The sequence below is a fragment of the Bos indicus x Bos taurus genome, chromosome 7 (genome assembly GCF_003369695.1).
Source record: "Bos indicus x Bos taurus breed Angus x Brahman F1 hybrid chromosome 7, Bos_hybrid_MaternalHap_v2.0, whole genome shotgun sequence".
NCBI lineage: Eukaryota > Metazoa > Chordata > Mammalia > Artiodactyla > Bovidae > Bos > Bos indicus x Bos taurus.
In genome coordinates, this window is record NC_040082.1 from 100,841,777 (window position 1) to 100,985,955 (window position 144,179).

General features: G+C 39.7%; 1 protein-coding gene and 1 long non-coding RNA gene across 2 annotated transcripts; both read right to left on the bottom strand.

Annotated features, from left to right (window-relative positions):
* Positions 1 to 38,342: 38,342 nt before the first annotated feature.
* On the bottom strand, positions 38,343 to 40,898 carry LOC113896654. Its single transcript, XR_003512067.1, has 2 exons — positions 40,857 to 40,898; positions 38,343 to 39,153 (listed from the first exon to the last, which is right to left on the bottom strand). It is a non-coding gene; the product is annotated as an uncharacterized LOC113896654 (long non-coding RNA).
* Positions 40,899 to 41,022: 124 nt separating this feature from the next.
* Positions 41,023 to 103,738, bottom strand: LOC113896427 (adhesion G protein-coupled receptor E2-like; the record flags this gene model as incomplete). The annotated part of the gene is made up of 19 exons (XM_027548617.1): positions 103,635 to 103,738; positions 100,499 to 100,552; positions 99,848 to 99,967; positions 96,639 to 96,785; positions 95,173 to 95,226; positions 94,750 to 94,884; positions 92,317 to 92,363; positions 92,142 to 92,219; positions 91,584 to 91,761; positions 86,332 to 86,439; positions 85,927 to 86,147; positions 85,562 to 85,741; positions 76,627 to 76,824; positions 76,120 to 76,355; positions 57,074 to 57,140; positions 56,621 to 56,712; positions 55,459 to 55,627; positions 55,263 to 55,373; positions 41,023 to 41,064 (listed from the first exon to the last, which is right to left on the bottom strand). Coding segments are annotated over exons 1-19 (2,304 nt in total), but the record flags the coding sequence as incomplete, so codon positions are not given.
* Between the last annotated feature and the right edge of the window lie 40,441 nt (positions 103,739 to 144,179).

The following is a 144,179-nucleotide window of genomic DNA, read 5'->3' on the forward strand; positions in this document are numbered from 1 at the left end:
CAGCACTGGAAAGTCCCTCGGGTTTCCCCTGTGGCTCAGCTGGTACAGAAAAGTCACTCATTAAAAGAAATCTGGAGCCCCAATAGGGAAAGGGTCTTGGGCAGTGCATCCACTTCATGGTGAGTTTTATAATTGTAGTTTTGGAGGTTCTCATTTACAATCCCAGGTGGCAAACTGATACCATCATCAGTTTGTGCACAAAATGCAGCCCTGGTTTTACTTTAACCATTTTGAAATTCTGTTTTCTGTGAGTCATAAGATTTCATTAAACCCTGAGCTGTTGATCTGCTCTCCAGGGGCTCAAAAATTTCACATCTCACTCTCTTTCTTATCTAAAGTCCTGACTGACTAGAGGTGCTTGTGGGCAGGCATGAAATCTGAGCAGTGTCCAAGGAGGTCAGAAGCCACGTTAGAGACCTGCTCTCCTGCTTCTGAAGCCTGAATAAGACTCCCTCCATTTTAATTTTCCCAACACCTGTATCAACTCCTAGAAGCTCTATCTCCAAATACAGTGATGTCACACTGGGGACTTGAATTTGAACACATGAGTTTTGAGGGGACACAATTCAGTCTGCAGCACATATCTCAAGTGTGACAGGCACTATGTTAGGAATGGAGGAATAAAAATTGTGCACTTTTGGTTGAGTGAGGGTACATAGAATTTACAATAATCACACTATAATTATTGATTATACCATTTGACTCTCAGATGACAATCTATTTCCCTCACTTAAAAGTTTATAGACACCAGATCACTCTGATATGTAATCTTAACAATATACCTTGACTTTTATTAGCATAAAAAGGAAAGGAAAGAATCAGTTCTTTATCAAGGTAGACTGGGTTGTCATTGTTTAGTTACTAAACTGTGTTAGACTCTTTTCTGACCCCATGGACTGTAGCCTTCCAGGCACTTGTGTCCATGGGATTTCCCAGGCAAGAATACTGGAATGGGTTGCCATTTCCTTCTCCAGGGGATCTTCCCAACTCGCAGATCAAACCTGTGTCTCCTGTATTGGCAGGTGGATTCTTTACCACTAAGACACCTGTGAATCCCAGACTGGGTTAAGGAATGGCATTGAATACTATAGACTAATCACAGTCACTTATCTCTATCAAACATTTTGGATTCTTCCCTTTTGCTTCAAGGGAATTTTGTAATCAAGCATGTCAGACTGACAAGTTTCTACCTTGTCTTTTTTACCTGTGCTGAAGAAAATAGGAGAAGAAACGGAAAAAGGATCCAGCAGATCTTCTTCCCAATGTGTACATCTTTCCTCTTCCCTTTCAACTAGTTATCACCCTATATTATCACTTTTGATCTCTGGTCAGTCCTAAATAGCCCCTTCTTAAAGAGGTTTTTCCTCCTCTTTTGTTATCCCCAACTGAATTCCTTCCCTTTGTGATATGTTTTCACACTGATCACTTATTTTCCACTACAGTGTAGAAAAACAGCACAGTGATTTGGGTGGGTGGGTGGGGGTTGTTGGCGATATTCTACCAAATGAACACCTTTGCTTGACTTCAAACTTGGACTTTGTCATTGACTGAGATTTTCATGTTATTATTATTAAAAATATTATTATAATTCCTTGAATATCATATGATTAACTGTGAGCCTCATGGATGACTCAGTGGCATCAGTTCAGTTCAGTTGCTCAGTCGTGTCCAACTTTTTGTGACCTCATGGACTGCAGCATGCCAGGCCTCCCTGTCTATCACCAACCCCTGGAATGTACTAAAACTCATGTCCTTTGAGTCCGTGATGTCATCTAACCATCTCATCCTGTCATCCCCTTCTCCTCTCACCTTCAGTCTTTCTCGGTGGCATAATAGATTGCTAATGTTCACTTGCTCTCATCTTACTGAAATTACCAGACTTACATGTGATGACTTTCCTTCCAAGGAGTAAGCATCTTTTAATTTCATGGCTGCAGTCACCATCTTCAGTGATCCTGGAGCCCAAAAAATATAGTCTGACACTGTTTCCACTGTTTCCCCATCTATTTCCCATGAAGTGATGAGACCAGATGCCATGATCTTCATTTTCTGAATGTTGAGCTTTAAGCCAACTTTTTCACTCTCCTCTTTCACTTTCATCAAGAGGCTTTTGAGTTCCTCTTCACTTTCTGCCATAAGGGTGGTGTTATCTGCATATCTGAGGTTATTGATATTTCTCCCAGCAATCTTGATTCCAGCTTGTGCTTCTTCCAGTCCAGCATTTCTCATTATGTACTCTGCATAGAAGTTAAATAAGCAGAGTGACAATATACAGCCTTGACGTACTCCTTTTCCTATTTGGAACCAGTCTGTGGTTCCACCTCCAGTTCTAACTATTGCTTCCTACCTGCCTACAGATTTCTCGAAGGAAAGTTATGACCAACCTAGATAGCATATTGAAAAACAGATACATTACTTTACCAACAAAGGTCCGTCTAGTCAAGGCTATGGTTTTTCTTGTGGTCATGTACGGATGTGAGAGTTGGACTGTGAAGAAGGCTGAGCACCGAAGAATTGATGCTTTTGAACTGTGGTGTTGGAGAAGACTCTTGAGAGTCCCTTGGACTGCAAGGAAATCCAACCAGTCCATTCTGAAGGAGATCAGCCCTGCGATTTCTTTGGAAGGAATGATGCTAAAGCTGAAATTCCAGTACTTTGGCCACCTCATGCGAAGAGTTCACTCATTGGAAAAGACTCTGATGCTGGGAGGGATTAGGGGCAGGAGGAGAAGGGGACGACAGAGGATGAAATGGTTGGATGGCATCACTAACTCGATGGACCTGAGTCTGAGTGAACTCCAGGAGTTGGTGATGGACAGGGAGGCCTGGCGTGCTGTGATTCATGGGGTCACAAAGAGTCGGACACGACTGAGTGACTGAACTGACTTACATGTGATGACCCCATGAGACTTTCCATGGCAAACATACAATGACTGTTACACCATGGACCTGCTCAGTGGATGGTGTTCCCTTTTATTAGTGTGCACTGTCAGTTAAAAGGGCCCTCATGATAAATACACACAGTAATTCTCTCTTGGATCAGGTGAGATCAAGGACTTTCCTCATACGTTTGGGTGAGGCTCCAATAGTGTCAACTCAAGGTGTTTGATTGTGGCCTTCAATTCTTAGAAGAAGAAATTTCATGTCATAGCCACATAAATCAACTTTTAATGATATCCTGCATCTTGGAAGCTACTCTGAGAAGTCCAGTGAGATAGGAGACATGACTCGAGCTCCCATGTATACCCTAAAGGGGAAAATATGGCACAAGCATTTGCTTTCTTTTAATATTTTAACAAGTAAGAATCACATCCATCAGAGAAAAAATACCAAAGAATATTTCATTCAATGAGGCCCTATGGGAATTCATATTAATAAGTCACAAAAAAGTTACAAATGCTTTTCCTCAATATATTCAAGTCTGTCTCATCAAAGGGGATGAGAAAACACAATCATCTCACAGAGGCTTCATGAGTTGTTCCATCTCCTTACTCTTTTAGGGGCAGCTTCCAATTTTGTCCACCATTCAAGGAAGTAATTGGATGGGAGAAGGCAGATGTTTCCATGACATTATTTGGGTGAGCCACTGCATCTTCATAGGTGCTGGAGGATATGGAAGAGCATAATAGGCTATTTTCATTTGTGAATTTTAGGGGAATCAGTGGGGAAAACAATATAAGAAAAGTTTAATGATCAAGAGACTTTCTAAGACAGGTTCTTGATTTTTTGGGGTAAGAATTTTTGGAGGAAAGACAGTTTAGGGAAAACGATGAAATTAGGTACAATGCTGACACACAGTTGGCTGTACCCAGGAGATCAGATCAGGTCAGATGAGTTGCTCAGTCGTGTCCGACTCTTTGCGACCCCATGAATTGCAGCATGCCAGGTCTCCCTGTCCATCACCAGCTCCCGGAGTTCACTCAGACTCATGTCCATTGAGTCAGTGATGCCATCCAGCCATCTCATCCTCTGTCGTCCCCTTCTCCTCCTGCCCCCAATCCCTTCCAGCATCAGAGTCTTTTCCAATGAGTCAACTCTTTGCATGAGGTGGCCAAAGTACTGGAGTTTCAGCTTTAGCATCATTCCTTCCAAAGAAATCCCAGGGCTGATCTCCTTCAGAATGGACTAGTTGGATCTCCTTGCAGTCCAAGGGACTCTCAAGAATCTTCTCCAACACCACAGTTCAAAAGCATCAATTCTTTGGCGCTCAGCCTTCTTCACAGTCCAACTCTCACATCCTTACATACCACAAGAAAAACCATAGCCTTGACTAGATGAACTTTTGTTGGCAAAGTAATGTCTCTGCTTTTGAACATGCTATCTAGGTTGGTCATAACTTTCCTTCCAAGGAGTAAGTGTCTTTTAATTTCATGGCTGCAGTCACCATCTGTAGTGATTTTGGAACCCAGAAAAATAAAGTCTGACACTGTTTCCACTGTTTCCCCATCTATTTCCCATGAAGTGATGGGACCGGATGCCATGATCTTCGTTTTCTGAATGTTGAGCTTTAAGCCAACATTTTCACTCTCCTCTTTCACTTTCATCAAGAGGCTTTTGAGTTCCTCTTCACTTTCTGCCATAAGGGTGGTGTTATCTGCATATCTGAGGTTATTGATATTTCTCCCAGCAATCTTGATTCCAGTTTGTGTTTCTTCCAGTCCAGCGTTTCTCATGATGTACTCTGCATATAAGTTAAATAAACAGGGTGACAATATACTGCCTTGACGAACTCCTAAGGTGGGCCAATTATATTCTTCTGAACATGTATGTTGATTGCTCAGTCATGTCCTACTTTTTGCAACCCCATGGACTATAGCCTGGCCTGGCTCCTCTGTCCATGGGATTCTCCAGGAAAGAATATTGGAGTGGGTAGCCATTACCATTTCTAGGGGATCTTCCTTATCCAGGGATTGAACCCAGGTTTCCTGCATCACAGGCAGATTCTTTACCATCTGAGTCACTGGAAATCTCATAAGCAACATGGAACCAGGAAACCATACACAGGTTGCAGAATTTTTTTTCTGCTTGGATTCTCAGAAGAGACAGAACTGAAGCCTCTCCTTTTTGGGCTGTTCCTGTTCTTGTACCTGATCACCTTCTTTGGGAACCTTCTCACTATCCTGACCATTGTCATTGACTCCCACCTTCACACACCCATGTATTTCTTCCTCTCCAACCTATTGTTTGTAGATATCTGTTTCATCTCCATGTCCATCTCAAAGATGCTGTGGAACATCCAGATAAAGAGCAAAGCCAAACCTATGAAGGCTGCCTCTGCGAGTTACACTTTTTTGTGCTCTTTGTAGCTTTGGATTACTTTCTCCTGAATGCAATGGCCCATGACTTGTTTGTAGCCATCTGTCAGCCCTTGGATTACACAGTCATCATGATCCCCCAGCTCTGTGGTCTCCTGCTTCTGGTATGTTGGTTATTAAGCATTCTGGACTCTTTGTTAAATAGTTTACTTGTATTGCGGCTCTCCTTCTGTGCTGACATGGTAATCCCCCACTTTTTCAGAGAAAGCAATCAGGTGCTTCAACATACCTGTTCTGACAATTTTTAAAATCACCTAATGCTGTATTTTGCATCTTGGTGAGTTTTATTTCATTCACTAGTATCCTTTTCTCTTACTCTAAGATTCTTTTATCTCTTCTGAGAGTTTCATCAGTTAGAGGCAAGTATAAGGTATTTTTCACCTGTGGATCTCACATCTCTATTGTTTCCTTGTTCTATGGTGCAAGACTTGAGATGTAGATAAGTTCTGGAATAACCCTAAGTACCAAGGTCAGTAAAATAGTTTCAGTTATGTATACAGTGGTTACACCCTGCTGAACCCTTTTATCTATAGTCTGAGAAATAAGGACATAAAATGTCCTTTGATAAATTGTGCCACTTCTATCACTTTTGAAGGGTGACAGAGATGTTTGTCTTGGGGCTGGAGAGGTGCCCGTGAATAACACAAAATTTAAAAAATATATTAAGATTCAGAAATCCAGATACTTTGTGACTGTTTCTGTTTGTTCATAAAATTTACAAATTTTTGAAACATCATTTCATGTATTTTGTTTGATAATGACCTAGATATCTCTAAACTCTTTTCATCATTTTCCTGTTTTCTTTTCCTAAAATTCACCCCCAATTTTAGAAACCAAGGAATTTAGTTGTAATCATTTTAATTAAGTAAATTTTAGTTTTTGAGTAATCTATATTTAAAATATTCATTAATTAAAAATATATATTTGATGTTTCATTTTACTTGTCAGGTTAGTAATGAATGTTAAAATTTCTATAGATATATAAGAGATTGAACCTGATTTTCCACTTAGAATTGTACCATTGATTACAATGATAACATCTCATTGCATCAACTTTTTCTTTCAGTATACCTATTTTTATGCTAATTGTCTACTAATCTAGACAAGGAGTCTCTAATGTCTGTAAAGAAGAAGAGAGTATGTAAACATTTTTGGCTCTCAAGTCACATAGCCTCTATGACAACCACTCAATTCTGCCATGGTAACAGAAGTCAGCCAACAAAGCAGAAATAGACAACATGAAAACAAAGGAGCATGGTTTTATTCAAATAAATGATTGGCAGAGAAAAGTTGTGGGTCATGTTTGGAATGCAATCCTCTTGGTTACTACCAGCTACATGTTTGTGCTGTGTTCTGTATCAACTTTATTAAAAAGATATCTAGAATCACTTTACCTCTTGTTAAAAGAGAAATTGTATGTGATTTAACAGGTGGAAGTGAAGTGACAATAATTGCCCTCTGAAGGTCTTGACATTCGATGAGTTGACAGATAGATGCAAGTGTGCGATGAATTTTAGCTTGACTTCACTATATTCTGCTCTGTTCAGCACTTCTTCCCAACTAGTGTTCCTGATGATCGAAAGTGACCTCAAGTGTATCAACAGACATTTGGCTGCAGAGCCAGAGATATGACAGATCTGCAAAAACTTCATCACAAACTCAAACTTTGCAGTCTCTCTTCAGCAATTAGATGTTCTTTGAATAACGGGTTGGTGGTTATTTTGAAAACCACAACTGCTTTCAAATCTTCCATTCCAAGCTGTTCTCTCAAATGTGTAAGATCTAATTTCTATAATAAATTCATAATCCCTAAATCATAGTAGTCCTGGTTCTATGACTGAATGCTCACTTCTGCAATCACTGGTTTCAGAAGTGGTTTCAAAGGAATATAACTCTAGAGCTGGACATCTGAAATTGGTTCTGTGTTCTGATTAAATTTAAAGGCATTAATGACTCTAGTGTGCATGTGTGGGGGTGGTAGCTAAAAGAGACAGCAATATTTCACAGCATGCTGTGGCAAATCTACAATTAAATTAAACTTAAATTATTACTTTTAGATAACTATAGATATACACCTTTAGAAAGCAAGATTCTCAGTACCAAAGTATTTGATACCTTAGAGCTTTTTAGTAAAAGAAATATAATGTTTTCGTGGGTTACTTCTAAGAGTATAGGAGAACTTGGAGAAGGAAATATTGAACTCAGGACTTGAACTGCTTTAATTTCCAGTTCAAGTTCCAGGCAAGGAAACAGAAAGCAGAAATCCCTTAAAGGAGTGCTCTGTTACTGGAAGGATTTCAGAAATTAGTTCTACTATCAAGTACTTTGTGATGCCAAGGTATTGATTCTCACATGTACTGTGCTAATTCAGAAAATAGATAAGATGGAGAGTGATGTCAGCAACATGGTGGAGTGCAAAGCTGCCCTTGCTCTCCCTGTCAATCTACAATCAGTAAAACATAACCAGTGAAACACAAGTGTCTCTGTCCATCACATAAAGATGGTAGATAATTTACAAATTTGTACATCTAAAAGTGGTAGACCGAAATGCATCAATAAGGTGAAACTGAGGGAACGATGGAGGCAGTGTTTGCAGTTCAAGAATCTGCCTGTGATAGCTGAACCCTCAGCCCCAGAGAACCTTGCGGGGTTAGGGGAGGTGGAACACAAGACTCTGGCCTCCCAATCACAGAGACACCAGTGGCTACTGGCAACTGGGTAACTTTAGCAGTGGGGCCTGGAACACTGTTCCTCCAACTTCTGAGGTGCCTGTGACTGTGAATCTGCATCTGATCCTTGCAGTAGTAGAGCCTGTGAATCTTACAGCATGACACAAGAGAGGCATCTGCATGAACCCAGCTTCCCCAGGGCAGTGGTAACTGTAAGTCATGCCATCCTGAATGCAAGGGAGGAACCCACCATCCTGGTGCACCAGACAGCAATGTCAGTGACATTGGTAACAACAAGGCACCAACAACCTCAGAGACACAAGAAGTGAAAATGAAGGCACAGAGCCACACCTGACAGAAGCAGGGTAGGGTAAAAAGTGCCATTTCTTTATATAACCACAGACAGCTCAGGTTAGAGAAAGGAACAAATAAAATGCTATATCTCCACTTAGTTGAAAATAAAAGAAAGTCCTCTAATTTCTAATCTATTGAATTTTTAGCATCAAGCAGAAAGGTGGTTCATGCCTGAAATGTACAGAAGTACAACACATCAAGCACTATGAAGACCCAGAATAACATTATCACAGAAAGAAAATGACAATTCTTCAGAAGCCAAACTTAAAGTCACAGAATACAGTGATCTAACTGACAGAGAATTCAAACCCCTGTCAAGAAGAAACTCAACAAGCTACAAGAAAATTCAGAGGTACTTTAATGAGTTCAGGAATAAAATTAGTGAACAGGAAAAATACTTATAAAAATATCAAGTCTCTAAAAAAGAATCAGACAGAAATTCTAGACCTTAGGAATTCAATAAACAAGATGAAGAATGCACTAAAAAGCATTGTAAATTGAGCAAGATGATAAATATAAACAGGATTGGGGAATTGCAAATTTATATCAGAATAGGCTTCTAAAAATTTATTATAACATAAAGGTTAAAGGGGGAAATAAAACAGAAAAATATCTATGAGCACCACATTTAGCTAATGAACTCACAAGATAACACACAGAGAATTGAAGACAACAAAAACACAAAATGAAAAAGATGAAATTCACATAGGTAATTATTGATAAAATGTTATCAACAGAATAAACTATTTCCTGTGAGATATTATATACAAATTTTATAATAATCACAAAACATAAATCTAAAGTGGAGGAACAAAATATAAAATAGAGAAAACTGAGAAGAACATTTAAGAGAAGCAGCAAACCAAAAATGGCAGACAGAAACATGAGGAAAAAAGGACAATGCATGTATAGAACAACCAGAAAGCGAAAGATAAAGTGGCAATATTAAGTCTTTATTTACCAATAATCTTCCTAAATGTAAATGGATTGAATTCACCCCAAAAACAGAGTGGCTAGATGGATTAAAAACAAGACTTAACTATGTGCTCCTGCAGGAGACTCACCTCAGCTCTAAAGGACAACATAGGCTCAAACTGAAGACATAGAAGATGATACTTAAAGTCAGTGACAGCCAAGAAAATATGGATGTAGCCATACTTATATCAGACAAAATATACTTCAAGCCAAAAAATGAATAAGAGACACATGTGAACAGTACATAATGGTAAAAAGGACAATTCATCAGGAAGACATAGATATTAATCTTCATGAACCTAATATAGGAGCAATAAAATATATAAAACAAGTATTAAGAGACCCCAAAGGAGAATTGACAGCAACACAATAGTAGTAAGAAACTTTAACACCCTAGTTTCATTAATGGATAGATTATCCAGATAGAAAGTCAACAAGGAAACAGTGGGCTTAAATGAGGCATTAGGCAGGATGAATATGATAGATTTATACAGAACATTCCATTTAAATGCAGCACAATATACATTCTGTTCAAGTGCACATGAAACTTTTTCAAGGATTGAGCATATGCTTGGACACAAAGCAAATCTGAGTAAATTTAATAAGATTTAAAGCATATCAATCATCTTTCTGATTACAATGATAAAAAACTAGAAGTCAACTATGGGAAGAAAGCTGGAAAATTTCATATATGTGGAAAGTGAACAACATGCCCACTGAACAAAGAAATCAATGGGGAATCAAAAATTAGACAGCACTGAAACATGTATAATATCATATAAAAAATGAATCACCAGTCCAGATTTGATGCAGGATACAGGATGCTTGGGGCTGGTGCACTGGGATGACCCAGAGGGATGGTACGGGGAGGGAGGTGGGAGGGGAGTTCAGGATGGGGAACATGTGTATACCTGTGGTGGATTTATGTTGATGTATGGCAAAACCAATACAATATTGTAAAGTAATTATCCTCTAATTAAATAAATGTAAATAAAATTTAAATTAAAAATTTAAATAAAATATAAATAAAATAAAAAAATATTAAAAAAAAACCAAAAATTAGCTAAAAGCAAATGAAAATGAAAATACAATGCACTCAAATCTTTGGGGTGGAGCAGAAATGGTACTAAAAAGCACACTTATAGCAATAAAGGCCTAACAAAGAAACAAAAAAACTCAAAGAAATAATCTAAAGTGAAAGTGAAAGTGAAGTTGCTCAGTCGTGTCTGACTCTTTGTGACCCCCATGGACTTTTTTAGCCTACAAAGCTCCTCCATCCCTGGGATTTTCCAGGCAAGAGTACTGTAGTGAGTTGCCATTTCCTTCTCCAGAGGATCTTCCCAACCCAGGGATGGAACCTGGGTCTCCCACATTGTAGGCAGATGCTTTACCATCTGAGCCACCAGGGAAGTCTATGCTTACACCTAAATGAGCTAAAAAAAGAACACACAGACCAAAGTCTGTATAAAGAAGGGAGCAATAAAGAACAGAGCAGAAATAAATGAAATAGAGACTAAAAATACAATAGAAAAGATCAGTGAACTAGGAGCTGGCCTTGGAAATGAATACCTTTAACTATATAAAGGGAGAAGGCAATGGCACCCCACTCCAGTACTCTTGCCTGGAGAATCCCAGGGATGGGGGAGCCTGATGGACTGCCATCTATGGGGTCGCACAGAGTCAGACACGACTGAAGAGACTTACCAGCAGCAGCAGCAACTATATAAAGAGACAGAAGGCTCTGATAAATAAAATTAGAGATGTAAAAGGGGAAATAATAATAGATACCACAGAAATACAAAGGATCATCAGGGAATATTATGAACAGCTAAATACCAAGTTGGACAAATTTTTGGAAGACTATTTCTGGAAGAAATGGATGAATTTTTAGAATCATGCAAACTTCCAAGACTGATCATGAAGCAATAGAAAAGCTGAAGAGATTGGTTACTTGTACAGAGATTATGAGGAATTAATTTGTAGCTCAGCGGGTAAAGAATCTGACTGCAATGCAGGAGACCTGGGTTTGATTTCTTGGTTGGGAAGATCCCCTAGAGAAGGGATAGGCTACCCACTCCAGTATGCTTGCCTGGGAAATCCCATGGACAGAGGAGCCTGGTAGGCTACAGTCCATGACATCACAAGAATTGAACACGACTTAGCAACTAAAACCACCACCATAGAGATTAAAACCATTATCAAAATGCTATGCCCAAACAACAGTCCAGGACCACGTGGCATCACTGCTGAATTCTCCCAAACATTCAATTATTTAATACCTATTCAATCTTCTCCAATAAATTGAAGTGGAGGAAAAGCTTTCTAACTCACTTTATGAGGCCAACATTACCTTGATACAAAAAACAGAAAGAGCAACACACAAAAATTAAACAAAAGACCAATATCTCTCATGAACATACATCCAAAAATCCTGAACAAAATATTAGAATGCTAAGTACAGAATCCCATCAAGGGGATCATATGCCATGATCAAGTAGGATTTAATTTGGAGATGCAAGAATTTTTCTTATATCTGAAAATCGATCAATGTGGTGCACCACATTAATAAAATGAAGGATAAAAAATGATAATCTAAATAGATGCAAAAAAGCATTTGATAAGAATCAGTGCCCATTGATGATAAAAAAAAATTCTTAGTCAAGTGGGTATAGAAGGGTCATATTTCAACATAATAAAGGCCATATATGACAAATCCAGAGCTGACATCGTACTCAGTGGTGAAAAACTGAAAGATATCCCTCTAATATCAGGAATAAGACAAGAATGCCCTGTTTCAACATCTTATACAACAGAGCTTGAAACTCTTGCCAGAGCAATTAGGCAAGAAAATTTAAAAAGCCATCCAAACTGGAAAAGATGAACTAAAACTGTCACTGAGAATGATGTGATTCTGTACATATAGAAAACCCTGAAGACACCACCAACATTTTAATAGAAATAAAAAAAGGTAAAGTTGCAAGACACAAAATCAACATACAAAAATCTGTTGCATTTCTATACACTAATAATAAGCTAGCAGAAAGAGTAATTAAGAAAACAATTCCATTTCAACTGTTAAAAAAGAATAAAGTACTTAGAGATAAATTTAACCTAGGATGTGAAAGACCTGTATATTGAAACTGATATGGCATTGTTTAAAAAAAAAAAAAAAAAACTTGTCATACAAAAATGGAAATATATCATGTGCTCATGATTGGAAGAATTACCATTTTTAAAATGTCCATATTTTGTAAAGCAATCTACAGATTCAAAGCAATTTCCATCAAAATCCCAAGGATTTTTTTTCCCCACAGAAATAGCACAAAAAAATTCTAAACTTTATATGGAAGCACAAAAGACCTCTAATAGCTAAAACAATCCTGGGGAAACCCATCTGAGCTTTCTATTCTCTTACATTGATATGTGTATCAATTTTTTCTGAAAATATCATGCTGTCTTGATTACTAGAGCCTCGTGATATTCTTCAAAGTCAAAAGTGGCATATGTCCTGGGCTTCCCTGGTGATGCTAGAGGTAAAGAACCTGCCTGCCAATCCAGGAGACATAGGTTTGATCCCTGGGTTGGGAAGATCCCCTGGAGTAAGAAATGGCAACCCACTCTAGTATTCTTGCCTGGACAGTTCTAAGGGCAGAGGAGCCTGGCAGGCTACATTCCATGGGGTTAAAAAAGAGTCTGACATGACTGATTATGCATAGATGAATATGGTGGTGGTGGTGGTTTATTTGCTAAGTCATGTCTGACTCTTGTGACCCCATGGACTGTAGCCTGCCAGGCTCCTCTGTCCATGGGGATTCTCCAGGCAAGAATACTGAAGTGGGTTGCCATTTCCTTCTCCAGATAGATGAATACACACATAATTAATTAGTGACATATATGTATATATATGATATGTGTGTATTAATTTATGACAAAGGAGCAAATTAATTAACTTATGACAAAGGAGCAATTAAAAGACAATTTGTGTTGTTGTTGTTCAGTCGCTAAGTTGTGCTCAACTCTTTGAGACACCATGAACTGAAGTATGTTGGGCTTCCTTGTCCTTCACTTCATGTCTGCAGTGAATTTAGAACTCAAGAAAAGAAAAATTGTCAGTGTTTCCACTTCCCCTTCTATTTGCTGTGAACTGATGGTGCTAGATGCCAAGATTCTAGATTTTAATATTGAATTTTAAGCGAGCTTTTTCATGCTCCTCTTTTACCTTCATCAAGAGGCTCTTTAGTTCCTCTTCACCTTCTGCCATTAGAGTGGTGACTGCATATCTGAGGTTGTTGATATTTCTCCTGGCAATCTTGATTCAAGCTTGTGATTCATCCAGACCAGCATTTTGCATGATGTACTCTGCATATAAGTTTAATGAGAGGGATGACAATATACAGCCTTGATATATTCCTTTCCCAATTCTGAAACAGTTTTACATGTTTGGTCCTACTTGCTTCTTGACCCACATACAGGTTTCTCAGGAGACAGGCAAAGTGATCTGCTACTCCTAACTCTTTAAGAATTTTCCATTTGTTGTGATCCACACAAAGACTTTAGTGTAGCCAAAGAAGCAGAAGTTGATGTTTGTCTGGAACTCCCTTGCTTTCTCTATGATCCAACAAATGTTGGCAATTGACTTCTGGTTCCTCTGCCTCTGCAAAACCTAGCTTGTACATCTGGAAGTTCTCGGTTCACAAACAAGTGAACCCTAGACTGAAGGATTTTGAGAATAACCTTACTAGCATGAGAAATGAGCAAAATTGTACAGTAGTTTGAGCATTCTTTGGCATTGCCTTTCTTTGGGATTGGAATGAAAACTGACCTTTTCCAGTCCTGTGGCCACTGCTGAGTTTTCCAAGTTTGCTGGCATATTGAGTGCAGTAATTTCACAGCATCATCTTTCAGGATTTGAAATAGCTCAGCTGGAATTTCATCATCTCCACTAACTTTGTTCATAGTGATGCTTTCTAAGGCCCATTTGACTTTACATTCTAGGATATCTGGCTCTAGGTGAGTGATCACACCATCGTGATTATCTGGGTCATGAAGATCTTTTTTGTACAGTTCTTCTGTGTATTCTTGCCATCTCTTCTTAATATTTCTACTTCTGTTAGGTCCATACCATTTCTGTCCTTTATCGAGCCCATCTTTGCATGAAATGTTCCCTTGGTATCTCTAATTTTCTTGAAGAGATCTCTAGTCTTTCTCATTCTGTGGTTTTCCCCTATTTCTTTGCACTGATCACTGAGGAAGGCTTTCTTATCTCTCCTTGCTATTTGGAACTCTGCATTCAGGTGCTTATATCTTTCCTTTTCTCCTTTGCTTTTCACTTTTCTTCTTTTCACAGCTATTTGTAAGGCCTCCTCAGACAGCCGTTTTGTTTTGCATTTCTTTTCCATGGGAATGGTCTTGATCCCTGTCTCCTGTACAATGTCATGAACCTCATTCCATAGTTCATCAAGCACTCTGTCTGTCAAATGTAGTCCCTTAAATCTACTTCTCACTTCAACTGTATAATCATAAGGGATTTGATTTAGGTCATACCTGAATGGTCTAGTGGTTTTCCCTACTTTCTTCAATTTAAGTCTGAATTTGGCAATAACAGGTTTATGATCTGAGCCACAGTCAGCTCCTGGTCTTGTTTTTGCTGACTGTATAGAGCTTCTCCATCTTTGGCTGCAGAGAATATAATCAATCTGATTTCAGTGTTGACCATCTGGTGATGTCCATATGTAGGGTTAGGGTTAGCATCGCTTCCTAATGCCCACTTGACTATTAGGGAAATGCAAATCAAAAACTCAGTGAGCAATCTCCTTATACCCAATAGGATCACTATTATTAAAATAGCAAGAAGTAATGAGTGTTGGATTGGATGTGGAGAAAAGAGAACCCTCATACACTTTAATGTAGCCACTATGGGAAACAGAATGGAAATTTCTTTTTTTTTTTTTTTTAATTTAATTTAATTTTTTAAATTTAATTTTATTTTTAAACTTTATATAATTGTATTAGTTTTGCCAAATATCAAAATTATTCCGCCACAGGCATACATGTGTTCCCCATCCTGAACCCTCCTCCCTCCTCCCTCCCCACACCATCCCTCTGGTTTGTCCCAATGCACCAGCCCCAAGCATCCAGTATCGCGCATTGAACCTGGACTGGCAACTCGTTTCTTACATGATATTCTACATGTTTCAATGTCACTCTCCAAAATTTTCCCACCCTCTCCCTCTCCCACAGAGTCCATAAGACTGTTCTATACATCAGTGTCTCTTTTGCTGTCTCGTATACAGGGTTATCGTTACCATCTTTCTAAATTCCATATATATGCGTTAGTATACTGTATTTATGTTTTTCCTTCTGGCTTACTTCACTCTGTATAATAGGCTCCAGTTTCATCCACCTCATTAGAACTGATTCAAATGTATTCTTTTTAATGGCTGAGTAATACTCCATTGTGTATATGTACCACTGCTTTCTTATCCATTCATCTGCTGATGAACATCTAGGTTGCTTCCATGTCCTGGCTATTATAAACAGTGCTGCGATGAACATTGGGGTACACATGTCTCTTTCCCTTCTGGTTTCCTCAGTGTGTATGCCCAGCAGTGGGATTGCTGGATCATAAGGCAGTTCTATTTCCAGTTTTTAAAGGAATCTCCACACTGTTCTCCATCGTGGCTGTACTAGTTTGCATTCCCACCAACAGTGTAAGAGGGTTCCCTTTTCTCCACACCCTCTCCAGCATTTATTATTTGTAGACTTTTGGATTGCAGCCATTCTGACTGGTGTGAAATGGTACCTCATAGTGGTTTTGATTTGCATTTCTCTGATAATGAGTGATGTTGAGCATCTTTTCATGTGTTTGTTAGCCATCTGTATGTCTTCTTTGGAGAAATGTCTATTTAGATCTTTGGCCCATTTTTTGATTGGGTCATTTATTTTTCTGGAGTTGAGCTGTAGGAGTTGCTTGTATATTTTTGAGATTAGTTGTTTGTCAGTTGCTTCATTTGCAATTATTTTCTCCCATTCTGAAGGCTGTCTTTTCACCTTGCTAATAGTTTCCTTTGTTGTGCAGAAGCTTTTAAGGTTAATTAGGTCCCATTTGTTTATTTTTGCTTTTATTTCCAATATTCTGGGAGGTGGGTCATAGAGGATCCTGCTGTGATGTATGTCAGAGAGTGTTTTGCCTATGTTCTCCTCTAGGAGTTTTATAGTTTCTGGTCTTACGTTTAGATCTTTAATCCATTTTGAGTTTATTTTTGTGTATGGTGTTAGAAAGTGGTCTAGTTTCATTCTTTTACAAGTGGTTGACCAGATTTCCCAGCACCACTTGTTAAGGAGATTGTCTTTAATCTATTGTATATTCTTGCCTCCTTTGTCAAAGATAAGGTGTCCATATGTGCGTGGATTTATCTCTGGGCTTTCTATTTTATTCCGTTGATCTATATTTCTGTCTTTGTGCCAGTACCATACTGTCTTGATAACTGTGGCTTTGTAGTAGAGCCTGAAGTCAGGTAGGTTGATTCCTCCAGTTCCATTCTTCTTTCTCAAGATCACTTTGGCTATTCGAGGTTTTCTGTTTTTCCATACAAATTGTGAAATTATTTGTTCTAGCTCTGTGAAGAATACTGTTGGTAGCTTGATAGGGATTGTGTTGAATCTATAAGTTGCTTTGGGTAGTATACTCATTTTCACTATATTGATTCTTCCAATCCATGAACATGGTATATTTCTCCATCTATTAGTGTCCTCTTTGATTTCTTTCACCAGTGTTTTATAGTTTTCTATATATAGGTCTTTAGTTTCTTTAGGTAGATATATTCCTAAGTATTTTATTCTTTCCGTTGCAATGGTGAATGGAATTGTTTCCTTAATTTCTCTCTCTGTTTTCTCATTATTAGTGTATAGGAATGCAAGGGATTTCTGTGTGTTGATTTTATATCCTGCAACTTTACTATAGTCATTGATTATTTCTAGTAATTTTCTGGTGGAATCTTTAGGGTTTTCTATGTAGGGAATCATGTCATCTGCAAATAGTGAGAGTTTTACTTCTTCTTTTCCAATTTGGATTCCTTTTATTTCTTTTTCTGCTCTGATTGCTGTGGCCAAAACTTCCAAAACTATGTTGAATAGTAATGGTGAAAGTGGGCACCCTTGTCTTGTTCCTGACTTTAGAGGAAATGCTTTCAATTTTTCACCATTGAGGATAATGTTTGCTGTGGGTTTGTCATATATAGCTTTTATTATGTTGAGGTATGTTCCTTCTATTCCTGCTTTCTGGAGAGTTTTTATCATAAATGGGTGTTGAATTTTGTCAAAGGCTTTCTCTGCATCTATTGAGATAATCATATGGTTTTTATTTTTCAATTTGTTAATGTGGTGTATTACATTGATTGATTTGCGGACATTGAAGAATCCTTGCATCCCTGGGATAAAGCCCACTTGATCATGGTGTATGATCTTTTTAATGTGTTGTTGGATTCTGATTGCTAGAATTTTGTTAAGGATTTTTGCATCTATGTTCATCAGTGATATTGGCCTGTAGTTTTCTTTTTTTGTGGGATCTTTGTCAGGTTTTGGTATTAGGGTGATGGTGGCCTCATAGAATGAGTTTGGAAGTTTACCTTCCTCTGCAATTTTTTGAAAGAGTTTTAGCAGCATAGGTGTCAGCTCTTCTCTAAATTTTTGGTAGAATTCAGCTGTGAAGCCGTCTGGACCTGGGCTTTTGTTTGCTGGAAGATTTTTGATTACAGTTTCAATTTCCGTGCTTGTGATGTGTCTGTTAAGATTTTCTATTTCTTCCTGGTCGAGTTTTGGAAAGTTGTACTTTTCTAAGAATTTGTCAGTTTCTTCCACATTGTCCATTTTATTGGCATATAATTGCTGATAGTAGTCTCTTATGATCCTTTGTATTTCTGTGTTGTCTGTTGTGATCTCTCCGTTTTCGTTTCTAATTTTGTTGATTTGATTTTTTCCCTTTGTTTCTTGATGAGTCTGGCTAATGGTTTGTCCATTTTATTTATCCTTTCAAAGAACCAGCTTTTGGCTTTGTTGATTTTTGCTATGGTCTCTTTTGTTTCTTTTGCATTTATTTCTGCTCTAATTTTTAAGATTTCTTTCCTTCTACTAACCCTGGGGTTCTTCATTTCTTCCTTTTCTAGTTGCTTTAGGTGTAGAGTTAGGTTATTTATTTGACTTTTTTCTTGTTTCTTGAGGTGTGCCTGTATTGCTATGAACTTTCCCCTTAGGACTGCTTTTACTGTGTCCCACAGGTCTTGGGTTGTTGTGTTTTCATTTTCATTCGTTTCTATGCAAATTTTGATTTCTTTTTTGATTTCTTCTGTGATTTGTTGGTTATTCAGCAGGGTGTTGTTCAGCCTCCATATGTTGGAATTTTTAATAGTTTTTCTCCTGTAATTGAGATCTAATCTTACTGCATTGTGGTCAGAAAAAATGCTTGGGATGATTTCTATTTTTTTGAATTTACCAAGGCTAGCTTTATGGCCCAGGATGTGATCTATCCTGGAGAAGGTTCCATGTGCGCTTGAGAAAAAGATGAAATTCATTGTTTTGGGATGAAATGTCCTATAGATATCAATTAGGTCTAACTGGTCTATTGTATCATTTAAAGTTTGTGTTTCCTTGTTAATTTTCTGTTCAGTTGATCTATCCATAGGTGTAAGTGAGGTATTAAATTCTCCCACTATTATTGTGTTATTGTTAATTTCTCCTTTCATACTTGTTAGCATTTGTCTTATGTACTGTGGTGGTCCCGTGTTGAGTGCATATATATTTATAATTGTTATATCTTCTTCTTGGATTGATCCTTTGATCATTATGTAGTGACCTTCTTTGTCTCTTTTCACAGCCTTTGTTTTAAAGTGTATTTTATCTGATATGAGTATTCTACTCCTGCTTTCTTTTGGTGTCTATTTGCATGGAAAATCTTTTCCCAGCCCTTCACTTTCAGTCTGCATGTGTCCCCTGTTTTGAGGTGGGTCTCTTGTACACAACAGATGTAGGGGTCTTGTTTTTGTATCCATTCAGCCAGTCTTTGTCTTTTGGTTGGGGCATTCAACCCATTTACGTTTAAGGTAATTACTGGTAAGTATGATCCCGTTGCCATTTACTTTTTGTTTTGGGTTCGAGTTTATACACTGTTTTTGTGTTTCCTGTCTAGAGAATATCCTTTAGTATTTGTTGGAGAGCTGGTTTGGTGGTGCAGAATTCTCTCAGCTTTTGCTTGTCTGAAAAGCTTTTGATTTCTCCTTCATACTTGAATGAGATCCTTGCTGGGTACAATAATCTGGGCTGTAGGTTATTTTCTTTCATCATTTTAAGTATGTCTTGCCATTCCCTCCTGGCTTGAAGAGTTTCTATTGAAAGATCAGCTGTTATCCTTATGGGAATTCCCTTGTGTGTTATGTGTTGTTTTTCCCTTGCTGCTTTTAATATTTGTTCTTTGTGTTTGATCTTTGTTAATTTGATTAATATGTGTCTTGGGGTGTTTCTCCTTGGGTTTATCCTGTTTGGGACTCTCTGGGTTTCTTGGACTTGGGTGATTATTTCCTTCCCCATTTTAGGGAAGTTTTCCACTATTATCTCCTCAAGTATTTTTTTCATGGTCTTTCTTTTTGTCTTCTTCTTCTGGAACCCCTATGATTCGAATGTTGTAGCATTTAATATTGTCCTGGAGGTCTCTGAGATTGTCGTCATTTCTTTTAATTCGTTTTTCTTTTATCCTCTCTGATTCATTTATATCTACCATTCTATCTTCTAATTCACTAATCCTATCTTCTGCCTCTGTTATTCTACTATTTGTTGCCTCCAGAGTGTTTTTAATTTCATTTATTGCATTATTCATTATATATTGACTCTTTTTTATTTCTTCTAGGTCCTTGTTAAACCTTTCTTGCATCTTCTCAATCCTTGTCTCCAGGCTATTTATCTGTGATTCCATTTTAGTTTCAAGATTTTGGATCAATTTCAGTATCATTATTCGTAATTCTTTATCAGGTAGATTCCCTATCTCTTCCTCTTTTGTTTGGTTTGGTGGGCATTTATCCTGTTCCTTTATCTGCTGAGTATTCCTCTGTCTCTTCATCTTGTTTAAATTGCTGAGTTTGGGGTGTCCTTTATGTATTCTGGCAGTTTGTGGAGTTCTCTTTATTGTGGCGTTTCCTCACTGTGTGTGGGTTTGTACAGGTGGCTTGTCAAGGTTTCCTGGTTAGGGAAGCTTGTGTCGGTGTTCTGGTTGGTGGAGCTGTATTTCTTCTCTCTGGAGTGCAATGTAATGTCCAGTAGTGAGTTATGAGATGTCTATAGTTTTGGGGTGACTTTGGGCAGCCTGTATCTTGAAGCTCAGGGTTGTGTTCCTTTGTTGCTGGAGAATTTGCTTGGTATGTCTTGCCCTGGAACTTATTGACCCTTGTGTGGTGCTTGGTTTCAGTGTCGGTATGGAGGCATTTGATGAGCTCCTGTCAATTAATGTTCCTTGGAGTCAGGAGTTCCCTGGAGTCAGGGTTTGGACTTAAGTCTCCTGCTTCCGGTTATTGGTCTTATTTTTACAGTAGTTTCAAAACTTCTCCTTCTAAACAGCACCATTGATAAAACATCTACATTAAAGATGAAAAGTTTCTCTACGATGAGGGTCACTCAGAGAGGTTCACAGGGTTACATGGAGAAGAGAAGAGGGAGGAGGGAGTTAGAGGTGACCCAAATGAGATGAGGTGAATCAATAGTGGAGAGAGTGGGCTAGCCAGTAGTCACTTCCTTATGTGCCCTCCACAACTGGACCACTCAGAGATGTTCACGGAGTTATACAGAGAAGAGAAGGAGGAGGAAGGTGACAGAGGTGGCCAGAAGGATAAAAGGGGGGAATGAAAAGGAGGGAGACAGATCCAGCTAGTAATCAGTTCCCTAAGTGTTCTCCACCGTCTGGAACACACAGAAATTCACAGGGTTGGGTAGAGTAGAGGGGTTACGGAGGAGACACAGGCGACCTGGTGGAGAAAAAGGAGAGTCTAAAGGGAGAGAGAGCAGTCAAGCCAGTATTCTTGCTCCCTAGTGAAAAATGGGTCCTGAAGATTGGGTTCTTAAAGGTACAAAATTGGTAACAATTACATAAAAGCAAAAATTAAAAATCTAGAGTAGAGTTTGGAATTTCAAAAATACGATGTTAAAGAAAAGAAGAAGGAAAAGAAAGAGAGAAAAAACGAACAAACAAAAACAAACAAGGTCACAAAAATTGTAAAGAAAGTACAGGTACAAAATTGATAACTAATACCAAAAATCAAAAATTAAAAATCTAGAGTAGAGTTTGGAATTTCAAACATATAATGTTAAAAAAAAAAAAAAAAGAAGAAGAAGAAAAATTAAGAGAGAAAACAGACAAACAAAAACAAACAATGTCACAAAAATTATAAAGAAAATACAGGTACAAAATTGATATTATTCAGATATACAATGTTATATAGAAGAAGAAGAGAAAGAAACAGAGAAGAACAAAAAAAGAAGTCACAGAAATTATATAAAAAAAAAAAAAAACTATAGGTACAAAATTGATAACAAATACCAAAAAGCGAAAATTAAAAATCTAGAGTAGAGTTTGGAATTTCAAAAATACAATGTTAAAGAAAAGAAGAGAAAAAAAAAAAAAAAAAACAAGGTCAAAAAATTATAAAATATATATATATGAAGTTTGCTGAAGAAGAAAAAATAGGGTCTTTTTTTTTTTTGCAAAGTAAAAGGTTATAAAAGTGAAAATTAAAGGAACAATAGAGGACTTAATATTTTTTTTTAATTAAAAAAAAAGAAAGAATGATCGTAAAAATAATAAAAATATATCTAGGACTTTCTTGGTGTTGTTGTGGGTTCAGTTCATTTTTGGCTAGTTCCTTGGTCAGATTTATATTTCTCAAGATCTATAGGCCCCTTCCTATGTAGTCCGGAGTAACCACAGGGTTTTGGTCTATTGCCTGTAGCTTCCAAGTTTTTCCCTCTGTTATATCTTCTTCTGTTTGCTAGTCTCTTCAGTATCTGGTTTCCACCCTGACACAAAGGGGATGGTGGAGGACAGTTTTTTTTTGTTTTTTTTTTTTTAGGCTTACTTGTTCAGTCGCGCTGTGGGGAGGGAGGGAGGAATGCTGCAAACAAATAACACTGGCGTGGGCTTGCAGTGCCTCAGCCACCCTGGGTCTGCCCCCGCTCACGGTGCATGTAGCCACCCTGCCCACACTGCTCGGGCTCTAGGTTGTTCCGCTGGGAACAATCCGAGGCCGGCCCTGGGTTGCATGCATCTCCCAGGTCCAAGCCGCTCAGGTTCAGGCACTCGGGTAGTCCTCAGAGGTGCAGACTCAGTTGGGCCTGCGTTTTGTGCTCTTCCCAGGTCCGAGCAGCTCAGGTGATGAGGTGTTTGGCGAGCGCCAATGCTGCGACTTAATGCCTCCCCGCCACTCGGTTATCTGGATGTAAAACCGGCGCACCTTCTCAGGCAGATGTTGACCGTCCAGACCCCCAAGAAGTTTTAGTTAGCAAAGAAGCCTGCTTACAGTTTTATAGATAATGTCTCTCTGGGGCTGCGATTGCCCCCTTCTGGCTCTGGCTGCCTGTCACCGGAGGGGGAAGGTCTGCAGCCGGCTATCTCTGTTCAGTCGTTTGTTCCATGTGCGGGCCTGGCGGTCTTAGGTTAGGACTGGCTTTTCGCGTGGTAGATATCCCACAGTCTGGTTTGCTAGCCCAAATTATTTCGCTCAGATAGCGCTCAGGGTATTCAGGCCAGATTCTTACTCTAAGCGATGCAGCCCGCGCCGCGCCTCTCTGCCCAGCCCCCGCTTGCTAATGGCGGATGCAGGCGTCTGTGCTGCTTCTCTGCTGGGGGAGTTACCGTAGGGCTCTCAATCTGCGAGTTTTAATTGTTAATTTATTTTTTCTCCCTGTTATGTTGCCCTCTGTGCTTCCAAAGCTCGGCACAGATTCGGCAGTGAGAAGGTTTCCTGGTGTTTGGAAACTTCTCTCTTTTTAAGATTCCCTTCCCGGGATGGAGCTCCATCCCTCCCTCTTTTGTCTCTTTTTTTTTGTCTTTAATATTTTTTCCTACCTCCTTTCGAAGAGTTGGGTTGCTTTTCTGGGTGCCTGATGTCCTCTGCCGGCATTCAGACGTTGTTTTGTGGAATTTACTCGACGTTTAAATGCTCTTTTGATGAATTTGTGGGGGAGAAAGTGTTCTCCCCGTCCTACTCCTCCGCCATCTTGGCTTCTCCCCTCAGAATGGAAATTTCTTAAAAATTAAGAATAAAACTGTCATATGATCCACCTATCCAATTTGGGGGTATTTATCCAAAGAGTATGAAAATGCTTTACTAGAAAGATAGATATATGCTCCCCTATATTAATCATGACATTATTTACAATAGCCAATACATGGAAATACCTAAGTACCCATTAGTGATTGGAGAAGGCAGTGGCAACCCACTCCAGTACTCTTGACTGGCAAATCCTATGGATGGAGGAGCCTGGTGGGCTGCAGTCCATGGGGTCGCTAGGAGTCAGACATGACTGAGCGACTTCACTTTCACTTTTCATTTTTATGCACTGGAGAAGGAAATGGCAACCCACTCCAGTGTTCTTTCCTGGAGAATACCAGGGGCGGTGGAGCCTGGTGGGCTGCCATCTATGGGGTCGCACAGAGTCAGACACAACTGAAGTGACTTAGCAGCAGCATCAGCCACATCAGTGATTTGATAGGTAAAGAAGATGCAATATATATATATATATATATATATATATATATGTGTGTGTGTGTGTGTGTGTGTGTGTGTGTGTGTGTGTGTGTGTATAGACACACATGGAATACCACTAAGCCTTTAAAAGATGATATCTTAACATTTGTGACAACAGAGACTGGCCTTGAAGATATTATGTAAAGGGAAATAACTCATATATGGAATGTAAAAAACAAATGAGCAAAATAAGTGAACAATCCAAACCAAAGAAAAAAACATGTAGATACATGGAACAGAATAGTGATTGCCAGAGGGAAAGGAGTTGGGTACAGTGAGAAATAAGTAAATGAGATCAACAGTATGGTGATGAATAAAACATAGTTTTTGGTAGTGCTCATGCTCTAGGGTATACAGAAGTAGAAATGTAAAATCGAATACAAACCTTGTTGTGTGGTTTTGAGCATGCTGTGTAAACTCTAGAACATTTCAGTATTAAATCTTGTTTCTCAAATCTCCCTGTTTTTTGTTTTTGTTTTTGTTTTTTCTGAGGTGAGTTCTGTGATCTTATTTAGAACCACACGGACTGATCCAGCCACAATCTTGACCCCAGTGAAGAAAATGTTTTGGGGTCTTGCTATAAATAATATGAAACAGGTGAGTGCCTGAGGCACTCCTAGCTGATAGCATCACTACCAATAGGCTGGATACAACAGTAGGAGTCTATCTGATAGGCTAGGTGAATTCAGTTTTTTTATTTCTCCTTCTCCATGAACTCTCCTGCCTTCTAGAGCTCAGAACTCCCATCACCTTATCCCAGCCCTGAATTAAAGTTTCATCCAAGGCAGACTTAGGATGGTATCTTGATTAGTCTCCTCGGATCTTCAAAACTTTAACTTGTGGTGTGGACAGAACCTTGGTATCTCCTAGGCTGTGTTACTATCATGGCTTTCTCATCTCCAGCCACACTGAGCAGAGTAGGAGTGGATACAGCTCAAGCTGGCAAGATAAGTTATGTTTCCTCTAGGTAATGTAGAAATCGTGCCTGAGAATTCCTTTTTCTTTATTAAATAAAGATGATTTCATTCTCATTTGACCCAAGACTGAGAAAACATCACGTGAGCACATTAAAGAAGTTTTGGGCACTGGCAGGTGTAGCTGCCCTGGATGTTGATGCAGACACTGTGGCCTTTACAGACTCTGGGTCTGTGCAGACATTCGTCCACATTTGCAAGGGTAAGGAGAGTGTGATGGATACCTGTGGCTGTAGACAGCTTTCCGGGCTGGGGTTTGGCTAAGTTTCCTGGTATAAGCATCCAGAAGAGCCCGCTCTCTCTTCCCCAGTTTGTGGGGGCCTTTTCTCGTTCCCATGGAGGCTTCCTATGGTTAGCATGGTGGCCCAGATGTTCTGTTGTCCCAATGTGGCCAGAAGTGACCCAGGTCCACCCTGTCTGCCTGCTCTGGCTCCCTCAGCCTCTCTGGGAAGCTCCCAGCTGGGATGGGGACATCACAGATGCATGTGTCACAGGCTAAGGATTTGAACAAAGGCCTGGGTGGGCCTTCCTGGGAACTGAGTTCAGAGGAAATTCTGTGGTCCCTGAATAAGGCCCATATTGGCTCCCAGTGATGGACTTTGTCTGACTTCCCCAGGGCAAGTGCTGCCAACTTAGTTCACCTTGGATCCTGCTGACCCTGGCAGGGCAGCACTCCCCATCCATGCTAACTCAGATACTCCAGCTCCATGGAGATGGACCAAGACCCACCCCTGAGCCAGGCTGCTCAAGAATGAGGCTTGTGGGCAGTGGCACAGAAAATGAGCATGATGGTAAAAAGGCCATGGTCATCTGGGCAGTGGGCACCAGGCTGTGCTGGACACTGGAGCTGATGTCTGATCACACAGGCTTGGGGCTGTGAAAGTGCCTTTTTCTGATTCCCATGAAGGCTTCCCCCAGGCTGGCAGAAAGTGGTAAGAATCCACAGCTGATCAAGGCTTTTAATGGAGAAGGACTGGGTGGCTGGAGCAGGAAGCAGATGCCCTTGGGTGAAGGGTGGCAGTTGTTTCTGCCATCTGGCAGTTGGTCTCCCACCAGGGACGTAGACCTGTGCACCCTGCTGAGTGGGGCTCAGCCTCCACCTTCTGTCCCCATGTGTTCTGGGTCATCGTGGGATCTGAGTTGATCTCCTAAGTAGGGGGTCAGGCAATGGGCAGTGATGACCTCTCATCATCTGGTCCAGATGAAAGCCTCTTCATTTACCTGATTCTTCAAGTGGGTTGGGCATTGATGTTACCCCGACATACCCCTGACACAACATCCTCTCAGGCCCCAGTCATCAGAGCTGCCTCAGGTCCATGAACTGAAATTACTGGGGAGGGTCAGGATGGAGCCTTGGGTGGGGAAATAGATGAAGGCTGAGCAACTGAGATGTGGGGTCGGGATGACAGGTGTTGTCTTTCCCAGGTGGGCTTTTTATTGGGGGCAGGGCCAGTTGGAAATAGTGGGTCTTTCCTTGATACTTTCTGCTCCCACATTTCTGAACAGGTCACCCGGGTCCACCATGACACAGGGGGTCTGAGAAGTCCCCAGTGAGGGCAAACGTCCTCCCAGCAGTCACTATCGATGGTGAAGAGAACAGATATTTTTCTGGAAACCACAGTGCTGTGACCTCATTGAATATCTTGAATGTCACGCTCTCCTTTGTTTTACACAAATAAGATGCCAGGTGGTGGGGGGATGTTCTGAACATCCAGAAGACACCCTCTGCAGAGGTTCTGAGCCTTAGGGTTCAGACAGGGTTGGGAGACCAGGTAGGTGCACAGAATGGCCCTCTAATGCCTGGAGAAAGTGGGACAAGAAGCCCAAAGAGCAGCCCAGTTCTCCTGTCCATAGCAGACCCCACAGCAGGTCATGGGTAGACACATCCTCAGGTGCAGCAAAGGCTGGAATGCTGAAGTGGTGGTGCACAGACAGTCCAGCTGAGCCTGTCACAGGGCTAAGTCTTCAGGTAACAGGCTTTGCTCCAAAGCCACAGGTTCCTTTTTCAGTCAACCACCTTGAGGTCTGTTAGGGTCCTGTCCCACCCCAGTCTTGTTCATGCATGTCTCTGTACGGGTTGGCAGCAGTGGGTGGGAGATACTCACAGTCCAGAAACAGTGAGTGGAATTCATGACCACCATGTGCAATTATGCAGGTTATTCACTGCACAAGAGTGTCCAGCCAAGGAGTCAAATGGGAAGAGGAAAATCAGCTCAATCTCCATTCCCCAAACATGCAGCGTTCACCTGGAGATGAGGGGCCTTTATCTAATTCACATGAAGGTTTTGAATTCTGCCAAGGCTACATGTTTAAAGTGCAACATCCACCCACAGGGGACCCTGTGAACCAGCAGAGCCTTCACACAGATGCAGGTCCCCTCATTTCTCCCACCAGGGGGGCTATGCCATCCTCCATCTGCAGGGAAGGAGGGAAGGGGCTGAGACCAAGGTTGTGGACTCTTCTCTCTGCAGCACAGTGGGTCAAAGGACCCTCTTCAGAGTCCTCTGGACCCTGGACTTAGCCACTTCCTCACCTCCCACCTTCACTCTCCTCCCCTCCCTATCCTTGGTATTCAAGTCTAACCCTCTTCTTGGACACCTCTTGGAGTTCTGTCTGCCCCACTGCTGGCTACCTCTGCCCCATCCCCATGGAAAGGGGGCAAAGCATGCTGATATGTGGAGGCTAGGCTCCTCCTCTGTCCATGGTGAGGGGCTGGGCAAACACAACTGCTCTTGAACACCCACACTGGACACAGCCCCCAAGGATGACCATCCAGGAAAGGGTGTGTTAGGTCATCATAACCATAATTTAAAAGCCCAATAGCCATCACTGTTTTGTGCTTTGTGATCTCATATACCTTCCCAGCAATTCTCTGCAGTAAGCACCATGGTTACCTCATTTTTATGCATCCTTTTTTTTTATAGTTAGGTAAGCTGGGGCACAGAGATGTGAAATAATTTGTCCAAGATCACACAGTTAACAAAAGGAAAAGTTGCTTTTGTTTTTATCTGTAATGGATAGGGATTCTTATAAAAGAAAACACTAAACTACAATAATATTATCACATCTCAAAAGTTAAGGATTTCTGAATCAGTATCCTGGCCAGTGTCAAACTCACAGCTATCAGGTAGCAAAGCCAGGATTTGGGTCCCTGGCTCATTATGCCACCCTGCCTCTCTGTGCAGGTGAGATAGGAACAGTTACACTTGTCCCAACTGAGATCTGAGTACTGCACTTGTAACCAGGTCCTGCCCCTTGGATGCTGCAGGAATGACTCAGCATTTGGCTGACCCCAAACCTCATGAATGGAGAGGTGGAGGACACAGGGTCATTTTTACCTTGACATGTGTTCCCACTCTCATTCCTGAACATTGTTACCCCAGAAATAAGCTCACATCCTTGGATGAACATGTAGTAGAAGCCTCCTGCCATGTTCCAGCAGTCTGCTAATTTCCCACAGGACACTGTTAAGGGTCCACACTCATTGATGTCTGAACACAGCAAGAAAAATGGTCACTTCCCTAAAGTCTGTGATCTCTCAAGGCTGAGATCCCCACACTGTACCTGACTCCCCAGCTCTGGGCCTAATGTTTACTCCATGTCTTTTTGGAAAGAATTAGACTCTTGGGCAATACTGCTGAGTCTAGGCTGCTGCAGGAGCAAACCATTCCTGAAGCTTGTGCAGTCCAGCTCTGCTTTTCTTGGTCCTCTGGCTGGCACCCCAGAAGGGACACAGTGGGAAGTACTGATGTGGGGAGTGGGTGGAAGCTCTGCACCCCCCTCCTCATTCCTGAAAGGATAAACTGAGGCACAAACTCCAGACTCCTGGAGACACTCTCCTTCCCAGGAAACTAAGCTTACTCACTTCTTATCTCTCCACCTTCATATCTTTTCTTTTCTCTTTTTTCAGTCCTTGATGACAGTTCTGAGGAGGAAGCCTGGGGCCCCCAACCAACATCCATGTCTTCCACAAGCGCTGGAGTATACTCCACAATCTCTGCATGCCCCGCCACCACCCCAAATCTCTGTACCACCACAACTGTCCAAGGGGTCGGTGAAGATCTCCCCAGATGAAGAAATGAATGCTGGAGCACAGTGGCAGGTGGTGTCACTGATGCATGAGGAGTTTGGAGGGAACCACTGAACACAGGCTGTGGGGATGGAGACTTTTTGCAGAGGTCCAAGGAGTGAAGGAAACCAGCTATCAGCTAGTGGCCAAAGGGCAGAAGGAGGGAGGGAAGGATGAATGGGGGGAAGGGAGGGAGAGGGGAGGGAGGGAAGAAGGCAGAGACATGACACCATCAAAAGAGGAAGAGTTCAGAACACTCTGGGCAGGAAAAAACAACTCCTCTTATTCCCAGAGAACCAATGCTGAACTTCATTTGAAAAATATGCCTCCTTCTCTCCTTTGTTGGTGAGAGAACCCAGGCCCTGGCATGTAGTCTCTGTCTTCCCAATGCTCACCCCTAATGTTTGGAGTTGCAGGTACCACTGGCAACAACAGCAGCACCAAGAGTCCTGGGGTAGTAAGACAGAGATGAGAAAGATAGGAAAATTGAGCTTCAACTTCAACCCCTTTCCTCATGATCCCACAATCTCATGAAGCAGTGCCTTAAATAAAGTTCTTTCTCTCTTCTATAGATTCATCCTATTGATTTTATTTCTTTTAAGAACCTGGACTAACACAGATGGCAAAATGAGAATCTCTGTTAGGTCCACACACTTCCCTAGGAATAAGCTTCACCAACTTTCTTTTTTGAGAACTTAATATAATTGAGTTAATACCCTTCTTAAAATTCCTTCCTTCCTCTCCCTTATATAAATAGTGGGAGAGCTAGAAATAAAGCAAAAGTTGGATGTAAATCAAAGAAGAGAGGACATTCTCAAATTGGATAAATAGTCCCAGACAGCTTTAGTTGTCTATCTCCACTGTTATGGTTCTACTTGCTAGCCTTTGTGTGTCCTAAGTCACTTCAGTCATGTCCAACTCTTTGCGATCCTAGGGTCTGTAGCCAGCCAGGATCCTCTGTCCATGGGATTCTCCAGGCAAGAATACTGGAGTGAGTTGCCATGCCCTCCTTCAGGGGATCTTTCCAACTCAGGGATCAAACCCATTTCTCTTATGTCTTCTGCATTGGCAGGCAGGTTCTTTACCACTAGTGCCACCTGAGAAGCCCTTATGTCTACTTACCTGGCAGCATACTTAGATGTCCATTTCTCAAGCTGTGGAGACCAGCAAGCCCAGCCATAGAGGACCTTTTATCTTGGTATTTTCAGTATGACTTATGCTTTTCATGACCTGACAGGAAACTACAGGTCTGGATGATTTCTTTCCCCTCATTACATCTCTGAAATTTCAGAGTATTTATATTGCATTACTACTATTTGCACTGAAAGCCTCCTAAAGGGCAGTTTTTATATCTTTTTGATATAGGATGATCTATGACACGGAGAATCATTATATTGGTCTTTTCTCCTATAAGGACTTTTGCTCAGAGTGAATAGAAATATCTGTTTATTGCTTATTAACAATTTTTTTTAATTTTTAAGTTTATTTTGAAATAAAGATTCAGAGGAAGTTGCAAAACACTACCAAAGATCCTGTGTAATCTTTACTCATTTTCTCACAAAGGTTGTGTTTTTATGTAATGATAGTCCAATATCCAGGTTTCCTAGGTGGCTCAGTGGTAAAGAATCCATCCGCAATGGAGGAGAAATGGGTTTGATCCCTGGGTTGGCAATATACCCTGGAGAAGGAAATGGCAACCCACTCCAGTATTTTTGCCTGGAAAATCCCATGGGTATAGGAGTCTAGCAGGCTATAGTTCAACAGGTTGTGAAGACTTGGACACAGACTGAGTGATTCAACAACAAAAGGTCCAATATCTAAATCAAGAAATTGACATTGGTATAATGTGTATATAATTTCATGCCATTTTATCACATGTTTAGATTCCTGTAACTGTCACTGCAATCAAGACACATCAGTATTCCATCGCCACAAAGATCTCCCTCATGCCACTGCAGCATCCCTAACATTGGCAGGTCTAAAACTAAGGATTTTATTCTTCAACAAGACCCAACATAGTCTGAGATTCATATTTGTTGATGAAAGAAAATAGTCCTGATATGCATTTAAACATGAGAAAAGCATACCCCTCAAATTTTCCAGTAGTCTATGTGATGGAATTATGATAATTTTGTTTGCAGTTTTTAACTTTATTTTTTTTTCTATGTGGTCGTGTTTATTAGGTCTGCTAGAGCTGCCACAATAAAATATAGACTGAGTGGCTTAAACAGCAGAAATTTATTTTGTCACAGTTCTGGGGCTGGATGTCCAAGATCAAGTGCTGGTAGGGTTGGTTTCTGATGAAAGCTCTCTCTGGGCTTGTACCTGGCCCTGTTTTCACTGTGTCCTCATATGACCCTTCCCCTCTTTGTGGAAAGACAGTGATCATTGGTGTCCTCTAGTTCTAAAGCTTGAGCTCTTCGTGCTCCATCTCTTAGACATGACAACACCGGTGTCCTATTCCCTCACCCTTCCCTTGGCCTCCATTCCCCTGATGAAGTGCTTCTGTGCTGCTCCTTAGTGCCACTGACATCCCAAAATCTCCATAGTGTTGTCCATTGTGGCTGTACCAGTTTACATTCCCACCAACATGTAGGAGGGGTCCGTTTTCTCCACATCCTCTGCAGCACTTGTTGTTTGTAGAATTTTTGGTGATGGCCATCCTGACCAGTGTGAGGTGATACTTCTTTACAGTTTTGATTTGCATGTCTCTAATAATTAGTGATGTTGAGCATCATTCATGTCCTTTATGGTCATCTCTATGTGGCTCCATAGGCTTTCTAGGTGGCCCAATGGGTAAAAAATATATCTGCAATGCAGGAGATGCAGGATTGATACCTGGGTTGGGAAAATCCCCTGGAGGAGGGCATGGCAACCCACTCCAGTATTCTTTTTTTTTTTTTTTTTAATTAATTTATTTCTTATTGAAGGATAATTGCTTTACAGAGTTTTGCTGTTTTCTGTCAAACCTCAACATGAATTAGCCATAGTTCTCCAGTATTCTTGCCTGGAGAATTCCATGGATAGAGGAGTCTGGTAGGCTACACGTTCATGGGCTTACAAAGAGTCAGACATGACTCACAAACCCACAAATGTCTTCTTTGGAGAAATGTCTATATAGATCTTCTGCCCACTTCTGTTTTTATTTTATTTTAATATTAAGCCACATGAACTGTTTGAATATTTTTGAGATTAATGCTTTGTTAGTTGCTGCTTTGGAAAATATTTTCTCCCATTCTGAAGTTGTCATTTAGAAAGAAGTTTTATGTATCTGTTTATTTGGCTATGTCAGATCTTATTAATAGTTGTGGAATGTGGGATCTTCATTGCATCATGTGGGATATTTTGTTGCAGTGTGGGCTCAGTAGTTGCATGTGGGCTCAGTCGCCCCAAGCATGTGTAATCATAGTTCCCTGACCAGGGATCAGACTCACATCTCTAGCAATTCAAGGTGGATTCTTACCCACTGGACCAAAAAGGATTAAAAAGATATTGCTATGATGTCAAGGAGTGTTCTGCCTATGTTTTCTTCTAAGAGTCTTAGAGTATTTGGTCTTACATTTGGGTGTTTAAACCATTTTGAATTTATTTGTGTGGCATTATGGAGTATTTTATTATTATTATTATTATTATTTTTTTGCATGCAGCTGTCCAGTTTTCTCAGCATAACTTATTGAAGAGATTATCTCTTCTCCATTGTATATTTTTGCCTTCTTTGTCAGAGTACATAACCACAGGTGCGTGTGGGTTTATCTCTACTTTCTATCCTGTACCATTGATGTAGATTTCTATTTTTGTGCCAGTACCATATTGTTTTAATAACTGCAGAGTTTTAGTACAGTCTGATTTCAGGGACTCTGATTCATCTAGTTCTGTTTATCTTTCTCAAAATTGCTTTTGCTATTCCATATAAATTGAACTTTTTGTTTTAGTTTTGTGAAAAAGAACATATAAAACCAACCCAGTTAGCATCATATTCAACAGTGGAATGCTGAAAATATTTTCCTTAATTAAAAACTTTAGATAAATTTCTCTTAACCGTTTCTGTAATAGTTACATCATTTGTGTGTGTGTGTGTGTGTGCACTGCATATGTCAACCGGTGTTCCTGATGGCATCTCTGTGGATGATTTTTTCTTAGAGTTTAGGTTACTTTGTTGTATATCAGCTCTCTCTGGATCCAAGGAAATGTATGACTTTGTAGTTTCTAAGACTATTTCTCATTACTAGCTTGATATTACCATTTTCCATTATCTATTTTTTATAAAACACATAAAAATGATTTATTAGTTAAAATGTGTTACCTTATTTTGCATAAAAATGGTGGATTAATTATCACAATATCTCTTTTGTAAAGTGAAAGGTACATTATCAATTATTTTATTTTATTTTTTTGGCTTCAGACTTTTTTTTTTTTTAATTTTAATTGTAGGTCAACTACTTTATAATATTGCACTGGCTTTGCCATACCTCAACATGAATCTGCCATGGGTATGCACATGTTCCCCATCCTGAACCCCCCTCCCTCCTTCCTCCCCGTACCATCCCTCTGGGTTGTCTCAGTGCACAAGCCCTAGGCATCCAGTATCATGCATTGAACCTGGACTGGCGATTCGTTTCATATATTATATTATACATGTTTCAATGCCATTCTCCCAAATCATTCCACCCTCTCCCTCTCCCACAAAGTCCAAAAGACTGCTCTATACATCTGTGTCTCTTCTGCTGTCTCGCATACAGGTTTATCGTTGCCATCTTTCTAAATTCCATATATATGCATTAGTATACTGTATTGGTGTTTTTCTTTCTGGCTTACTTCACTCTGTATAATAGGCTCCAGTTTCATCCACCTCATTAGAACTGATTCAAACGTATTCTTTTTAATGGCTTAGCCAGATGTGTGAATACCCTCTATTTTTTTTGACATTTTAAAAATTTTGCTTTAATTTTAAGTTTTATACTTTAAATCATCAGCATAGAGCCAAATTCATATATTTATATCAATTTACAAGGTTAGTTTTGTATAAAAAGGACATCTTTTGTAAACCTAAAAATTCATGAGTATATATGCTTTTAAGGAATTGATAACTGATTATACATTTATTTACTTTTATGATAGATTTTATGTATAATTTGAAATATAGATTTTGGTGCAATGACACACTAAAATCTTATATAGACTACACCCTGGGACCACAATTATTAACACAGCACCACATTATAAAATCTTGCATAATGTGTATACACATGTTTATTTTGCTGCTGATACTTGATTTTCAGTGGAGACATTATAAAACTTTATTCTTTAAAATGTCTTCATCAAATGTTGAAGAATTTATAGAATATGCTCAACATAATTATAATACTAGTATTTCACCCCTCAAAATAAATGATTTCAAAGTAAAATTATCCCAGTTGTCTCCAAAATATTTTTGTAATATATATCCAAACCAGAAAAATTGACATCAAATTTGACTGTCATGTTATTTTGTCACTTTGATCTAGGATAGCCTTATGAAACTTTTATAAGGATACTGACATTAGAAGAGTCTGCATTTGCCTAATTGTTTCCTCATGATGTCATTTGACTTGTGTGCCTTTCTCCTGTATTTCATGTGTACTGAAAGTCTGGTCACAAAGAATGGGTACCTGTAAGCTTTTTCTAGAAGTGGCCAGAAGGTAAGTATTTTTGGCTTTGTAGTCTTGCATTCTCTTTCACAAGCACTCAACTTGATATTGTAGCTTGAAAGCGGCTATGGCATCAGTCCTTCAGATGGATATTCAGGACTGATTTCCTTTACAATTGACTGGTTTGATCTTCTTGCTGTCCAAGGGACTCTCAAGAGTCTTCTCAAACACCTAAATAAAGCCTGGATTGTATTTAGGTTAGACTGATTTGCCACAATCTTTTATTTCACAAGTGAGATGTTGTAAACTCATGTTTTATCAGGAAATATAAACTGTCAGACATACTTTTGATGTTGAGATTGATTATTAATTCATTTGGTGGTTGTCTAATCTAACAATGTAAAATAACACTTTGTTCCTTGTAATTAATCAATTATCTCATAGAAAATTCTGTGGGATAGTCTTGTCTTTCAACAAGATTTTCCCTTGTGCTTTTAGTGATGATTTACTAAATACTGTAAAGTTATCATGATCTATTTCTATCATATCTTCCATATTTATTGGCTGTTACTTTTCTTATCATTATCCTCAAGCTAGGCTTCAACATTACGTGAACTGGGAACTTCCAGGTGTTCAAGCTGGGTTTAGAAAATGCAGAATAAACAGAGGTAACATTACCAACATTCACTGGATCATAGAGAAAGCAAGGCAATTCCCTCCAAAACTTCTACTTCTGTTTCATTGACTATGCAAAAGCCTTTGACTGTGTCAATCATAACAAAGTGGGAAAACTTAAAGAGTTGTGAATACCAGATCACTTTAACTGTCTCCTGAGAATCCTGTATGTGGGTCAAGAAGCAACAGTTGAAACCCTGTATGGACAATTGACTGGTTCAGAATTGAGAAAGGAGAACGATGAGGCTGTTTATTGTCACCCTGTTTATTTAACTTATACACAGAGCACTTCATGCTATATGTCAGCCGGGCTGGATGAGTTACAAGCCGGAATTAAGATTACCAGGACCTCAGATACGTGGATGATACCACTCTAATGGCAGAAAGTGAAGAGGAACTAAAGAACCTCTTGATGTGGGTGAAGGAAGAGAGGGAAAATGCCAGCTTAAAACTCAATATTAAAAACTAATATCGTGCCATCTGGTCCCATTACTTCAAGTCAAATAGAAGAGGAAAATGTGGAAGCTGTGACATATTTCCTCTTCTTGGGCTCTAAAATCATTGTGGATAGTGACTACAGCCACGAAATTAGAAGACAATTGTTTCTTGGCAGGAAAGCTATGACAAACCTAGACAGTGTATTAAAAAGCAAAGACACCACTTTGCTGACAAAGGTCTGTATAGTCAAGGCTATGGTCTTTTCAGTAGTCATCTAAGGATGTAAGCCTGGACAATAAAGAAGTAAGACCATTGAAGAATTGATGTTTTGAACTGTGGTGCTGGAGAAGACTCTTGGGAGTCCCTTGGAAAGCAAAGTGATCAAACCAGTCAATTTTTTTTAATTTAATTTAAAAATTTTTAAATCAATTACTTAATTTATTTTACTTTACAATATTGTACTGGTTTTGCCATACATTGACTTGAATCTGCTGTGAGTGTACATGTGCTCCCCATCCTGAACCCCCCTCCCACCTCCCTCCCCATTCCATCCCTCTGGGTCATCCCAGTACACCAGCCCCGAGCATCCTGTATCATGCATTAAACCTGGACTGGCGATTCATTTAACATATGATATTTTATACGTTTCAGTGAAATTCTCCCAAACCATCCCACCCTCGTCCTCTCCCAGAGTCCAAAAGACTGTTCTATACATATGTGTCTCTTTTGCTGTCTCGCATACAGGATTATCGTTACCTTCTTTCTAAATTCCATATATATGTGTTAGTATACTGTACTGGTGTTTTTCTTTATGGCTTACTTCACTCTGTATAATAGGCTCCAGTTTCATCCACCTCATTAGAACTGATTCAAATGTATTCTTTTGAATGGCTGAGTAATACTCCATTGTGTATATGTACCACTGCTTTCTTATCCATTTATTGGCTGATGGACATCTAGGTTGCTTCCATGTCCTAGCTATTATAAACAGTGCTGCGACGAACATTGGGGTGCACGTGTCTCTTTCGATTCTGGTTTCCTTGGTGTGTATGCCCAGCAGTGGGATTGCTGGGTCATATGGAGCTCTATTTCCAGGTTTTTAAGGAATCTCCACACTGTTGTCCATAGTGGCTGTACTAGTTTGCATTCCAACAGTGTAAGAGGGTGCCTTTTCTCCACTCCCTCTACAGCATTTATTGCTTGTAGACTTTTGGATCACAGCCATTCTGACTGGCGTGAAATGGTACCTCATTGTGGTTTTGGTTTGCATTTCTCTGATAATGAGTGATGTTGAGCATCTTTTCATGTGTTTGTTAGCCATCTGTATGTCTTCTTTGGAGAAATGTCTGTTTAGTTCTTTGGCCCATTTTTTGATTGGTTCATTTATTTTTCTGGAATTGAGCTGCAGGAGTTGCTTGTGTATTTTTGAGGTAAATTCTTTGTCAGTTGCTTCATTTGCTATTATTTTCTCCCATTATGAAGGCTATCTTTTCACCTTGCTTATAGTTTCCTTTGTTGTGCAGAAGCTTTTAATTTTAATTAGGTCCCATTTGTTTATTTTTGCTTTTATTTCCAATATTCTGAGAGGTTGGTCATTGAGGATCCTGCTGTGGTTTATGTCGGAGAGTGTTTTGCCTATGTTTTCCTCTAGTATTTTAATAATTTCTGATATTACATTTAGATCTTTAATCCATTTTGAGTTTATTTTTGTGTATGGTGTTAGAAAGTGTTCTAGTTTCATTCTTTTACAAGTGGTTGATCAGTTTTCCCAGCGTCACTTGTTAAAGAGATTGTTGTTTCTCCATTGTATATTCTTGCCTCCTTTGTCAAAGATAAGGTGTCCATAGGTGTGTGGATTTATCTCTGGGCTTTCTATTTTGTTCCATTGATCTATATTTCTGTCTTTGTGCCAGTACCATACTGTCTTGATTACAAGTCAACCTTAAATGAAATCAACCCTGAATACTCTTTGGAAGGACTGATGCTGAAAATGAAACTCCAGTACTTGGGCACCTGATAGGAACAGCTGACTCACTGGAAAAGATCCTGATGCTGGGAAAAACTGAAGGCAGAAGGAGAAGAGCAAGACAGGATGAGATGGTTGGATGGCATCATTGATTCAATGGACAAGAAGTTGAGCAAACTCTGGGAGATGATGTAGGACAGGGAAGCCTGGTGTGCTTCAGTCCATGGGGATGCAGAGTTGGACATGTCTTACTGATTGAAGAACAATCTGTACTCATTGATGGGGCTTCCCAGGTGGCTCAGTGGAAAAGAATCCACCTGCCAATGCAGGAGATGTGGGTTTGACCCTGGGATGGGAGGATTCCCTGGAGAAGGAAATGGCAACCCACTTCAGTATTCTTGCCTGGGAAATCCCATGGACAGAGGAACCTGATGGGCTACATTCCATAGGGTTTCAAAAGAGTCAGACATTACTCAATGAGTAAACAACAACAAGAACTCATGGATATTTTAAAGTTTATATATTATGATAACTTACAGTAATTTTCTATTTTGTTTCAAGTGATACAAAGAGATTAGTGGGTGTTTGCAGGACATTTACTGTAGATGTAATCCTCTGGCTTATATCTTGAATAGGTCACATTTTGAGAAAGAAATAATTTGTTATATACGTAAACAAAACAAAACTGTGCAGTAACAATATACACTTCTTTATATATATATATATATATATATATATATATATATATATACACACACATACACTTCTAATGAATATGTTAGCAATCTTTAGAAATAGAGAGTGAAGAAGATGAAGCATGTATGTATGGAGACCATCTGTCCTAGGTTGCCTGTAATGAAAATGTTTTTTAGAACATAATCCAGAAAAATCTTGGGAAACCATATTGGTTGTTTACCCTATATGTAGGGTTTGACCTGTTTCCTCTCTTACTTATTTTAAGTTTGACTTCTGAAGCTCATTCTCCTTGTCATATATCTTCAATTAGAGGAATTTTGTAGAAAAAAAATGTTGAAGCAGATGATTTAATCCAAGGCAACTGGGGAATTGGGTCATAGCTCCTTGATTATGCTGTTAGTGAAGTAAGCATCCCATATGGAACAGAAAACCCAAATTCTCCAGCAATCTGAATATCACACGTTCCCTTCATGCTTTCTTCCACAATGGTTCCATGAAGAGTTACTTGTAAAAAACACGAATTTTTTTTTTTCCATGACGGAGGTGACAGTTCAGAATTTTCCTCATTGTCTAGGATACCAGATCATCTGGTTTACTGACTGATTCAAGCATCCTGAGAAGAAAAGTGTGAAAAATAATATTTTTTTAGAAAGTGCTAGACTTTTACACCAAAAACTAAAAAAGATAGTCAAAAGAAGTCAAAGAAGACCCAAAGAATTAAATAAACTTTCTATGACCATGGGTCAGGAGGCAATATAGTTAATATGGCAGCATTCCCCCAAGTTGATCTATAGACTCAACATAGTCCTTATCAACATCTCAGCTAACTTTTTTTCAGAAATTGACAAGCACTTCTTACAATTTACATGGGACTTCACCCTTATGGCAGAAACGGAAGATGAACTAAAAAGCCTCTTGATGAAAGTGAAAGAGGAGAGTGAAAGAGTTGGCTTAAAGTTCAACATTCAGAAAACTAAGATCATGGCATCTGGTCCCACGACTTCATGGGAAATAGATGGGGAAACAGTGGAAACAGTGTCAGACTTTATTTTTTGGGGCTCCAAAATCACTGCAGATGGTGATTGCAGTCATGAAATTAAAAGACGCTTACTCCTTGGAAGAAAAGTTATGACCAACCTAGATAGCATATTAAAAAGCAGAAATATTACTTTGCCAACAAAGGTCTGTCTAGTTAAGGCTATGGTTTTTCCAGTAGTCATTTATGGATATGAGAGTTGGACTGTGAAGAAAGCTGAGCACCGAAGAATTGATGCTTTTTAACTGTAGTGTTGGAGAAGACTCTTGAGAGTGCCTTGGACTGCAAGGAAATCCAACCAGTCCATTCTAAAGGAGATCAGTCCTGGGTGTTCTTTTGAAGGAATGATGCTAAAGCTGAAACTCCAGTACTTTGGCCACTTCATGAAAAGAGTTGACTCATTGGAAAAGACTCTGATGCTGGGAGAGATTTGGGGCAGGAGGAGAAGGGGATGACAGAGGATGAGATGGCTGGATGGCATCACCGACTGAATGGTATGAGTTTGAGTGAGCTCCAGGAGTTGGTGATGGACGGGGAGGCCTGGCGTGCTGGCGATTCATGGGATCGCGAAGAGTCGGACACGACTGAGTGACTGAACTGAACTGAACTGATGCGGTCCCAAATTGTTAAAAAATCCTGAGAAAAACTTATTGATAGAGTCAAAGTGAAATTTACTACAAAATACTTGAATCAAGATATACGAATGAAAGAGCTTAGAGTACAGACATGAACACTTATATTTAGGGTAACTTATTTTGACAAGGTTTTCAGTAAAGTTCACTGGGGGAAAGAATAACCTTTTAAAAAAATGATGCTGGGACAACTGCAAATCCACATGCTAAAGAATGTGGACCTCACAAAAAAAGTATAAAATTTGTATCATTAAAATGTTAATTATACATCAGTGTCTCTTTTGCTGTATAGAACAGTCTTATGGACTCTGTGGGAGAGGGAGAGAGTAGGAAGATCTGGGAGAATGGCACTGAAACATGTAAAATATCATGTATGAAACGAGATGCCAGTCCAGGTTCGATGCACGATACTGGATGCTTGGGGCTAGTGCACTGGGACGACCCAGAGGGATGCTATGGGGAGGAAGGAGGGAGGAGGGTTCAGGATGGGGAACACATGTCTACCTGTGGTGGATTCATTTTGATATTTGGCAAAACTAATACAATTATGTAAAGTTTAAAAATAAAATAAAATTAATTTAAAAAAGAGAAATGAACGCATATGACTATACAAAATTAAAAAAAAATGTTAATTATAAATTGATATACCTATGGAAGTGAAAGTGTTAGTTGCTCAGTCATGTCCAATTCTTTGTGATTCCATCGTTTGTAGGTCGTCAGGCTTCACTGTCCATGGTATTCCCCAGGCAAGAATTCTGGAGTTGGTTGCCATTTCCTCCTCTGGGGGATCTTCCTGACCCAGGGATTGAACCTGGGTCTCCTGCACCACAGGTAGATTGCTTACCACTAGCGCCACCTGGGAAACAATTACTATATGTAAAACTATATTATTATAAGCAATCAGTTCAGTTCAGGTCAGTCACTCAGTTGTGTCCGACTCTTTGCAACCCCATGAATTGCAGCACGCCAGGATTCCCTGTCCATCACCACTCCCAGAGTTCACTCAAACTCACATCCATTGAGTCGGTGATGCCATCCAGCCATCTCATCCTCTATTGTTCCCTTCTCCTCCTGCCCCCCATCCCTTGCAGCATCAGAGTCTTTCCCAATGAGTCAACTCTTCTCATGAGGTAGCCAAAGTACTGGAGTTTCAGCTTTAGCATCATTCCTTCCAAAGAACACTCAGGACTGATCTCCTTCAGAATGGACTGGTTGGATCTCCTTGCAGTCCAAGGGACTCTCAAGAGTCTTCTCCAACACCACAGTTAAAAAGCATCAATTCTTTGGTGCTCAGCTTTCTTCACAGTCCAATTCTCACATCCATATATGACTACTGGAAAAACCATAGCCTTGACTAGACGGACCTCTGTTGGCAGAGTAATGTCTCTGCTTTTGAATATGCTATCTAGGTTGAATATGCTATCTGTAACCAATACCTAATACAATTAATATACATTATATATATATATATATATATATATATATATACACACAATTAATATAGACAATACCTATATGCAATTACTAAAAGTTCTGAAGTCTTGGAAGAAACATGCATGCAAATTTTTGTGACCTTGTTGCAAGCCATTGTTTTAAGATAAGACTGCCAAAGTGCAAGTGAACAAAAAAATGGATAAACTGGATTTCTTCAAAAATTAAAACTTCTGGGGAATGGTCCCAAGATGCCGGAGGAATAGGATAGGGAGACCACTTTCTCCCCCACAAATTCATCTAAAGATCATTTGAATGCTGAGTAACTTCCACAAAACAACCTCTGAATGCTGGGGTAGGACACCATGCACCCAGAAATGCAGCCCATTCTCTTTGAAAGGAGGTAGGACAAAATATAAAAGACAAAAAGAGACAAAAGAGTTAGGGACAGAGACCCATCATGGGGAGGGAGTTGTGAAGGAGAAGAAGTTTCCAAAACAGTAGGAAACCCCCTCAAAGGCAGGTCTGTGGGGAGATTTGAAATCTCAGAGGGCAACATAACTGGGAGGGGGGAAAAAACCCCACAGATTAGGCGCCTAACCACAGCTGCCAGCAGAGAAGTAGCCTAGAAGCTCAGATCTACCACCCCTGCTGTGTACAGGCCACCCTGCTGGAGGCAGAGAGGCAGGCATGTGACAGCCAGAGCTAGAAGGCAAGGGGCTGCTCCAATCTCGGCCCCAGAGACCAGCATCCTCCACCAAACTGTGAGCAGGCTCCCAGTTGCTAACCACGTCTTCCTGGGATCCTGGATGGTTGACATCTGCCAGGAAGGTCACAGCCTGACATCAGCTCCCCAGAGGAGACACACAGCACACATGAGACAGTGCTCTCATGCTCTAGGAAACCAAGCCAGGACTGGGAGGTGATTAAGACGCACTGCACATCTGGGGCAGTGCACTTGCCAAGCACCTGGTTGTCTGAGCTGCTCGGACCTGGGAAGGGCACAAAACACATGCCCAATCAAGTCTGTGCCCTTGTGGAGTACCCCAGAACCTGAACCTGAGCGGTTTAGACCTGGGAAGTGCACGAAATGCAGGGCCCACTTTGGACAGTGCCTTCCAGAGCATCCTGGAGCCTGAGCAGTGTAGACCAGGAAAGCACATGCTGCTGTGACCTGGGACAAACCCAGTGTGGTCCATACACTGTGAGCACTCCCCACACATGCCAGCGATATTTATTTGCAGTGTTCCTCCCCTCCCCACAACACAACTGAACAAGTGAGCCTAAATAAGTGACTGCCTTCACCCCCTTGTGTCAGGGCAGCAATTAGACACCAAAGAGACCTGCAAACAGAGGAAGCCAAAATGAACAAAGAAGAGGGAACCACTGGAAGTAACAGGTGCAACAGATTAAAACCTTATAGTTAACATTGACTAAGCATTGGAGGGGGCCTGTAGACCTGGAGAACAAGTACAAGCTGGAACAAGGAACTTTTTGAAACTGAACTGACTCCACACTGCTTTCAACAGCTCCAGAGAAATTCCTAGATATAGTTTTGCTATCATCACTTTTTAATTTTTTAAAAATTTATGTTCCTTATTACTCCTTTAATTTTCATTTTTACAACCTACTGTTACCTTGCAAAAAAGACCCTATTTTTAAAGCATATTTCATAAATATATATTTTATAAATTTTGTGATTGATTTTGCTTTGTATTTTTAAAATTGTATTTTTGAGAGTTTAACCTCTACTCTAGATTTTTAATTTTTGCTTTTTGGTATTTGTTATCAATTTTGTACCTTTAAGAACCTAACCTTCAATATCCATTTTCACTTAGGGATGTTGATTACTGGCTTGATTGCTCTCTCCCCTTTGGACTCTCCCTTTTATCTCCAGGTCACCTCTATCTCCTCCTTCCCCCTTCTCTTTTCTACTTTGTGAATATCTCTGGATGTTCTGGGCCGTGGAGAACACTTAGGGAACTGATTACTTGCTAGATTGGTCTCTCCTCTTTTGACTCCCCCCTCTTCTCCTCCTGGTCACCTCTATCTTCCTCATCCCTCTTCTCTTCTCTATGTAACTCTGAACCTTTCTGGGTGTTTCAGACGGTGGAGAGCACATATGGAATTGATTACTGGCTAGATTGCTCCTTCCCCTTTTGACTCTCCCTGTTCTCCTGGTCACCATGCTAATTCTCCAGCAAAGCAGGAAAAAAGCCTTGAGAATTAAAAGACAAGCTGTTCAAAGCCATACCAATCCCACTGACACCCCAACTCTCTACTGGACACTTCACTGCACTCCAGAGAGAAGAGACCCAGCTCCACCCACCAGGACACAGATGCAAGCTCCCCTAACCAGGAAACCTTGACAAGCCACTAGTCCACAGGGCAGGCTCCACAATAAAGAGGAACCATAAATTTCCATCATACAGAATGGACACCCCAAACAGAGCAATCTAAACAAAATGAAAAGGCAGAGAAATATTCAGCAGGTAAAGGAACATGATAAATGCCCAACAGATCAAACAAAAGAGAAGGAGATAGGGAGTCTACCTGAAAAAGAATTCAGAATAATGATAGTAAAGATGATCCAAAAGCTTGAAAACAAAATGGAGTTACAGATAAATAAATTAGAGACAAGGATTGAGAAGATGCAAAAAATGTTTAACAAGGATCTAGAAGAGATAAAGAAGAGTCAATAAATTATGAACAATGCAATAACTGAGATCAAAAGCACTCTGGAGGGAACCAACAGTAGAATAACTGAGGCAGAAGATAGCATAAGTGAGGTGGAAGATAGAATAGTGGAAATAAATGAAGCAAAGAAGGAAAAATTTAAAAAAGAATTAAAATAAGTGAGGACAACCTCAGAGACCTCCATCCCTACATTCAAATCATAGGAGTCCCAGAAGAAGAAGACAAAAAGAAAAGGCATGAGAAAATACTTGAGGAGAGAATAGTTGAAAACTTCCCTAAAATGAGGAAGGAAATAGCCATCCAAGTTCAAGAAACCCAGAGAATCCCAAACAGAATAAACCCAAGGTAAAACACCCCAAGACACATACTAATCAAACTAACGAAGAGCAAATATTAAAAGTAGCAAGGGAAAAACAACCAAAAACACACAAGGGGATCCCCATAAGGATAACAGCTGATCCTTCAATAGAAACTCTTCAGGTCAGGAGGGAATGGCAGGACATACTTAAGGTGATGAAAGAGAAAAACCAACAACCCAGATTACTATACCCAACAAGGATCACATTAAAATATGAAGGAGAAATTAAAAGCTTTACAGAGAAGCAAAAGCTGAGAGAATTCAGTACCACCAAACCAGCTCTTGAGTAAGTGCTAAATGATCTTCTTTAGACAGGAAACACAGAAAACGTGTATAAACTTGAACCCCAAACAACAAAGTAATTGGTAAGAGGGTCATACTTATCAATAATTACTTTAAATGCAAATGGGTTGAATGCTGAAACCAAAAGGCAAAGACTTGATACAAAAACAAGCCCCCTATATATGCTGTCTACAAGAGACCCACCTCAAAACAAGGGACACAAACAGATTGAAAATGAAGGGCTGGAAATAAATATTTCATGCAAATAGAGACCAAAAGAAAGCAGGAGTAGCAATACTCATATCAGATAAAATAGACTTTGAAATAAAGGCCATGAAAAGAGACAAAGAAGGACTCTACATAATGATCAAAGGATCAAACAAAGAAGAAGATATAACAATTATAAACATATATGCACCCAACCTAAGAGCACCTCAATACGTAAAACAAATGCTAACAAGCATGAAAGGGGAAATTAACAGTAACACAATAAGAGTAGGAGACTTTAATACCCCACTCACACCTATGGATAGATAAACTAAGCAGAAAATTAGCAAGGAAACAAAAACTTTAAATGATACAATGGACCAGTTAGACCTGATTGATATCTTTGGATGCTTGGGGCTAGTGCACTGGGACGACCCAGAGGGATGGTATGGGGAGGGAGGAGGGAGGAGGGTTCAGGATGGGGAACACATGTATACCTGTGGCGGATTCATTTTGATATTTGGCAAAACTAATACAATTATGTAAAGTTTAAAAATAAAAAAAAAAAAATACAAAAAATACAAAAAAAAAAAAGACATTTCACCCCAAAACAATGAATTTCACCTTTTTCCCAAGTGCACACAGAACATTCTCCAGGATTAATCACATTCTGGGCATAGGTCTAACCTTAATAAATTCAAAGAAAATTGAAACCATTTCAAACCTCTTTTTTGATCATAATGTGGTAAGAGTAGATATCAACTCAAAGAAAGGCAATGACAAAGAATGCTCAAACTACCGCACAATTGCACTCATCTCACATGCTAGTAAAGTAATGCTCAAATTTCTCCAAGCCAGGATCAGCAATACGTGAACCATGAACTTCCAGATGTTCAAGCTGAATTTAAAAAAGGCAGAGGAACCAGAGATCAAATCGCCAACATCCGCTGGATCATGGGAAAAGCAAGAGAGTTCCAGAAAAACATCTATTTCTGCTTTATTGACTATGCCAAAGCCTTTGACTGTGTGGATCATAATAAACTGGAAAATTCTAAAAGAGATGGGAATACAAGACCACCTGACCTGCTTCTTGAGAAACCTATATGCAGGTCAGGAAGAAACAGTTAAAACAGTTAGAACATGGAACAACAGACTGGTTCTAAATAGGAAAAGGAGTATGTCAAGACTGTATATTGTCACCCTGCTTATTTAACTTATATGCAGAGTACATCATGAGAAATGCTGGACTGGAAGAAGCACAAGCTGGAATCAAGATTGCCAGGAGAAATATCGATAACCTCAGATATGCAGATGACACCAGCCTTATGGCAGAAAGTGAAGAGGAACTAAAAAGCCTCTTGAGGAAAGTGAATGAGAAGACTGAAAAGGTTGGTGTAAAGCTCAACATTCAGAAAACTAAGATCATGGCACCTGGTCCCATCATTTCATGGCAAGTAGATGCGGAAACAGTGGCAACAGTGTAGGACTTTATTATTATCTTTTTTTTTTTTTTTTTGGCTCCAGGATCACTGCAAATGGTGATTGCAGCCATGAAATTAAAAGATGCTTACTCCTTGGAAGGAAAGTTATGACCAACCTAGATAGCATATTCAAAAGCAGAGACATTATTTTGCCAACAAAGGTCCGTCTAGTCAAGGCTATGGTTTTTCCAGTAGTCATGTATGGATGTGAGATTTGGACTGTGAAGAAAGCTGAGCACCGAAGAATTGATGCTTTTGAACTGTGGTGTTGGAGAAGACTCTCGAGAGTCCCTTGGACTGCAAGGAGATCCAACCAGTCTATTCTAAAGGAGATCAGTCCTGGATGTTCTTTGGAAGGAATGAAGCTAAAGCTGAAACTCCAGTACTTTGGCCACCTCAAGAGAAGAGTTGACTCTTTGGCAAAGACTCTGATGCTGGGAGGGATTTGGGGCAGGAGGAGAAGGGGACGACAGAGGATGAGATGGCTGGATGGCATCACCAACTCAATGGATGTGAGTTTGAGTGAACTCTGGGAGTTGGTGATGGAGAGGGAGGCCTGGTGTGCTGCAGTTCATGGAGTCACAGAGTCGGACTCGACTGAGTGACTGAACTGAATTCAACTGAATAGGGAAAAAAACTATTAACAATACAAACATAAGGAGATTAAACAACACAGTTCTGAGTAACCAACAAATCATGGAATAAATCAAAAAGGATATAAAAATATGCACAGAAACAAATGAAAATGGAAACACGACAACCCAAAACCTATGGGATTCAGTAAAAGCAGCGCTAAGGGCAAGGTTCATATCATTACAAGCTTACTTCAAGAAACAAGAGAAAAATCAGATAAATAACCTAACTTTACATGTAAAGCAACTAGAAAAAGAAGAAATGAAGAACCCCAGGGTTAGTAGAAGGAAATAAATCATAAAAATTAGGGCAGAAATCAATGAAAAAGAAATAAAGGTGACTATGGGGCGGAAACGAGAGGAGTTACCTGGAGCCATGGCTGCGCGGGTGCAGGAGGGCCTAGAGGAGCTATCCCACATTGAAGGGCAGGAAGGGTGGCGGTGAGGAGATACACGTCGTCCAAGGTAAGGAGCAATGGCTGTGCTTTGCTGGAGCAGCCATGAAGAGATACCCCACACCCAAGGTAAGAGAAACCCAAGTAAGATGGTAGGTGTTGCAAGAGGGCATCAGAGGGCAAACACACTGAAACCATACTCACAGAAAACTAGTCAATCTAATCACACTAGGACCACAGCCTTGTCTAACTCAATGAAACTAAGCCATGCCCATGGGGCAAACCAAGACAGGTGGATCATGGTGGAGAGATCTGACAGAATGTGGTCCACTGGAGAAGGGAATGACAAACCACTTCAGTATTCTTGCCTTGAGAACCCCATGAACAGTATGGAAAGGCAAAATGATAGGATACTGAAAGAGGAATTCCCCAGGTCAGTAGGTGCCCAATATGCTACTGGAGATCAGTGGAGAAATAACTCCAGAAAGAAGGAAGGGATGGAGCCAAAGCAAAAAGAATACCCAGCTGTGGATGTGACTGGTGATAGAAGCAAGGTCCGATGTTGTAAAGAGCAATATTTGCATAGGAACCTGGAATGTCAGGTCCATGAATCAAGGCAAATTGGAAGTGGTCAAACAAGAGATAGCAACAGTGAATGTCGGCATTCTAGGAATCAGTCAACTGAAATGGACTGGAATGGGTGAATTTAACTCAGATGACCATTATGTCTACTACTGCAGGCAGTAATCCCTCAGAAGAAATGGAGTGGCCATCATGGTCAACAAAAGAGTCCGAAATGCAGTACTTGGATGCAATCTCAAAAATGACAGAATGATCTCTGTTTGTTTCCAAGGCAAACCATTCAATATCACAGTAATACAAGTCGATGCCCCAACCAGTAATGCTGAAGAAGCTGAAGTTGAACGATTCAATGAAGACCTACAAGACCTTTTAGAACTAACACCCAAAAAAGATGTCCTTTTCATTATAGGGGACTGGAATGTAAAAGTAGGAAGTCAAGAAACACCTCGAGTAACAGACAAATTTGGCCTTGGAATACGGAATGAAGCAGGGCAAAGACTAATAGAGTTTTGCCAAGAAAATGCACTGGTCATAACAAACACCCTCTTCCAACAATACAAGAGAAGACTCTATACATGGACATCACCAGATTGTCAACACCGAAATCAGATTGATTATATTCTTTGCAGCCAAAGAAGGAGAAGCTCTATACAGTTAGCAAAAACAAGACCAGGAGCTGACTGTGACTCAGAACATGAACTCCTTATTTCCAAATTCAGACTTAAATTGAAGAAAGTTGAGAAAACCAGTAGACCATTCAGGTATGACCTAAATCAAATCCCTTATGATTATACAATGGAAGTGAGAAATAGGTTTAAGGGCCTAGATCTGATAGATAGAGTGCCTGATGAACTATGGAATGAGGTTCGTGACATTGTACAGGAGACAGGGATCAAGACCATTCCCATAGAAAAGAAATGCAAAAAAGCAAAATGGCTGTCTGGTGAGACCTTACAAATAGCTGTGAAAAGAAGAGAAGCAAAAAGCAAAGGAGAAAAAGGAAGATATAAACATCTGAATGCAGAGTTCCAAAGAATAGCAAAAAGACATAAGAAAGCCTTCTTCAGCGATCAATGCAAAGCAATAGAGGAAAACAACAGAATGGGAAAGACTAGGGATCTCTTCTAGAAAATGATAGATACCAAAGGAACATTTCATGCAAAGATGAGCTTGATAAAGGACAGAAATGGTATGAACCTAAAAGAAGCAGACAATATTAAGAAGAGATGGCAAGAATACACAGAAGAACTGTACAAAAAAGATCTTCATAACTCAGGTAATCACGATGGTGTGATCACTGACCGAGAGCCAGACATCCTGGAATGTGAAATCAAGTGGGCATTAGAAAGCATCACTACGAACAAAGCTAGTGGAGGTGATGGAATTCCAGTTGAGCTATTCTGAATCCTGAAAGATGATGCTGTGAAAGTGCTGCACTCAATATGCCAGCAAATTTGGAAAACTCAGCAGTGGCCACAGGCCTGGAAAAGGTCAGTTTTTATTCCAATCCCAAAGAAAGGCAATGCCAAAGAATGCTCAAACTACCGCACAGTTGTATTCATCTCACACGCTAGTAAAGTAATGCTCAAAATTTTCCAAGCCAGGCTTCAGCAATATGTGAACCGTGAACTTGCTGATGTTCAAGCTGGTTTTAGAAAAGGCTGAGGAACCACAGATCAAATTGCCAACATCTGCTGGATCATAGAAAAAGCAAGAGAGTTTCAGGAAAACATCTATTTCTGCTTTATTGACTATTCCAAAGCCTTTGACTGTGTGGATCACAATAAACTGTGTAAAAGTCTTCAAGAGATGGGAATACCAGACCACCTGATCTGCCTCTTGAGAAATTTGTATGCAGGTCAGGAAGCAACAGTTAGAACTGGACATGGAACAACAGACTGGTTCCAAATAGGAAAAGGAGTTCGTCAAGGCTGTATATTGTCACCCTGTTTATTTAGCTTATATGCAGAGTACATCATGAGAAACGCTGGACTGGAAGAAGCACAAGCTGGAGTCAAGATTGCGGGGAGAAATATCAATAACCTCAGATATGCAGATGACACCAGCCTTATGGCAGAAAGTGAAGAGGAACTAAAAAGCCTCTTGATGAAAGTGAAAATGGAGAGTGAAAAAGTTGGCGTAAAGCTCAACATTCAGAAAATGAAGATCATGGCATCCGGTCCCACCACTTCATGGGAAATAGATGAGGAAACAGTGGAAACAGTGTCAGACTTTATATTTCTGGGCTCCACTACAGATGGTGACTGCAGCCATGAAATTAAAAGACACTTACTCCTTGAAAGGAAAGTTATGACCAACCTAGATAGCATATTCAAAAGCAGAGACATTACTTTGCCAACAAAGGTTCGTCTAGTCAAGGCTATGGTTTTTCCTTTGGTCATGTATGGATGTGAGAGTTGGACTGTGAAGAAGGCTGAGCACTGACGAATTGATGCCTTTGCACTGTGGTGTTGGAGAAGACTCTTGAGAGTCCCTTGGACTGCAAGGAGATCCAACCGGTCCATTCTGAAGGAGATCAGCCCTGGGATTACTTTGGAAGGAATGATGCTAAAGCTGAAACTCCTGTACTTGGGCCACCTCATGCGAAGTGTTGACTCATTGGCAAAGACTCTGATGCTGGGAAGGTTTGGGGGCAGGAGAAGAAGGGGATGACACAGGATGAGATGGCTGGATGGCATCACTGACTCAATGGACATGAGTCTGAGTGAACTCCGGTAGTTGGTGAGGGACAGGGAGGCCTGGCGTGCTGCGATTCATAGGTTCGCAAAGAGTCGGACATGACTGAGCGACTGATCTGATCTGATCTGATCTGATAGCAGTAATCTACAAAACTAAAAGTTGGTTCTTTCAGAAGATAAGTAAGATAGACCAACAATTAGCCAGACTCATCAAGAAAAAAAAGGAGAAGAATCAAATAAACAAAATAGAAATGAAAATGGAGAAATCACAGCAGACAATGCAGAAATACAAAGGATCATAAAAGACTACTATCAGCAATTATATGCCAATAAAATGAACAACGTGGAAGAAGTGGACAAATTCTTAGAAAAGTACGACTTTCCAAAACTGGACCAGGAAGAAATAGAAAATCTTAACAGAGCTATCACAAGCATGGGATCAAAACTCTAATAAAAATTCTTCTAACAAATAAAAGCCCAGGATCAGGTGGCTTCACAGCTGAATTCTACCAAAAATTTAGAGAAGAGCTAGCGCCTATCCTACTCAAACTCTTCTAGAAAATTTCAGAGGAAGGTAAACTCCCAAACTCTTTCTATTGCACCATCATCACCCTAATACCAAAACCAGAAAAGATGCCATAAAAAAGAAAACTTTAGGCCAATATCACTGATGAACATAGATGCAAAAATCCTCAACAGAATTCTAGCAAACAGAATCCTGCAACATATTAAAAAGATCACACATCATGACCAAGTGGGCTTTATCCCAGGAATGCAAGGATTCTTCAATATTCACAAATCAATCAATGTGATACACCATATTAACAAATTGAAGGATAAAAACCATATAATTATCTCAATAGATACAAAGAAAGCCTTTAACAAAATTCAACATCCATTTATGATAAAATCCTTCCAGAAAGCAGGCACAGAAAGAACATACCTCAACATAATAAAAGCCATATATGATAAACGCACAGCAAACATTATCCTCAATGGCAAAAAATCAAAGGGTTTCCCCTAAAGTCAGAAACAAGACAAGGGTGACCACTCTCATCACTACTATTCAACATATTTTTGGAAGTTTTAGCCACAGTAATCAGAGCAAAAAAAGAAATAAAAAGAATCTAGATTGGAAAAGAAGAAGTAAAACTCTCACTATTTGCAGATGACATGATCTTTTACATAGAAAACCATAAAGACTCCACCAGAAAATTACTAGAGCTAATCAATGATTATAGAAAAGTTGCAGGACATAGAATTAATACACAGAAATCCCTTGCATTCCTGTACACTAACCATGAAAATACAGAAGGAGAAATTAAGGAAACAATTCCATTCACCATTGTGATGAAAAGAATAAAACACTTCGGAATAAATCTACCTAAAGAAACAAAAGACCTATACATAGAGAACTATAAAACACTGATAACAAAATCAAAGATGAGACTAATAGATGGAGAAATATACTGTGTTCATGTATCAGAAGAATCAACATAGTGAAAATGAGGGTACTACACAAAGCAGTCTATAGATTCAATGCAATCCCTATCAAGCTATCAACGGTATTTTTCACAGAACTAGAACAAATAATTTCACAGTTTGTATGGAAATACAAAGTCCTCGAATAGCCAGAGTAATCTTGAAAAAGAAGAATGGAACTGGAGGAATCAACCTTCCTGACTTCAGACTATACTACAAAGCTGGCACAAAAACTGAAATATAGATTAATGGAACAAATAGAAAGCCTATAGATAAGTCCATGCATCTATGGACACCTCATCTTTGACAAATGAATAAAAAATATACAATGGAGAAAATACAATTTCTTTAAGAAGTGGTGCTGGGAAAACTAGTCATCCACCTGTAAAAGAATGAAACTAGAACATTTTCTAACACCATACAAAAAAATAAACTCAAAATGGATTAAAGACCTAAATGTAAGATCAGAAAGTTTAAAACTCCTAGAGGAAAACATAGGCAAAACACTCTCTGACGTAAATCACAGCAAGATCCTCTATGACCCACTTCCCAGAGTAATGGAAATAAAAGCAAAAATAAATGGGACCTAATTAAACTTAAAAGCTTTTACACAACGAAGGAAACTATAAGGAAGGTGAAAAGACAGCCTTCAGAATGGGAGAAAATAATAGCAAACAAAGCAACTGACAAAGAATTTATCTCAGAAATATGCAAGCAGCTCATGCAGCTCAATTCCAAAAAGTAAACAACCAAATCAAAAAATGGGCCAAAAAACTAAAAGGACATTTATCCAAAGAAGACAGACAGATGGCTAACAAACACATGAAAAAATGCTCAACATCACTCATTATCAGAGAAATGCAAATCAAAACCACAATGAGGTACCATTTCACGCCAGTCAGAATGGCTGCTATCAAAAAGTCTACAAACAGTAAATGCTGAAGAGGGTGTGGAGAAAAGGGAACCCTGTTACACTGTTGGTGGGAATACAAACTAGTACAGCCACTATGGAGAACAGTGTGGAGATTCCTTAAAAACTGGAAATAGAACAGCCATACAACCCAGTAATCCCACCGGTGGGCATACACAGGTAGGAAACCAGAATTGAGAGAGACACGTGTACCCCAATGTCCATCGTAGCACTGTTTACAATAGCTAGGACATGGAAGCAACCTAGATGTCCATCAGCAGATGAATAGATAAGAAAGCTGTGGTACATATATACAATGGAGTATTACTCAGCCATTAAAAAGAATACATTTGAATCAGTTCTAATGAGTTGGATGAAACTGGAGCCTATTATACAGAGTGAAGTAAGGTAGAAAGAAAAACACCAATACAGTATATTAATGCATATATATGGAATTTATAAAGATGGTTACGATGACCTTATATGCAAGACAGTGAAAGAGACACAGATGTAAAGAACAGACTTTTGGACTCTGTGGGAGAAGGCGAGGATGGGATGATTTGAGAGAATAACATTGAAACATGTATATTACCATATGTGAAACAGATCACCTGTCCGAGTTTGATGCATGAAACGGGCACTCAAAGCTGCTGCACTGGGACAACCCAGAGGGATGGGGTGGGGAGGGATGTGGGAGGGAGTTTGGGAGGGTGGATACATGTACACCTGTGGCTGATTCATGTTAATGTACAGCAAAAACCACCACAATATTGTAAAGTACTTAGTCTCCAATTAAAATAAATAAATTAGTTAAAAAATTAAAACTTCTGTGCATCAGTTGACACTATGAGAGAGTGAAAACATTGAGAGAAATGGTGGGCTGAGGTCCTTGCACAATTCATATAGACCCCATGGGTCTCAGTATTTTCATCTGTCGAATAGAAACAGTAATACCTTATTTTCAAGTGGTGATGTGAAGAATATATGATTAGAAAACATGAGAACTGTTTTTGTAAACTCAAAAATACAAATTATTGGTAAGATTCACAGTGCCAGGATCTCTCTATGACCTCTGTGATTTTTTTGATGTTTTGCATTATTTGTGCGTGTTGCAAATCCCAGGAATGATTACTTTTAAGGAAATTCTCCAATCTAATGTAATCCTTATACTTTACTTTTATGACTACATAAGCCGTGTATTTACTGTTTTCTATATACAGGGGTGGCTTTCCAGGTGGCACTAGTGGTAAAGAACCCATCTGCCAATGCAGAAAGATTCGGGAGATAAGCATTTAATACCTGGGTTGAGAAGATCTCCTGGAGAAGGGCATAGAAACCTACTCCAGTATTCTTGCTTGGAGAATCCCATGGACAGAGAAGTCTGGTAGGCTATGGTCCATAGGGTCTCAAAGAGTCAAACGTGACTGAAGCAATTTGGCACACACACACACACACACACACACACACACACACACACACACATAGAGGGGTACTAGGGTTGATATGGGTTAAATGATGGTCCTGTGACTCTGGTTAGCTTGTGCGTCTGTGCTTCAGATCCACAGTTACTGCTTATTGAGCTTAACACAGGACTATACTCTTCCTTAAGAGTTTGTGCATGAAAAAGCCCATGCTGCATGGACAAAATAGGTGCTCAACCCAGGTGGAGAATAAGAAGATAGTTATGTATGAGAGTCAAGATGAGAATAGAAATGCAATGAGCAGAAGTAAGAGGAAGACATTCTTTCATGACAGAGGAATGTCCTGAGTGAGTTTAGATGTAAACCAGTGTGAGTCATAGGATATCACCTGCTTTATACCCAATTGTCCAGTATGATAGGAATGTGCTGCTCAATGAATCAATCAGTGAAGTGCTCTGGGGAAATGCATGATTTTACCTCACTATGTTTAGAGGGTTCCGACATGGCCCTGCTGGAGAGTGTGTACTCCTCAGACTCAGTTTTCTTTTTCTTGATCACTTTGAACCATATATTGTATTGCTCTTGCACCTGTAGAGACAAAGCATGCTCTGCATCAGCTCTCAGAGAGAAATGAGGATGAGAAGAGTCCTAAGCAGGAGTCAGACAGTGGTACCTGCTGGCTGAGGAGGCAGTACACCAGGAAGATGAAGAAACCTTGCAGGCTGTTGATGATGGTGAAGAGGTAAGCCATGACGTGGGGAGCTGGTCCCACCTGCAGGATTCCCAGACACCATGTACATCCCAAGATAAAGAGCTGAGCTGTGGCTTTAAATGTTAGCATCCTGAGTAGGAGGACAAAAAAGATTCACTATGCACCCTGACCAACACAGTCAAGTCCATCTCTTTTCAACTCAAACAATGTCTCTGACTTAGTTGTGGCCAATCGGATGTTCACTGTGAAGGATTATCTAAAAGAAATTTTTTTGTTGTTGTTCTGGAATGGCATATTATCTTAGACTGAAGTTGGTAGTGAAACTTCATAATGTGGCTTTCAGTAATAGGATGAATATCCCAAGTTTCAATTAACTAATATTACTGTGGATGTTCTGTGCACATGGCTTTGTGCTGGCCCTGAGCATTAAAAATAAGAAAGGCAAGATTTCTGATTTCACAGACCTTACCACCTTTTGGAAAGACAAATACAATGGTCAATTATACTTGTGAAATTGAAGGTCCCTCTGCCCTGGTCCCTCCAATGATTTCCCTATCTTTTCCATCTCCATGAATTGACCCACATCATGCTTTGTCAGATGATTCATTCTGTGTAAAGGAAAAGAAAGCAAAGGATATCCTTGGCTTCTTAGAAGATATGATATATAGATAATCAACCTGACTTCACCAGGTAGAGCAGGGCAGATAAGGGTAGTGGGACGAACATGAATAAAGACATGGGCATGAAAGGGAATGCTGGGGCCTGTGTCAGGTATGTAAGTGATTTATAAGGATATACATATTCTCAGGACTTTTCTTATAGTGTCATGGTGGTAATCCCTGTTTACCAGAACAAAATCAATTTCCTTTGTAGCTAAAATAGTTCCATTCTCGGGTTAGAGATGAATGGAATATTTTTGACTTAGGTATCAGCAACAAAACAGTATTCAAGCTTCCAAGAGGGTGGCTGAACTCCTCCTCTCAAGTCCGCTTGAAACCCTGTGAAGGGACACTAGAAGCTTGGAACTCTATGTCCTTGCTCCTGGACCATGCTTTTTATGGTGTGGGGTTGGGAGGGGGTGTGGTGGGGTAGGGTGGTGATGTGTACCTCTGATCCATCTCACCTAGTCTTCCGGAGAGTGGACACATCACTGTTGAGTGAGGAAAGCTTCTTTTTCACAATCCAGAATGTTATCAGGAAGAAAACTAAATTAATCTGCAGAAACATCACAAGGGATATTAAGTGCATCCAGATCTGCTAATCCTTCCCTGTGGCTCATCCAACATCTAAATCAGCAGGTAGGAAGGGTTTGTATTTCATAACAGTGATAGAAAACCAGACTGAACACCAGTAACTCACTTTGCATGGGGATTTACATGTTTAAACACCGAGAGTGCTATGTCTAAGGAAATGCTCCTTCCTGGTTTTAAAATGGGAATTTCTGCATCCCGGGACCCTCTCATTCCTCAGCTAATTGGAATAATTGGTCACCTTGTCCATAGCCCTCTTTTTGCTTGTGGTTTTAATTCACCCTCAGCCAGGGAGGAAAGATCCTCTGATGTCATCCATTACTCACAGAGAAGATGGTGCAGACAGGGCCAAGAAATGTCCATACAAATCCTTTCTCTGTGCTGAGCCAGCATCTAAGAGAGGTGGTTGAGAATCAAGAGTATATTAGCCTTTGTGGATAAAGAATTGATAGATGAACATATCTCTCATTCCTCAAAGTTTTTCCTAACTCCTTTATTATTTTATTATTAATTATTATTATTATTATTTTTTAGTCAGAATATTTCACATAAGATCACCCTTAGCAAATTTCAATACACAACACAATATTAGCTATAGGCACTATGTTCTATAGTAGACTTTCTGAACTTATTATTTTGCATAATTGAAAGCTATGTATGTCCTTGATATTAGTAAAGGCCATGGGTGTGTACTTATTCCCAATTTGTCAGGTTATACACATTAATCATGTGCAGCTTTTTTTCCAAGTAAATCACAATGTAAAAAAGTGGTTTTAAATAAATATAAACTTATTTTAAAAAGCCCTTTTAAGTCTTGGCCCTCATATGCTGGCAGAAAGAAATGTACATGTTTTAAAGACAATAATCAATAAACATTAATTTATGGTTTATGAGACAAATATTGAGTCTCTCTTTCTCTATTAGGGTCAGTTCTTGGCTCTGAAGATCAAGTATGATTAAGAGAGCAATCTCTTTCTTCAAGGAGTTCCTAGCTCTGTAGGCTTATTGATAGTTAGATAATAGAAACAATCAAAATGATGAAGCTTATGATCAAATATGAGGAGTTGTGGGAACATGTAGGTGGATCTATAACCTAGTCAGACCTGTAGGAGGTTCTGATACTGGGAAGGGTTCCCTGAGAGAATTCTGTTGTGTTTATGATGAGAGGTGAAGGATGAGTAGATGTAGATGGGGTGAAAAAATTGGGGACAGCCAAGAAGGGAGAGAGAGTGAGAGAGAGAGAGAGAGAGAGAGAGAGAGAGATAATAACAGTAAGCCTGACACTGCTATGGCAGGCTCATGTGCGTTAAACAAGTTATTCCTCATAACGACATACGTAATCAAATGATTACAGATCAGGCATCTGAGGCATAGGGATACAGAGTCAGTAACTGAAGTTCACACTGATAGAAATTATAGAATTGGTGCTTGGTCCTAAATAGGAACTGTGTGCGATTTGGGAGATGTTAAGACCACGCTAGTTGGATCCACCAGGAAGAACCAAAGAGAGAGTTACATAGACAGGGGTTGACATACTGCAGCCTGTGGTTCACACTGGGTTGCTGTCTGATTTTGGAAATGCATTTTACTGGGTCAGAGTTACACTCATTTTCTTATATCTTTTCTGTGGCTGCTTTTGAACTACAAGGACAGAGGTGGAAAATTGCAACTGAGACTGTTTGACCCACAAAACCAAAATATCTACTACCTTGTGTTTGTAGGGAAAGTTTTCTGACTTTTTGCTAAACTATCTAGAAAGGCCAGTGATTCAGAAACCATCTGATGCAAGTCGACATCAGTTTTTACCAGCATAAGAATTTGTTGTGAGTTGCTAAGTTATGTCTGACTATTTGTGACCCCATGAACTGCAGTACGCCAGGTTTCCCAATCTTCCACTATCTCCCTGAGTTTGCTCTAACTCATGTCATCTAGTTGGTGATGCTATCCAACAATTTAATCCTTGTCACACCCTTCTCCTGCCCTCAATCTTCCCAGAAACAGAGTCTTTTCCAATGAGTCTGCTCTTCACATCAGGTGGCCAAAGTATTGGAGCTTCAGCTTCAGCATCATCCTCCCAGTGAATGTTCAGTGTTGGTTTCCTTAAAGATTGACTGATTTGATCTCCTTGCTATCCAAGGCAGTCTCTAGAGTTTTCTACAGCACCACAATTTGAAAGCATCAGTTTTTGGCATTCAGATTTCTTTATGGTCCAGCATAGAAATTTGTTGTGAGTACCAGTGTGCATTTTGTCACATCTCTACCACCAACAGCCTAATTAAAAAATGGTACAGGACTAACGAGACATTTTCTAAAGAGGTCATAGAGATTATCAGCAGGCACATGAAAAATGTTCAACATCACGAATGTCAGGGAAATGTAAGTCAAAACCACAGTGAGACATTCCAGCACACTTGTTAGAGTGGGTCTTATCAAACACGTGTGTAATAATCACTGTAAGTGAGAATGTGGAGAAAAAGGAATTCTTATATATTGTTGCTAGAAATGTAAACTGATGCAATCACTATGGAAGACAGTACTGAGACCTTCAAAAACATTAAGAATAGAACTACTATGTGATCCAGCTATCCTGTGCCTGGGTAATTATAAGGACTACAAAAACACTAACTCAAAATGATGTGCAGACTTTTATGTTCACTGCGGCATTATTTGCAATGGCAAAGATATGGAGGCATACTAAGTGCCTATCAAAGGATAAAGAAGATGTGATACACACACATACACACCAGCCATGTAGTACTACCTAGCCATAAAAATGAGGAAATCTTGCTAATTGTTACAACGTGAATGGATGCTGGGTTTATTATGCTAAGTGAAAGAAGCCAGATAGAGAAAGACAAATACAGTCTGATTTAATTCACATGTGGACTATGACAAATCAATAAACAAACAAAATAAATGAACTGCCTAAACCAAACAACTGCCCTCTCCCTATAGAAGAAGATAATAGAGTACTGACAGAAGAGAAAATATGAGCTTGGGGAGAGGTGAAATGGGCAACTGTATTGTAATGGATGGAAACCCAATTATCAGTGGTAAACAGGTTGTAGGGTATACAAACATAGAAATATGTCCTACACATAAAACATATACAGTGTTGCAGAACAATATTGACACAATGAAAAGAATATATCAATGGAGAAAAGACAATCTTTTCAGTAAATGGTTCTGGGAAAACTAGACAGCTACACGTAAAGGAATGATATGAAACACTCCCTAACATCATATACAAAAATAAATTCAAAATGCATTAATGACCTAAATGTAAGGCCAGACATTATAAAACTCTTAGAGGAAAACATAAGCAGAACTCTCTTCCACATAAATTACAGCAAGATCTTTTCCCCCCATGCTTCTCCTAGAGTAATGAAAATAAAATTAAAATAAAAAATTGGACCTAGTTAAACTTAAAAGCTTTTGCACAGAAAAGGAGACCATAGTGGGGTGGTCCTAAGATGGCAGAGGAATAGGACAGGGAGACCACTTTCTCCCACAAAAATTCATCAAAAGAATATTTAAAAACTGAGTAAATTCCACAAAACAACTTCTGAATGTTGGCAGAGGACATCAGGCACCCAGAAAAGGAGCCCATTGCCTTCGAAAGGAGATAGAAAAAATTTAAAAGACAGAAAAAGAGACAAAAGAGGTAGGGACAGAGCTCCATCCAGGGAAGGGAGTCTTAAAAAGAGAGAAGTTTCCAAACACCGGGAAACACTCTCATTGCCGAGTCTGTGGCGAGCCTTGGAACCACAGAGGGCAACATAACTGGGAGGAAAAATAAATAATTAAACCCCATAGATTACGTGCCCAATGGTAACTCCCCCAGCAGAGAAGCAGCACAGACGCCTGCACCCGCCACTAACAAGCGGGGGCTGGGCAGGGAGGTGCAGGCTGCATTGCTTAGAGTAAGGACCAGGCCTGAATGCCCCAAGGTCAACCTGAGGGAACTAACTTGGGCTAGCAAACCAGCCTGTGGGATAGCTATCACATGAAACACCCTAACCTAAGACACCACCAGGCCCGCTCACAGAACAAAGGACTGCCTAGAGCTATGTGAGGGGTCCTAACCTAGGACACCATCAGGCCCACTCACAGAACAAAGGACTGAACAGACCTAGCCAGCTGCAGACCATCCCCCTCCGGTGACAGGCAGCCAGAGCTGGAAGGGGGCAAGTGCAGCCCCAGAGAGACATTATCTACCAAACTGTAAGCAGGCTTCTTTGCTAACTAAGACTTCTTGGGGTTCTGGATGGTCAACATCCACCTGAGAAGGTGCGCCAGTTGTACACCCAGAAAACCGAGTGGCAGGGACGGGGGAGGCAGTAAGTCACAGCGACCACGCTCGCCAAACACCTCATCACCTGAGCTGCTCGGACCTGGGAAGGGCACAAAATGAGGCCCAACCAAGTCTGTGCCTCTGAGGACTACCCGAGTGCCTGAACCTGAGTGCCTTAGACCTGGGAGGTACATGCAGGCAAGGGCCGGCCTTGGACGGTTCCCAGTGGAGCAACCTAAAGCCTGAGCAGTGTAGACAGGGAAAGCACACATGCTGTGAGTGGGGGCAGGCCCAGTTTGGCTGAGACACTGCGAGCACACGCCAGTGTTATTTGTTTGCAGCGTCCCACCCTCTCGACAGCGCGATTGAACAAGTGAGCCTAAAAAAGTGTCCACCACCTCCCCCTTGTGTCAGGCAGTAAATCAGACACTGAAGAGACTAGCAAATGGAAGAAGCTAAAATAGAGGAAACCGCCTTGGAAGTGACAGGTGTAATAGATTAAAACCCTGTAGTTAGTACTGACTACATAGGAAGGGGCCTATGCTGCTGCTGCTGCTAAGTCACTTCAGTCGTGTCCAACTCTGTGTGACCCCATAGATGGCAGCCCACCAGGCTCCCTTGTCCCTGGGATTCTCCAGGCAAAAACAGTGGAGTGGGTTGCCATTTCCTTCTCCAGTGCATTTAAGTGAAAAGTAAAAGTGCATCGAAACTGGGCTGGCTGGTGCACTGGAATGACCCAGAGGGATGGTATGGGGAGGGAGGAGGGAGGAGGGTTCAGGATGGGGAACACATGTATACCTGTGGCAGATTCATTTTGATATATGGCAAAACCAATACAATATTGTAAAGTTAAAAATAAAAAAAAAAAGGAAATGTGAAGTCTCTCAGTCATGTCCAACTCTTAGCGACCCCATGGACTGCAGCCTACCAGGCTCCTCTGTCCATGGGATTTTCCAGGCAAGAGTACTGGAGTGGGGTGCCATTGCCTTCTCCAAGGAAGAGGCCTATAGATCTTGGGAAATATAAGCCGGACCAAGAAACTATCTGAAAATGAACTGACCCCACACTGCCCACAACACCACCAGAGAAAGTCCTAGATATATTTTTACTATTTTTACTATCATTCTTTTTAAAACAATTTTAAAAATGTTTAAGTCCTCTATTACTCCTTTAATTTTCATTCTTATAACCTACTATTGCTTTGCAAAAAAAAAAAAAGAGAGAGAGACCCTATTTTTTAAAGCAAACTTCATATATAATTAAAAAAAATAATTTTTGTGACTTTTTTTTCTTTTCTTTAATACTGTATTTTTGAAAATCCAACCTCTACTCTAGATTTTTAATATTTGCTATTTGGCATTTGTTATCAATTTTGTACCTTTAAGAACCCAATCTTCAGTACCTACTTTACTTGGGAGTGAGATTACTGGCTTGACCGATCTCTCTCCCTTTGGACTTTCCTTTTTCTCCATCAGGTCACCTCTATCTCTTCCCTCCCCCTTCTTTTCTCTACCCAACTCTGTGAATCTCTTTGTGTGTTCCAGACGGTGGAGAACACTTAGGGAACTGATTACTGGCTGGATCTGTCTCTCTCCTTTTGATTCCCACCTTTATCCTCCTGGCCACCTCTGTCTCCTTCCTCCCTCTTCTCTTCTCTGTATAACTCTGTGAACATCTCTGAGCGGTCAAGACTGTGGAGCACACATAAGGAAGTGATTACTGGCTAGCTTGCTCTCTCCTCTTTTGATTCCACCTCATCTCATTTGGGTCACCTCTAACTCTCTCCTCCCTCTTATCTTCTTCATGTAACTCTGTGAACCTCTTTGGGTGTCCCTCACTGTGGAGAAAATTTTCATCTTTAACCAAGATGTTTTATCAATGGTGCTGTATAGATGGAGAAGTCTTGAGACTACTGTACAAATAAGACTGAAAACCAAAAGCAGGAGGCTTAAGTCCAAATCCTGAGAATACCTGGGAACTCCTGACTCCAGGGAACATTAATCAACAGGAGCTCATTAAATGCCTCCATACCTACCCTGAAACCAAGCACCACCCAAGGGCCAACAAGTTCCAGAGCAAGAAATACTACACAAATTCTCCAGCAACGCAGGAACACAGCCCTGATCTTCAATATACAGGCTTCCCAAAGTCACTCCAAACCCACTGACATCTCCTAACTCATTACTGGACATTGCACCCCAGAGAGAAGAGATCCAGCTCCACCCACCAAAACACTGACACAAGCTTCCCTAACCAGGAAACCTTGACAAGCCACCCGTAAAACCTCACCCAAATGTGAGGAAACTCCACAATAAAGAGAACTCCACAAACTGCCAGAATACAGAAAGACCACCCCAAACACAACAATATAAACAAGATGAAGAGACAGAGAAATACCCAGCAGGTAAAGGAACAGGACAAATGCCCACCAAACCAAACAAAAGAGGAAGAGATAGGGAATCTACCTGATAAAGAATTCTGAATAATGATAGTGAAAATTATCCAAAATCTTGAAATCAAAATGGAATCACAGATAAATAGCCCAGAGACAAGGATTGAGAAGATGCAAGAAAGGTTTAACAAGGACCTAGAAGAAATAAAAAAGAGTCAATAAATAATGAATAATGCAATAAATGAGGTCAAAAACATTCTAGAGGGAACAAATAGTAGAATAACCAAGGCAGAAGATAGGATTAGTGAATTAGAAGATAGAATGGTAGAAATAAATGAATCAGAGAGGAATAAAGAAAAATGAATTAAAAGAAATAAGGACAATCTCAGAGACCTCAAGGACAATGTTAAACACACCAACATTTGAATCATAGGAGTCCCAGAAGAAGAAGACAAAAAGAAAGACCATGAAAAAAATACTTGAGGAGATAATAGTTGAAAACTTCCCAAAATGGGGACGGAAATAATCACCCAAGTCCAAGAAACCCAGAGAGTTCCAAACAGGATAAACCCAAGGTGAAACACCCCAAGACACATATTAATCAAATTAACAAAGATCAAACACAAAGAATAAATATTAAAAGCAGCAAGGGAAAAACAACAAACAACACACAAGGGAATTCCCATAAGGATAACAGCTGATCTTTCAATAGAAACTCTTCAGGCCATGAGGGAATGGCAGGACATACTTAATGTAATGAAAGAAAATAACCTACAGCCCAGGTTACTGTACCCAGACAGGATCTCATTCAAATATGAAGGAGAAATCAAAAGCTTTACAGACAAACCAACGCTGAGAGAATTCAGCATCACCAAGCCAGCTCTCCCACAAATTCTAAAGGATCTTCTCTAGACAGGAAACACCAAAAGGGTGTATAAACTTGAACCCAAAACAATAAAGTAAATAGCAATGAGATCATACTTATCAATAATTACCTTAAACATAAATGGGTTGAATGCCCCAACCAAAAGACAAAGACTGGCTAGATGGATACAAAAACAAGATCTCTATATGTGTTGTCTACAAGAGACCCACCTCAAAACAGGGGACACATACAGACTGAACGTGAAGGGCTGGAAAAAGATATTCCACGCAAATAGAGATCAAAAGAAAGTAGGAGTAGCAATACTCATATCAGATAAAATACACTTTAAAAAAAGGCTGTGAAAAGAGACAAAGAAAGACACTACGTAATGATCAAAGGATCAATCCAAGAAGAAGATATAACAGTTATAAATATATATGCACCCAACATAGGAGCACCACAATATGTAAGACAAATGCTAACAAGTATGAAAGGGGAAATTAACAATAACACAACAATAGTGGGAGACCTTAATACCCCATCACACCTATGGATAGATCAACTAAACAGAAAATTAACAAGGAAACACAAACTTTAAATGATGCAATAAACCAGTTAGACATAATTGATATCCATAGGACATTTCACCCCAAAACAATGAATTTCACATTTTTCTCAAGTGCACACGGAAGCTTCTCCAGGATAGACCACATCCTGGGCCATAAATCTAGCCTTGGTAAAATAAAAATAAAAAAATGAAGCCATTCCAAGCATCTTTTCTGACCACAGTGCAGTAAGATTAGATCTCAATTACAGTAGAAAAACTATTAAAAATGGCAACATATGGAGGCTGAACAACACGTTGCTGAATAACCAACAAATCACAGAAGAAATAAAAAAAGAAATCTAAATATGCATAGAAACGAATGAAAATGAAAACACAGCAACCCAAAATCTGTGGGACACTGTAAAAGCAGTACTAAGGGGAAAGTTTATAGCATAGCAATACAGGCATACCTCAAGAAACAAGAAAAAAGTCAAACAAAGCAGACCATAAACAAGATGAAAAGACAACCATCATAATGGGAGAAAATATTTGCAAATGAAGCAACTGACAAAGGACTAATCTCTAAAATGTACAAAGAGTTCATGTACACAGCTCTCTCTCTCTCTCTCTCTCTCTCTCTCTCTCTCTCTTTCTATATATATAGAAACAGCATTTTGTGGTCAAACGTTCATATAGTTAAAGCTATGCTTTTTCCAATAGTCATGTATGGGTATGAGAGTTGGATCATAAAGAAGGCTGAGTGCCAAAGAATTGATACTTTCAAACTGTGGTGTGGGAGAAGACTCTCGAGAGTCCCTTGAATTGCAAGGAGATCAAACTGGTCAATCCTAAAGGAAATCAACCCTTAATATTAATTGGAAGAACTGAGGCTGAAGCTCCATTACCTTGATTGCTTGATGTGAAAATCTGACTCACTGGAAAACATCCTGTTGCTGGGAAAGATTGAAGGCAGAAAGAGGAGGAAGTGGCAGATGATGAAATGGTTAGATAGCATCACTAATGCAACTGATACAAACTTAAGCAAACTCTGGGAGATAGAGGAAACTCAGAGGGCAACATAACAACAACAACAAAAAAATTCACCACAGAATACGTTCTGAACCTCAATTACTAGCAGAGAAACAGCTCAGATGCTGCTCAAGTCCACCAGCAACTAGTGGGGGTTGGGTGTAGAGGTTTGGGCTGGTGGCTGGTTCTTAGGGTAAGGACTGGATCTGAATGTCCTGTGGACAATCGGAGGAGGCTACTATAACACAGCAACCTAAACCATGTGAATGCCAGAGAGACAAAGAAAATCAAAGGACCTTTCCTGCAGGAAGGCTCAAGTGCTGCATGGTGACACCTGGTCAGCTCACAGAACAAATATTGTGCCCTAGTGAAAACCAAAAAGGAGTAAGCTGCTGCCATTTATGACCCTCTTTCCCTGGAGGCAGAGAGGTAGGACTGTGACAGCCAGAGCTGGAATGCAAGGGGCTGCTGCAATCTTGGCCCCAGAGACTGCATTTCCCATCAAACTGTGAGCAGGCTGTCAGTCGATAACCATGTCTTCCTTGGATCCTGGACAGTTCACATTGGCCGGGAATGTCACAGTCTGAGACCAGCTCCCCAGAGGAGAAACACAGCACACCTGGCACAGTGCCCTCTTAGTGCAACAGAGAAATTGGGCAGCTTGGACCGGGGAGGTGCATAAGATGCATGGCCCACCCAGGACAGTGTGCTCGCCAAGCACCTGGTCACCTGAGTTGCTTGGACCTGGGAAAGGCACAAAATGCACAGCACACCTGGGTCTGAGCCTTATGGAGGCCACCATCATCCTGATACCAAAACCAAACAAAAGCCACAAAAAAGAAAACTACAGGCCAATATCACTGATGAACATAGATGTAAAAATCCTCAACAAAATTCTAGCAAACAGAATCCAACAACATATTAAAAAGATCATACATCATGACCAAGTGGGCTTCATTTCAGGAATGCAAGGATTCTTCAATATTCTCTAATCAATCAATGTGATACACCATCTTAACAAATTGAAAGATAAAAATGGTATGATTATCTCAATAGATGCAGATAAAGCCTTTGACAAAATTCAATATCCATTTATGATAAAAACTCGAGAAAGTAGGCTGCTGCTGCTGCTGCTGCTAAGTCGCTTCAGTCATGTCCGACTCTGTGTGACCCCTGAGACAGCAGCCCACCAGGCTCCCCCATCCCTGGGATTCTCCCAGGCAAGAACACTGGAGTGGGTTGCCATTTCCTTCTCTAATGCATGAAAGTGAAAGTGAAGTCGCTCAGTCATGTCCGACTCTAGCAAACCCATGGACTGCAGCCTACCAGGCTTCTCCGTCCATGGGATTTTCCAGGCAAAAGTACTGGAGTGGGGTACCATTGCCTGGGAAAGTAGGCATAGAAGGAATATACCTCAACATAACAAAAACTATATATGACAAACCCACAGCAAACATTCTCAATGGCAAAAAACTGAAAGCATTTCCTCTAAATCAGGAACAAGGCAAGGGTGCCCACTGTTACCACTACTATTCAACATAGTTTTGGAAGTCATAGCCACAGCAATCAGAGAAGAAAAAGAAATAAAAGGAATCTAGATAGGAAAAGAAGTAAAACTGTCACTGTTTGCTGATGACATGATCCTCTACATAGAAAACCATAAAGACTCCACAAGAAAATTACTAGAGTTAATCAATGAATATAGCAAAGTTGAAGGATATAAAATTAATGCACAGAAATCCCTTGCATTCCTATATACTAATAATGAAAAATCAGAAAGAGAAATTATGGAAACAATCCTATATACCATTGCAACATTAAGAATAAAATACTTAGGAATAAATCTGCCTAAAGAAACAAAAGATCCATATATAGAAAAATATAAAACACTTATGAAAGAACTCAAAGATGACACAACTAGATGGAGAAATATGCCATGTACTTGGAGTGAAAGAATCAATATAGAGAAAATAAGTATACTACCTAAAGCAATCTATAGATTCAATGCAATCCCTATGAAACTCCAATGCTGTTTTTCACAGAACTAGAAAAAATAATTTCACAATTTGCATGAAAACATAAAACCCATCAAGTAGCCAGAGGAATCTTGAGAAAGAAGAATGGAACTGGAGGAAACAACTTTCCTGACTTCAGACTATACTACAAAGCTACAGTCATCAAGACAGTATGGTACTGGCGCAAAGACAGAAATATAGATCAATGGAACAAAATAGAAAGTCTGGAGATAAATCCATGCACATATAGACACCTTATCTTTGACAAAGGAAGCAAAAATATACAATGGAGAAAAGACAGTCTATTCAACAAGTGGTGCTTAGAAAACTGGTCAAACACCTATAAAACAGTGAAATTAGAACACTTTCTAACACCATACACAAAAATAAACTCAAAATAGATTAAAGACCTAAATGTTAAGACCAGAAACTATAAAACACTTAGAGGAAAACATAGGCAGAACAGTCTCTGACATAAATCACAGCAAGATCCTCTAAGACCCACCTCCCAGAGTAATGGAAATAAAAGCAGAAATAAACAAATGGCACCTAATTAAACTTAAAAGCTTGTGCCCTATGAAGGAAGGTATAAGCAAGTGAAAAGACAGGTTTCAGAATGGGAGGAAATAAAACAACTGACAAAGAATTAATGTGCCACATGTATAAGCAGTTCATGCAGCTCAGTCAGTACCAGAAAAATGAATAACTCAATCTAAAAGTAGGCCAAAGAACTAAACAGACATTTCTCCATAGAAGACATACAGATGGCTAACAAACACATGAAAAGATGCACAACATCACTCATTATTAGAGAAATGCAAATCAAACCACAATGAGATATCATTTCACCCTGGTCAGAATGGCCATTATCAAACTCTACAAACAAAAAATGCTGGAGAGTGTGTAGAGAAAAGCGAACACTTTTATACTGTTGGTGGGAATGCAAACTGATACAACCATTATGGAGAACAGTGTGGAGATTCCTTTAAAAATGGGTCATAGACCTGTCATATGACCCAGCAATCCCACTGGTGGGTATACTTCCCAAGGAAACCAGAAAGAGACTCATATACACCAATGTTCACTGCAGCATTATTTACAATTACTAGGACATGGAAGCAACCTATATGTCCACCAGCAGATGAATAGATAAGGAAGATGTGGTACTTATACAGAGTGGAATATCACTCAGCTGTAAAAAGAAACTCATTTGATTCAATTTAGTGAGATGGATGAAACTGGAGCCTATTATATAGAGTGAAGTAAATCAGAAAGAGAAAGACAATATGAAATTTAGAAAGATGGTAACGAAGATCCTATAAGCGGGGCAGCAAAAGAGGCACAGATGTAAAGAATAGACTTTTTGGGAGGAGGAGCCAAGATGGCGGAGGAGTAGGACTGGGAGAACACTTTCTCCCCCACAAATTCATCAAAAGAGCATTTAAACGTCGAGTAAATTCCACAGAACAACTTCTGAATGCCAGCAGAGGACATCAGGCACCCAGAAAAGCAATCCAACTCTTCGAAAGGAGGTAGGAAAAAATATAAAAGACAAAAAAGAGACAAAAGAGGGAGGGACGGAGTTCCGTCCTGGGAAGGGAGTCTTAAAAAGAGAGAAGTTTCCAAACACTAGGAAACCTTCTCACTGCCGAATCTGTGCCAAGCTTTGGAAGCACAGAGGGCAACATAACGGGGAGAAAAAATAAATAAACAATTAAAACTCGAAGATTGTGAGTCCTACAGTAACTCCCGCAGCGGAGAAGCAGCACAGACGCCTGCACGCGCCATTAGCAAGCGGGGGCTGGGCAGGGAGGCGCAGCGCGGGCTGCATCGCTTAGAGTAAGAATCTGGCCTGCATACCCTGAGCACTATCTGAGCGAAATAATTTGGGCTAGCAAACCAGACTGTGGGATATCTACCACTCGAAAAGCCAGCCCCAACCTAAGACACCGCCAGGCCCGTGCACAGAACAAAGAACTGAACAGAGATAGCTGGCTGCAGACCTTCCCCCTCCGGTGACAGGCAGCCAGAGCCGGAAGGGGGCAATCGCAGCCCCAGAGAGACAATATCTATAAAACTGTAAGCAGGCTTCTTTGCTAACTAAAACTTCTTGGGGGTCTGGACGGTTAACATCTGCCTGAGAAGGTGCGCCAGTTTTACACCCAGATAACTGAGTGGCGGGGAGGCGATAAGTCGCAGCATTGGCGCTCCCCAAACACCTCATCACTTGAGCTGCTCGGACCTGGGAATAGCACAAAACTCAGGCCCAACTGAGTCTGCGCCTCTGAGGACTGCCCGAGTGCCTGAACCTGAGCGGCTTGGACCTGGGAGGTACATGCAGCCCAGGGCCAGCCTCGGATTGTTCCCGGCGGAACAACCTAGAGCCCGAGCAGTTTGGGCAGGGAGGCTACACGTGCCGTGAGCGGGGGCAGACCCAGTGTGGCTGAGGCACTGCAAGCGCATGCCAGTGTTATTTGTTTGTAGCATCCCTCCCTCCCTCCCCACAGCACGACTGAACAAAGAGAAGAAATGCAGCTCCACCCATCAGAACACCGACACAAGCTTCCCTAACCAGGAAACCTTGACAAGCCACCTGTACAAACCCACACACAGCGAGGAAAAGCCACAATAAAGAGAACTCCACAAACTGCCAGAATACAGAAAGGCCACCCCAAACTCAGCAATTTAAACAAGATGAAGAGACAGAGGAATACTCAGCAGATAAAGGAACAGGATAAATGCCCACCAAACCAAACAAAAGAGGAAGAGATAGGGAATCTACCTGATAAAGAATTCCGAATAATGATACTGAAATTGATCCAAAATCTTGAAATTAAAATGGAATCACAGATAAATAGCGTGGAGACAAGGATTGAGAAGATGCAAGAAAGGTTCAACAAGGACCTAGAAGAAATAAAAGAGAGTCAATATATAATGAATAATGCAATAAATGAAATTAAAAACACTCTGGAGGCAACAAATAGTAGAATAACAGAGGCAAAAGATAGGATTAGTGAATTAGAAGATAGAATGGTAGAAATAAATGAATCAGAGAGAATAAAAGAAAAACGAATTAAAAGAAATGAGGACAATCTCAGAGACCTCCAGGACAATATTAAATGCTACAACATTCGAATCATAGGGGTTCCAGAAGAAGAAGACAAAAAGAAAGACCATGAGAAAATACTTGAGGAGATAATAGTTGAAAACTTCCCTAAACTGGGAAAGGAAATAATCACCCAAGTCCAAGAAACCCAGAGAGTCCCAAACAGGATAAACCCAAGGCGAAACACCCCAAGACACATATTAATCAAATTAACAAAGATCAAACACAAAGAACAAATATTAAAAGCAGCAAGGGAAAAACAACAAATAACACACAAGGGAATTCCCATAAGGATAACAGCTGATCTTTCAATAGAAACTCTTCAAGCCAGGAGGACATGGCAAGACATACTTAAAATGATGAAAGAAAATAACCTACAGCCCAGATTATTGTACCCAGCAAGGATTTCATTCAAGTATGAAGGAGAAATCAAAAGCTTCTCAGACAAGCAAAAGCTGAGAGAATTCTGCACCACCAAACCAGCTCTCCAACAAATACTAAAGGATATTCTCTAGACAGGAAACACAAAAATGGTGTATAAATTCGAACCCAAAACAATAAAGTAAATGGCAACGGGATCATACTTATCAGTAATTACCGTAAACGTAAATGGGTTGAATGCCCCAACCAAAAGACAAAGACTGGCTGAATGGATACAAAAACAAGACCCCTACATATGTTGTCTACAGGAGACCCACCTCAAAACAGGGGACACATACAGACTGAAAGTGAAGGGCTGGAAAAAGATTTTCCATGCAAATAGGGACCAAAAGAAAGCAGGAGTAGCAATACTCATATCAGATAAAATAGACTTTAAAACAAAGGTTGTGAAAAGAGACAAAGAAAGTCACTAAATAATGATCAAAGGATCAATCCAAGAAGAAGATATAACAATTATAAATATATATGCACCCAACACAGGAGCACCGCAGTATGTAAGACAAATGCTAACAAGTATGAAAGGAGAAATTAACAATAACACAATAATAGTCGGAGACTTTAATACCCCACTTACACCTATGGATAGATCAACTAAACAGAAAATTAACAAGGAAACACAAACTTTAAACGATACAATAGACCAGTTAGACCTAATTGATATCTATAGGACATTTCATCCCAAAACAATGAATTTCATCTTTTTCTCAAGTGCACATGGAACCTTCTCCAGGATAGATCACATCCTGGGCCATAAAGCTAGCCTTGGTAAATTCAAAAACATAGAAATCATTCCAAGCATCTTTTCTGACCATAATGCAGTAAGATTAGATCTCAATTACAGGAGAAAAACTATTAAAAATTCCAACATATGGAGGCTGAACAACACCCTGCTGAATAACCAACAAATCACAGAAGAAATCAAAAAAGAAATCAAAATTTGCATAGAAACGAATGAAAATGAAAACACAACAACCCAAGACCTGTGGGACACAGTAAAAGCAGTCCTAAGGGGAAAGTTCATAGCAATACAGGCACACCTCAAGAAACAAGAAAAAAGTCAAATAAATAACCTAACTCTACACCTAAAGCAACTAGAAAACGAAGAAATGAAGAACCCCAGGGTTAGTAGAAGGAAAGAAATCTTAAAAATTAGAGCAGAAATAAATGCAAAAGAAACAAAAGAGACCATAGCAAAAATCAACAAAGCCCAAAGCTGGTTCTTTGAAAGGATAAATAAAATGGACAAACCATTAGCCAGACTCATCAAGAAACAAAGGGAGAAAAATCAAATCAATAAAATTAGAAACGAAAATGGAGAGATCACAACAGACAACACAGAAATACAAAGGATCATAAGAGACTACTATCAACAATTATATGCCAATAAAATGGACAACGAGGAAGAAATGGACAAATTCTTAGAAAAGTACAACTTTCCAAAACTCGACCAGGAAGAAATAGAAAACCTTAACAGACACATCACAAGCACGGAAATTGAAACTGTAATCAAAAATCTTCCAGCAAACAAAAGCCCAGGTCCAGACGGCTTCACAGCTGAATTCTACCAAAAATTTAGAGAAGAGCTAACACCTATCCTGCTCAAACTCTTCCAAAAAATTGCAGAGGAAGGTAAACTTCCAAAGTCATTCTATGAGGCCACCATCACCCTAATACCAAAACCTGACAAAGATCCCACAAAAAAAGAAAACTACAGGCCAATATCACTGATGAACATAGATGCAAAAATCCTAAACAAAATTCTAGCAATCAGAATCCAACAACACATTAAAAAGATCATACACCATGACCAAGTGGGCTTTATCCCAGGGATGCAAGGATTCTTCAATATCCGCAAATCAATCAACGTAATACACCACATTAACAAATTGAAAAATAAAAACCATATGATTATCTCAATAGATGCAGAGAAAGCTTTTGACAAAATTCAACACCCATTTATGATAAAAACTCTCCAGAAAGCAGGAATAGAAGGAACATACCTCAACATAATAAAAGCTATATATGACAAACCCACAGCGAACATTATCCTCAATGGTGAAAAATTGAAAGCATTTCCTCTAAAGTCAGGAACAAGACAAGGGTGCCCACTTTCACCATTACTATTCAACATAGTTTTGGAAGTTTTGGCCACAGCAATCAGAGCAGAAAAAGAAATAAAAGGAATCCAAATTGGAAAAGAAGAAGTAAAACTCTCACTATTTGCAGATGACATGATCCTCTACATAGAAAACCCTAAAGACTCCACCAGAAAATTACTAGAACTAATCAATGATTATAGTAAAGTTTCAGGATATAAAATCAACACACAGAAATCCCTTGCATTCCTATACACTAATAATGAGAAAACAGAAAGAGAAATTAAGGAAACAATTCCATTCACCATTGCAACGAAAAGAATAAAATACTTAGGAATATATCTACCTAAAGAAACTAAAGACCTATATATAGAAAACTATAAAACACTGGTGAAAGAAATCAAAGAGGACACTAATAGATGGAGAAATATACCATGTTCATGGATTGGAAGAATCAATATAGTGAAAATGAGTATATTACCCAAAGCAATTTATAGATTCAATGCAATCCATATCAAGCTACCAACAGTATTCTTCACAGAGCTAGAACAAATAATTTCACAATTTGTATGGAAATACAAAAAACCTCGAATAGCCAAAGCGATCTTCAGAAAGAAAAATGGAACTGGAGGAATCAACCTACCTGACTTCAGGCTCTACTACAAAGCCACAGTTATCAAGACAGTATGGTACTGGCACAAAGACAGAAATATAGATCAATGGAACAAAATAGAAATCCCAGAGATAAATCCACGAACATATGGACACCTTATCTTTGACAAAGGAGGCAAGAATATACAATGGATTAAAGACAATCTCTTTCACAAGTGGTGCTGGGAAATCTGGTCAACCACTTGTAAAAGAATGAAACTAGAACACTTTCTAACACCATATACAAAAATAAACTCAAAATGGATTAAAGATCTCAACGTAAGACCAGAAACTATAAAACTCCTAGAGGAGAACATAGGCAAAACACTCTCTGACATACATCACAGCAGGATCCTCTTTGACCCACCTCCCAGAATATTGGAAATAAAAGCAAAAATAAACAAATGGGACCTAATTAAACTTAAAAGCTTCTGCACATCAAAGGAAACTATTAGCAAGGTGAAAAGACAGCCTTCAGAATGGGAGAAAATAATAGCAAATGAAGCAACTGACAAACAACTAATCTCAAAAATATACAAGCAACTCCTACAGCTCAACTCCAGAAAAATAAAGGACCCAATCAAAAAATGGGCCAAAGATCTAAATAGACATTTCTCCAAAGAAGACATACAGATGGCTAACAAACACATGAAAAGATGCTCAACATCACTCATTATCAGAGAAAGGCAAATCAAAACCACTATGAGGTACCATTTCACACCAGTCAGAATGGCTGTGATCCCAAAGTCTACAAATAATAAATGCTGGAGAGGGTGTGGAGAAAAGGGAACCCTCCTTACACTGTTGGTGGGAATGCAAACTAGTACAGCCACTATGGAGAACAGTGTGGAGATTCCTTAAAAAACTGGAAATAGAACTGCCTTATGATCCAGCAATCCAACTGCTGGGCACACACACTGAGGAAAGCAAAAGGGAAAGAGACACGTGTACCCCAATGTTCATCGCAGCACTGTTTATAATAGCCAGGACATGGAAGCAACCTAGATGTCCATCAGCAGATGAATGGATAAGAAAGCAGTGGTACATATACACAATGGAGTATTACTCAGCCATTAAAAAGAATACATTTGAATCAGTTCTAATGAGATGGATGAAACTGGAGCCTATAATACAGAGTGAAGTAAGCCAGAAGGAAAAACACCAATACAGTATACTAACGCATATATATGGAATTTAGAAAGATGGTAACGATAACCCTGTATACGAGACAGCAAAAGAGACACTGACGTATAGAACAGTCTTATGGACTTTGTGGGAGAGGGAGAGGGTGGGAAGATTTGGGAGAATGGCATTGAAACATGTGAAATATCATGTATGAAACGACATGCCAGTCCAGGTTCAATGCACAATACTGGATGCTTGGGGCTAGTGCACTGGGACGACCCAGAGGGATGGTATGGGGAGGGAGGAGGGAGGAGGGTTCAGGATGGGGAACACATGTATACCTGTGGTGGATTCATTTTGATATTTGACAAAACTAATACAATTATGTAAAGTTTAAAAATAAAATAAAATTAATTAAAAAAAAAAAAGAATAGACTTTTTCGACTCTGTGGGAGAAGGGGACAGTGGGATGACTTGAAAGAATAGCACTTAAACATGTATATTACTACGTGTAAAACATATGACCAGTGCAAGTTCAATGCAAGCAGCAAGGCACACAAAGCGGGTGCTCTTGTAGAACCCAATGGGATAGGGTGGGGAAGGATGAAGCAGGGGGGTTAAGGATGGGGGGACACATGTACACCTGTGGCTGATTCATGTTGATGTATGGCAAAGCCACCACAATATCATAAAGTAATTGTCCTTAAATTAAAATGAATAAATTAAGAAAGATAAAATCAAAGTGCTATGTTGGTTCTATAATGGCCATAGTCATGCATGAGAAGTTAGGATGGCGGGAATTTGGTTTTACCGTTTGGGTGTTCCATAAAGATGAGGCCTGGATGCAGAAGAAATGGCCACAATCACCGCCGGGACTCCGTAGCCCACTGGGAACGTGAGCTTCTTCATGAATCTGTTGACACTGGAGTAGTTGACCACCGTCAGGTTGCGTGCAGTGAGGAAGAGCTGCAGACCCTCCAGCAGCATCCAGGTGAAGGAGGCCAGGTAGAGATAGTGTAAGGCACCTGCAATGATGGCACACAGCACCTGGGAGAGGAGGAAGGTGTCACCTGGATGGTTTGTCAGGATGGATCATGGCCCCAGGACTTCTTCTATGACTTGCCACTGGGGATAACTCTGATGTAAATGAATGAATTATCAATTGAGTGTTTGCTTTCTGGTTCTGTCAGTCCATGTGAATTGGCTACTTATCCATCTAACATTACCTGGGATCCCACTATATTAAGGAGTCCAGTGCAGTATGGCCCCATGAACTCAGCATCCCTGGGGCAGGTATATTCTGGGACAGTATACGTACCTTGCTCTCAGTTCTGTCGATGGCTGTCAGGAAGAGCAGGTGGGCCAGGAAGAGGCAGAGCGAGAGCTGCAGATGGAGCGAGGTGCTGATGCTCTGGATGGCTTTGCACAGCAGGAAGGTGAGGGCCGCCAGGAAGAGACACAGCAGAGAGAGGCTCAGTCCCATGTAGGTGATCACAGTCAGTGCGAGATCCTCCTCCTGGGACCCAGCAGAGAGATCAGTCATGCTTTCCTGCTGTAGGGTAATGACCCTTCCACCATTTTTATTTGTAGACATAGAAAAATCAGGAATGGAGGTGCTGAGTAGATGATGTTATGGATATGTTTACGGATATGTTATGTTTATGGATAACTTTCCCCCAGTTCCAAAATATAGAAATTTATGGGATCTGAATGATAAAATCTGTGCCAGGAAGGATCGAGGGATAAGAGAGTCCTAATGAAGACCAAGACCTGGATCTCACAAGGGTTTATTTCCCTCTAGACTTTTGAGCATGACTAAGCTTCTCAGTTACCTCAATAGGTTCACAGAGGCAAGAAGCTACATTTTGAGCACAATCCTCCATCCCCGTAATGTAATGATCTATGACAAAGTCTCTACCTGTTGTCATGATGTCCAGGTATCAATTCCCAACTCTTAATTCAGCACAGTTTATCCCTGTAATATTTCTTCATGTTTGGCCACTAATCCTTACAGATTTAGAGCTAAACTCTTGGGTAAAAGAGAAAAACTACTATGCTTGGATGTTGGCTGTAGCTTAAAATTGATAATGTCTGCCTCTTTTTGGTGTGCATGTCTTCTCAGTCACTCAGGCGTGTCTGACTTTTTGTGACCTCAAGGACTGTAGCCCCTCAAGCTCCTCTGTCCATGGAATTTTCCAGGCAAAAATATAGGACTGGGTTGCCATTTCCTCCTCCAGGGGATCTTCCCAATCCAGGCATTGAACCTGAGTCTTCTGCATCTTCTGAGTTGGCAAGTGGATTCTTTACTACTGAGCCACCTGGGAAGCTTGCTTCTTTTTGGAAATCATCCTAAATACCTGAGCACAAGGAAAAAATATCTCCCAACTTCCTTTTAGTATAAGTCTGGGTGAAGAGAGAGAGGGAGAAAGACAGAGGGAGGTGCAAAAAGGATGAAGAAAATGAATGTTAAAACCTGCAAATTAAGTGCTTCTGGATAAAAAGCAATTGAGTATGGTAGCACCAAATTTATTTTTGCAGCATGTCTCTATGTTCAATTTTGTTTAAGAATGAAATGTTTAGAAATAAATAACTGGCCCTCCAGATTATTCTGATGCGCTTTAACTTTTGAGAATGTTTGGCTTATTGCATAAAACTAATTTTTGTACTGTATTAAAGTTCCCAAGAGAGGTCCACATGGGAGGAAATGCAGGTAGCCCCTGTTGGGAAGTGCAGTGCAAAATAGCCTTGAAGGAGAAGGTCCTTGGGAAAATGGCAGAGGGCCAGAAGTACTCAGGCTTTGCGATAGCTGAAAAACATCTCCTGCTTTTAGCTATGCTCAGTGCCAAGATTTAATAATATTAAAGATGTTGCTTGAGAAAATGGATCATGGGATAAACACCTGGGTCATTTAGAATGTGCTGTCCTTGAAATATCTTTTACTGATTATGTCTTAACCCCGTATGCACTCTGCTGGTCATATACTCTAAGGTCTTTGTTCCTGCTTCTATAAAAAGGCTCGACTGCAGAAATAAATTTGTCAGTCCTTGCAAGAGACTGTCCGAGTGTTGTTCTTTCAGGTTCGTCGTTTCCAAGTTCAGGGGAGAAAATCCCCACAAGTGGCGCCTGAACAGGGACTTGAAAGGAAGGCTAAACAAAGCAACGAGCCCTGCAGAAAGAGGTAAGCAAGATGGGACAACATAGCAATAAGATCCTTTCATTTCTATAATGCATCATTTTCTGATACAAAATGGTATTAATATTTCAAGGGATCAATTGAACGACTGCTATCATATTTTACTGGAACAATTCATGGTTCCCAGAAGAGGGGACACTCAATCTAGACATAGAAAAGGGTTAAAAGTAATGTTTTGCGAGCATATCGGCAAGGGTTACATGGTCACTCATACAGGCTATCATAGAACAAATTGAAGGGCATAACATTGATTTGGAAGTAAAGACTATTCAGTCTTTACAAGAATGTTATGCTCAAGCAGACGCAATCCTTAGAAAAACAACTTAGAGACATATATATACAGGATGTGTCAAAACTGAAGCCACTTAGAACAGAGGTCATTTCATTCAACGGACAGCCCAAATCTGAGGTTTCCCTTCTGCTCCACCTGTAACAGCAGTTGCTAACTTTGCTCATACTAATCATTTCACTCCTCCTTGGGAGATGCCTGCTTGCACTTTTGCTTTCCCAATACAGTTTAATCAACCTGCCCAAGGCCAAAATACTTGGGCTAATCTAGATTTTGACGTGTTGTCTAGCCTTGAGAAAGCATGCACTCTGCATGGACCTACTTCTCCTTACTGTGTAGAATTCCTCAGAGGATGGGCTGATCATTGGATGCCATATGATTTTTTTCAAATAGCAAAGATGGTTCAAAATCCTTAACAATTACTTCAATGGCAAATATGGGTTAATGATGAGGCCCAACAAATAATGATTGACCAGCCATCTCATGGTAACCCTGCCAATTTAACCTATGATATACTCACTGGAACAGGATCCATGGCCGATATGATTGCACAATTAGCTAATATTACCCCTCAGATGTTACATTTCATTAAAGAAACTGCCTACAGGACGTGGGCAAAGGTTGATAGCGCAAACTCTGATGGTTCATTTGTTAAGTTTATTCAAGGACATGAGGAGGAATATTCTCAATTTATAGGGAAATTACAGGATGCAATCAAAAAATCTATTAAGGATTTGATTTTACAAAATATTATTTTAAAACAACTTGCTTTTGAAAATGCTAATGAGGAATGTCAATCCGTGCTTAGACCAATTCGAGAGACTGGCTCTCTTATGGAATATTTGAAAGCTTGGAAGGATATTGGATCTATGTCCCATAGAGCAAAATTGGTGACATTAGAAACTTTTAATGTACAGAAAGCTACTAATGCCAAATGTTTTAACTGCAGGAAGGCCAACCATATGAAAAAAACAATGCTGCCTGCCAACACAGACCAGAAAAAATAATACTACTTCTAATAAGAAGAGACCCCCAGCAGTATGTCCAAGATATAAAAAGGGGTTCCATTGGCTGAATGAATGTCATTCTAAATTTGATAAAGTTGGAAACACATTGACCCCTGGTGCACAACAAAAACAACAGGGAAACTAATAAAGGGGCCATCCTCTAGCCCCATTACAAAAGGAGGACCCAACGTTATGATGCTACAAGTAGCTACATCTAAGAGTGCTTGCATTGATATACCTAGTCCTTATGACATATAATTAATGGAATTATATAACCTCCACAAAATTCCCACTGGATATTATGGCCTTATTCCATCCGGGATGATGGGACTAATTTTGGGACATAATAGCTGCACAATGAAAGGTTTAATGGTATTGACCGATGTTATGGATGAAGATTATAAAGGGGAAATACATGTTATGGTAAATGTTGTGAAAATGGGGAATGTATATTTACATAAAGGGGAACATTTTGCACAATTATTACTTTTACCATATGTCAAACCAATGAAAGCATCTGATAAAATTTTGCAGGGAAGCTTTGGTAGTACCAACCTTACTGCTGCACTATCCACCTTGTTAAAGGAACATCAGAAACCCATGCTCACTTTACACATACAGGAAAAAAAATTTCACAGGCATGCTAGATACCGGAGCTAACATTTCAATCATTAGAGCGGAAGAATGGCCCCTTGATTGGGGTAAAATTGTGGCTCTTCAAGACTATTAGGAGTGGATGAAACTGATGTAATAAAAAAGAAATCAAGAAAATGGAAAATGTTGATAGATCTAAGAAATGTTAATAATACTATAATTCCTATGGGGCCATTACAACCTGGATTACCCTCCCCTTCCATGGTACCAAAAGGCTAATCTATAATTATTATTTTATAAGATTGCTTTTTTACTATACTTTTGCATCCTAAAGATAGAAAACACTTTGCTTTTTCAGTTCCTTCTATAAATCACACGGCTCCTGTTAAAAGATTTCAATGGAAGGTTCTACCTCAGGGAATGATGAACTCTCCTACCATTTGCCAATATCTCATATCCGTTTTATTACAACCCATTAGAGATAAATATCCTACTGCTTTCATAATTCATTATGTGGATGATATACTCCTCTTCATGGAATCTGAACTCTGTTTACAACAGTTATATAATGAAGTTACTACTACTCTTCAAAATCATGGCCTGCTTGTTGCGCCAGATAAAATTCAATTGAAAGCACCCTTTAATTATTTAGGACATGTTATGGAAGAATCTAAAATCAAACATCAAAAAAACTAAAATTTCTGTACAGTCTTTACACACACTGAATGATTTTCAAAAGTTGCTAGGAGATATTAATTGGCTACAGCCATTTGTTGGCATCCTCACCTATGCCTTACAAAATCTATTTAAAATTTTAGAGGGATCCCTTAGCCCTAATAGCCCTAGGCAGCTAACAAAAGAGGCCAGAAGAGAGCTAGCCTTAATGGAAGAACACATTCAACAATCTTTCTCAACTCGGCTAGATCATGATCAACCGGTTTCTTTATATATATTCCCCACTGAACATTTGCCCACTGCAATTATAGCTCAACACAGCCCAATAGAATGGGTATATTTACACACTAAACAGTCTAAAAAAATCGTATCATATATTGAGAAAATAGGGCAATTTCTCATGTCAGGGAGAAGCCATGTACAAACTTTGACTGGATTTGATCCATATACAATACACATCCCCTTGACAAAAAAGAATTGCAAATTGCCTTACAGTATAACCTGACCATGAAAATAGCATTAAATGATTTTCAAAATGTTATCTCATCTCATTTGCCAAAAAGAAAATTATGGGACTTTCTACAATGTACTAAATTCATTATAACTAATATCATTGCATCCTAGCCAATTTCCAATGCACCCACCTATTTCATTGATAGTAACAAGAAAGGCATAGCAGGGATTGTCGGCCCTAATATCAAAGAGAAATTACCCACTACCTATTCTTCAGTACAAAGAATTGAATTGTATGTTTTACATGTTCTTTTGTCTCTTCAACCATTATCCTTCAATGTATATACTGATTCCAAATACCTTGCTTCCCTTTTTCCCGACTTTGTTACCACCTTTTTATACAATCAAGATGAAGAATTGCATACTCTTTTCACAGACTCAAGCCTTAATTCGCTCACGTACAGAACCTTTCTTCATTGCACATAAATATGCTCATTCAGGTTTACCTGGCCCTCTGGTTGCAAGAAATGATGCCATCGACAGGCTCATAGCTCCTGTCTTTACATCTGCCAGTGACGAACATGCTAATCTTCATACCAATGCTAACAGATTGCACTCTAAATATCATATTCCCCTCACTGAAGCAAGGCATATTATTAAAACCTATGACGTCTGTGCTCCTCTGCACTTATGAACTACGATTTCAAGAGTTAACTCCCAGGGGCAATAACCTAATTCCCTTTGGCGATCAGACTTCACTCACTGCTCCCTAAGAAAGTTTTCTTTGCTTTTTGTCTCAGTAGATACATTTTCCAGCTTTATCTGGGCAATACCTATCTCTTCAGAATCCAGCAAACACGCCATTTCCGCACTCTTACTCACCTTCCCAGTTATGGGGATTCCTTCAGTCCTGAAAACAGACAATGGACCTGCATTTATCTCACACTCATTTCATTCATTTTTATCGGAATGGAACACCACACACATTACAGGAATACTCTATAATCCCCAGAGTCAAGCCATTATTTAAAGAGCCCACCACACCCTAGAAACTCATTTATTAAAACAGAAAGGGGGAATTTGGAAGAGGAGATACACTTCTTATCCTATGAACCCTCAATTATTATTATCTTTAACTCTTTATTCCCTAAATTTTTTAAACTCAACAGAAAACGATTCTAACACTCGTGTAGATAGACATTTTGCAGAAGACAAAAACAACAAATTAGAAATCAATAAATACATCAATATGGTATAAGCAATTTAATCAATGGCTGCCAGGAATCTTACAACTCCTAGGCAAAGGTTATGGTCTTGTCATTGCAGATGGAGAGGAAATCTGGGTTCCCCTTCACCACGTCCATTACCGAGAAGGACCCCAAGACCGGACTCCCTTGGCAAATGACAAAGCTGAAGCAAAGGGTCTCATCAATGACCTTGGAAGAGCCAATGAGGAAACACCATCGTCTGAATCCTTACCCTACATGGGCTCAAATGAAAAACATGACTCATCAGGCTGAGCAAACACTGAAGAACACTAGAACTCCTATGACTCCAGAGAAGCTATTTCTGGTAATGTTAGCTGTTCTTTCCTGTTCCTCTAGGGTAAATGTGGAATATGTTTATTGGGCATATATACCTAATCCACCTTTGTTATCCATAATGGATTGGGTTGACAAGGCCCCTATGGTATTCACCAATGATAGTCTGCACTTCTCTGCCCCATGGTCAGCACAGAGGCCAATTCACAAAGAAGATGAAGGAAAAAAGATAAGTGTTTCAATTGGATTCAAAACACTACCTATATGCTTCGGAGCTCATTTTTTGTGCATGACTATATTCCCACAATGGTGTGCTTACTCTGTACACAATGTTTCCACCTATAGTATAGGAATGTTTGCAACTGCATCCTTCCTCTTAAATGGTTCTGAAAGACATTATCCTGGACAAATAGCTAACTATACTAACTCACTTTTCCAGCCTGCAGAACTAATATGTGATGCTGTATCTTGGAGAAAGAAATGATCAATTCAACCACTATATTGGTCTGACTGTTGAGGACAGTTCAGGAAGGTTTCTATCAAACAACAAAATCAATCCATATTCAAATTCGTGGACTGGGGGCCCCATGGATTATTTATGAATTGCTCTGAGGAGCAAGAAAAAAATCATAGCTGTTCCTGGTATCATAGAGTCAACACATGGGGATTCCATAAGACCAATATTGGCTTTTGGACTGATAAGGATGTATTGTTAAACTAGTATAATGGAGGGTTGTCTCCACCTCAGCCCAGAATTATAGTCCCTCTTATAGGACCTGAACAATGGCATATTTGGAAGATTCCTGCTGCACTGGAACACTTTGCCAATATACATGGGACTGTGAAGGCTTTAAAACCCCAAAACTATACCTTTATGTATAATAATACAGGTTGTATCCAATCCTATGTGCACCTCCCATACATGTTTATTGTAGGTAACTTTGATATAGATCTTTCTGCTAAAATTGTTAACTGTACAGCTTATGCTTTATATACATGTTTAAACCATACTATTTCTTACCACAATGCCAATGTCACTTTGGTCAAGCAGAGGTCTGAACTATGGCTTCCTGTCAATTTAACAGAGCCATGGACTGACTCTATATTCCTTTCAGTTCTGCTCAGAAATGATCTGAAAAGGTCAAAGCGCATAATAGGGTGGATTATTGCTGGCATTCTTAGTCTAATATCCATTGTTACAGTAGGAACCCTGTCTGGTATGGCATTACACAATTCTATACAAAATCATGATTTTATCACTGCATGGCACAAAGACTCTCATGATCTTTGGACTCGACAAGCCCCAAATAGATCAGCAACTACAAACACGAATTAATGAGTTACAAACTATGATAATCCACTTAGGAGATCAAATGCAGCAACTGACTTTCCAAACACATATACGTTGTCACTAGAATTTTACGTCTTTTTGTCTGACTAACATGCCTTATAATAGCACTGAGTATCCTTGGGATAAAGTTAAAGCACATTTCCAGGATCTCACAGACAACTCAAGTTTAGACATCAATCTGTTGAAACAACAAATTGCTAATTTTCAAGTTGAGGTACCTAAGGAATTGTACAGCACTCAATTTTATGATACTTTAACTAAAACCCTGTCATCCCTAGACCCTAGAACTTGGTTTTCAGGAAGCAACATTTATATATATAAATATTAATCACCTTACTTTTTCTGTCATTGATTATAGGATACAGATGTCTCTACTCAAGACTCCATGCCTCTCACAACGGAGTCCAACTAGCAGCTGCCATGCTTAAACTAAAAACAAAAGGAAAATATGTTAGGAAGTGAAGTGCTAAATAGCCTTGAAGGAGAAGGTCTTTGGGAAAATGGCAGAGGGCCAGAAGTACTCAGGCTTTGCGATAGCTGAAAAACATCTCCTGCTTTTAGCTATGCTCAGTGCCAAGATTTAATAATATTAAAGATGTTGCTTGAGAAAATGGATCATGGGATAAACACCTGGGTCATTTAGAATGCGCTGTCCTTGAAATATATTTTACTGATTATGTCTTAACCCCGTATGCGCTCTGCTGGCCATATACTCTAAGGTCTTTGTTCCTGCTTCTATAAAAAGGCTCGACTGCAGAAATAAATTTGTCAGTCCTTGCAAGAGACTTGTTATTCTTTCAGGTTCATCATTTCCAAGTCCCAGGGAGAAAATCCCCACAGCCCCTAAGAGCTAAACATGGACACCTGTTGTCAGATAGGAAGTCAAGGAGACCTCAGTCCTACCATCACAAGGAACTGAATTGTGCCCAAAATTAGAGGGTTAGAGGAGGACTGCAAACCTCAGATCAGAATGCAGTCCAGGCTGACAGAATGATTTCAGCCTTGGAAGAACTTGAGCAGACATCCCTGCTATACCGTGCCAGATTACTGATGTGCGATAACAGGGAGACGGTATTTTTTTCAGGTTTTACATGTGTTAGAATTTGTTCCACATCAAGATATTGAATGCAGCCCCTCTGAGGGGTGTCACCTGCACATCGTAGTAGGCCATGAGGACAGCAAAGCTGCTGAAGTGGGTGCACTGGCAGGTGGTGCTGTCGTCTCTGTTGTCCATTGTCCTGCAGCCTCTGGTTGCCCAATGACCACTTCTATTCTGGCCCTGCTCCCAGAAGACACAGTGCACCTTCCCCTTTGTTTCAGGGGTCCTTGACTGTAGAAACAGGAAGTAGGTTTGAGCTGGTGGTTCTGTTGCTCAGAAATGCTGACCCAAATCTAGCTCATGATGGACTTTCCTTGGGATATGATGCACCCATGATGGACATCCCTGAAGCACAAAGGCTGTGCCCAGGACTCAGGTCTCTCCCACACCCATAGCTTCATCCCCTCAGGACTCACATGTTTGAAGACAAATTTGACTGGAGAACTGAGGTTCTGTGTGTTACTGTTGCTGATAAAAACAGATATGACATCTGACAGCAGGATAGGGGGAATTTCCTGCAGCAATTCCCCACGTGTCTCATGTGGAACTGCCTGTTCCTCAGCGTCCACAATCAGGGGGACTTTATCCAGCAACTTTTCAATCCCAGGTATGGAGACAAGGCCCACCACAATGGGACCTGCAGGACAAAGGCAAGGTTGATATCTTGGGGTATCCATGACTCCTCCTTTAATTAACTATTTCCCTGTGGCCCCACCATTACCTATAGTTTCCTTTAAAGTATACATTTCTGTTTATTGCTTCTTTGAGTATCATGTTCCATTTTGAATTCCTAGGGATCTGTACCCTGCCACAACCATTACCTGAGTCATTAGATTCATGCACTGCATCCCAGATCAGTATCATCTTTATGTTATTCTGAATCAAGGTGACATTCTTATCTTCTTTATCCAGTGCCTTCAGTGACATTTCTGAGTTGTGAGGGTTATAGAAGGGAGTTAGATTAGTAATTGTGGCTATGATGGTACACATACTACCATTATTTGCATACATAAAAATAAGTATTTTAATATATTATGTGCTGTGTGCTGCCCTTATTTGGTCAATCGTGTCCAAAACTTTGCAACCCCATGGGTGGTAGCCTGCCAAGCTTCTCTGTCCATGGGGATTCTCCAGGCAGAATACTGGAGTGGGATATCATGCCCTCCTCTAGGAGACCTTCCTAACCCAGGGATCAAGCCCAGGTATCCTGCATTGTAAACTTTGGATTAATATTGGAACCTTTACTGTTGATCCACTAGGGAAGCTCAATAATATTAGTCTTGGTAGCCTATCCCTTCTCCAAGGGATCTTCCTGATGCAGGAATCAAATCAGGGTCTCCTGTATTGCAGGAAGATTCTTTACCAGCTGAGCTACCAGGGAAGCCCCTTAATATATTATATAAATATGTAGACAGTTTATATATTACATAATATATATTATATGGGCTTCTGTGGTAGCTCAGGAAATGATATATTTTTATCATTGATTTACATGATATCTAAATATGATGTCAAAATATCTAAATCATATGACATATATAAATGATTATGTATCATTTTATCAATAATATATAAATAATATTTATAATAATGTATATTATAAATAATGATATTATTGTTTTAAGCAATATCATTTGGTACAATAATAGTGGTATATACATATATCATTTAAATTTACAAAGGATTGTAAAAGAACATATGAGCAATTATTCAACAACATGAAATGCAACCTAAATAAAATGGAGAAATTCCTATAGACACAAAATACAAAAAGTTGCTTTAAGAAAATGGAAAATCAGAGCAATCCAGTAACAGATAAGTAGATTGAATCAGTATCCAAAACTTTACAAAATGAAAAGACCAGAACAGATGGCTTCTATAGTGAATGCTCTCAGGCATTCTGGAAAAAGTTAATACTAATCCTTTGTAAACTTTTCTATAGAATAGAAGAGAAATAACTCTACCTAAATAGTTCTATGAGACCATCATTATCCCAAGAACAAAACAAGATAATGCATTACAGCAATCCCAATAAACCAATGTCAATTTGAACATAGATACACAAATAGTCAACAAAATATAAGGAAAAATTTTATCCAAGGAAACTCAAGACTTGTATATTGAACACTACAAAGGACTGTTGAAAGTAATTAGAAACTCTAAATAAATCATAAGACATCCTGTGGTCATGGATCAGAACCATCATATTAAGATCTCAACAGTCCCCAAAATGATTTATCAACTCAATGCAATCTGTATCAAAATTCTGACATCATTAAATTAATTTTCAGCAGAAATGGAAAGTTCATCCTAAAATCCATAATGGACTGCAAGTGACCTGGATAAACAAAGCAATCTTAAAGGTGAAAAACAAATTTGGAGGCATTACAATTTCTGATTTCAAAACTTACTGCCAACCTACAGTATTCAAAATGGTGGGAAATTGCTATATGAATACAGAGCAGTAAAACAGAACTGAGGATCCAGGAATAAATCCATGCATCTATGGTCAGTTGATTTTCACAAAGGGGTGTCAAGACCATCAATGGGCAAAGGAGAGGGTGGGAAGATTTGGGAGAATGGCATTGAAACATGTAAAATATCATGTAAGAAATGAGTTGCCAGTCCAGGTTCGATGCAGGATACTGGATGCTTGGGGCTAGTGCACTGGGACGACCCAGAGGGATGGTATGGGGAGGGAGGAGGGAGGAGGGTTCAGGATGGGTAACACATGTATACCTGTGGCGGATTCATTTTGATATTTGGCAAAACTAATACAATTATGTAAAGTTTAAAAATAAAATAAAATTAGAAAAAAAAAAAGACAAAAAAAAATAAAATAAATAATACTAAAAAAAAAAAAAAAAACACAATGAGACATCCAGCTTTCCACAAGCAATGAAGGAATTCAGTGACCTACTTCATATAATAAATTTTAATAAAGAAATGGGTCAAAGACCCCTTGGGGTCAAAATGGCTCAAAGATCTACATTTAAAAGTTAAAACTAAAACAAGTAGGACAAAAACACATGAGTAACTCTTCCTGACCTTGGATTTGGAAATGGACTATTAGATATGGAGTAATTATGCAGGAGCAACAAAAGTGCCAATAGATTATATGGACTTCATCAAAATGGAAATATCTATTCATTAAAGTGAAAAGACCACAAAAAAGTGAAAAGGTAATCTACAGAATGGGAGAATATATTTGCAAAGACATATCTGATAGGATCTAAATTAAGATCTATGAAGATCTCTTATAGCTTAACAACCAAATGTAAAAAATTGAAATTGAAAAGAAAGAAAAATACCCGAGTAGGTGTTTCTCCAATAAAATATAGACAAATTCAACAATGACATGAAAAGAGGTTCAACATCTTAGTCACTAGGGAAATGCAGATAGAACCATGATGAGATATCACCTGACACACACTAGAATGGCTACAAGAAAAAGAAAGCAAAATGGAAGTAACGTGTTGCTGAGGATGAGGAAATTGGAACCCTCATACATTGCTGTTGATAATGTAAAATGAAGAAAAAGCCACTGTGGAAAACTCGTTTGGTGGTTCCTCAAAAAGCTGAAAATAGAACTACCACATCACCAAACAGTTTTACACCCTATTATGTGCCCCAAAGAACTTTGTTCAACAGTTATTCAAATCAAAACTTATGCTACAGGGACTTCCCTGGTGGTACAGTGCTTCCAGGACTCCATGCTTACAATGCAAGAGACACAGTTTTGGTCTCTGGTCAGGGAATTAAGATCCTACTTCCCATATGCTGTGAGGTGCACAGAAAAGAAACACCACATTCATAGTAGCTTTGGTCACAACAGTCAAAAGGTGGCAGTCAGCCAAAGTCCATCAATGGATGAATGGATAAACAAAAGGAGGTACATCCATGTACAATACATTATTATTCAGCCATAAAAGAATGAAATACTGATACATGCTACAACATGGATGAAACTTGGAAACATTATGCTAGGTGAAAGAAGCTAAACATTCAGGTCATATATCTTTAATTCTATTTATACAAAATTTCCAGCATGGCAAATTCATAGAGAAAGAAAACAAATCAGTGGTTGGCAGGTACCAGGGGAACAGAGGATTGAGGAGTGCTTGCTTAGTGGCTACAGTTTTTACTTTGGGAGAGTTGAAGTTATTTTATAAATAGAGGTTATGATTACAACCTTGCTGCTGCTGCTAAGTTGCTTCAGTCGTGTCTGACTGTGCGACCCCATAGACGGAGCACACCAGGCTCCCCCGTCCCTGGGATTCTCCAGGCAAGAACACTGGAGTGGGTTGCCATTTCCTTCTCCAATGCATGAAAGTGAAAAGTGAAAGTGAAGTTGCTTGGTTGTGTCCGACTCTTAGTGACCCCATGGACTGCAGGCCAACAGGCTCCTCCATCCATGGGACTCTCCAGGCAAGAGTACTGGAGTGGGGTGCCATTGCTTTCTCCGATTACAACCTTATAATGTACTAAATGCTACTAGATTTTACACTTTGATTAAAATTGTGAACTTTAGTGTCCATCAGTGGAGGAATGGGATAAAAAGATGTGATGATTATGTAGAATAGAATATTAATCTACCACAGCAAAGAATGAAATTCTGCCATTTGCAACATTGTAGATGGACCTAGAGAGTATTATGTTTAGTGAAATAAGCCAGATAAAGACAAATACTGTATATCATTTCTATGTGAAATATAAAAATAATATAAACCAATATATGCAAAACAGAAACAGATTCATTGATATTGAAAAGAAACTAGTGGTTATCAAAAGGGAGATGGTAGGGTGTAAGGGCAAGCTAGGGTTATGGGATTAATAAGTGCAAACTGCTATGGCAACCCACTCCAGTGTTCTTGCCTGGAGAATCCCAGGGATGGGGGAGCCTGGTGGGCTTCCATCTATGGGGTCCCACAGAGTCGGACACGGCTGAAGCAACTTAGCATCAGCAGCAGCAGCTATGTTTAAAATAGATAAGCAACAGGGATATATTGTTTAGGATAAGGAATATAGCCATTGTCCTGTAAGAACTTGTAATCAAGTGTATTCTGTAAAAATACCAAATTACTATGCTGCACTCCTGAAACTACTATAAATAAAAATAAATTTAAAAAAAATACATAAATAATTGTGCTAAACAAAACAAATACTCAATTGAAACAGATTATACCTACATGACAAATAACATGAGAAAGTTATGTTATTCCAAATTAAAAATTTTCCCTTTTGTAACCATTTCTATTTTGTCTTAAACTTTTCATTATCATTATTTTTATGCTTATAATTTATTTACAATGAAAGTGTATATTGTATATAATTTTATTCATTTATGTTTTTCTTACTGAGGTATAATTGACAGGTATAGTGACTCCGTACTTGAATATATTGCAAAACAATCACCACAAAAACTAGCTAAAATCTGTCATCATACAGAGTTCCAAATTTTTCTGTGGTAAGTCCTTTTAAGATGTACTTTCATAGCAATTTAAAATACACAGTACAGTACTATTAACTATAGTTACCATGTTGTACATTCCAGTAACTTATTTTTAACTGGAAGCTTGTACCTTTTGACTTCTTTACACCATTTCCTGTACTGCTATCCTTGTCTCTGGCAATCACCAATCTGTTCTCTATGTTGATGACCTTGGTGTTTGTATAGTTTTTTGAAAGTGTTAGTGGCTCAGTTGTGTCTGACTCTGCAACCCACGGACTGTAGACTGCAAGGCTCCTCTGCCCATGGGATTCTCCAGAAAATAGTACTGGAGTGGGTTGCCGTTCCCTTCTCCAAGGGAACTTCCTGACTCAGCAATCAAGCTCAGGTCTCCTGCATTGCAGGCTGACTCTACCATCTGAACCATTAGAGAAACCAGGGTATTTGTCTTCCTCTGTCTTATTGTTTTGCTTAGCACAATAATTTATTTATTTTTAAAAATTTATTTTTGTTTATGAGGTCAACTTGAAATACAACCCTGGTCACTGGGCTCTAGTGAGGTTGGGAAAGGAATGAACCAGGAATGAGCAGAGCAGGAGCCTGGAGGCTGTTCCAGGTAATTACCTGTGCCTGAAGGTGAACTGAAGTGCAGTGATTCATTGTTCAGGGACTTGCTCAGTCCTCTCAAGACAGTTTCCAGGCCAATGAGCAGGTTAGAGGCCACAAGGTGCTGTTCTGAGTTGGGCAAGGTTTCTAGGTCCCGGGGGGCCTCCAGCATTTCATCCACTCCCTGTATGAGGTTCTGTGGAGATAAGGACACAGAGCCAGTAGATCACACACCTGAGAGGTTGTATGAAGCCATTACCCACTCACTCACAGAAAACAGAGATTGGAAACTGTTTGAGGGATAAAGGCAGTGCCAGGTAGGATTCTTTGGGTGGTCTTTGCATCTGGAATCCAGCCATTCAGAGGTCAATCTTGTACATGAATGCCAAGGATGATGCAAACCTAATATTCAGGGGCTGCAAGATTAAAGGTTTTTAAAAGGTGCATGTGGGAGTGACTACACATGGCAGGGCCTCGGAGCAGTGCACCATTATGTTGAAATATCTCCTCCTGGACCAGATTTTCCCACAGGACCTGTGGGAAGCCTCCACCTGCCTCCCTGGGTCCTACCCTTACCTGGATAGTGTCCTGGACAGGGACTGACTCCACATTTTCACTAAGATTCTGGACTCTGTTGAAGAAGCAGGAGAGCATCTTGGGGGGGAAGAATATGAGGAGGTTAGAACTTGGGGGAAATAGGTGGGCTATATGGAGGGATTTCCTGTTGTGTGTTGTCTGCTGGGCCACTCACCGAGCTGTTGATACTTGAGGGTGCGGTCCAGGTGTGGATGGAGATCTCTGCAGGGAACAGTACGGTGGATCATTAGGGGTGAGAGCATTTGTGTGTGTGTATGTTGTGAGTGGGATCTGTGGTCAGGTCAGGCCAGGTACCATCCCAGACATTAATCCCTGAATATTTGGTTCCTCAGAATAACAGTTTAAGAAGAACCATGAACGTAAGAATGAATCAAAAAGAAGGAACAGAATGCTCGATCCTGTATATTCTGATTAGGGAACCAAAGACTTTATGGCTTCACAGGACTCATAACATCATGATGAGTCAGGGCAGCTGTCTGGTCCCCCCAGATCAGAGTCCTCATCTCTGGACCTAAGGGTTTCCCTTCTAAGGCCCCAGACCCAGGTGGAGGGTCTTCAGTAAGACAGAACAAGATATAGGAGGGATGCACAACTGAGGGATTCAAATTCAACCTCTAACTGGGCATTGAGACTTCTTCCTGTCTTCTTAGATAGTGGCAGTCACTGGAGACCTGTCTTAAATGTTGATGAGATGAGATGGAATTGAGTGCAGGATAGTGGAAATGGGGTGTGAGGAGGGGAGGATATGAGGATCTGGAATTCCTCAACCTGATAAGTGTGCTCCTAGGAATGAGCTGGGACTAGCAGCCATATCTCTTCTCCATGTTCAGCAGTTTACAAATCTCCATGAGACACACATACAAATGCATCAAAGAAACTCTGGGAATACCTCTAGAGTGACAGAAAGACTGAACATCAGTCAAATACCTTTTTTGATAACAAAATCTGATAAAATCCACTTTTATAAAAAATATTAAGTAACACATGGATACTTGGAAAACAAAGATAATTTAAAACATAAAAAAAGAAGAAAGAAAGAAAATCACTCTTATGTCCATTACACAGATCCCTGGAAATTTCTTCAAAATTTTTTTCTCATCATATTGCACATATTCAGAATATTTTTCTTTAGTAGCAATAAATGTCCATCAAAAACTATTATCAGTAGACAAGGATTATTTCTTGTAAAAACTGTATAATTCTCCCCTACTTTTTAGTATTGTGGTAAAATTCATAAAACATAAAATGTACCATCTTATTAACTTTTTAAGCAATACAATTTCCCTTATGATTCTATATTGTTGAAAATAAAGTCTTTAAATTTTAGATCTGGATCTTGGTTCTATGACCCTACTAAATGTGTGACTTTGGATATATAACTTAAGCTCTTTGGGCCCAAATATGATTATTGAAAAAAAGATTCTGTCTTGAAAATGTAAAACTCCTAGAATAAAATATGACAGTTGGGCAAAGTGGGAGAAGGTGGGGAAAAAAATCTAAGTGTGCTAGCATCCTGGGTCTGCTGTGAGGATTGATGTGGGAAACCACAATGGTCAGTGGGGAGGAGTTTCTGGTGAGCTTGAGATAGTGAGAAAGCCTGAGCTTCCTCCTGGGAGTTTCTTTCCTTCTGTCGGTCCATTTATTCCCCCCCCCCTTTCTTTTTGCCATAATAATAATAATAGTGTAACACTATGAATGATGATAATAGCTCTCATGTGTTGACAATTTTCTCTGCACTAAGGTCCATCTAGTCAAGACTATGGTTTTTCCAGTGGTCATGTATGGATGTGAAAGTTGGACTATAAAGAAAGCTGAGCACCGAAGAATTGATGCTTTTGAACTGTGGTTTTGGAGAAGACTCTTGAGAGTCCCTTGGACTGCAAGGAGATCCAACCAGTCCATCCTAAAGGAAATCAGTCCTGGGTGTTCATTGGAAGGACTGATGTTGAAGCTGAAACTCTGATACTTTGGCCACCTGATGGGAAGAGCTGACTCATTGGAAAAGATCCTGATGCTGGGAAAGATTGAGGGCAGGAGGAGAAGGGGACAGCAGAGGATGAGATGTTGGGTGGCATTACTGACTCAATGGACATAGGTTTGGGTGGACTCTGGCAGTTGGTGATGGACAAGGAGGCCTGGCGTGCTGTGGTTCATGGGTTCACAAAGAGTTGGACATGACTGAGCAACTGAATTGAACTGAACTGAAACTTTAGCTTTTCTTAACTAAGGTAAATATTAAATCTAAGTTCATCCATATGGGGTAGGTACAATGACTACCTCTGGTTTACAGACTAGCAAATAATGCACAGAGAGGAAAACAACTTCCTAACTGTCAAAGAGCCTGTGTCATAGCCCAGCTCTGCTGTGTCGGCTCTCAGCCCTCTTCCAACTGATCATGAAAACAAGATTACCAACTCCCCTCATACTTTCCTGTGCTGTCACTTTTATGTTATGCTTGTTAAAATACTTTTGAGCTGCTCCAATGGCTGAGGGCTCTGGAGGTCCCATTGTGTCCTCCCACAATCTCTATATACCACCCCCAAGCATATGCCACCCACAAGTTAATGCCACCCCCAAGCCTCTGTACCATCACAAGTCTCTGAGCGGCTGGTGATGACTTCCCCAGTTGAAGATGTGAATCCTGGAATGCAGCGACAGGTGTTGGCATCAACACATTTGGAGTTTGGAGGGCACCACCGAGCACAACGAGTTATGATAGAGGCTGTGTGGATGAAGATCATGGTCAGAAGACCCAAGAAACTGAGGAAGTCAGCTTCATGCTAGAGGCCCAATAGTAGAGGAGGGGAGGAAAGTGTTGAATGGCTGCCACTAGAAGTGAAAAGCCTCAGAAAACTCTGGACGTAATGGGGAAGAGTAACAGCTGTTAGTATCCTTAGAGGATACTCTTGCAGAATAAACCTCCTTTCCCAATTTTATTGGTGAGAGGACCCAGACCATGGCATACACTCTCAAGCTTATGTCACCAATGGAGCTGGGTGCAGAGACTCACTTTTAAGGTTCTGGACTGCAGTGTTCATTGTCTTCAGCAGTAGTAGATTCAGTTCTGTGGCAGAAAGACAGAGATGACAAAGAGGAGAGAGTTGAGCTCTAATTGCAACCACTGTACCCATGGCCTTTGCCTTCTTACTGGATGGCTCTGGCTCTATAGCCCATCACTCTGAGCAACATTACTGAGGCTCCTGTACTTTACTTGGAATCAAGGAATCAACACTTCCCCTCCATTTCTCAGGTCTCTTGAGGGATCAGTCACTGATAGACAGCCCCTGTGGAACCTCATGTGCTACACATTTGTAGAAAGAATAGTGCTCTCCCATCCATGCTAGCTCAGACTCTAACTCCATGAAGCTGGTCCAAGACCCATCCCTGAGCCAGGACCATCAATAAGCTTTCAGGAAGGGGTGAGGCCTGTAAAGATGATGCCAGAACAGGCCAGAGGCTCCTGGACACTGGGGACCAGACTGGGGATACAATGGAGGTCTACTTCCATCCATGCAGACTTGGTGTTGTGAGGATCCACTTCCTGTACCCTTGGAAGGCGTTTTCCAAACTGAAATGAAATGGTAAGACTCATCATCTGAGTGAGGCCAGCTTTGTGGGAGGGCTGGGTGGCTGAAGAAGGAAGCAGGTGCTGATGGATGAGGAGTGGCTGGTGTTTCTGTCTTCTTTGTCCTGGGCATCCAGCTAGGGATGCAAACTTGTGGGCTCCTTCTGTGCAAGGCTCAAGTGGTCTGAGTCAATGTAGGGCCTTTGTTGACCTCCTAAGTAGAGAGTTGGGCCAGGACAATGAAGCCCAGTGACACTCTCTCTTTCCATCTATGCCAAATGGGAGCCACTTTGAGTATATGTGGTGTGGTTCATGTCATCTACCCATTCTGACATAACATCCTCCCGGTCCCAGTCATTTGAGTTTCCCATAGGCTTGTTAATAGAAATTATTGGTCAGGGGCATGGTGGATACTTGCATAGTGAAATAGACAAAGGCTGAGTGGCCAAGGAACTGGGTAAGGTTGCCCAGGGGCAGGGCTGGCTGGGGAAGATGGGACCACCCTTGAATATCCCCCTTCCAACATTTCTAGACAGAGTTCTCAGGTCCATCATTCCAGAAGAGTCTGAAAGGACCCCTAGCTTGCTCAAATCTGTATGGGATCCAGGTGAGAAAGGTCTCATCTTGGCAATTAATGATGAAGAATACAGATAATTTCCTGGGACTCATTGCACTGGACATCAACTCCTGAAATGTCTTGAATACCACTGTTCTGTTTATTTGAGAAAATAAGATGCCAAATGTCAAGGGGGCATCCAGTATTGAAGAAATGACACTCTATGTGGGGTTCTGACCCTTGTGGTTTGGAGAGAGAGGGGATACCAGTAGGTGCTGAGAACAGACCTCTGTGGCCTAGAGTAAGTGGCCAAACTTAATGAATGAGGAAATGAAAGAAATGGGTTCCTTCTTACCAAAGGTTTTTGTAGTACACTCATTCTCAAATTCTTTTTGAGAAAGAGTTCTGTTTCCTTTGCATTGACGCTGTGTGTTTTTAAAGTTCTGGCAGTCTACATATATTCCACAGGACACTTTCCATGATGGTCCACACTTGTTGATATCTGGAACACAACAGGACAAAATGTCACCTCTCAAAGGTATGAATTCCGTTGTGAATTCACATGGCACTCACCTCCATCCTGATATTGACACAAGACTGAACTAACTCAGCTCCTCATTAGCTCTTGTAGGGTTAGGCTGAACTAGCATCAGTTGCTCCAGAAAGCTGGCTTACTGTTCTGCTCATCCCTGCTCTCTGACTATCTGCATGTACCTTGATTCAAACACTCTGCTGTGTCATATGGGGACTGGAAGGAGGTCTGCCTCCCCGCTGCAGGCCTTTTGGGGTAGACAGAAAAAATGACTTGGTTCTGGACCATATTCTTGGTTGCTGTTTGCATCATCAGGGACATGCATTTGAGCTCAAGTCATTCCTAACTGTGAGTGACAGTGACACTGAAGGCTTCCCAAGATGCTGAGGAAATGGAGGCAGTCATGGCTGGGGAATTGTCCAGAGTGATATCCATCATTTACAGCTGAGGTTAGGGGTAGGTGATCAGACTCTTACACATTGATGCCCTCAACCTCCACTTTAGTCATAGCAGTCCTAGTACACCCTACAATCTTCATCAAGCACTCCCCCAGCTCTCATGTTAAGACTTCTTGAGATTCCCCAGGATGTCTCTAGGGGAGACTTGCTCTCTCCACTTCTGTAGAAATCACATTTTATCAGAGCCTGTTATGCATAGGAAAGAGGAAGCAGCTCACAGCTGAGTCACTGCAGGTGTTGTCTGGCATTTTACCTCTCCCTGTTCCTAAACTTAGGAGGAAAGGTGCCCATGAGCCAGGTCCCCTTGGAATAGGTCAGGGAACCATAGAGCAAGTGCTGGACACCAATGCTAAAACAACAGCAACTTAGTAAAAATTCAGAAATAGAATGTTTGGCTCTTGTACATATATGATCTCCTTCCAGTCAGGGGGCCAAAGACGTTTAAAGCCTGGAAGGACTCACACGGTCATGATCAGTCAGGGTAGACAACTGGTCTTTCCCAGGTCAGAGTTTCTTATCCAGAATTTTGACATTCCCTTCTAAGGCCCCAGATCCAGGTTGTGGGTAGTATTAACATAAGGATATGAATGGAAGGGGGAGGGATGCACACCTGAGGAATTGTTGTTTGGCCCCCATCTGATCTCTGAGATTTCCTCCTCTCAGATGGAGACCCATATTAAAGGCTGAGGGATAGGGAGGAGTGAGTGGGGGCATATGGGAATGAGTGCTGGAAGGAGAAGACATGAGGATGGGAGACTCCTCAACCTGACAAGTGTAGTCCAAGGAAGGAGCTGGAATCCAGTTAAAGCATCAGCCAGATTTCCTCTCCATGTTCAAGAGTCTGCATATCTCCCTGAGACACACACATGCAAGTTCACAAAGGAATCTTTTGGATACTTCCAGGGTCAAGTAAGGGCTGTGCAGTAATTGCAACATCTTTTCCTTTCTTTGATAAAATTTACTTTCTCCCAAATTTTAAATAATACATCGATACTTACCTGTGGTGGATTCATTTTGATATTTGGCAAAACTAATACAATTATGTAAAGTTTAAAAATAAAATAAAATTTAAAAAAATAAAATACACACCAGATTTCAAAGACCAAAAAAAGAAAAAAAAAACTTAAAAAAAAAAAAATAAAACAGGGAAAAAGATAAAAAAAAAAAGGGGGGGGGGGAATCACCCAGAATTCTAGTATTCTAGAATATTGTAGATTTTTTCTTTTTTTTTTCACTCATTGTTTCAAATATGCTAGGAATAATTTATTTTATTACCAATAACTCAGATTATTTTGAGCAGATGAAGAATATTTCTTGATGAAAAATCATATAATTTTCTTTTCCCTCATTAAAAAAAATTGCAGTAAAATGTCCATAACAAAAGTTTTCATCTTAACTTTATGTTTAATAATTTCCTTTTGTTGTTCTATTTTTTTGAAGAATAAAAACTCCTTGGCTTTAGACATAGTCTGTTTATACTACCTTATTAGTTATAGAACTTTGGACATCACTCAATCTCTTTGAGGCTGAATTTGCTAATTACAAAAATCAGGCTACCTTGAAATCATAAAATTCATAGAAAAAACCATACTGTATAAGCTCCTTGACATTGGTCATGGTAATAACTTTTTTTTTGGATTTGACAGCAAAAGCAAAGCAACAAAAGCAAACTAGAGAGGTGGGACTCCATCAAACTACATAGCTCTGTACAGCAAAATGAAGTGAAATCACTCAGTCGTGTCCCACCTCATGGACTCTACAACCCATCGAATTCTCCAGGCCAGAATACTTGAGTGGGTAGCTGTTACCTTCTCCAGGGGATCTTCCCGACCCAAGGATCGAACCCAGGTCTCCCACATTGCATGCAGATTCTTTACCAGCTGAGTCACAAGGGAAGCCCAAGAATTTTGGAGTGGGTAGCCTATCCCTTCTCCAGAGGATCTTTCCGACTCAGGAATTGAACCGGGGTCTTTTGCATTGCAGGCAGATTCTTTACCAACTGAGCTATCAGGGAAGACTGTACAGCAAATGAATCTATCCAAAAAATGAAAAGAAAATCTACAATATTGGATAATAATTTACAAATCATACATACATAAGGGGTTAATATCCAAAATATATAAAGAACTCATATGACTCAATAGCAAAAAAAAAAAAAAAAAAAGAACCAAATAAAGTGATTGAGTAAAAAATGGGTAGATGACTGAATAGATGTTTTTCCAAAGAAGACTACCAAATGGCCAACAGGTACATGGAAAGGTGTTCAACATCACCAATCAATGAAATGGAAATAAAAACCAGATATCACCTCACACTTGTTAGAATAACTATTATCAAAAAGACAAGACAGAACAAGTGTTAGTGATGATGTGGAGGAAAGGACTTTTTTCCATTGTTGGTATCAAATTTGCAGCCCCTATGGGACTGCTCACTTCCTTCATGCTTTCTTAAAATGTCTCCTTTCTTATTCTCAACAAAGTGCTTCTGTGCTGCCCTCAGAGCTGAATGCTGTAGATGTACCACAGCCTCTCCCCAAATCTGCCTGAGCATTTCCACCACCCCAAGGCTCTGTACCATGGCAACTCTTCAAGGGGCTGGTGAAGCTGTCCTCAGATGCAGAAATGAATCCTGGAATGCAGCGGCAGGCATCAGTGTTGACACATGGAGGGTTTGGAGGGCACCACCAAGCACAGGCTGTGAGGGAAGAAGCAGTGGGGATGGAGGTCAAGGAATTGTCAAGGAATGAACAAAGCCTGCTTCAGGCTGGTGATCTAATAATAGAGGAAGGGAAGGAATGGATGGGATGACTCCATTGGAAGTTATTTTTGTTTAGTTACTAAGTCATGTCTGACTATTTGTGACCCCATGGACTTTAGCCCACCAGACTCCAGGGGATTCTCCAAGCAAGAATGCTGGAGTGAGTTGCCATTTTCCTCCTCCAGGGGATCTTCATGATCTAGGAATTAAACCTGTGTCTCTTGCATTGGCAGGCACATTCTTTACCACTGAGTCAGCTGGGAAGCCCTTTCTTGGAATAGGAAGAGACAAAAATTTCTGAGCATGTTGGAGTGTGGAGGAATAGCTTCTCTTACATTCATAAAACTGTGTCTGGACCTTACATTCAGCATAAGCCTACTTTCTTATTCCTTTGTTGGTAAGAGGACACAAACCCCAGCATATGCTCCACAGCTTATGTCACTAATGGGGCTGGCTGAACAAACTTACGTTTCTTGTTCAAGGATATGGATTCCAACGGCAAAAACAGAAGAATCAAGAATCCTGGGGGCAGAAAAACAGAAAGATGACAGAGTAGAGTCACACTCAATTTCATCTCCTGTCCCCATAGCCATTGCCACCTGGGGATGTGTTTCTGGGCCCTGTATCTCTTAGCTTTCCAGTGGCATGTCATATTCTCGAGAACTCAGTCTTTCACCTGAGTCTTGGGTCTCCCTGAGGAGTCAGTCAGCAACGGACACAGTCCTCGCGGAAAAAACAGGTGCTACAGGTAAAGGACAGGCAATATATAGACCTACAGCTGATGTTAGCAACACATCTTTGAAATTCCAACCTCTTCCAGTGGAAGTGTTAAATTGTGGAGGAGAAAGTTCTTTAGATTGTTGTACCTAGGTTATTTGTTCTCTGACAGTGGCAGAAATCTGCTCTGAAGGTTTCTGTTTCAGGATCTCTCTTCATGTTTAACATAAATGACACAGATGGGTATGGGTAGTAGAAATGAAACAGCCCTGAGTTGGAGCCCTAGCTCACAATTATATCAGCAGGGCATGGAGCCCTGGATCAGGAGACAGGGAGTTTAGAGCATGTGAGAAGTAAGAACTAAGGCAACTTCTAAGGTAGAAGAACTAAGGTAGAGTCAATATAACCTTGTTAAATGGCCTCTCCACATATAGCACCAATAACTTCTATGAAACTGAAAGAGTTAGTGGCTCAGTCATGTCTGACTCTTTGTGAGCCCAAGAACTGTAGCCCACAAGGTGACTCCTCTGTCCATGGAATTCTCCAGGCAAGAATACTAGAGTAGGTAGCCATTCCTTTCTCCAGGGCATCTTCCCCATCCAGGGATCAAATCTGGGACTCCTGCATTTCAGCAGATTCTTTACCATCTGAGCCACCAGGGAAGTCCAATGACTTCTAAACTTCCAAGTGAACTCCTGGTCCTGCTATAGTGTATCAAGAGCACAGCCTTTTTTCTTGATCTCCCAGTTTGGTCTGAGAAAATGAGTTACTGATCAAGTTTTCTGTTATGAAAATAACCCTTATATGTGGAATCTAAACAGAAATAATACAAATTAACTTACAAAACAGAAAGAGTCTCATAGACATAGATAATGAACTTATGGTTGCCGGGGGGGTGGGGGGTGGGAAGAATGGAGGAAGGGATATTTAGGGAGTTGGGGATGGACATGTACACACTGCTACATTTGAAATGGATAACTAACAAGGACCTACTGCATAGCACAGGGAACTCTGCTCAATGTTATGTGGCAACCAGGATGGGAGGAATTTCGGGGGAGAATGGATACATGTACATGTAATGGTCGAGTCCCTTCACTGTTCACCTGAAACTATCACAACATTATTAATTGGACATATGTGTGTGTGTGTGTGTTAATCACTCAGACGTGTCTTACTCTTTGCAATCCCATGGACTGCAGCCCACCAGGCTCCTTTGTCCATGAAATTCTCCAGACAGAGATACTGGAGTGGACTGCCATTCTCTTCTCCAGGGGATCTTCTTGACCCAGGGATCAAACCCACATCTCATTATGTCTCCTGCATTGGTAGGCGGGTTCTTTACCTTCTGTGCTACCTGGAAAGCCCCTAATTGGCTACACTCCAATACAAAATGAAAGTTTAAAAAAATGAATAAAGAAAATAACTATGGATGCAAAGATAAAATTTACTCTTATAGGCAATATGTGGAGCACGTATTAGAGTCTGTTATCTTATCCATGGGAGCCAGTGAACCCTATGAAAATTTTTTACGATCTGTGAGTCTGCACAGAATTTTCCCCAAATGTGCCCAGAATTAAGAAAGTCATGTTTCACAAAGAAGATAAGAAATATGGCCATTCTCATAAAAAACAGAAAACAATTTACAAGCAATGAGGACAACATATAAGGAACATTTGACTTACTAGGTAACAGGTATTATTCTAAACAGTGAAGAAAATAAAGATTCATCAGAATTAAGCTGACCTTTCTGATACTGTTTTTTCACCAATTTACTATTGAAAGTGTTGGTCACTCAGTTGTGTCCAATTCTTTGCCTCCCCATAGGCTGCAGCCCACTAGGCTCCTTTGTCCATGGGATTTTCTAGGCAAGAATACTGGAGTGGTTTCCCTCAAATCATTCCATCCCACATAAAGCCTATAGATTAAGTAATGGTGTTTTTCTTATGCCATTAGAATTTTCACATAGGTTGGTTTTATACTCTTCTGAAAAAAAAAAAAAGTTTACCAGGCTTGTCTCAGCCATAGTACCCAGATATTTTGTCAAACACTAGTCTAGATGCTGCTGCAGAGTTTTGTTTTGCTTTTTAAAAATGAGATTAACATTTAAGGCAGGGCTTCCCAGGTCACTCAGTGGTAAAGAATCTGCCTGCCTAGCAGGAGATGCGGGTTCAGCCTCTGGGCTGGGAAGATCACCTGGAGAAGAAATTAGCAACTTGCTCCAGTGTTTTTGTCTGGGAGATCCTATGTACAGAGAAGCCTGGTGGATTACAGTCCATCGGGTCCCAAAGAATCTGAGATGACTTTGGGATTAAACATGCATGCACACACACATTTAAATCCATAGACTTTGAGTAAAGCAGATTACTCTCCATTATATAGGTGATCCTTTTTCAAACAGTTGAAAACCTTATAGTAAAAAGACTGACCTCACTGAGGAAGAGAGAATTCTTCCAGATTGCATTTGGACTTGAGAAGCAGCATTAGGTCTTCCCAAGGTTTCCAGCCTGGCTCCCTGTCCTGTCGATTTTGAACTTTCCAACCTCCGCAGTCCCATGAACCAGTTCCTTCAATAAACCCCTTTCTCTTTCCTTCTCTCTAAACATTCCAGTGAATTCTCTTTCTCAGGAAAACCTGGACTAATACAGGTGGCAAAACGAGATGTCTTTAAGTCTCCAATTTGCCCAGAAGTAAGTTTGACCAGTTTTCTCCTTTGAAACTTACTATCAGTGTGCTAATATCCTTAAAATTTCTACTTGTCTATCCCTTATAGAGATAGTAGGAAAGCAAGTTAAATATCAAGGATGAAAGAAAGAAGAGAATATTTGCAGACGGATAGAGTCCCCAAACAGCTCTATTTGTCTATACCCCGTGTTATCATTCTACACACCTGGAAGCAACCTTAGATAGCCGTTTTTCATGATGTAGAGACCAGCAAGTTCAGCCACGGAAGACATCTGATCTTGGTCTGTGCGTGTTGAAAAGACTTCTTGTTTTAAGTGTTACTTGCACTTTGAATAAGTTGACTGAGGAAAATGCTGATCTGGATTCTTTCTTCCCTTTTAATCTGCCCTATGATTAGCTTCTTAGAAACTGCAGTTCTGTTTTTAAACTATGTGCATGGTATTTATACTGAATTAGTATTTGGGCTTCCCTTGTGGCTCAACTGATAAAGAATCTGCCTGCAATGTAGGAGACCCCGATTCGATTCCTGGGTCGGGAAAATCCACTGGAGAAGGGAAAGGCTACCTACTCCAGTATTCCAGCCTGGAGAATTCCATGAACTGCATAGTCCATGGGGTCATAAAGAGTGGGACACGACTGAGTGACTTTCACATAGTGTTTGTACTGAAATACTCATTGAAGGTGGTTTTTTAATCTTTTTGGTATCAGCTCAGTTCAGTTCACTCAGTCATGTCAGACTCTCTGCAGCCTCATGAACCGCAGCATGCCAGGCCTCGCTGTCCATCACCAACTTTCAGGGTCCACCCAAACTCATTTCCATTGAGTCGGTGATGCCATCCAACCATCTTATGTTCTGTTGTCCCCTTCTCTTCCTGACCTCAATCTTTCCCAGCATCAGGGTCTTTTCCAATGAGTCAACTCTTTGCATGAGGTGGCCAAAGTATTGGAGTTTCAGCTTCAACATCAGTCCTTCCAGTGAACACCCAGGACTGATCTCCTTTAGGCTTGACTCATTAGATCTCCTTGTAGTCCAAGGGACTCTAAAGAGTCTTCTCCAACACCACAATTCAAAAACATCAATTCCTCGGTGCTCAGCTTTCTTCACAGTCCAACTCTCACATCCGTACATGACCACTGGAAAAACTATAGCCTTGACCAGACAGACCTTTGTTGGCAAAGTAGTGTCTCTGCTTTTGAATATGCTATCTAGGTTGGTCATAACTTTCCTTCCAAGGAGTAAGCGTCTTTTAATTTCATGGCTGCAATCACCATCTGCAGTGATTTTGGAGCCCAGAAAAATAGTCAACCACTGTTTCCCCATCTATCTGCCATGAAGTGATGGGACCGGATGCCATGATCTTTGTTTTCTGAATGTTGAGCTTTAAGCAAACTTTTTCACTCTCTGAAGGTGTGATACTATGTATAAGAAAACCTCCCCAACATGAATAATCATATTGGACTTTTTACCTCTGTGAGGCCTTTAGGTCAGAGTGAGCAGAATTATATATTTATTATTGATTAGTGGACATTTAAAAATTGTGTTGTAATGGGCACATAACATGATATTAGTTTCAAATGTGAAATGGGATTATTTGATATTTGTATATATTGCCAAATGATTACCAAAATAAGTCGTTAACATCCATCACCACACACAGTTACAAATTGTTTTTGCTTGTGATAGGAAATTTCAAATTTTTGGCCAATTCAAAATTAACTTAATAAAAAATTCAACTGAATTAGGCAAGTTAACTCATAGGCAGGTATTCTTTGATGTCCCTCACATTTATTTTCTTAGTCATCAAGGTCCAAGAGCTCCAGTTTTGAACAAAGATGACCACCAACCCCCCCCCACCCCGCCGCCCCATTTCTAAGGTACATTCTATTTGACCATAAACAGCTACGGTGCCCCATCCCCAGTCAGAGATTGGTTTCAGAATGGATTGGTGACTCCGTTCTTGCAATGAGGACCAAAAGCTGTGGGGCTTCTAGTAAGGTTCCTCCTTCCTAAGAAAAAACCCTGATATCCCTTTTCTTTCTGAGCATTGCAATTTCTGGATGCAATGCTGGAATGGCTCCATCCAGCAGCCTGAAAAGGGGCACCAATCCAGTCAGAAAGGCAGAGCAGAAAAATGGACCTTGATGACATTGTTGATCAGCTCAATCACCCAATGCTGAAGTTTGTTTGACCTCAGAACTTCCGAATATGTAAGACAATAAATTTCCTGATTGCTTAATCTGGTGAGTATGGAGAGAGGGAGAGAGAGAGAGAGAGAGAGAGGAGGGAGGGGGAGAGAAAGAGGTGGGGGAGAGAGAGAGAGAGAGAGAATGCCTCTCACTGTGATTACTGTCAACGGATAAGACTGATTTAGAAGAATCATTAAATTCTGAACGGAATATTGAAAAAAAAAAAGCTTTATTTTGTTAGAAACTTTGTAATACAATATTATTAGGTATTGTTGCTTTGTTGCACGTTATATCTACATGACTTATTTTATAACTGGATACGTGTACCTTTGGATCCCCTTCACCCACTCCCCCTCTCTGTTCTCTGTTCTCTATATTTACAAAGTTGTTTTTTGTCCTATCTTGCTTCTCTAAATCTTTTAGAGTCTTATGTTTGTCTGATATATAAGATGTTTATACACATGCTAATAATGCTCAAAATTCTTCAGGCCAGGCTTCAGCAATACATGAACCGTGAACTTCCAGATGTTCAAGCTGGTTTTAGAAAAGGCAGAAGAACCAGAGATCAAATTGCCAACATCTGCTGGATCATGGGAAAAGCAAGAGAGCTCCAGAAAAACATCTATTTCTGCTTTATTGACTATGACAAAGCCTTTGACTATGTGGATCACAATCAACTGTGGAAAATTCTGAAAGAGATGGGAATACCAGACCATCTGACCTGCCTCTTGAGAAACCTGTATGAAGGTTAGGAAGCAACAGTTAGAACTGGACATGGAACAACAAACTGGTTCCAAATAGGAAAAGGAGTCCATCAAGGCTGTATATTGTCACCCTGCTTATTTAACTTATATGCAGAGTACATCATGAGAAACGCTGACTGGAAGAAGCACAAGCTGGAATCAAGATTGCTGGGAGAAATATCAATAACCTCAGATATGCAGATGACACCACCCTTATGGCAGAAAGTGAAGAGGAACTAAAAAGCCTCTTGATGAAAGTGAAAGAGGAGAGTGAAAAAGTTGGCTTAAAGCTCAACATTCAGAAAACAAAGATCATGGCATCCGGTCCCATCATTTCATGACAGATAGATGGGGAAACAGTGGAAACAGTGGCTGACTTTATTTTGGAGGGTTCCAAAATCACTGCAGATGGTGACTGCAGCCATGAAATTAAAAGATGCTTACTCCTTGGAAGGAAAGTTATGACCAAACTAGATAGCATATTGAAAAGCAGAGACATTACTTTACCAACAAAGGTCCATCTAGTCAAGGCTATGGTTTTTCCTGTGGTCATATATGGATGTGAGAATTGGACTTTGAAGAAGGCTGAGCACTGACGAATTGATGCTTTTGAACTGTGGTGTTGGGGAAGACTCTTGAGAGTCCCTTGGACTGCAAGGAGATCCAACCAGTCCATTCTGAAGGAGATCAGCCCTGGGATTTCTTTGGAAGGAATGATGCTAAAGCTGAAACTCCAATGCTTTGGCCACCTCATGCAAAGAGTTGACTCATTGGAAAAGACTCTGATGCTGGGAGGAATTGGGGGCAGGAGGAGAAGGGGAGGACAGAGGATGAGATGGCTAGATGGCATCACTGACTCGATGGACATTAGTCTGAGTGATTCCTGGGAGTTGGTGATGGACAGGGAGGCCTGGCGTGCTGCGATTCACGGGGTTGCAAAGAGTTGGACACGACTGAGTGACTGAACTGAACTGATAGATATTTTGGATGTAATTGTGTTTTAAGTAGGGTTTTTCATGCTATGAACTTTGTCTTCAAAGTTTCTTTAGTCAGCAATAGTTCTTGGGGTGGAGAAGGCAATGGCACCCCACTCCAGTACTCTTGCCTGGAAAATCCCATGGATGGAGGAGGCTGGCAGGCTGCAGTCCATGGGGTCGCTAAGAGTCGGACACGACTGAGCGACTTCACTTTCATGCATTGGAGAAGGAAATGGAAACCCACTCCAGTGTTCTTGCCTGGAGAATCCCAGGGACAGGGGAGCCTGGTGGGCTGCCATCTCTGGGGTTGCACAGAGTCAGACACGACTGAAGCAACTTAGCAGCAGCAGCAGAAGTTCTTGGGGAGTTCTTTCATGTCATTCCATGTAAATCCACATTTTTCTTTTCTGCTGCTGTTGCATGTATCCAGAACAACATGAAGAAATTAATTTTTCCATTCTCTATTTTTATGCCCATACAATAATGCTGCAGTGAATACCTCAAAAGTACCATAAGGAGAACATTTGATATTTTCCTTACAAGAGGCATTATGTGGTTCTAATCTTGGGTTGTAGAGTATATATATTCTACATTATGATAAATTCTACAAGCCTTCTATTTAATGGCACTCAAAGTGCCATTGGTGCTATAGGATAGAGTCAACTTCCTATATTCAATTAACACTCTTGCTGCCATACTTTTTTCATTTTTAATATAAAAATTTTTGTTGTCAGTTGGTTTAAGTGACATATGAATTAATCAATTATTTATCTCATTTGCTGCTAAGTTGCTTCAGTCGTGTCTGACTCTGTGCGACCCCATAGACAGCAGCCTACTAGGGTCCTGCATCCCTGCGATATTCCAGGCAAGAACACTGGACTGGGTTGCCATTCTCTTCTCCAATGCATGAAAATGAAAAGTGAAAGGGAAGTCGCTCAGTCATGTCTGACTCTTTGCACAACCCCATAAACTGCAGCCTACCAGGCTCCTCTGCCCATGGAATTTTTCCAGGCAAGAGTACTGGAATGGGTTGCTATTGCCTTCTCCATTACCTAACTTAGAATTAAATTAATAGAAGACTAAGATATAGGAACTTTAAAATGTCAGGAAGTTAATTTATTATATATTAGGTCGTTAGAATGGAAAGGGGAGTCCAAGATGGTGGCTAGCAAAAGCCATGCAGAGGTCAAACAAAGAAAAAACCTGCAAAAGAGGAAGCTAAAAACTTGAGTGAGAGCCTCTGGTAAGAAAACATGCCCTAGATGTCCATCAGCAGATGAATGGATAAGAAAGCTGTGGTACATATACACAATGGAGTATTACTCAGCCATTAAAAAGAATACATTTGAATCAGTTCTAATGAGGTGGATGAAACTGGAGCCTATTATACAGAGTGAAGTAAGCCAGAAGGAAAAACATAAATACAGTATACTAACGCATATATATGGAATTTAGAAAGATGGTAACAATAACCTGGTGTACGAGACAGCAAAAGAGACACTGATGTATAGAACAGTCTTATGGACTTTGTGGGAGAGGGAGAGGGTGGGAAGATTTGGGAGAATGGCATTGAAACATGTAAAATATCATGTAGGAAACGAGTTGCCAGTCCAGGTTCGATGCACGATGCTGGATGCTTGGGGCTGGTGCACTGGGACGGCCCAGAGGGATGGTATGGGGAGGGAGGAGGGAGGAGGGGGAGGGAGGAGGGAGGAGGGTTCGGGATGGGGAACACATGTATACCTGTGATGGATTCATTTTGATATTTGGCAAAACTAATACAATTATGTAAATTTTAAAAATAAAATAAAATTAGAAAAAAAAATAAAGACTATCAAGAATAAGGGCAAATAAATATATTTTCTAAAAGAAAAAAGAAAAAAAAACCATGCCCAGAACACGTTCCATTACCTTATTGATCTTGAGCATATGCCTTTTTGCATTCCCTTTCTTGATTGGTGGTGGGTACAAGCTCTGTTTTGCATAAAGGTGAAACAATCAGACTCCAGGAGGATGAGACAGAAAGTATAAGACAAGAGAGATAAAATCTCTCCTGTGTGGTCAGCATTATCTCCCATCTTGAGGGTGCACTGTCTACTGCCTGCTGCCTTCTTGAGCTCTTAGCCTACTTGAGCTGTAACTAGTCTGTTGATGAGACGATAACCTTGAGGGTGCACTATCTGCTGTCTCCTTAATAAATCCTGCCTATTTGAGCTATAACTAGGCTATTATCTCAAATCCATGCTATGACGATACAAGAGCTGAGAAACCCTGCCTTCTTGAACTGTGACTATTTTGTCATTTCAAATCTTTGTTATGATGAGATAAGAACTAAGGGAGAAGAATAAACTGATCTGATGGCATCACCGACTCAATGGAAATGAGTTTGGGTGGACTCTGGAAGTTGATGATGGACAGCGAGACCTGGCGTGCTGTGGTTCATGAGGTCGCAGAGAGTTGGATATGACTGAGCAACTGATGCGATCTGATCTGATCTTTTGCAAACTATTTTATTCATTGTATTTACTAAAATTGTTAAGAATATATGCATGTGCATGATGTGTGTATATATCTTTGATTGTGGTGTCTTTTGTTAGCATATTCCCCCCCACCTCCCCCCCCCTCAAAAACCTGTTACCTATTTTATTCCTGGAGAAGGGTAAACAAAAAAGAGAAGATATTCACTTTAATTTGAGAGGCAGCTATGCTGGAAGCAACAGTGTCAGTAATTTTAGGCCCTTAAGAATATTCTCAGTAAAGGGAATGCTGAATCATCTTACTTTGGAGACTAGAGCAAGATCATCCATTTTCACTGGGATAAAAGAATGAAGAAAAGCAAGCTCAGTAACACCAAATAGGGTTTTAACAAAGAAATTAAGGTGAGGTTACTCCTTTCAAATTCAGATTTTTAAAATGAAAATATGTGTAGAAGTCACAGTTGTATTCTTTCTGAATTCAGCTGGTCTTCTACCCATAGTAGGAGCCCCAGAAACATGAAGAACAAAGGCATTATTAACCAGATACAGTCAAGTCACTCCTTCTAAACTGGGATTTGATTGCTGATGGACCTGTCTAGCTCACAGCTGCCTCCAGTGATGGGAATCAGTGACTATGTTGGCAGGAAAGCCAGATACTAAGGATGCACCCATCAAAAAGTTGAATGCTGTGCAATGGGTCCAAGATGACTTGCACACCCTGTTCACTGCACATTTTCTGACCTCTGTGGATAGGAGTTATCTGTGAACATCAGGCTCACTTGATGATGCTGCATGTCTGTGCTCATGTTGATAGTAAACAGGGTAAACATCATCCTCATTCCAATTGAAGTGAGATGAAATTGACAGCTATGTCATTACAAACTTTTATTTTGGTCTAGTTTTCAATTATTTACTATGTGGATTTTGCTTTAGCCTTGCCTAGGGCATTGTTCTTCATCTTCCAATGTTTATTTGGTAGATTGTTAGTATACTTGGAATTTGTTCATTCACTAATTTTTTCTGAATAAATAACCTGCTATCTTGATGTGATTTATTGCAGGAGTTATTGTGACTTTCCTGACTTCACATGCCATCTTTCATACATTGATTTGAAATATCATATCTACTGAACATTAAATTTCTATACATGATGTATTTGTTATTTGTTTCATGAATCAATTTTCCCATTTCCAGACCAGTAACACAGTTAAAATGCTTTAGTTTTGTTTTTATAAGTGCTATGAAGCAAATTTCTGTATTTCCTGTTAAATGTGTGAATCTGGTTGGATAAGAATAGAGTTTCATCAGAAAGTCTATTGTAATAGGGAGAATGCTCTGATCTCAGAAATCTGTGAGGATCTCAAAATCATACTGCAAAAAGTTTTTCTTTTATGGTGCAAAGGAAGAAGCAGGCAGAGATAAACTTAATTTTTGGAAGGGGAAGCTGGACAAGTAAGGGGAAATTATCCTCAGTTTGTGACAGGAAATTGATTTTAATGTGATCAGCCATTTCCCAGAAGAAGTTAAAAATGAAGGCATGTTCTACTTTATTTTGATTCTTACTCAGGCTTGTGGATAAACTTAGTTCAGAGACCTGTAGGAAAAAGAGAAACACTTGTTTCAAGCTGGACCAAGACAAAGCAAAGTGTAAGAAATAACAATTGATAAATGTCATTCTTTACAATTGTGCTATTTCCTCTTTCATATTTTTTATACTATATAAACATTAGTAAGTTCCATAAAAAATTCTTGGGACTTTGATTTTGATTGAACTGGCTCTGTAGATTAATTTGGAGGTAATAGATTCCTTATAAAACTGAGATTTTCCAACCCCTCCAATATAACACCCTATGTAGCTTATTATTTCTTTCAATTATACTTTCCAGTTTTCTGCTTAAGAACTTGATGCATTCTTGGAGGATTATTCCTAGTATTATTCTTAAATTTCAAACAATTTTCCTATAGTATTTTAAAATTGTTTTTTCTTTAGATAGAAAAAACATTGCACTTTGCAAGTTGATCTTGCTATATATGTAGAACTCAATATTTTTCAATAAACAATGTGAAGTTTCTTTGATAGACAACTTGCCTTCTGGAAATAAAGACTCTATTGTGTATTTCTTTCAAGCACTTGTATCTTTCTTTTTTCATTGCACTTGTGTGAGTTTGGAGATGGGATAAAGATTTGTGAGACAACTCAAGTATCAGTGTTCAAATATTTTGAGTTGAACATTTAATAATGGTCACAATAAGTCTTGCTTCCTTACTGGTAAAAGTTCAATGGTTATTGAGTTATAAATTGCAATTTAAGGAAAAGGTATCAGATATTCTGTATGCATAAGGAATTTGGCAGAGCACACACAGAGTTGAGGTATTTAATGCATTAAATGGTGCTTTTCAGTAGCTATATTCTAGCATTATTTAAATTGAAAAAAAATTTTTGATAGCAAGGATAACATGAATAAATTTTGGCTGAAAAAATAAACCCAAAACACAAGACATATATGATCCATTCCTACCCTGATCTAGTCTCCCTTTAATAGTTATTATCCACTATCACAAAGCAGAAAATATTAAGAAGAGGTGGCAAAAATACACAGAAGAACTGTACAAAAAAGATCTTCATGACCAAGATAATCACGATGGTGTGATAACTCACCTAGAGCCAGACATCCTGGAATGTGAAGTCAAGTGGGCCTTAGAAAGCATCACTATGAACAAAGCTAGTGGAGGTGATGGAATTCCAGTTGAGCTATTTCAAATCATGAAAGATGATGCTGTGAAAGTGCTGCACTCAATATGCCAGCAAATTTGGAAAACTCAGCAGTGGCCACAGGCCTGGAAAAGGTCAGTTTTCATTTCAATCCCAAAGAAAAGCAGTGCCAAAGAATGCTCAAACTACTGCACAATTGTACTCATCTCACACGCTAGTAAAGTAATGCTCAAAATTCTCCAAGCCAGGCTTCAGCAATATGTGAACCGTGAACTTCCAGATGTTCAAGCTGGTTTTAGAAAAGGCAGAGGAACCAGAGATCAAGTTGCCAACATCTGGTGGATCATGGAAAAAGGAAGGGAGTTCCAGGAAAACATCTACTTCTGCTTTATTGACTATGCCAAAGCCTTTGACTGTGTGGATCACAATCAACTGTGGAAAATTCTTCAAGAGATGGGCATACCAGACCACTTGACCTGCCTCTTGAGAAACTTGTATGCAAATCAGAAAGCAACAGTTAGAACTGGACATGGAACAACAGACTGGTTCCAAATAGGAAAAGGAGTACGTCAAGGCTGTATATTGTCACTCTGCTTATTTAACTTATATGCAGAGTACATCATGAGAAATGCTAGGCTGGAGGAAGCACAAGCTGGAATCAAGATTGCAGGGAGAAATATCAATAACCTAAGATATGCAGATTACACCACCCTTATGACAGAAAGTGAAGAGGAACTCAAAAGCCTCTTGATGAAAGTGAAAGTGGAGAGTGAAAAAGTTAGCTTAAAGCTCAACATTCAGAAAACTAGGATCATGGCATCCGGTCCCATCACTTCATGGGAAATAGATGGGGAAACAGTGGAAATAGTGTCAGACTTTATTTTTGGGGGCTCCAAAATCACTGCAGATGGTGACTGCAGCCATGAAATTAAAAGACACTTACTTCTTGGAAGGAAGGTTATGACCAACCTAGATAGCATATTCAAAAGCAGAGACATTACTTTGTCAACAAAGGTCAGTCTAGTGAAGGCTATGGTTTTTCCATTGGTCATATATGGATGTGAGAGTTGGACTGTGAAGAAAGCTGAGTGCCAAAGAATTGATGCTTTTGAACTGTGGTGTTGGAGAAGACTCTTGAGAGTCCCTTGGACTGCAAGAAGAACCAACCAGTCCATTCTGAAGGAGATCAGCCCAGGGTGTCCTTTGGAAGGACTGATACTAAAGCTGAAACTCCAATACTTTGGCCACCTAATGTGAAGAGTTGACTCATTGGAAAAGACTTTGATGCTGGGAGGGATTGGGGGCAGGAAGAGAAGGGGATGACAGAGGATGAGATGGCTGGATGTCATCACCAAATTTGAGTGAACTCCGGGAGTTGGTGATGGACAGGGAGGCCTGGCGTGCTGAAATTCATGGGGTCACAAAGAGTCAGACATGACTGAGCGACTGAACTGAACTAAACTATCATAAAACTGTATTTTTTCTGGTATACATAGAATCTATATTTTAATATTGACAGTTATATAAGATTTCTTAAATATTCAAATATTAATAAATATATACTTTTGGAAATATGAAGCATTTACTGAAAATCACCCCCAAACTTGACTACTCTTTATAGCGTACAAGGCAATTTTTCCTTGCCAACATAGGTAGAAGTAATTCAGTCTTTGGGTCTGTGGACCAGGGTTCCTTAAAATTGAGATGACTTTTCATTTTGCTATAGTTTATTAATGGTTCATTTGAGTAGCTTGATTTTTCTTCTTACAGTGCTGCAATGAATGTCTTCTCCTTGAGCTCCCCACTTTAGAAGTGTTTAGAGCAGAGACTTCCTATTGTCTGATAGATAAAAAATGACCTTTGCTAAGATGTCACCTCTTTTCTGCTGATTGCCAGAAGTTGGTATTCTCAGCAATCTGGAAACCAGAAGTTTGTGACTAAAGTAAACTGGAAACCACATTCCATTCCTGTCAATTGAAACACAAGAATAAGGGGAATTGAAACTTTGTATATGTGGAAATCCAGGAGCATGACTCAAGAATCTAAGACTTGAACACTGGAGATGCTGAGAATCCATCTACTCTTGGTGGATGTGAAAATTGGACGACTGTAGAGCCTGAAGGCAAACTGAGTGTCACATAATGAAGGAGACTGTTGTGGGTCTAAACTGATCACCCAGATTGACAGTTTGTGGTTGAGGAGTCTTAATGAGAGAATATGAAAGATTGATCGAGCAAAGAGGATCATGTTCTGAAGGAGTTAGATAGGAAAATCTGGAGTGGTAGCAGAGACGATTGGGGGATGATAATGAGAGGGAATTGAGCTGAGGAAGCTAAGATATATGATATGAAATAATTCAAGGAGAAACACACAGCAAAGGGCTGAGCCATTGCTTAAATGGTATTCAGCACAGAATGAATTCCCCAGCTAGGAAAAGTTATAAGAGTGTGGTAGGAGGTGAATCTGGGATCACTCCTGGGAGACATTGTTTTGTAGGTTTTTTTTTTGGAGGAGTGGATGAAGGCCTGTTTCCATGGGGTTTGCTTGTTGAGAAAAGTGCTTTGTACTGTCTGCTTCAGGAAGCAGCTAGAAATTTTCAAGCAGTGAGGTGAAGGTAGCATATTAGGGGCGATTGGGTTTGATTTACTCTTTCTCCTTATCCCACATCCAAAGAATGTATGTCTTGTGGAAAATAATGCATTCCAGGAACAGAGATTGCAAGCAGCAACTGGTATGGAAAATACAATCACACCAAGAGAAAATTTGTAAATTTCCACCATAGTCCAAAGAAGAAATACCATGTTAGTTAGATGTGAACACATTAAACTGAGAAGTGGAAAATTATTCATACATGTGTTTCTTTTTCTTTGACAGCAATTATAATTTTTGTTTTATCACAATATATGAATAGTCTCTTCAAAGAAGTTATATATGTACTGATACAGCAAAATTCAAAAAAATTTCCCTTACCCACAGCTGTCCTGTCCAAAACACAAGTGGACATGCATTTTCTTTCTCACTTATGATTTAAACTTTGCAACAACCCATTAATCATTCTAAATATTAATCTACATGGATTTATGTATCTATATATTTTTGAAAATTTGTTTCAAACTATATGTAGGATTATGTAACTAGTATTTTTCACATTAAAATATTCCTTTTAAGTATATATGCCTTCTGGTTTTATTCCTAGCACTATGTACTTTCTTATTATAATTGAACTCTGATTTAACTCTGCCTTTTTAGTAAATATTTTAGTTTTAAAGGAGAATTGCACATTTGAAGTGGGTGCAGATTTATTATTTGATTTGTATATGGACATGATACTTAAAGTGGAGGAGGGCCAAAACCCTATACCTGGTTGTGAAATCCTTGAGCCATTACTGAGATATGCAAAAAATAAGGATCATGATCAACTGTAGAATACAGGGCTTCAGTACTGGGAGGTGGGGAAAGTTGAATGGCTCAGCAGAGTATTCCTCTTAAGAAGCAGGGAGAGGGTGATCCTATGGACAGTCTTATTGAAACAGAGCAGGGTTATATGGTCCTTCCCACACCCTACCTCCCCCAACCCCCATGTCCTCTGCTTTTCTTTTGCCTGTGGAAAACTTTAGTCAAAGAATAATCATAGAAACAAGAAATTCTAAAACAATGGAAAGCAGTCAAAAGAGACGAAATTATAATTATGTAGTCATTAAGCATAGTCAAAGGTCTTTAGTTCTTTCTCAAGGGCTATAGATTATATTCTGATCCATATCCTGTGAGTGGTCTTATAGATACAAAAACCCTAGATGGAGAAGTTAACTACATGATGACCAGACTGTACCCAAGACTTGAGCTGCCACAATTCTGAGAATTGATCACAAAGAAATGGGAAAAATTAGACCCTGGAGCTGAAGATGAACTGTACCTAAAACATTCATGATGATGCTGGTCAGACCACTGATAACCAATCTGAAGATGACTGTTAGAGATGACTGCATGTAGCACCCCATCCCAACAATCTGTCTATAAAAGCCTTTCCTCCTGCTTGTCGAGGGAGGGGTGTCAGCCTTTGGACAGGTTTCTGCCACCCTCCCCCCACACAGTTGCCAGCATCTGAAATAAAGCAAATTTTCCTTTCTACCATCCTGGATTGTTTATTGGCTTTTGAGTGGTGAGCAGCCGGACCCCACACCCTCCTTCCGGTAACATTATCTTATGGTTTCCCCTCCACCCAGAGCATCATAACTCCCACACTGAGGTAAGAATTGTGGCTCCTTACATCCAGACAGATAAGACCTAGTACCCCAGAGATGTCTATGTTCCCAGTCTACTGCTTTTTCTTATAAATTTTAGTATTCTATTCTTCTACTTCTTCTTCTTCTTTTTTTTTTTTTTTTGCATTTCTCTTTGCTCTTTCTTTTAAAACACCAGTAGTCACTGAGAACACTTGAATTATTTATCCAAACACTCAGAAGTTGTCTCTTATTTTTTATACTCTATTTATTGTGAAGTACACAAGCACTGGCACTGCCTTTGTGCTCAGACAGTAAGAAATCTGCCTGAAATTAAGGAGACATGGGTTTGATTCCTGGGTTGGGAAGATCCCTGGAGAAGGGAATGGCTACCCACTCCAGTATTCTTGCCTGGAGAATCCCTTGGACAGAGGAGCCTGGTGGGCTACATACATGAGGTCCCAAAGAATTGGATATGATGAATGACTAACAGTTTTACTTCACACAGGCACTAAGTGCTTATGTTGTAACTTTAAATAACTTACTAGAACTGAGAAATTGTGTCAAATTGCTTCTTGAACACTGTCCCTATCCCAGTGCCCTCAGCAGAATTCTTATTTTTTATGACTAGGATGTGTATTCTATCTTAAACTCAAGACGTTGAGTTTAATGATGTTGTCATTCAGTTGCTAAGTTGTGTCTGACTCTTTGCAACCCCATGGACTGCTTCATGCCAGGCTTCCCTGTCCTTCACTGTCTCCTGGAGTTTGTTCAGATTCATGTCCATTGAGTCAGTGATGCTATCTAAGCACCTTATCCTCTGCTGCACTCTTCTCCACTTGCTTTCAATCTATCCCAGTATCAGGTCTTTTTCAATGATTTCGCTCTTCACATCAGGTGGCAAAAGTATTGAAGCTTCAGCTTCAGCATCAGATCTTCCAATGAATATTCAGGGTTGATTTCCTTTAGGATTGACTGGTTTGATCTCCTTGCTGTCCGAGGGACTCTCAAGAGTCTTCTCCAGAACCACAGTTTGAAAGCATCAGTTCTTTGGCACTTAGCCTTCTTTTTGGCCCAATTCTCACATTCCTACATGACTACTGGAAAAACCATAGCTTTGACTAGACAGACATTTATTGGCAAAGTAATGTCTCTGCTTTTTAACATATAACCTGTTAATCACATTAGTAAAATATATCTTGCTGAAACATCTTGGACATTACAGAAGTTATCATGCCTCTAATCACTGCTCCAAACTTAGGCTCTTTGCTTTGCACCTGTAAAAATAGAATATTTTACTCTTTATAAGAATTAACTCAATAATACTATGTCCATTGTATTTCAAGTTGCTTTTTTTTTTACACTCAACTATGTATATTGAAAATCTTTTCTCATCTTTATAGAAGCTATGCTACACATACATGCATTTTATCCTTTTCTATTCATAGATATATATCTACATTTATTTTGACATTTTTTAATGAATGGATGCTTGAATATTTAAAGCAAATTAAAAGAATGATTTTAGTTAAAAGCTAAGAGTCTAAGTAATTTGAAAGTATAAATAAACAATTTTGATTTTTTACATTTTATGAAGCATCCTTTTCTACAAACTCTAGACTGCAAGAACTCTCCAACTTTGTCAAGCATTGAGGTGTTTTTTTGTAGAATGCTAAAATTTAGAGTCCTCAATTTGGAAGTATATATTTTTACTTAAATATATAGATACTTATAAATAACTGATTTTTATGTAAAATTAATGGCTACTCATATACACATTTAAAGCCCCAGAAAAAAAGCTTATATTTTTGCATTGGATTACCATCAGAAAGATTCTCCCAGCCAACAAATGATCTCAGAACAAAGAGGTGATCAAATCAGATCAGATCAGTCGCTCAGTCGTGTCCGACTCTTTGCAACCCCATGAATCGCAGCACGCCAGGCCGCCCTGTCCATCACCAACTCCTGGAGTTCACCTAGACTCACGTCCATCGAGTCAGTGATGCCATCCAGCCATCTCATCCTCTGTCGTCCCCTTCTCCTCCTGCCCCCAATCCGTCCCAGCATCAGAGTCTTTTCCAATGAGTCAACTCTTCACATGAGGTGGCCAAAGTACTGGAGTTTCAGCTTTAGCCACATTAATATAGTTTCAGGGGCAACTGAGAAGGCCAAGTGGGAAACTGCAAGAGATTTGGGTGTCAACCAAATTGCTCATTTTTGGGGACAGTATTATTTAGATAAGTTTTCATTCACAGCAAAATAAAGGAAGGTACAGAGGTTTTTTTCATATTTCCCTTGCCTCCAGACATGTACAGCTTCTCCTGTTATCAGTATCACTCATCAGAGTGGCACATTTGTTACAAGTTAGGAGCCTATAAGGTGCATCATGATCAACCAAAGTCCATAGCTTACATTAGGATTCACTCTTGGTGCACATTGTTTTGCTCACCTACCTTTCAATATTTATCTCTTGTGAATGTAGTGCAAAAAAACCTTTTTGTAAATATCCTCTACAATCATAGGAATGGTTCTTGAATGAAGATTTTAAAAGTAAGATTGCTGAACCCTAGGGTCTCTGCATCCTAAATTTCTATAGCTGCTACCAAATTCCTGAGCAAAGTGTCTATATAAACTTACCTTAGTACCATATAGGAATATCCATTTTACCCTGGTGTAACTGATATTGAATGTTGCTCAGATATGTAGATTTTTCTGATCTAATGTATGGCAGTATTTGCTCTTTGTATTAATTCCAATTTCCTTGATTACTTGGTATTTTTAAAGAAATTTATTTTTACTTTTGTTAATTATTTATAAATATCTCTGTTAACCTTTTTATTATTGAATTTGACACTTCTTATTACATTATGTGTGTTGGTATCTTACTAACATGGCAAATACTTTAACTTGTCTTCAGTCTTTGTAAATGGTGCCTTTAATTATTAGAAACATTTGAGTAGTAAAATTTGTCAATTTTTTCTATGACTAGATATGTTTTAAAAGTATGGCATTATAAAATTTAAAATGTTGGCCCTCATTGTCTTTTGAAATTTCTCATGTGTTCATACATGCTGTCCGCTTTTGCCAGGAGAACAGGGTTTCTCAATCTTAGGGAAAGAAAGAGAACGTTAAATTTCCTATTAAAAGTTACTTTCTCTTTACCACTCATGATTCTGTAGAAAATTTCCTGCATCCAGTGGCAAAAGGAAGATAGCTGAGCTTAGTATTTGCAGAAAGTAAGGACAGAGTTTCTCAAGCTCAGCATTACTGACATTTGGGGGTGGTTGTATAATTCTTTGTGGCTGGAAGTGTGTCCTCTGCATTGTAGAATGCTGAACAGAATCCCTTGCTTTTGTTCACTAATGCCAACGTTGTCTGTGATGCCAAAATTGTCTCCAGAAGTTGCCAAACATTTCCTGAGGCCAAGTTGTCCCTTAGGTGAGTGCTACTGCTCTACAGCCTTTAATATATTATTCATAGTTATTTTTAATTTCCTGACAGTTAGGTTAAGTATGGTTCTGTTGATCTCTTCATGAGTTGTTTTTTGTGTTTTTGCTTGTGTTTCATAAATACTGATTGAATACTTAGCAATGTGTATAGAATAGTAGACTTTGAGGAATATATTGTTTACTACTAGACATACCTGTTTATTGTAGTTATGTTAGGGGAAGCACACTGTCCACCCTGGCCAGGCAGCATAGTAACCATTTGCATAAGTTGTTTTAAGACAGGAGGTCCCGGTAAGGAACACGGAACTAATAAGCCTCCATCAACCAGCAGAGTTTGGGAAAGGTCAAAATGAGACACCACATGTCCGACCACCTCCCAGAATCCTTCTCTCTGGCATTCATCTTGGCTGAACAAGGCGTGCACCACTAAGAAGTATTCTGAGTCAGAATTATTGGCTAAAGACAACCCGGAAGCTAATCCCATCACCATAAATCCTGAGACTGAAAGCCATGTGACAGAGCTGTTCTCCTGGGTTCCCTTACCCTACTGCTTTCCACTCGGGTGCCCTTTTCCCAATAAAATCTTTTGCTTTGTGAGCCCATGGGTCTCCTCAGACAATTCACTTTGGAGTGTTAGACAAGAGCCCAGTTTCGGGCCCTGGAAGGGGTCCCCCTTCCTGCAACAGTTATAGTCAATTTTCATTACTCTTGTTGTTATGTTTTTGCCTCCAGGGACTGATCCAAAAAAATATTGCTGCAACTTATGTCAAAGACTGTTTGGCCTATGTCCTCTTCTAGGAGCTTTATTGTTTCATGTCGTGCATTTAGACCTTTAAACGCTTTTGAGTTTATATTTGTTTGGTTTTTTTTTTAATTAATTTTATTTTATTTTTAAACCTTACATAATTGTATTAGTTTTGCCAAATACCAAAATGAATCCACCACAGGTATACATGTGTTCCCCATCCTGACCCCTCCTCCCTCCTCCATCCCCATACCATCCTTCTGGGTCGTCCCAGTGCACCAGCCCCAAGCATCCAGCATCATGCATTGAACCTGGACTGGCATCTCGTTTCATACATGACATTTCACATGTTTCAATGCCATTCTCCCAAATCTTCCCACCCTCTCCCTCTCCCACAGAGTCCATAAGACTGTTCTATACATCAGTGTCTCTTTTGCTGTCTCGTATACAGGGTTATCGTTACCATCTTTCTAAATTCCATATATATGCGTTAGTATACTGTATTGGTGTTTTTCCTTCTGGCTTACTTCACTCTGTATAATAGGCTCCAGTTTCATCCACCAGAAAATTACTAGAACTAATCAATGATTATAGTAAAGTTGCAGGATATAAAATCAACACACAGAAATCCCTTGCATTCCTATACACTAATAATGAGAAAACAGAAAGAGAAATTAAGGAAACAATTCCATTCACCATTGCAACGAAAAGAATAAAATACTTAGGAATATATCTACCTAAAGAAACTAAAGACCTATATATAGAAAACTATAAAACACTGGTGAAAGAAATCAAAGAGGACACTAATAGATGGAGAAATATACCATGTTCATGGATTGGAAGAATCAATATAGTGAAAATGAGTATACTACCCAAAGCAATTTATAGATTCAATGCAATCCCTATCAAGCTACCAACAGTATTCTTCACAGAGCTAGAACAAATAATTTCACAATTTGTATGGAAATACAAAAAACCTCGAATAGCCAAAGCGATCTTGAGAAAGAAAAATGGAACTGGAGGAATCAACCTACCTGACTTCAGGCTCTACTACAAAGCCACAGTTATCAAGACAGTATGGTACTGGCACAAAGACAGAAATATAGATCAATGGAACAAAATAGAAAGCCCAGAGATAAATCCACGCACATATGGACACCTTATCTTTGACAAAGGAGGCAAGAATATACAATGGATTAAAGACAATCTCTTTAACAAGTGGTGCTGGGAAATCTGGTCAACCACTTGTAAAAGAATGAAACTAGAACACTTTCTAACACCATATACAAAAATAAACTCAAAATGGATTAAAGATCTCAACGTAAGACCAGAAACTATAAAACTCGTAGAGGAGAACATAGGCAAAACACTCTCTGACATACATCACAGCAGGATCCTCTATGACCCACCTCCCAGAATATTGGAAATAAAAGCAAAAATAAACAAATGGGACCTAATTAAACTTAAAAGCTTCTGCACATCAAAGGAAACTATTAGCAAGGTGAAAAGACAGCCTTCAGAATGGGAGAAAATAATAGCAAATGAAGCAACCGACAAACAACTAATCTCAAAAATATACAAGCAACTCCTACAGCTCAACTCCATAAAAATAAATGACCCAATCAAAAAATGGGCCAAAGATCTAAATAGACATTTCTCCAAAGAAGACATACAGATGGCTAACAAACACATGAAAAGATGCTCAACATCACTCATTATCAGAGAAATGCAAATCAAAACCACTATGAGGTACCATTTCACACCAGTCAGAATGGCTGCGATCCAAAAGTCTACAAATAATAAATGCAGGAGAGGGTGTGGAGAAAAGGGAACCCTCTTACACTGTTGGTGGGAATGCAAACTAGTACAGCCACTATGGAGAACAGTGTGGAGATTCCTTAAAAAACTGGAAATAGAACTGCCTTATGATCCAGCAATCCCACTGCTGGGCATACACACTGAGGAAGCCAGAAGGGAAAGAGACACGTGTACCCCAATGAGTTTATATTTGTATATGGAGTGAGGAAACGTTCTAATCTCATTGCTTTATTTTTGGCTGTTTAGTTTTCCCAGTACCACTTGTTGAAGAGACTGTTTTTTCTTCACTGAATATTCTTGCCCATTTTGTCATAGGTTAATTAGCCATAGGTGTGTGAATTTATTTCTGGGATTTCAATTATTTTCCAGTGATCTATGTGTTTGTTTTTGTGCCAGGACTGTGCTGCTTTGATTAATACAGATTTATAGTATAGGGAAGTCTTGGAAGGTAATTATTTTTTCAAGATTGCTTCAAAAATTCAAAACTCTTTTTGGTTTCTTCCTTCTTCTAACTTCAGGGTTTGTTTTTTCTTCTTTTTCTAATTTTTTTATGTGCATGTCAGATAATTTGAGAGTTTGCTTTCTGATATAGACTTGTATCATTATGAACTTCTCTCGTAGAAATGTCTTTACTGCATCCCGAAAATTTTGGAATGGTATGTTTTCTTTCTTTTTCTATGTGTGTCGAGATATTTTCTTATTTCTTCTCAGATTTTAATCCTGACCCATTGGTTTTTTAGTAGCATGTTGTTTAGTCTTCACATGTTTGCTCTTTTCTCATTATTTTTTCTGTACTTGACTTCTAATCATTGTGATAGGAAAAGATGTTTGATATATTTTCAATCTTCTTAAACTTATTGAGACTTGTTTTGTGACATGTAGCCTATTTGAGAAGGAAATGGCAGCCTACTCCAGTATTCTTGCCTGGAAAATCCCGTGGAGAGAAGTCCCTGGTGGGCTACAGTCTATACGATCACAAAGAGTAGGATGCAACTAAGCAGACAGATATACACTCATGTGATCTATCCTGGAGAATGTTCTATGTACATTTCTAGAGAGGATTGTGCACTCTGGTTCTTTTGGGATATAATGTATTGTAAATATCAGTTAGGTCCCCAACTGCTCTATTGTGGCATTTAGGATTTCTGTTGCTTTAATGACCTTCTGTCTGGATGATCTCTCTAATCAGTGTTCAGTTCAGTTCAGTTCAGCCACTCAGTCGTGTCTGACTCTTTGAGACCTCATGAATCGCAGCACGCCAGGCCTCCCTGTCCATCACAAACTCCCGGAGTTCACTCAGACTCACATCCATCGCGTCAGTGATGCCATCCAGCCATCTCATCCTCTGTCGTCCCCTTCTCCTCCTGCCCCCAATCCCTCCCAGCAGCAGAGTCTTTTTCATTGAGTCAGCTCTTCGCATGAGGTGGCCAAAGTACTGGAGTTTCAGCTTCAGCATCATTGCCTCCAAAGAAATCCCAGGGCTGATCTCCTTCAGAATGGACTGGTTGGATCTCCTTGCAGTCCAAGAGACTCTCAAGAGTCTTCTCCAACACCACAGTTCAAAAGCATCAATTCTTCGGTGCTCAGTCTTCTTCACAGTCCAACTCTCACATCCATACATGACCACAGGAAAAACCATAGCCTGGACTAGACAGACCTTTGTTGGCAAAGTAAATGTCTCTGCTTTTGAATACGCTGTCTAGGTTAGTGATAACTTTCCTTCCAAGGAGTAAACATCTTTTAATTTCATGGCTGCAGTCACCATCTGCAGTGATGTTGGATCCCCCCCAAAAAATAAAGTCTGACACTGTTTCCATTGTTTCCCCATCTATTTCCCATGAAGTGATGGGACCAGATGCCATGATCTTAGTTTTCTGAATGTTGAGCTTAAAGCCAACTTTTTCACTCTCCACTTTCACTTTCATCAAGAGGCTTTTGAGTTCCTCTTCACTTTCTGCCATCAGGGTGGTGTTATTTGCATATCTCAGGTTATCGATATTTCTCCCTGCAATCTTGATTCCAGCTTGTGTTTCTTCCAGTCCAGCGTTTCTCATGATGTACTCTGCATAGAAGTTAAATAAGCATGGTGACAATATACAGTCTTGATGTACTCCTTTTCCAATTTGGAACCAGTCTGTTGTTCCATGTCCAGTTCTAACAGCTGCTTCCTGACCTGCATACAGATTTCTTAAGAGGCAGATCAGGTGGTCTGATATTCCCGTCTCTTTCAGAATTTTCCACAGTTTATTGTGATCCACACAGTCAAAGGCTTTGGCATATTCAATAAAGCAGAAATATATGTTTTTCTGGAACTCTCTTGCTTTTTCCATGATCCAGGAGATGTTGGCAATTCGATCTCTGGCTCCTCTGCCTTTTCTAAAACCAGCTTGAACATCTGGAAGTTCACGGTTCACATATTGCTAAAGCCTGGCTTGGAGAATTTTGAGCATTACTTTACTAGCATGTGAGATGAGTGCAATTGTGTGGTAGTTTGAGCATTCTTCGGCATTGCCTTTCTTTGGGATTGGAATGAAAACTGACCTTTTCCAGGCCTGTGGCCACTGCTGAGTTTTCCAAATTTGCTGGCATATTGAGTGCAGCACTTTCACAGCATCATCTTTCAGGTGTTAAAGTCTCTGTTCGTTACCAGGAGCTGGGAGTTGGGGAAATAGAGAAATCTTGATTTTTAAAGGCCATGAAATTTTATTTATGCAGGCTAAGTAAGTTCTGGTGATGTACAGTGTGGTTATAATAGATAATAATTATACTGTGTTATATAATTATATGTGTTTCCCTGGTGGCTCAGAGGTTAAAGCGTCTGCCTGCAATGCAGGAGACCTGGGTTCGATCCCTGGGTCGGGAAGATCCCCTGGAGAAGGAAATGGCAACCCACTCCAGTACCAATCCCATGGACGGAGGAGCCTGGTGAGCTACAGTCCATGGGGTCGCAAAGAGTCAGATAGGACTGAGCCACTTTACTTATATAATTTCAAGTATATAATTATATACTTGAAATTTGCTCAGAGAGGAAAGTTTTAAAAATGTTTAGTTATTTTTAATTGATAATTGGTTTACAATATTGGTTTTATTTCTGTCATACATCAACATTAATTAACCATAGGTGTGCATATGTCCCCTCCTTGAGTCTTCCTCCCGTCTCCCACTTATTCCCATCCCTCTTGTCTTTTGTACAGCCCAAGTTTGAGTTCCCTGAGTCATAGAGAAATTCCCACTGGCTATCTCTGTACATATGTTAGTGTATAGGCACCCATACTACTCTCTCCATTTAACGCACCCTCTCCCTCTTCTTCCCCACCCTTGTCCATGAGCCTATTCTCTATGTCTGTGTCTCCATTGCTGTTCTGTGAACAGATTTGTCAGTACCATCCTTCTAGATTCCATACATATGCATTAATATAGGATATTTGTTTCACTCCATATAATAGGCTCTAGATTCATCCACCTCATTAGAATTGACTCAAATGTGTTCCTTTTTATGGCTGAGTAGTATTCCATTGTATACATGTGCCACAATTCTTTTATCTATTCATCTGTCAATGGACATCTAGTTGCTTCCAACTCCTGCCTATTGTAAATAGTACTGCAATGAACTTTGTGGATACATGTGTCTTTTTCAGTTTTGGTTTCTTCAGGGTATATGCCTAGAAGTGGTATTGCTGGATCATATGGTGGTTTTATTCCTAATTATTTAAGGAATCTCCGTACTGTCTTCTATAGTGGCTGTATCAATTTACATTCCAACCTGCAGTGATTCCCTTTTCTCCATGCCCTCTCCAGCCCTTGTTGTTTTTTGAATTTTTGATTATGTCCATTCTGTCTGGGGTGAAGTGATATCTCACTATAGTTTTGATTTATATTTCTCTAATAATGAGTGATGCTGAGCATATCAGAGAAGAAATTTTAATTGTTCTCACAAAAGCCAAAAATGAAAAAGAACTATATGAGGTGGTAGCTATGTTAATTATCTTGATTGTGATAGTCATTTAATAATGTATATGTATATCAAAGGATCATGTTGTACAACTTAAATATATACAATTTTAGTTTGTCAATTATACCTCAGTAAAGATAGAGAAAATTATAGTGCTGCAAACCTTCTGTATCTTTTTTTTAAGTATTAATTGTGATGAATCATGTTTTTTTTTTTTTTTACTTTTCATTTTTTTAATTATTTTTCTTTTTTTTAAATTTTATTTTATTTTTAAACTGTACAATATTGTATTAGTTTTGCCAAATATCGAAATGAATCCGCCACAGGTATACCTGTGTTCCCCATCCTGAACCCTCCTCCCTCCTCCCTCCCCATACCCTCCCTCTGGGTCATCCCAGTGCACCAGCCCCAAGCATCCAGTATCGTGCAATGAACCTGGACTGGTGACTCATTTCATACATGATATTACACATGTTTCAATGCCATTCTCCCAAATCTCCCCACCCTCTCCCTCTCCCACAGAGTCCATAGGACTGATCTATACATCAATGTCTCTTTTGCTGTCTCGTACACAGGGTTAAGAAATGCAAATCAAAACCACTATGAGGTACCATTTCACACCAGTCAGAACGGCTGTGATCCAAACGTCTACAAGCAATAAATGCTGGAGAGGGTGTGGAGAAAAGGGAACCCTCTTACACTCTTGGTGGGAATGCAAACTAGTACAGCCACTATGGAGAACAGTGTGGAGATTCCTTAAAAAACTGGAAATAGAACTGCCTTATGATCCAGCAATCCCACTGCTGGGCATACACACTGAGGAAACCAGAAGGGAAAGAGACACGTGTACCCCAATGTTCATCGCAGCACTGTTTATAATAGCCAGGACATGGAAGCAACCTAGATGCCCATCAGCAGATGAATGGATAAGAAAGCAATGGTACATATACACAATGGAGTATTACTCAGCCATTAAAAAGAATACATTTGAATCAGTTCTAATGAGGTGGATGAAACTGGAGCCTATGATACAGAGTGAAGTAAGCCAGAAAGAAAAACACCAATACAGTATACTAACGCATATATATGGAATTTAGAAAGATGGTAACAATAACCCTGAATCATGGTTTTTAAAAATTTTGTCTATTTATCTAAATTTTAGAAATTTATTAGAATAAAGTATAATATTTTAAATACATGTATAAGACAACAAAGTAATGGTTCCAAAGAGGAAGAGGAGTAGGGGGAGGGGAAAATAGGCAAGAGAATTCAAGAGGGTGGTGATGAATGGAAAATACACCATCAGTGGTTGTCAAATGTAGTGTATTCAGAAGTTGAAATATATCAATACATAAAACATATAATGCTATAAACCAATAGAAATGTTTGATTAAAGTGAATTCTACATGGCAATCCCAATTTCCTAATACATCCCACTCCCTTCCCCACTCAGTAGCTATAAGTTTATTTGCTATATCTGTGATTCTATTTCTATTTTGCAAATAAGTTCATCTGTGCCACTTTTCTAGATTTCACATATAAGTGATTTTATATTAATACAACATTTGTTTTTCTCTTTATGAGTTACTTCACTCTGTATGACAATCTCTAGGTCCATCCACACCTCTGCTAATGGCACTAATCTGGTCTTTTTGATGTATAAACACTACTATGTATTATGTTCTGTGTAATATGTATTAACAAGAGGTGGCAAGATTGCACAGAAGAACTATACAAGAAAGGTCTTAATGATCCAGATAATGATGGGTCACTCCCCTAGAACTGGATATCCTGCAATGTAAAGTCAAGTGGGGCTTGGGAAGAATTACTGCAAAAAAAAAAATCTAGTGTAGGTGATGGAGTTCCAGTGGAGCTATTTAAAATCCTAAGAGATGATGCTGTTAAAGTGCTTCATTCAATATGTCAGCAAATTTGGAAGTCAGCAGTCGCCATAGGACCGGAAAAGGTCAGTTTTCATTCCAGTCCCAAAGAAGGGCAATCCCAAAGAATGTTCAAACTACTGTACAACTGCACTCATTTCATATGCTAGCAAGGTTATGCTCAAAATCCTTCAAGCCAGGCTTCAAAAATACTTTAATTAAGAACTTACAGATGTACAAGCTGGTCAAGTAATTATGTGTGGATGTGAGAGCTAGTGCATAAAGGATGGTAGGCTTGGAAGAATTGATGCTTTTGAATTGTGGTGTTGAAGACTCTTGAGAATCCCTTAGACTACAGGGAGATCAAATCGCTCAATCTTAAATGAAATAAACCCTGGATATTCACTGAAAGGACTGTTTCTGAAGTTCCAATACAAAGAGCTGACTTATTGGAAAAGACTCTGATTCTGGGAAAGATTGAGGCAAAAGGAGAAAGGGATGTTGCAGGATGAGATTGTTAGATAGCATCACCAACTCAATAGACATGAATCTGAGCAAAAATGGGGAGATAGTGGAGAAGAGAGGAGTCTGGTGTGCTTGTAGTCTCTGGGGTGACAAGAAGTTGGACACGAGTTAGCTATTGAACAACAATATGTATAAAATAGATAATGAGAACCTACTGTATAGTACAGGGAACACTACTTAATGCTTTGTACTGACCTAAATTGGAAGGAAGTATGAAAAAGAGCAGATACATATAACTGATTGACTTTGCTGTACAGCAGAAACTAAAGCAACATATAAAGGAAGTACATTCCAGCATAATTAATAAAAAGGTATAATAACTAGAGTATTAAGTTGTACTATAATACAACTTTCAGGGCTAGGAAAAATGTATCCTACATTTTTAAATGTGTTAATGGGTTAACATATAATGAACATACACCAGTTCAGTTCAGTTGCTCAGTCATGTTCAACTCTTTGCGACCCCATGAATTGGAGCATGCCAGGCCTCCCTGTCCATCACCAACTCCAGGAGTTTACCCAAACCCATGTCCACTGAGTTGGTGATGCCATCTAACGATCTCATCCTCTGCCGTCCCCTTGTACTCCTGCCCTCAATTTTTCCCAGCATCAGGGTCTTGTCCAATGAGTCAGCTCTTTGCATCAGTGGGCCAAAGTATTGAAGTTTCAGCTTCAAACATCAGTCTTTCCAAGTAACACCCAGAACTGATTTCTTTAAAATGGACTGGTTGGATCTCCTTGCAGTCAAAGGGACTCTCAATAGTCTTCTCCAACATCATAGTTCAAAAGCATCAATTCTTCAGCACTCAGCTTTCTTTATAGTCCAACTCTCACATCCATACATGACCACTGGGAAAACCATAGCCTTGACTAGATGGACCTTTGTTGACAAAGTAATATCTCTGCTTTTCAATATGCTATCTAGGTTGAGCATAACTTTCCTTCCAAGGAGTAAGCACACTTTAATTTCATGGCTGCAGTCACCAGCTGCAGTCATTTTGGAGCCCAGAAAAATAAAGTCAGCCACTGTTTCCACTATTTCCCCATCTATTTGCCAGGAAGTGTTGGGACCGGATGCCATCATCTTAGTTTTCTGAATGTTGAGCTTTAAGCCAACTTTTTCTCTCTCCTTTCTCACATTCATCAAGAGGCCCTTTAGTTCTTCTAAAGGGTGATACCACCCTTGCCATAAGGGTGGTATCATCTGCATATCTGAGGTTCTTGATATTTCTCCCAGCAATCTTGATTCCAGCCTGTGCTTCCTCCAGCCCAGCGTTTCTCATGATGTACTCTGCATAGAAGTTAAATAAGCATGGTGACAATATGCAGCCTTGACGTACTCCTTTTCCTATTTGGAACCAGTTTGTTGTTCCATGTCCAGTTCTTAATGTTGATTCCTGATCTGCATACAGGTTTCTCAAGACGCAGGTCAGGTGGTCTGGTATGCCCATCTCTTGAAGAATTTTCCACAGTTTATTGTGATCCACACAGTCAAAGGCTTTGGCATAGTCAATAAAGCAGAAATAGATTTTTTTTTAACTCTCTTGCTTTTTTGATGATCCAGCTGATGTTGGCAACTTGATTTCTGGTTCCTCTGCCTTTTCTAAAACCAGTTTGAACATCTGGAAGTTCACAGTTCACATATTGCTGAAGCCTGGCTTGGAGAACTTTAAGCGTCACTTTACTAATGTGTGAGATGAGTGCAATTGTGCAGTAGTTTGAGCATTCTTTGGCATTGCCTTTCTTTGGGATTGGAATAAAAACTGACCTTTTCTAGTCCTGTGGCCACTACTGAGTTTTCCAAATTTGCTGGCACATTGAGTGCAGCACTTTCACAGCATCATCTTTCAGGATTTGAAATAGCTCAACTGGAATTCCATCACCTCCACTAGCTTTATTCGTAGTGATGCTTCCTAAGGCCCACTTGATTTCCCATTCCAGGATGTCTGGCTCTAGGTGATTAATGACACCATCGTGATTATATGGGTCGTGCAGACCTTTTTTGTACAGTTCTTCTGTTTATTCTTGCCACCTCTTCTTACTATCTTCTGCTTCTGTTAGGTCCATACCATTTCTGTCCTTTATTGAGCCCATCTTTGCATGAAGTGTTCCCTTGGTATCTCTAATATTCTTGAAGAGATGGCTAGTCTTTCCCATTCTATTGTTTTCCTCTATTTCTTTGCATTGATCGCTGAGGAAGGCTTTTATATCTCTCCTTGCTATTATTTGGAATTCTGCATTCAGATGCTTATATCTTTCCTTTTCTCCTTTGCTTTTCACTTCCCTCCTTTTCACAGCTATTTGTAAGGTCTCCTCAGACAACCACTTTGTTTTTTTTTTGCATTTCTTTTTCTTGGTGGTGGTCTTGATTCCTGTCTCTTGTACAATGCCATGAACCTCCGTCCATAGTTCATCAGGTACTCTGTCTATCAGATTCAGTCCCTTAAATCTATTTCTCACTTTCACTGAATAGTCATAAGGAATTTGATTAAGTCATACCTGAATGGTCTAGTGGTTTCCACTTTCTTCAATTTCAGTGTGAATTTGCCAATAAAGAGTTCATGATCTGAGCCACAGTCAGCTCCTGGTCTTGTTTTTGCTAACTATACATAGTCAATGCTATTATCAGGAAAACAACATGGGCACTACCCAAGAAAAACCCTTTCTCATTCCTCCTCTTAACTTGTACTTTATTCCTTTTTTTTTTTTTTTCATACAAAAGTCACCACTGGCTTCCCTGGTGGCTCCGATGATAAAGAATCTGCCTGCAATGTGGGAGACCTGGGTTTGATCCAAGAGTCAGGAAGATCCCTGAAGAAGAGAATGGCAACCAACTACAATATTCTTGCTTAAAGGATTCCATGGACAGAGGATCCTGGCAGACTTCACAGTCCATAAGGTCACAAAGAATCCCACATGACTGAGCCTCTTTCACTTCACTTTAATTTCTAAGCCAGTAGATTAACTATGCTGCTGCTGCTGCTAAGTCACTTCAGTCGTGTCCGACTCTGTGCGACCCCATAGAGGGCAGCCCACCAGGCTCCCCCATCCCTGGGATTCTCCAGGCAAGAACACTGGAGTGGGTTGCCATTTCCTTCTCCAATGCATGAAAGTGAAAAGTGAAAGTGAAGTTGCTCAGTCGTGTCCAACTCTAGCGACCCCATCGACTGTAGCCTACCAGGCTCCTCTGTCCATGGGATTTTCTAGGCAAAAGTACTGGAGTGGGCTGCCATTGCTATATCTATTAATATAAAAAAAAAAAAAAACTTTTATAACTGAATACAAACAGCATGTGTCTTATGTGTCTGGTTTCTTTTACTCAGTGTTACGTTTGTGATAACCACCCATAAAGATATTTTGTCCTTTTCTAATCTTGGGTATCATTCCATTGTGTGAAAGCACTGCAGTTTATTTACTTGAGTCATGGTCATTTGGATTGTTTTCAGTTTTTTTTTTTTTTTTTTTACCTATTGTTGTTGCTATAAATCAAGCTGCAATGAACATACTTTACATCTTTTGTGCACTTATGCATTCAATTCTTTGGGGTTTTTAAGAATGAAATTGATGTATCAGAGTGTAGATATAGTTTTCATAGACAGTGCTGAATAATTTTTTGAAGGAGGGTTGCCAGTTTTTATTTCTATCATCAATGTATGACTTCCACTTGTCCACATGTTCTGTTATGCTTACTGTTTTCCATCATATAAATTTTAATTATTCTTTTGAGTATGTAGTGAGTGTGTAGTAGATTTTAAAACGAGTTGCCAGTCCAGGTTTGATGCACAATACTGGATGCTTGGGGCTAGTGCACTGGGACGACCCAGAGGGATGGTATGGGGAGGGAGGAGGGAGGAGGGCTCAGGATGGGGAACACATGTATACCTGTGGCGGATTCATTTTGATATTTGGCAAAACTAATACAATTATGTAAAGTTTAAAAATAAAATAAATAAATAAATAAAACATTTCCAAAAATAAACATTTCAGAATAATTTTGTATTTCTAGAAAAGCTGCAAAGTTGGTAGAGAAAATTCCTGTATGTTTTACACCCAGATTTTCCTGTGTTAAAGTATTACAGAACAATGATACTTTGGTCAACAGTTAGAAATTAACATTGATGAAAACCATGAGAAATATGTTATTATTAGCCAAACTATAGACTGTATTTGGATTTCACCATTTCCCTCCACTAATATTATTTTCCTGTTTGAAAATCAAATACAAGAAACAACATTGCACTTAGGGACTTTGTGTGTGTGTGTGTGTGTGTGGGTGTGTGTGGTTTCCATTTCCCCTTTTCTGATGACTAACAAGGTTTCACACACCTTCATACACATATTCATCATTTGCATATCTTCTCTGAAACTCAATACTTTACTCAATTCTCCATTTGGTTGTATTTGTTTTCTGTTTATTGGAGTTCTTTGTATGTTTTAGAGGTTTTTTTTTTAATATATTTATTTATTTTACTTGGAGGCTAATAACTTTACAATATTGTATTGGTTTTGCCATACATCATCATGAATCCACCATGGGTGTACACATGTTCCCCATTCTGAACCCCCTCCCTCCTCCCTCCCCATACCATCCCTCTGGGTCATCCCAGTGCACCAGCCCCAAGCATCCTGTATCATGCATCCAACCTGGACTGGCGATTCGTTTCACATATGATATTATACATGTTTCAATGCCATTCTCCCAAATCATCCCACCCTCACACTCTCCCACAGAGTCCAAAAGACTGTTCTATACATCTGTGTCTTTTTTGCTGTCTCGCATATAGCGTTATCATTACCATCTTTCTAAATTCCATATATATGCATTCGTATACTGTATTGGTGTTTTTCTTTCTGCCTTACTTCACTCTGTATAATAGGTTCCAGTTTCATCCAACTCAGAACTGATTCAAATGTATTTTTTTAATGGCTGAGTAATACTCCATCGTGTATATGTACCAGAGCTTTCTTATCCATTCGTCTGCTGATGGACATCTAGGTTGCTTCCATGCCCTGGCTATTATAAGCAGTGCTGTGATGAACTTTGGGGTACACATGTCTTTCTATTCTGGTTTCCTCAGTGTGTATGCCCAGCAGTGGGATTGCTGGGTTGTATGGCAGTTCTATTTGCAGTTTTTTAAGGAATCTCCACACTGTTCTCCATAGTGGCTATACTAGTTTGCATTCCCACCAACAGTGTAAGAGGGTTCCCTTTTCTCCACACCCTCTCCAGCATTTATTGCTTGTAGACTTTTGGATCGCAGCCATTCTGACTGGTGTGAAATGGTACTTCATTGTGGTTTTGATTTGCATTTCTCTGAAAATGAGTGATGTTGAGCATCTTTTCATGTGTTTGTTAGCCATCTGTATATCTTCTTTGGAGAAATGTCTTTCTAGTTCTTTGGCCCATTTTTTAACTGGGTCATTTATTTTCTGGAATTGATCTGCAGGAGTTGCTTGTGTATTTTTGAGATTAGTTGTTTGTCAGTTGCTTCATTTGCTATTATTTTCTCCCATTCTGAAGGCTGTCTTTTCACCTTGCTAATAGTTTCCTTTGTTGTGCAGAAGCTTTTAAGTTTATTTAGTTCCCATTTGTTTATTATTGCTTTTATTTCCAATATTCTGGAAGGTGGGTCATAGAGGATCCTGCTGTGGCTTATGTCGGAGAGTGTTTTGCCTATGTTCTCCTCTAGGAGTTTTATAGTTTCTGGCTTTATGTTTAGATCTTTAATCCATTTTGAGTTTATTTTTGTGTGTGGTGTTAGAAAGTGTTCTAGTTTCATTGTTTTACAAGTGGTTGACCAGTTTTCCCAGCACCACTTGTTAGATTGTCGTTAATCCATTGTATATTCTTGCCTCCTTTGTCAAAAATAAGGTGTCCATAGGTGCGTGGATTTATCTCTGGGCTTTCTATTTTGTTCCATTGATCTATATTTCTGTCTTTGTGCCAGTACCATACTGTCTTGATGACTGTGGCTTTGTAGTAGAGCCTGAAGTCAGGCAGGTTGTATTCCTCCAGTTCCATTCTTCTTTCTCAAGATTGCTTTGGCTATTCATGTTTTTTTTTCTCTTGTATTTCCGTACAAATTTTTAAAGTATTTGCTCTAGCTCTGTGAAAAATACCATTGGCAGCTTGATAGGGATTGCATAGAATCTATAGATTGCTTTGGGTAGTATACTCATTTTCACTATATTAATTCTTCCAATCCATGAACATGGTATATTTCTCCATCTATTAGTGTCCTCTTTGATTTCTTTCACCAGTGTTTTATAGTTTTCTACATATAGGTCTTTAGTTTCTTTAGGTAGATATATTCCTAAATATTTTATTCTTTTTGTTGCAATGGTGAATGGAATTGTTTTTTTAATTTCTCTTTCTATTTTCTCATTATTAGTGTATAGGAATGCAAGGGATTTCTGTGTGTTAATTTTATAACTTTCAACTTTACTATATTCATTGATTAGCTCTAGTAATTTTCTGGTGGTGTCTTTAGGGTTTTCTATGTAGAGGATCATGTCATCTGCAAACAGTGAGTGTTACTCCTTCTTTTTCAACTTGGATTCCTTTTATTTCTTTTTCTGCTCTAATTGCTGTGGCCAAAACTTCCAAGACTATGTTGAATAGTAGTGGTGAGAGTGGGCACCCTTGTTTTGTTCCTAACTTTGGGGGAAATGCTTTCAGTTTTTCACCATTGAGGATAATGTTTGCTGTGGGTTTATCATATATAGCTTCTATTATGTTGAGGTATGTTCCTTCTATTCCTGCTTTCTGAAGAGTTTTTTTTTTTTTTATCATAAATGGATGTTGAATTTTGTCAAAGGCTTTCTCTGCATCTATTGAGATATTTATATGGCTTTTATTTTTCAATTTGTTAATGTGGTGTATTATAGAAGAATCCTTGCATCCCTGGGATAAAGCCCACTTGGTCATGATGTATGATATTTTTAATGTGTTGTTGGATTCTGATTGCTAGAATTTTGTTAAGGATTTTTGCATCTATGTTCATCAGTGATATTGGCCTGTAGTTTTCTTTTTCTCTGGCGTCTTTGTCAGGTTTTGGTATTAGGGTGATGGTGACCTCATAGAATGAGTTTGGAAGTTTATCTTCCTCTGCAACTTTCTGGAAGAGTTTGAGTAGGATAGGTGTTAGCTCTTCTCTAAATTTTTGGTAGAATTCAGCTGTGAAGCCGTCTGGACCTGGGCTTTTGTTTGCTGGGAGATTTCTGATTTCAGTTTCAATTTCCGTGCTTGTGTTGGGTTTGTTAAGATTTTCTATTTCTTGCTTTTCAGGTTTGGAAAGTTGTACTTTTCTAGGAATTTGTCCATTTCTTCCAAGTTGTCCATTTTATTGGCATATAATTGCTGATAGTAATCTCTTATGATCCTTTGTATTTCTGTTTTGTCTGTTGTGATCTCTCCATTTTCTTTTCTACTTTTATTGGTTTGATTTTTCTCGCTTTGTTTCTTGATGAGTCTGGCTAATGGTTTGTCAATTTTATTTATCCTCTCAAAGAACCAGCTTTTGGCTTTGTTGATTTTTGCTATGGTCTCTTCTGTTTCTTTTGCATTTATTTCTGCCCTAATTTTTAAGGTTTCTTTCCTTGTACTAACTCTGGAGTTCTTCATTTCTTCCTTTTCTGGTTGCTTTAGGTGTAGAGTTAGTTTATTTATTAGACTTTTTTCTTCTTTCTTGAGATATTCCTGTATTGCTATGAACCTTCTCCTTAGCACGGCTTTTTCGGTGTTCCATAGGTTTTGGGTTGTTTTGTTTTCATTTTCACTCGTTTCTATGCATATTTTGATTTCTTTTTTATTTCTTCTGTGATTTGTTGATTATTCAGCAGAATTATCATGATTCTTTCAGGAAGACAAGTGAAGACAAATGTTGTTCAGCCTCCATATGTTGCAATTTTTAATTTGTTTTCTCCTGTAATTGAGATCTAATCTTACTACATTATGGTCAGAAAAGATGCTTGGAATGATTTCAATTTTTTTTTTTTTTTTGAATTTACCAAGGCTAGATTTATGGCCCAGGATGTGATCTATCCTGGAGAAGGTTCTGGGTGCACTTAAGAACAAGATGAAATTCATTGTTTTGGGTGAAATGTCCTATAGATATCAATTAGGTCTAACTGGTCTATTGAATCATTTAAAGTTTGTGTTTCCTTGTTAATTTTCTGTTTAGTTGATCTATCCATAGATGTGAGTGGAGTACTAAAGCCTCCCACTATTATTTTGTTATTGTTAATTTCCCCTTTCATCCTTGTTAGCATTTGTCTTACATATTGCGGTTCTCCTGTTGGGTGCATATATATTTATAATTGTTATATCTTCTTCTTGGATTGGCCCTTTGATGATTATATAGTGTCTTTTTTTGTCTCTTTTCACAGCCTTTGTTTTAAAGTCTATTTTATCTGATATGAGTATTGCTACTCCTGCTTTCTTTGGTCTCTATTTGCGTGGAATACCTTTTCCCAGCCCTTCACTTTCAGTCTGTATGTGTCCCTTGTTTTGAGGTGGGTCTCTTTTAGACAACATATATAGGGGTCTTGTTTTTGTATCCATCTTTGTCTTTTGGTTGGGGCATTCAACCCATTTATGTTTAAGGTAATTATTGATAAGTATGATCCCATTGCCATTTGCTTTATTGTTTTGGGTTCAAGTTTATACACCCTTTTGGTGTTTCCTGTCTAGAGAAGATCCTTTAGCATTTGTTGGAGAGCTGGTTTGGTGGTGCTGTATTCTCTCAGCTTTTGCTTGTCTGTTAAGCTTTTGATTTCTCCTTCATATTTGAATGAAATCGTTGCTGGGTACAGTAATCTGGGCTGTAGATTATTTTCCTTCATCACTTTAAGTATGTCCTGCCATTCCCTCCTGGTCTGAAGAGTTTCTATTAAAAGATCAGCTGTTATCCTTATGGGAATCCCTGTTTGTGTTATTTTTCTCTTGCTGTTTTTAATATTTGTTCTTTGTGTTTGATCTTTGTTAATTTGATTAATATGTGTCTTGGGGTGTTTCTCTTGGGTTTTCCTGTTTGGGACCCTCTGGGTTTCTTGGCCTTGGGTGATTATTTCCTTCCCCATTTTAGGGAAGTTTTCAACTATTATCTCCTCAAGTATTTTCTCATGGTCTTTTTTTTTCTTCTTATTCTGGGACACCTATGATTCAAATATTGGGGCATTTAACCTTGTCCCAGAGGTCTCTGAGATTGTCCTCATTTCTTTTAATTCGTTTTTCTTTTTTCCTCTCTGATTCATTTATTTCTACCATTCTATCTTCTACCTCATCAATCTTATCTTCTGCTTCCGTTATTCTACTGTTGATTCTCTCCAGAGTGTTTTTGATATCATTTATTGCACTATTCATTATATATTGACTCTTTTTTATTTATTAAAGGTCCTTGTTAAACCTTTCTTGCATCTTCTCAATCCTTGTCTCTGGGCTATTTATCTGTGATTCCATTTTGTTTTCAAGATTTTGCATAATTTTCACTATCATTATTAGGAATTCTTTATGAGATATATTCCCTATCTCTTCCTCTTTTGTTTGGTTTGGTGGGCATTTGTCCTGTTCCTTTACCTGCTGGATATTTCTCTGTCTCTTCATCTTGTTTGTATTGCTGTGTTTGGGGTGTCCTTTCTGTATTCTGGCAGTTTGTGGAGTTCTCTTTATTGTGGAGTTTCCTCACTGTGGGTGGGGTTGTATGGGTGGCTTGTCAAGGTTTCCTGGTTAGGTAAGCTTGTGTCAGTGTTGTGGTGGGTGGAGCTGGATTTCTTTTCTCTGGAGTGCAATGAAATGTCCAGTATTGAGTTATGAGATGTCAGTGGGTTTGGAGTGACTTTGGGAAGCCTGTATATTGAAGCTCAGGGCTATCTTCCTGTGTTGCTGGAGAATTTGCATGGTTATGTCTTGCTCTGGAACTTGTTAGCTCTTTGGTGGTGTTTGGTTTCAGGGTAGGTATGGAGGCATTTGATGAGCTCCTGTCAATTAATGTTCCCTGGAGTCAGGAGTTCCCAGGTGTTCTCAGGATTTGGACTTGAGCCTCCTGCTTCTGGTTTTCAGTCTTATTTTTACAGTAGCCTCAAGACTTCTCCATCTATACAGCAGTGATGATAAACATCTAGGTTAATGATGAAAAGTGTCTCCAGTGAGGCCCACCTGGAGACATATACACAGAGTTACATGGAGAAGATAAGAGGGAGGAGGGAGATAGAAGTGACCAGGATGAAATGAGGTGGAATCAAAAGAGGAGAGAGCAAGATAGCCAGTATCCTATGTGCTCTGCACAGTCTGGATCCCTCAGAGATGTTCACGGAGTTACACAGAGAAGAGAAGAGGGAGGAATGAGACAGAGATGGCCAGGAGGATAAAGGGGAAATCAAAAGAAGAGAGACAGATTCAGTCAGTAATCAGTTCCCTAAGTGTTCTCCACAGTCCAGAACACACAAAGAGATTCACAGAGTTGGGTAGAGAAGAGCAGGGGGAGGGAGGAGATAGAGGTGACCTGTGGAGAAAAAAGGAGAGTCCAAAGGGGGAGAGAGCAATCAGGCCAGTGATCTCACTCCCAAGTAAAAATGGGTAATGAAGATTGGGTTCTTAAAGGTAGAAAATTGATAACAAATACCAAAAAGCAAAGATTAAAAATCTAGAGTAGAGGTTGGATTTAAAAAAAATACAATATTAAAGAAAAAAAAGTCACAAAAATTATAAAATCTATATATATGAAGTTTGCTTAAAAATATAGGGGTCTCTGTCTCTCTCTTTTTTTTTTTTTTGTAAAGTAATAGTCGGTTATAAAAACTAAAATTAATAGAGGACTTAAAAATTAAAAAAAATTAAAGATTGATAGTAAAAATAGTGAAAATATATCTAGGACTTTCTCTGGTGGTGTTGTGGGCAGTGTGGAGTCATTTAATTTTTAGATAGTTCCTTGATCTGGCTTATATTTCTCAAGATCTATAGGCCCCTTCTTATGTCGTCGGTACTAACTACAGGGTTTTAATCTACTGCACCTGTCACTTCCAAGGAGGTTCCCTCTGTTTTAGCGTCTTCTGTTTGCTGGTCTCTTCCATGTCTAATTTTCGCCCTGACACAAGGGGGCGGTGGTGGATACTTTTTTAGGCTCACTTTTTCGGTGGTGCTGTGGGGAGGGAGGGAGGGACCCTGCAAATGAATAACACTGTCGTGTGTTCGCAGTGTTTCAGCCACACTGGGTTTGCCCCCGCTCATGGCGTGTGTGCTTTCCCTCTCTACATTGCTTAGGCTCTAGGTTGTTCTGTTGGGAACTGTCTGAGGCTGGCCCTGGGTTATATGCACTTCCCAGGTCTAAGCCACTCAGGTTCAAGTACTTGGGTAGTCCTCAGAGGTGCAGACGCGGTTGGGCCTGCGTTTTGTGCCCTTCACAGGTCCGAGCAGCTCAGGTGATGAGGTGTTTGGCAAAAGCGGTTGCTGCAACTTAAAGCCTCCCCCATCCCTGCCGCTTGGTTTTCTAGCTGTATAACCAGCTCACCTTCTCAGACGGATGAGACCATCCAGAATCCCAAGAAGTCTTGGTTAGCAACAAAGCCTGCTTGCAGCTTGGTAGATAATGCCTCTCTGGGGCTGCGATTGCCCCCTTCTGTCTCTGGCTGCCTGTCACCGGAGAGGGATGGTCTGCAGCCGGCTAGTTCTGCTCAGTCCTTTGTTCTGTGAGCAGGCCTGATGGTGTCTTTGGTTAGGGCTTTTCACGGAATAGCTATCCCACAGTCTGGTTTGCTATCCCAAGTTAGTTCCCTCAGATTGCCCTCAGGGCATTCAGGCCCAGTCTTTATGCAATACAGCCTGCGCCTCCCTGCCCAGCCCCTGCTTGCTGTGGAGGATGCAGGTGTCTACGCTGCCTCTTGCTGTGGGAGTTACAATTGGGCATGTAGTCTATGGGTTTTAACTGTTTATTTATTTTCCCTCCTGTTTATGTTACCCTCTGTGATTCCAAGGCTCACCACAGACTCAGCAGTGAGAGTGTTTCCTGGTGTTTGGAAACTTCTCTCTTTTTTAAGATTCCCTTCCCAGGATGGATCCCCATCCCTACCTCTTTTGTTTCTCTTTTTATCTTTTATATTTTTTCCTACCTCCTTTTGAAGACAATGGGTTGCTTTTCTGGGTGCCTGATGTCCTCTGCTGGCATTCAGAAGTTATTTTGTGGCATTTATTCATTGTTCAAATGTTCTTTTGTTCAATTTGTGGGGGAGCAAGTGGTATCCCCATCCTATTCGTCCACCATTTTACGACCGCCCCATCTAGTTTTGTTTTGTTTTGTTTTGTTTTTTTGTCAAATACTGGCATTGAAACTATCTCCTTATTCTTACTCTCTCAATGGTGTCTTTTGATGAATCAAAGAAATTCTCCACCTTCCTCAAGTCCAGTTTAGCTACATTTCTTCTGTAGTTACATCTTTTTAAAAAGATAATTTTGGTCATTAGGAGTTCTTTCAAATGACTCCTATGTCCTTTTGATATTATATATCCCCACTATGGCAAAGTTTTTTTTTTTTTTAATTCTTTCTTATTTATGGCACTATAAGATGATCCAGGCTCATCTTACATATTTTCAGCTCCTGACCTAAAAATAGTCATTGCTTCAAGAGGTCCTGGTTCATTCCATTCGTGAATTGTATTAGAAATCAAGATCTGGGACTTTTCTGGTCGTTCAGTGGTTAAGACTGAAAGCTTCTAGTGTAGGGGAGCTTGAGCCCTGGTTGGGGAACTAAGAACTCTGGGCAGAGAAGTAAGATCCCACATATTGTGCAACATAGCCAAAACAAACTAATAAACAAAAGCAAATCTGGACTCCAGTTGTTTGTTTCTACTGGAGTCTTTAGGCCCTCTAGTTGATAAACAAGGAGATACATATATGTGTGCTTGGCTTCCATGAGGGCTCAGTGGTAAAGAATCTGCTTGCAATGTAGGAAACACAGGTTTAACTCCCTAGGGAGAGAAGAGGACCTAGAGGAAGAAATGGCAAACCATTCCAGTATTCTTGCCTGGGAAATCCCATGGACGAGGAGTCTGGTGGGCTACTGTCCATGGCATCACAAAAGATTTGGATATGACTTAGCAATTAAATAACAACATGTGTGTATACTAACTTGTGTGCATGGATACATGTTTTGTCACTCAGTTGTTCCAACTCTTTGGGCTCCCATGGACTGTAGCCTGCCAGGTTTCTCTGTCCATGAGATTCTTCAGGCAAGAACACTGGGGTGGGTTGCCATGCCCTCCTCCAGGGGATCTTCCTGACCCAGGAATTAAATCCAGGTCTCCTGCATTGGCAAGCAGATTCTTTACCACTGAACTACCAGGAAAGGCATATACTAATCTGTGTATGTATCTATATAACCTGTGGATTTATGTCTCTAACTCAAATTTATTAGCATAAAGCTTACTCCAACCCAGTCCCCTTTCTTATGTGTAAACACCACTGCAATACTGAGATTCTGGGTTTTCCCATCTATCATCCACTTAATTGTTCTGTTCCAGTATACACATATAGAAACATAATAAGTATTAATCTATATTATGGTGGAATATAAATTTATCAACTTGATTACAGTAATTATGTAAAATTCCTTTGCCTTTAATTTTATAATCTCTACTATAAAAAAGCAGAGACGTTACTTTGCCAACAAAGGTCCATCTAGTCAAAGCTATGGTTTTTCCCGCAGTCATGTATGGATGTGAGAGTTGAACTATAAAGAAAGCTGAGCACTAAAGAATTGATGCTTTTCAACTGTGGTGTTGGAGAAGACTCTTGAGAGTCCCTTGGACTGCAAGGAGATCCAACCAGTCCATCCTAGGGGAAGTTCAGTCCTGAACATTCATATTGGAAGGACTGATGCTGAAGCTGAAACTTCAATACTTTGGCCACCTTATTTGAAAAGATCATAATGCTGGGAAAGATTGGAGGTAGGAGGAGAATGGGATGACAGAGGATGAGATGGTTGGATGGCATCACCAACTCTATGGACATGAGTTTGAGTAAGCTCCGGGAGTTGATGATGGACAGGGAAGTCTGGTGTGCTGCAGTCCATGGGGTCGCAAAGAGTCGGACACGACTGAGAGACTGAACTGAACTGAACTGAACTCATTTCCAATGTTACTTAGTTCACCACTGTTTCCCCCTCTTCCTTCAGTGAAGGTGTTCCATTCATTTGAAAACAATTAGATATTTTTGCCCACAGTCTGCATTCCATCCTGGAATTCGCTGAACCTTCTAAATGATGTCTTTATTTGTATACATTGAGGTTTACCCTTTGTGCTGTAAAGTTTAATGCATTTTAGCAAATGCATAATGTCACATGTTCACAATTACAGTATCTTTTAGAATAGTTTCACTGCTCCGAAAAAATCCCTTTCTTTTACCCTTTCAACCCTTTCTTGTTTGGAGTCACAGAAACTTAAACTTTCTGTTTGGCTTCTTTCATTAAAAAACAAGCATTTAAGATTTTGTCATGTCTTTTCGGGGGCTGTTAGTTTCTTTTTATCACTGAGAAATATTACATTGTACAGGCATACCACAGTGTGTTTATACATTTACTTAATTGAGGGCATCTTGGTTGTTTTCAGTTTTAGAGACCGTGAATAAAGCTGCTTTCATGAATGAAGATTTTGTGTGGGTATAGGTCTTGGATTCGGAGAAGGCAATGGCACCCCACTCCAGTACTCTTGTCTGGAAAACCCCATGGATGGAGGAGCCTGGTGGGCTGCAGTCCATGGGGTCACTAAGAGTTTGGACATGATTGAGCGACTTCACTTTCACTTTTCACTTTCATGCATTGGAGAAGGAAATGGCAATCCACTCCAGTGTTCTTGCCTGGAGAGTCCCAGGGACGGGGGAGCTTGGTGGGCTGCCATCTATGGGGTCTCACAGAGTCGGACGTGACTGAAGCGACTTAGCAGCAGCAGCAGCAGCAGGTTTTGGATTACTTGAGTATATAACTTAGTAATGCTTCCCAGGTGTCAGAGTAGTAAAGAATTTGCCTGTCAATGCAGGAGGTGCAGGAGATGTGGTTTTGATCCCTGTGTTGGGAAG